The sequence below is a fragment of the Lolium perenne genome, chromosome 3 (assembly GCF_019359855.2).
Source record: "Lolium perenne isolate Kyuss_39 chromosome 3, Kyuss_2.0, whole genome shotgun sequence".
In the NCBI taxonomy this organism is placed as follows: domain Eukaryota; kingdom Viridiplantae; phylum Streptophyta; class Magnoliopsida; order Poales; family Poaceae; genus Lolium; species Lolium perenne.
The window spans coordinates 125,480,579-125,624,757 of record NC_067246.2 but is presented as its reverse complement, the minus strand read 5'-3'; the positions used below and the strand labels follow the sequence as shown (position 1 = coordinate 125,624,757).

Here is a 144,179-nt window from a genome sequence, read left to right as displayed (position 1 = left end):
TTCACTTTACATATCATCGAATCTGAGCATCTGACACCGCATGCGAAAAAGAGAGTCAACGGAAAGATAGAAAAAGTTTGTTTATTTGTGCAGGAGAAAGCAAAATTCAAAGTATATAAGAGAGAACCCGATGAAATTATCTATAAGGAGAACTCGACGAAATTGTCTTCAAGAAACAACAGGACCCGAAGAATTATCTTCAGGGAGGTCCCGAAAAATTATTTCCAAGGAGGTCCCGAAGAATTGTCCTCAAGGAGGTCCCGAAGAATTGTCCTCGGGAAGGACCCGAAGAATTGTCCTCAGGAAGGACCCGAAGAATTATCCTCAAGGAGGACCCAAAGAATTAGGGAGGACCCGACGAAATATTTTCCTGAAGGAGGAACTCGACGAAACTATCATCAAAGAGGAACCAAAAAAGGGGGGGGGAAGAAAAGAGAAGAGGATCGGCAAATCTTCGGGTCCATTGACTCGTCATTTGTTCCGAGCAAGAGCATCGGTGATGTACCCGAAAATATTGAAGAACCCAATATATTCGGCTGTCTCATCACGCCCGAGAAAAATATAGAAGAACCCGCAAGATGGGTCATTGCATCAGCCGAACAAGGCACTCGACAATATATTCTCAGAGCGCCAAAGTTGCGATCAATCTCTGAATGCCGCAAAACTTTGCGAAGGTAAGACCCCAGATCCGTTCTGCGTGGCGTGGTGCCGTCTGTGACGTCGGTTTGCTACTTTTTTCCGTATCAACAGATACGAAGAAAAATCCTAACGGACGCGTTAGGTACCCGATAAATATGACTGGGACTCGACAGAATGGTAAGACCTTAAGGGGCACCTGTCGAAGTTTACACCAGTATCCCGAGATCATGTCCAGGGACGTGATCTTGAAGTAGGTTTTTGCGGATTGCCACTAGAGCAGTTAACTAGTACCTGATCCGTCAGATGAACTAGCCCCAACTACCATTATCCCTGTACAATATAGATATCAATGTCAAGTAAAAATAGCAACGGCCTGGATTCGATAAAAAGAGGGGCTGCGCCAAGTTCTTTATCGAGTAGTACAACTTGAGCCTATGCCTAGGTGCAAGCACTTGCCCATAGGCTCGGGGGCTACTCTTATCGAGAGCATTGTTCACTCTCCCGACAAGATACAAGAGGAAAAATTATGGGGTCGATTAAAAGCAAGTTGAGCCTACACCCAAGTGCAAACACTTGGTTGTAGCCTCGGGGGCTACTCCCATCGGGAGCGCTGGTCGCGCACCCGATAGACAATAACTTCGACAGCATCTATGACAATCAAGGTTTGCAGAATCAACTCGATTCTACGACTCGAGTGGAGCCTACTCCCATCGGGAGCACATGGATTTCATCGAGTCATTCAGAAATATAGTTAAAGTTCTTCATCGAGTAGTACAACTTGAGTCTATGCCCAAGTGCAAGCACTTGCCCATAGACTCGGGGGCTACTCCCATCGGGAGCGCTGCCGCGCACCCGATAGAAAATAATTTCGAGACATCATCTACGCTACACATGATCTTCGACATGGACCTCGCCTTGTATTTTCTTAGACTTCGGAGATGGTTATGCTTGGAGTTTCTACGCAAGTCTTCGACTTCCCTATAAACTCGGGGGCTACTGACATGGGCATACCCTTCGGGTAACCATTATTAGTATACCTGGCTCGGCCCAATATGGAGAAGACCAAATATGGAGAAGGTCCAACAAGACAACCCGAAGAAGTAGTCGACTAGGACTCTTGTAAAACCCTAGGCTGGTTGCATATATAAAGCTAGCTAGGGCACCCGAAATAAAGAAGACAACATATAGACAGCAGAGAGACAACATAGCTCCGCTACGGCGGCACCCTGTAAACACATCTATGATTATATACTGGATTGCTAGCAGTACGTAGGGATCCTCCACCGAGGGGACCCGAAGTTGGGTACGTCGTGTGCCTAATCTCGCTCCCGTAATCTCCATCGTCGCTCTCTCCCGAAACCCAAGTCTACAATACGTAGGCATTGCCGAGGTGATCCCTCGTCAACTGAAGTGGCGAGGATGGCTGCACCAAGCAAGAAAAGCGGAGGCGACACACATGTGTGTTAGGGCAAGGGGATTTCTTCTGTTTGTTGACTGTGGATAAATGATCCCACGTGGATTAAAACCTACCAATTTTGTCCACGATGGCCAAAAAAGAGAGTTAAAAACCAGTCAATCATCATTAAACCGTTGTGGGAAACTAAATTTGAACTTAATTAAAAATTTAAGGGCAGATTTAGACCAAAACAGAGTTAAAGGACTAAAATTAAATTCTAAGACTTAAAAGACTAAAAATGCACTTAACACTTTTTTATTTTTTTATGATAGGAGGAATAAAGAAAGATAGATCGCGTTTGACTCCTCAGCATAGTTTGCGATGGCTCCAGCGGCCCTGATAGCACGAATTAGTAAACTACTAGACGAAAATGCGCGTTTGCATATTTTTCTTAGAAGAATGTGTACGTCTTTGCACTTAGTTCTTGCATATTTTTTTCGCTTTGCTGAATAGTCAAAATTGACCTGATGCACATTTCATTACTTTTTTATTGACCAGATGCATGTACCGTCACCAGAATTTTGTATCGGCTCCTGTCCTCCGCGCACCATATGCCGACGGTGACGCCTCGCGCGCCCCTGACTAGACGCATAGACCCATTCCATTTCTTATACTAGTAGCTAGACATTACATACTCGCGTTCTACCTCCAATTTACACGTAGCCAGTGGGAAGGAATGGTTTTGTTTTCAAATATGTGGACTGAAAATACTGCAGTATGCCAGGTGATTTTTTTTTGTTGCACCTGGCAGGTCTCGTTGTTTTAAAATTTTCAAAAATTACATTAACAAGTTTTAAAAAATATATAATTTTTAAGATGTAGCCAATGATGTATCCCACAAACAAGCAAAATATCCATTTAAAATACTGTGTGTTTTAAGCTACACATAAATAACAAAGTGTAAATCTGAGTATGCTTATTTTACAATCTCCAAGCCCTGGAGCTGGGGAGGCAAATACACTTTCGTCAGTATACGGCACTACTTCGGTGAAGAGAGCAAAGCAACTTGGTCGTACCAGGTAATGGTTGGCTTACTTGTCTCCACTGTTCCAAACGATAGCAAACTTTTCCAAGAAGTAGTCAATCTCGGTAGTCCCGGTAATACTCGGCTACCATGAGCAACAGGAGTGCAGGACGGTTTTTAAAATGGAAAAAGCTACAGATCCCCCGGGGGATGAAACGTTCCCATCGTCCGCCTTTTGCTGGCTCCGTGCTCATAGCACATGGGTGGGGCCCTCTACCCATTAAAACAAAACTTCCAGCCTTATCTCTTCACCGAGTAGTATCATCTTCTTCCCCGCTACTCCGTATCTCACTGCACCCGTCCGCCGGCCGCCGCCCTCCTCCCGCTGCAGCAGGCAGCATCCATGGGGCCGTCGCGACAAGGCGATATTTGCGCGCTGCGTCGAGCTCCGCCTCCACCTGCGCCGCGCGGCTGCCGTCTCTCTCCCGACCTCATCCGCATGCAGTGGAACGCCCTCGTCCGCCCCACGCCGAGCTCCGGCTCTGTGCGCGGCCGCCGCCTCTTTCGACCTCCACCGCCTGCTGCAAGCTACGCGCCGCCCATCGAGGTGCTGCAAGCAAGGGCGCCACATGCTCCTAGCGGCGGGCGGAGTTGCTACCGGTGGGCGTAGTTGCTACCGTCGGCGGATGGAGTTGCTACCGTTGGCGGACGGAGTTGCTGCCAGCATACTTCGTCGGTGCTACCATAGGCGAGCAGATGTGCTACCAAAGAAGGACGCTGCTGCTACCATGGAAGGAGGCGGCGCTACCACAGGCGAGCGGAGATGCTACAAATGGAGGGCGGCGGCGCTACCATAGATGAGCGGAGATGCTACAAAAGAAGGGCGCCGGCGCTACCATAGGCGAGCGGAGATGCTACAAAAGGATGGCATCAATGCTACCATCCTTGCCGGCGTTTGCTACTCGCCGGAGTTGGGATGCTACAAGGCGGACTTCTCGCCGGAGTTAGGGACGGAGGTGCTACCAAGAGCGACGAGTTTGCTACCAAGAAGTTGACATCGCCGGCGAGTCCGCTGGCGTGGGCGGCGGCGCTGTCGGTGAGGTTGCCGGCGTGCGCGGCGGTACTGCCGGCGCGGCCGAAGCGCTACATTGGTACGCGGCGGGAGTCCCTGAAGGCACATGCGTTCGTGAGTTGCTTTTTCGTTTTGCTTTCCGAGTCCGCATGAGAGCGTTGACCCAATATACGGTCCGATTAGTGTCATCGGACGGCTAGCGACCCGGGGGATCGGGGGATTTGATCCCCCGGGGGACGCTCAGCACTGTCCTTTTAAAATTCGCAAGGAAAAAGAAGTAGGAGGCAGCCACGTGGAAGGTCACCCCCACCCAGGAGGCGAGGAAATACGTGACGAAGCCGCCCCGCCGTTTCGTGGTTCCTGCCACCGGTCGGCACGTGGCCCCAGCTCTCGCGCCACCCCAAGAGCTACGAAACCCCTTTATAAAAGGGCGCTGCTGGAACCTCGGCTCTCTCATCCTCCACCATCAGCAAACCACCTCGGAGCCAGCAGCGCAGAGCCCACCGGAGCGCCACCAGCCATCCGTCCGATCCGATGGCTCTCGCTCTCTCAGGCTCCGCTGCTGCCCGCGCGCTCGCCCAGCTGCTCGCCCCGACCACCAGGGGCTACGCCGCCGCGGCTGCGTCCGGTGCGATGAGGCGCGGCGCCGCTGACAGGAAGGCCGCTGGCGAGGCCGAGAAGGCCGCCGCCGACGCGTCCTGGGTCCCCGACCCCGTCACCGGCCACTACCGCCCGGCCAACCGCGCCGCGCCCGTCGACCCCGCCGACCTCCGCGCCGCCCACCTCGGCCGCACCCACGCACGGGCTTGAAGGCTCGCTCCTCCCTCGTTGGAGATCAACTAAGTAACAGGGAAAAAGGGAGGTTCGTCCGCGCTCCGCTACCGGCGTCCCCGGAGCCCCGGAGGTGCGCGCTCGGCTCTCGGCAAGATCCATATTACGCGGGAGCTAGGAGACATGAAAGAAAGAGCGGCGGCGGCTTTGTCTGTTTCCGGTTCGTGTGTGTCGAGTGCCATCGAGCAGGGCTTGTACTTTTACCACTTACAGTACATTACAATTTTCGAAGCGTTTTCCAGTTCCCGAATACCTACATCTCCATGCGTACTGCTTTCTGAATCATCGTTTCCAAACAAACCTCCCAACATGCTCATGGTTTGCCAAAAAGGAGTAAAAGAAAATAAAACAGTAGTACTGATTAATCACCACCCGCACTCATACGATACGAGAGGTCATGCCAGAGGCGGATCCAAGGGGGGGGCGAGCGGTGGCCAGGCCCCCCCTATGCTTCGGCCACCCCCAACGTCATGTAGCAGGGGCCAGGTATATACATGTGTTTGTCTTAATAGTTCGGCCATTAGCCCAAGTCCTAATTCTAAATTTCTAATCCAGCTCAGGCCGAAGCAATTAGTCAATACCCAAAGCCCACAAGGCCACTTACGTACTAGCCTAGGGCCCAGGCAAAACAGAAGCCATCGTTTGATGCACGAATTGCACCTATTGCAGATTGATTCGGTTTCCCAGCTCTACGCGATCCAATCTGCTGGATTGATGATTAGTTTTCCTCCTCGCCCGCTGTATAGCTGCACACGACTTCCTCTTCCTGGTTGAGCATCCCCGCTGCAAAAGATTCAAGCAATCTATGATAATTGTCAACGAGAACTAAGGCCTGACGCCGTCCCGCGAGCCGCGTGGCCACACCCTAATTCCTATCCAGATCACGCCAAGGTATGTATTGCAGTATTACTAATCACGTTCTAGTTTGATTACTAAATCGAATAATTGCTCTATGCTAGTCTGTTTGCCAGTTTTAATGGTGGTATACATTGGAAAGTACATAGCTGCAAAGATGGACTTTGATGAGATTATTGATTTGTTTGATAGGCCCGGTTGTAGTCTCATAAATCTACATTCAAACTAGTGGAATTGTAGTTTTATATTCAATATATTGTTACAACTTAATATGAAGGTTTGAGAAAGCGTTAAGCGTAAATGGTGCGGTGGCCTTCCGCTCAGCGCTTCAGCGCGCATAAGCCGCACTTTTTTTCCTCTTTTTTCCACTTAAGCGCTTGTGCAATCGATGCAGATGACCTTCGTATTGCGCTTCAGCATGCATAAGCGACGTTTTTTTCCGCTTTTCTGAACCTTGCTTAATATCCATATTATATACTTCTAAGAATTGCTATTTTTCGTGTTGGTATATCTCTTCTATGATCATTGTCTTCGTCGCCTGGCCCCCCCTATGCTCAAATCCTGGATCCGCCCCTGGGTCATGCCATGGCAACCGTGCCAACACGACACACGACGAAAAGCACTCGTATCAAATGTTTTGTTCGTCACCAAAGTCCGACGACAGAGCGGCGCAAAGCCGATCATCGTGATCAATCAGTGCGCGTGGCGTAGGTTAGGTCGCGCGCCGCCGTCGCTGTCCGTCAACATCGCGGCACGGGCACCATGGAATCAGTCAGGTCCACTCGACCTTTTGATTGGAATGTCAGCGTCCAGGACCAGAAAGCATCGCATCTCCCCGAACGTCGGCGTTCGGCGTCAGGGGCTCTCGAGTGCGCTATCTCACGGCATCGTGCCATCTCCAACGGTTCATCACATTTCGAACCATTAAACTGTTCGTTGTTTGGATCAGTTTGCGGTGGCCCGTAGACCGGGGAGAGCCACAAGTTCATCTACGGTTGCCAACATACGAGTACTCAAAAACGCGCACCATTTGATCCGCTACCTCGTAATTTCAAGCAATTTCATTTCCTCGTTGAAACTCAAATAGTTACACTTAAATGGTAAGAAATAGAAAATAATCCAACTTAGTACAACAAGATAGTTTAGAACCGGCCTTATTGGCATACGCCGTTCAGTCCAAAGAAAATAAGACACAAATTAATGTGTGATCCAGTGAATCACACATCTCGATTAAAGATCATCATTCGACCATGCCCGGTGAGCAGGATCCTTGTCATCGGTCAAGGGAACTGGCATGAGCTGGGCCTCCTCGCCGAGTAGGGCAAGCTCCAATTCCTTGAGGCTGTTGTGGGCGTTGATATCTTCTTGTGTTGCATGTTGACGTTCCCGGAGCTTCCTCTCATCCCTCATCTCATTTGACACCTCCTTGTTAGCTAGGAGCGTCTTGATCGTCTCCATGACCGCTTGAGAAGAGGCATCACGCTTGGCCTCCGCCTTGGAGCTTGTCCGGGCGTCCCCTCGGCCTCTTTGATGCACATGCCTCACTTGGGGCGGCACTATCGACATCGATGACATTGGATTGCCTGGGTTTTACGTTTCCGTTACCGGGCACATAGAGCTTGTGCCACTTGGGTCAATCTCTAATCACCATCCAACAATGGAGCATGTTGAAGCTCTTCATCTTGTTGGTGACCTTGAAGTGGTCCAAAGCTTGGGTCATAAAGAGTGCAATGACAAGGCCACTAACTTTTTCGCTTCTTCATCGTGTCATAGGAGGCGTTCAACTTGGTGCATTACTCTTAGATCAACAGTCACCTTTTTTTGGGAGAGGCCACACTTTGATCACTCACGAAAGGGTGATCACCCAAGTGCTTTTGCTCGTGGAAGTAGTTGTAGATTCCCTCCAAAATTTGCCACCCTTTTGTTGGGCACCATAAATTGGATCTTGTACAATCTCCATCCACGCCTCGCAAAGGAATACGTCCTCAAGCTCGGTGTATCTTCCAGTCCCCCGGGGCCCTTCTGTGGCTTGGGGTGCAAGAAATGGCTCGTCCTTGATGTCGATAGAGGTTGTTTGGTTGTCACCTTGGGTGACACATTGGGTCTCGGTGCCACCTCCTTCATCGATCATGTCCTCCATGGCCTCGTCTCCCTTGAAGAATGCTTGGTACACATGCCATCGGTTGGACGGAAGCATAGAGTGATCTATGGACATGATGATGGTTGCGAAAGACAAGAACATACATGGTCAGAGGGTGAAATGGGTGGCACCGACATTTCGTCGAGCAGGTTACGGCAGATGGTGAGGGCGTCCGACGAGAAGCGTTTCGTGGGCTTCCTTTGCTTGTTTAAGTTTTTTTTTTTAGAGGTGCTTGTTTAATTTTATAAGCGTAGTTTGAATGTGGTAGCACATGTCTTGGTTCGTTCTGCTGAGCTTTTGGTTTGTAAGTTAAGATAATCCGTGATGGACTTTGTAATGATGTACCAACAAGGACTTCTCTAGGGGAGGCTGAACCGACTCCTCTAATATTGAGAAGGAAAGTTAGAGAAGCTACACTACTCTAACTTTCCTTCTTCAAATTCATTGTATTTTATGATTCAAATCAACTTATATATTGCAAATTTAAGGTATGTATTCATAGTTATTACTTGCAACCAAAATTATGGTGCAAAAAATAGTTTGGATGATTTACGCTAGAGTAATCTCCTGCATTAATAAGCTACAGTGTAAAATTATGTATTTAATGCCAGCATACCCTAACTTTGCTTCTTAGTTTTCTGTGCATTTCCTTCTCACCGTCAGAGGAGCTGGTTCCAGGAGAGGCGAGCTGGGGCGCTAGATTTTTTTGTGAAAGATCCCCAAAGTTAGTGCCTTCCTCCAACTAAAGTAATGTTCATTTCACCCCTTCAAGTTGTTTTCCTGCTCCATCCATGCTAATCAATAAAGTGTCACATTCTCTACAAAAATGAAAGATCATCATCATGGCAGAGATGGAGATGGTTGATAATATTTATTAGTAGTACTAGTTATCGGTAGACCCTGATTTTTCTTATTCTCAGTCGGTTGCAGCAGACTTGCAACTCACGGCGAACATGAATCACGGTGCCAAGAAATAACTTTGCTCAGTTACAATTGTAACCCACTTGTAATTTACATAACGCATGAATCACGGTGAAAATCTATTGGCTCCAGAGGTGACCAGGTTCTAAACTAAAGTCTCTGTCAACCAGAACTAGCTAAATCAAGGCCTGGTAATACGTAGTATTTGGTAAGGATATCCCTGCATTGCGTGCCATCGTACAAGTGCACCAACAACATGACGAAAAGTGCTGACCTGACCAACAACGTGCGCGTAGAACCCAAGTCAGGTGCTCACATGATGGCTAGCGTCCCTAGGAAGGCTAGATACCAAGCTAGATCGGCGAGATGCCTTCAAAAAAAAAAAAAAAGCTAGATCGGCGAGATCTTGCACCGGAACAAAGGCAAAACTGCCAAAACCCTCAAATTTCGAGCTTATAAAAGAACTCAATCCCAGCAGTGTGCCAGCTAGCCCTTGAAGTTGAGTAACACTCTACTACTGTATGAATCACATACGAGGAGCAAAATGCAGTTTTTAATTTGATTATCCCATGAGACCAGGACACCTTTCCAAACGGCAACAGCTACTGTAGATCAGAGTGTTTCTTTGGCGATGTTGATTTTTTAGGGGTCCATTTTTCTGGCAATATTACAATGAGACAATGTCAACAACACCTAGCTGCATCATAAGCAAAATACACACGACCTAATCTCACACCAGCATGGAGGCTCTTCCAAATTTCTGATTTCCAACATGGATGAAGGAGGGGCACACAGGAGATCAACGCCACAGGGCGATAAAGCATCAGCTGCATCAGTCACCCAGACTTGAAGAGCAACACGGCTTTAGAGTCGATGTAGAAGTAGACAAAGTAGTTAGTCTCGTGCGTCACGTACGAACCTGCAAAAGGTAGTGAAAATACTTAGCAAGATCGTTTGCACTTCCTGTGTATCTCGTGGAAATAGTAAAGTGCCCAAGGTCATTGCAGAAGTTGTGCTGTAGTTTTATAACTAGCAAAGCTTATTGTTACAGATCAGCCTTCAGCATTTGAAGCTTTCAAAAGGATCTCTGAGGCGAAACAACAACCATATATGGGGCAATGGTTTATTGCCCAGGATAAACAGATGAAACTCAAGGCATTCAAATAGTATCAAAATACACCGCTAACCTCTTAAGTCTTAATCGCAACTTAAAAAACAGCATGTGAAGCAAATGTTAAGATTGATCGGTTTAAGTTTTTATCTTCTACGTAGTACTGTTTTAGCAGCTTGGCTGTTACAAACATACTGACAGGACAAAACTGACATCAATCTCTCTACACCAATCGAAGGCACAGGTTCAGAAAAAAAATTATGATTATGTTCCCATCATTTGTCAGCTTGCTTTTGCATTTCCAAGCAAATGCAGATGCCCTTAAGTTCAGCACAATCATAGCAAAGCAAAGCATATTGTGGAGTTTCTTTGGAGGCTTCTAACCTTCAGCGCCTGGGCCAAACAAAGGCCCCAGGCATTTAAATAAAACTGAAACCAATCTATAACAGGAAAACTACAATAGAACTGGGCTGCGGCTCCTCTGACTGCTTTGAAGAAATGACACCCCTCTAAACAGGTCCTACACCAATCGAAGGCACAGGTTCAGAAAAAAAATTATGATTATGTTCCCATCATTTGTTAGCTTGCTTGTGCATTTCCAAGCAAATGCAGATGCCCTTAAGTTCAGCACAATCATAGCAAAGCAAAGCATATTGTGGACTTTCTTTGGAGGCTTCTAACCTTCAGCGCCTGGGCCAAACAAAGGCCCCAGGCATTTAAATAAAACTGAAACCAATCTATAACAGGAAAACTACAATAGAACTGGGCTGCGGCTCCTCTGACTGCTTTGAAGAAATGACACCCCTCTAAACAGGTCCTTGTACTCATTCCAGAAGCAAGGCAAGACGAAACGACACACAAGCTAAACCTTAAAAGTACAACAAAAGATCACTCAAGCCAGTTGAATGACAGCAGGTACAGTTGCCATGGTAGTGGTTACTCAAATGGTATGTAAATGACCAAATGTAGTAAGAAAGCAGTAAATAAACATAAATACGGGCGGGTCCAAAGCAAAATAGGGAATATTCTACGAGAAATTACAAAAATCATACTCTAGATATGCTAAAACATAAGATCCAATACTTCAATCTGGCAAATATAAATGTTCTTACAACTTCTCCAAGACGCTGAGAAGCGATTGAAGGCAAGCTTTTATCTACCACATGTACACTCAATTAGTGACACCCAAAATTAACAAACGTCGTTTTTTCACTTCCGAAATTATTTTTTGCGATAAGGTCATTAATATGACATGCTCTCAAACTACAAGATCATCTAAACAGGTCCTTGTACTCATTCCAGAAGCAAGGCAAGACGAAACGACACACAAGCTAAACCTTAAAAGTACAACAAAAGATCACTCAAGCCAGTTGAATGACAGCAGGTACAGTTGCCATGGTAGTGGTTACTCAAATGGTATGCAAATGACCAAATGTAGTAAGAAAGCAGTAAATAAACATAAATACGGGCGGGTCCAAAGCAAAATAGGGAATATTCTACGAGAAATTACAAAAATCATACTCTAGATATGCTAAAACATAAGATCCAATACTTCAATCTGGCAAATATAAATGTTCTTACAACTTCTCCAAGACGCTGAGAAGCGATTGAAGGCAAGCTTTTATCTAGCACATGTACACTCAATTAGTGACACCCAAAATTAACAAACGTCGTTTTTTCACTTCCGAAATTATTTTTTGTGATAAGGTCATTAATATGACATGCTCTCAAACTACAAGATCATCTAAAAGGTCATGAGATGTGTGATTTGGCAGCTTATACCGTGTCAAATGGAGCATCATAAGTCTAGAACAGACAATACATTATTCAAAAGAGTACCAGGTATATCAATCAAAGCCAATGCCAGACTAAACCTGTTTACACGACACGCCTTGGTTCAAATCGTAACTTACTGCACTTTGTTATATAGTAGTACTTGCCGAACTCGTGTAAGATTTGTTCAACAAATTAGGCAACGGTGCCACACGTAGGTTAGGTATGCCAAAGTCAACCTTGTAACACTTTTATTTACTCAGTAACATACACAATTATCAGAACATGAATCCTGCCTAAGGTGTGGTCACAAATGACAAACCAAATACCAAAATACCTTGATCAAACAAGCCTAGCTCGAAGTGTCGCGAACTGAAGCAACATTAATGGCCAGGCAGATAGTCCTAGCCCCTTTCAGCGCGAAAGCAGTGCTAACAAGTAACAGGAGTTAATCTAACAAACGAAAAGTCATATTGTTCCCTGGTCCCCCTCTCCGTTTGTTGTAAAAAGAAAGTTGAGGTATTGTTACAGTTCAACAAACCATGGCCAAAATGATATAATACAAAAATATGAAGAAAAAGAAGGAATCACAACAAGATGCGGAATTCAGATAATCGTAACAACACTCATCAAATATAGAGGATTCTCTTGTGATAGGCCTAATGGCTATTATTGTAGTTTGGACAAAACCAGCTATAGAGAAAGATACCCACACATATTGATCATACATGGGATGACTTATTGGGTAGTGTCGCTACAAAATACCAAAAAAATTCTCTCAAGAAGCTTTAAGAAATTCGATGAGACAAAAAAGGTTGCCTCAAGTAAGATAATCTACTTTTGTAGAAAAAAGAGTTGAAAAATGTATATTAACAGTAACATGCAGTTGTGTGTACATGCCAAACACTTGATTAATCTTTTGTTCTTCTAGAATCACATCGTAATTCAGATGAGCTAATTGCTTTAGAGGTCCCTAAACTTTCTTTCAGTCTAATGCTAATTATGGCTGTTCTATTAATGGGAACAAACGATATGTTACCTCTAAGATGATGTGGCATACTATGTGGCATGACACAAACAAAATATGGTGGCATGCCAGTACCTAGTCAGTTGGAAAATCTACATAACATGTCATGTCATTTTTGACTGCATCTCATTTTAAGATAGACTGGCATGGTAGTGACACTAAGTACATTCTTCCTATTGCAACTTACTCCGATTTGGTTCATTCTAGAAGACTGAAAGATAAACTCCAAATCTCCCAACTGAAAATGACACACACTGAATTCCAGCTACGCTAAGTTGGACCTGGTCGATACCAACCAGAACCTGATCTATAGACAAGATGCCTGAAGCAAGCTTTGAGAAATATTTACAGGAGCACAGAATATAACATCGAAACAATGAGCCCCGAGAGCAAGGAATTAAACTAGGAGTTGTACTAAAATGAGGGACACCTAATATGGAACTAAGTGGCAGCTTGCTTTGCGTTAACCTAAATACAGTAGACTGTTCATCCTTACCGTGATACTATCGAAACCTGTTCAGACCCTAAATCCTTCTGAAATACACAATCTAAAGGGCCACTTGCGCAGTTAACTCATTCTACTGACATCCACATAAATTCGACCTCATTCAGTGCCGCACTGGGAGGTATATTCATCAACACAAGTTTACGGTCACTTGGAATAATCCTTCTCCATTTCACTAGGACCATATGAAAGTAACACAATATGGGCACGCTGAAAGCCTGAAACTAGCCAAGGCACTAGAAAGGAAGAGGGGGGATTACCGAAGTTGCGGCCGACGATGCAGTGCCAGGTGGGCCCGTGGTTCTTGTCGAACTCCTTCTTGATGTACTCCGCGATGTCTTTCTCCATGGCGTGCTTCTCGAACGCCTACGCAGTAACAGCAGATAAATAAATTCGAGAGGCAGCGCGCGCGAGGCCGGGAGCAAATCGAGAGGGAAGGGAAGCCAAGGAGCAAATTAGGGGTGGGGGAAAAGAAAGAAAGAAAAGGGGGATTACGAGGCGGGAGATTTCGAAGGCCTCCTTCTGCATCTCGTCCTTCATGTCGGCGCTCTTGAGCTGGATCTTGTGCGGCGTGGGCGAGGCGGCGGCGGCGGGCGGGTGCGGGGAGCCGAGGGCGGCGGTGGCGGAGGCGGCGACGGGCTTGCGGTCGGCGTCGGGCGGGCCCCTGGTGGCGTAGGGCGCCGGGTGGGAGGCGGCGACGGACCCGAACTCGCGCTTGACCCCGTCGGCCATGGCTGCGAATCTCCGGCGGTGGGAGGAGGGAGGGCAGTGGCCTGCGGCGGAATGAGTTGGAGGAGCTCGGGGTCGGCGATTCCTTTCTCCACTCTCCTGGCTGGCTTCTTTTTGAAAGGCGACGGTGGCAGACAGAGACAGAGAGTCAGTCAGTCGACTCGGTGGTGTGGGGGATGCCTCATCATTGCGCGACGCGACAGAGGCCGGGCCTTCCCCCTAGAGGTAGAATGGGAAGCGAGGACAGTCTGGTAAGCAGTGGGCTGCAGTGGACCCGTTAGAAATGCATCATGGTCTGGCCTGCCAGGTACCCCAACGGTCAGTCCATGATAGCTATTTTGGCCCGCTGGCCGAAAACAACAAATTAATTAAATTCAAATTCAAATTCAAATTCCCCTAAAAAACTAAATTAAAATGAAAACTAAAGCGCCTGGAATTTTGAAAAAAATCATTCATTCAAACATAATTTACATAGGAAAATAAATAAAATAAAAAATAATTCAACCGTAGCTACGGCTTCTGCCCCTGCGCGAGCGTCGACGGCGCCACCGCCTACCCGTCTACCTCATCCTCGGTGAGGTCAACGAGCATGCGGTGTGTACATGGCCCCTGCTGCGACCACTCAGGATTGTGCCGTTTGGGTCATGCCATTTTGTTTGGGTTGTGCCGTTTTGAGATGCCTTTGAACGGGGTTTTGAAGAGGGTTCACCACCAATGAGCGGTGACCTCACTGGCTCACTATTCACTTCGGCGCTGACCATCCTTGGTGCCGAACTGCACAACTCCAGCTTCATTCTTGCTAGCTCAGAACAATAGAGAATAGAAACATAAGGTAATGAAATATACAGAATGCCATTCCAGGAGAATGTGTTCTAGCAGCCTTCTGTGAACCTCCTCTAAAAGCCCTATAGAGAGTAGTTTTTAGAGAATTCGGTAGAGTTGCTCTTTATTTAGCTTTGCATTAATCAGTGTCTATTTATCTGAAACAAAAAAGAGAATTATTGTTGGTGCTGAGGAGACGACAAGTTTTTAAAAAGGTTCATTACAAAAGGTTACATGAGACTACGAGTGGATGTAGACACCTTATAGTTTGGCAAATATAAATACTAGTACCACTTTAATTTCTTTGTATTTTATCCGCATAAAAAAAAAAACCTAAGGACGAAGTTAGTTAACCCATTTTTTTTCAATTTTCAGTTTTGGCAGAAAAAAATAATATCCGAATTGTTTAGTGTTCTTATAGTGTTCTTACATGGATAAAAATTAAAATGCAGCGATCCGTCGTTGAAACATTCGGGACAGAAGAAACGAGGCATGGAGCTCAAATGTGAAATTTCCTTGGGACCGACTCTTGCAACATCGGCGGTTAACCGCCACCGCAATCAGTACAAGCTCGGCGAGCAGTCGTCGCTGGCGCATATCATCTGCCCGAACGCCGAGGCGTCCACTCCAGTGCACCCGCCGTGCAGGAACACCTCCAGCAGCAGCCCGTGCGCGTCCGCGACGTGTCCGTCCGCACGGAGCAGGCCGACCAGCTCCGCTAACGCCGGCGCGTCCCACCGCAGGCCGCGCCGCACCGCCTCCGACGCCACGTCCCTGGCCGCGGCCGCGTCCCCGGCGGACACGCACCCGGCGACCACGACGCCGAACGTCCTGACGTCCGGCGGGCACCCGGCGCGCTCCATGCAGCCCACCATCAGGCGGGCGCCCGGCAGGTCCCCTTTCCTGCACAGCGCGGCGACGTACACGTTGTACACCGCGACGCCCGGCACGAGCCCGCGCAGGAGCATTTCGTCGAACGCCTCGTCGACGGCGTCGAACTGCCCGCGCTCGCTGAAGGCGCGCAGCACCAGCTCGAAGTCGGCCACGCCCGGGGCCACGCCGTCGGAGCCCATCTTCTCCCTGACGAGCCCGTACGCCTCCGCGAGCATCCCGTCCCGCAGGAGCGCGCGGAGGACGGCGCGGTGGTCGAGCCCGCTGGGGGACACGCCCCACCGGCGCATGTCGTCCAGGAACGCCGCCGCGTCCCGGGCCGGCGCGCACCGGCAGAGGGAGGAGAGCACGGCGCGGCACAGCGGCGAGTCCGGGTCGAGGAGGAGCGGGGGCATGCAGCGCAGGAGGTCGGCGGCGGCGGAGGGGCGGCGGGCGCGGCAGAGCGCGGAGGCCAGCACGCGGAAGGTGGCGGCGTCGGGGGCGGCGGTGGGGGCGGCCAGGAGGAGCACGGAGGGGGCGACGCGGAGGAGCGACGGTGTGGAGCAGAGGGCGGCGAGGATGGTGTTGAGCGCGCGCGTGGTACGGACCGCGGTGGAGAAGAGTGTGGCGGCCGCGGCGAGGCGGCCGTGGCGCGCGAGGGTGGCGAGGAGGCGGTGGTGGTGATCAGGCTCTGGCGGCGGCGAGCAGCTCATCTCGCGGCCGTCTGGTGCCAATGGAAGCAACCTGGTAAGAAAACCACAAGATCTAGAGGGTAGTCGTTAGTCACTCAATGCATTGGCAAAGCGTTTTTTCAGCTGCAGGCAACACGCGCAGCAGCATACCGTTCCCCATTTCTCCTCTATGTAGAAACCAAATCGAACAGAACTCGAAGCTCGGCCGTTGCCTCTCCTCTTTGACTGAGTCCGGAACTGAGTCACTGAGCACAAACAGCAGTGCCAAAATTTGCAAAGTGAAGGCAAACATGAGTGCAGGAACCGTCACGTATTAACGGTTGTTAACTGAATTTGAAACTGAACTGAATGCCAATTGTTGAATTGAACTAAATGGCACATACAACTGCTTCGGCTGAACTAAACGGGAACTGTAACACACAAGCACACTTTCAGAACTAGCACAGAATATCTATCTACATGGTGTGAATTCATCCCAACACTGAAGCAAGGAAACAAAGAGCACGCACCAACAGAATGTTGCAGTTTTCTCAGAAAATATTCAGAAATGCTATATAGATACACAGGTAGGTTCGCATAATTTATTTAATCAGATAATACTTCTCGCTTAGTTTCATGGTATGTATAGTTTTTTTTTAGATGTCATGGTATGTATAGTTGACATCATTAATAACATTATAAAAACTATATAAACACACCAAAGCAACTAGTCTTCCCTGAGACGTCTCTTATATCTTCAGAACTTGCTAAAGAACTCGCAAATGTGTTCTGAAACCTCATTAGGCTTCTCCTGGTTGAGGAAGTGACCCACTCCCTCCAGGATAACCACATCCTCCAGATTCGGCACGCTCGCCTTGAAGCCACCCTTGTGAATGTACTCTTTCACCCCCGGTGTGTTGTACGTGAGGTCCAGGTCCCCAACGATGAACTTGGTCGGTACTTTTACTGGAGCTCCAGTCCATGGTGCAGAAAGCTCCCAATTCCTGCATCAACACAAAAGATGTTGAGGGGTATCTCATGAATGCCTTAACACATAAACTTTTGAACTGAAATTGGCAGAAACGGCTATGTGGCTCACGCATACATATATCGACTTAAAGTTGATGAAAAGAGCAATTTCGGCAGATTTGACACTAGGTTCCTTTCTTTTTAGGTTACAGACTTAAATTTAGAATTTAGGATTTTAGCAGGTAACTCCCCCTCATATGATATGAATTATAAAGGATAAAGACATGACTCATGAGGGACCAGTTGACATGATTCTTCCTTAGTAAATAAATAACTTCCCTGGCTAAAAACAACAAATAAAGTATTATTTTGTAAAATCAAGACGGTGAGAATGAGCCATCAACGACATACAAGTCCAGGCATCTGTAGAAGTTCAGCCCTCCTGTAAACCCTGTCTTCTCGAACTTTTCAGCATAGTAGGAAATATCTTCTTCAGACAACCATGCAGGGAGAGTACCATCCGAATCAAGCGACTCAAAGAAGGTCTTGCCCTTGGATAGAATAATAGGAGCTGCCTTGCGCATTCCAAGGATCGCCTTAAACTTATACCTATGGTCGTACAGAGCAAATTCAGCTTCAGCAACTCCAGGGTCCTGCATGCATACTTTAGTAATTAGTATGTGCAACTGTTTCTGAGTTCTGACAGACCGAATCCTGGACAATGTTGGTGCAGAGGAAAACTATGTCTGAGAATAAATAAATAATTAAACAGCAATATCTGATTCCACGCTAACCTTATGCAGGTAAGAATTGTTGAAGTTCTATACTTAAAAGGGAAAAGCCATGTGATTACATAATAGACAATTACATTCGAAGAAGAAAGTCATTTAAAGGTTTTAAGACCAACTGTACTACCGTAATACACCAGATTGTAAGCTTTTACAGCTCCGCAGAGAGATAATGTGTTCAAGTTCAGTGAAACTTTTGGGGCTTGTTACCGAGATGTTTTACCTGATACCTAGGGATACTATCACAATTTGTGTGTGTTGCTTCAGGTTCAAATAAATTAGAGCAAGAACAAATCCTCTACATCTGCTCGCAGATACGTTTATGTGATGTTACATCTAATGAACCTGCCACTTTATATTTTTGATGGTCATTTTTTTATGGTCTCCTGCCACTTTTATGGCGTCAACGAAGGACATTTTCACAAAGCTTCAACGAAAAACATAGTGTCTTTCAAGAAATAATATCTTGATAATGAGATAAGTTAAAATTTGGGCTTTCGCAAAAGGACAGCGCTAAATATCTGATTTCGATTCAATCAAGAGCTCTAGTTCAAGTTACCAAGGTTTTAACCCGATTATGACATCTGTGTAGAATAAAAGCTTTTATGGAAATCATGTCATGTGACAGCGTTACGTTTCTGGCTTCAAAAACGATAATGGTAAGTATCTGATTTCCATCGAACCAACAAGAGTAACTAAAATTTCTTACTGAAAAACAATATCCCACCTCCAATCAAATAATAATGCTTTTTTGTTTTGTTTATTATAGGCATTTCGCCGGTGTTCTATCTATCAGTTAGCTGCTTATGAATAATTACTCCTTGCAACGGCCATCTCTCGAGCATCGAGAGCAGCCCGCAAGGAACAAATATCAGGGAAGTTAAGCACCATGCAAACAATCCTCTAACACAGTGAAATTACTATACCTGCAACTATCAATCAGTTCAACTGTCCGCAGTGATCAGTAAAACAAACCAGTGCCAAATAATGTCAACAGGACAGGGGAACGCAACAAATTATACCATTGATTCTGTCTGCTGGAATCAGGAGTTGAGGACCAGGAAGGATGAGGGAGTTTCACCTGGAAACGGCACATGTAGTGGTCTTCCCCGCAAAGGGCCCTGATGGCCTGGAGTGTAGTCCCTTCGGACCGGCGCGGGTGGTACTCCACGCTGAGGTTGACGAGCGCCCGCACGAGGTCTGGCCGGAGCAGGCAGAGCTGCCACGCCACGTAGGCGCCCCAGTCGTGGCCCGCCACGAACACCTGCCGCGAGAGGCCGGGGATCAGTTAACTTAACAAGGAGCAGGCCTGCGCCTGCGCGAGGAAATTTGGGAATGGATGGCCTAACGGGTCCGAGGGTCAAACCTGGGGCTGCCCGAAGTCGGCGATGATGGCGACGAGGTCGCCGACGAGGTGGAAGGTGGTGTAGGAGTCCTTGGCGGGCGGGACGTCGGAGTCGCCGTAGCCGCGCAGGTCGGGCGCGACGGCGCGGAAGCCCCGGGCCGCCAGGGCGGCCATCTGGTGGCGCCAGCCGTACCAGAGGTCCGGGAAGCCGTGAACGAGCAGCACCGCCGGGCCGTCCTCGGGTCCAGCCTCCGCCACGTGCAGCCGCACCCCGCGCGCCACCTCCACCGTCCGGTGCCGCACGCCCTCCGGCTCCATCGCTGCTCGCGGCCCGCCGAGGGATCGGATTAACCCGGATGTTTACGGGACAGGGGCCTGAGCGCGCTGCTTCGGGTGCGTCGCCGGTCGCCGGCTGTGGACGATAATTCCGTGGTTTGTGTTGGCCGGCAGGTTGGGGTTTTTGGCAGGTTGCCGAAACTCCCCGGAGCTTGCGACTTCGTTGGATCGGTCGGTATCGCGTGCGCTTCCCTCGACTGTGATGCGTGGACGGCAACTGCCACATTGGAAGGGAAAAAATGTACTGTACTTTTATTCTTCGTGAGAGCATCTCTAACAGGGCCACACAAACGGTACCATCTTCAGCGGGGCGACGCATTATGATCGGACCGTTCGCAGCGGACGCGTCAAGTGATCGCTCGCATCTCCACCAGGCCCGCCTGTCAGCGACCCGTATCGAGGGGATCGCTTCCGCGGCCATTGCTTCTGCGGCCAGCGCTTCCACGTCTACGCCGCAGCCTTCGCCATCAATGTCGCGGCTGCCTCTTCTGCGCGCGCACTGGCGGGCGACGGCTGGACTTCTGCGCCGCCTTCAATGGCATCGTTTCCCGAGCGTGGACGGCCTTAAAAGTCCACCGGCATCGTTACTCCATCGCCCACACCTCCACTCTGACAACCACCACCGCAACACCATGGGGAAGAAGAAGAACGACTTCGAGGCGTCCGACAGCGGCACCAAGAAGGAGGAGCGGGCGAACAGGGTGCTGTTGCCCGTCAGCGTGGGGAGGCTGATGCACCGGAACTGGACGCCGTGCGATGCTTGGAAGGACGTGCACATGCCTGGCGGCTGGCGGCTCAGCTACTGCCGGGTGCCCGTCCCTCCGGTGCCTGCGCGCGAGCCAGATAGGAGCGCCGAGATCCGGCGAAGGAGGCGGACCCTGCCGCCGGACCTCCGCGTCGATCCTGCCTACGCCATCGAGTCCGACAGCTAGCGCACGTATCTCGTGTTCGAGAGGGATCGGAGGAGGAGGGCATGCTTCATGGGCGACAGGGACTTTCCCTTCGACCGTGCACCGGCGCCTCGTCGTCGAAGATAGCAGGCGCCGACGCGTGCGCAGTAGGCGCCGGTGCCTGCGCAGTACGACGACGACGACTACATCAAGGCGCTGGCGTACCACAACGAGGAGGTTAAGGACGATAGTGACGACTACGTCGTGTGCATCTTCCAGGAATGGCAGCTGGCCATGGCGGAGGTCCGCAAGTTTGAGTACCCGGACAACATGATGGACGACGAGATCGCGAGGCTCGGCGTCCTTGTCTCGGAGAACGACCGAACTATGCAGCCGCCGCTTCCCCGGTACGCCATCGGCATCATGACGTCGGGCCTGTCGGAGGAAGAAGCCCTACGACTGGCGCTACAGGACTCGGCCATGCCGCAACCGCCGCCTCCACCTCCGCCGTACAACCCATGGGGGCCCCACCTCAGCCCTGGGCTCCTCAACCTCTGCCACAGCCGTGGGCCCCTCAACCTTCGCCACAGCCATGGGCTCCTCCACCTCCGCCACAGCCTTGGGGGCCTCCACCTCCACCACAGCCACAGGATTGGGTTCCTCCACCTCCAGCACCGCCGGCGCGCCCGGCGTATGTTCCGCCGGTTCCCAACTGGCCGTGGGTGGTACCAGAGCTCGTCGTGCTCGACAACGACGAGGAGAAGCAGTAGGCGCAGGCGTTTAGGGATTTTTTTTCCATATGTTCAACTATGTAAATTATGTTTTCATGTTATAAAAAATGGAAATTCCAGAAAAAAATGCGTCGTGCCGCTGGAGCCACCCCCGGCGCAAATGGACGCGCAGTCGATTTCGACCGTTTCGACCGACGCAAACGGACGCGCGTGGACATTTTCGGACGCAAAAATGTGTCGCCCTATTGGAGATGCCCTGAAACGGACAGGGAAATTTTGTCTTCTCTGAATTTCTTTGCATCGCATGAATTTGAAAACATAACGATAAGAAAAGGGTCTAAGGGCTTAGTAGAGTGAGCCCTAACTTATTGTTTAGTAGGGTCGCCACCTCCTTCTTTTCCGGTGCCACTGTGCCCCCACCACCCCCGACCGAACCACTGACCTGCTCGCTCGCGGCTGGCGCGCTGCCACGACGCCTCGCCCCGTTAAAGCTCCTCCTCCGCCGGTCTATTGCCACCCTGGCCATCCCTCTAAGCCCCACCACCTTCTTCACCGGCGTCGGCACCTGCACCCTAAGATGCATCCTCGCTATCGCCGTCTCCAGGTCTGGCTCGGCGGACGTTCCCCCGCGCCCTCCCTCCTCCCGCTTGGTGTGTGCAAGGTAGAAGACAACCGCACGAATCTTGGCGCGATTCAACGGCAGCAGACTCTAAGGTAAAACTCAGTTTACTAAGAATTCGCAAAACCAATAAGAAAAACACAAGCCATATTTACGGTGAATATCAGAAAATGTCTCTAAAAATCATATTAGTGCAGGCATTATTAGAAAGTGTCACTAAAAATCAATATTTTACAGGTGCCTTTGAATATATTTTTCCTGCTAGGAAATTGCCCCCAAAAATCAAACGTTAGTAGTGCGTGTCTTGAGAAGACGAGTAAAAGAGCTAGAGTTTATCCATAAGTATAACTGTTTCATAATCGATAGCAACATCATCCCTTCTACTTAAATTAGGATGCCCGCGACCGTGCTTATATCATCAGAACTTGCTAAAGAACTCGCAAATGTGTTCTGAAACCTCAGCAGGCTTCTCTTGGTTCAGGAAGTGCCCCACTCCCTCCAAGATAACCACATCCTCCAGATTCGGCACGTTCGCCTTGAAGCCGCCCTTGTGGATGTAGTCTTTCACCCCTGGTGTGTTGTATAAGGCGTCGAGGTCCCCAACGATGAACTTGGTCGCTACTTTTATTGGGGCTCCAGTCCATGGTGCAGAAAGCTCCCAGTTCCTGCATTAACACAAAAGAAGTTAAGTGCTATCTCGTCAATGCCTGCATTTACTCTGGCTAATGCCTACAACCATGAACTTTGGAACTGAAATTGGCACAAACGGCTATTTCGGCAGATTATCAACTTAAGTTGCTGGAAAGAGCTATTTCGGCATATTATCCACTAGGTTCCTTTCTTTATAGGTTACCGTTAGCATTTAGGATTTTAGGAAGTAACTAATTCATTTTTTTTGCAGGTAACTCCTTCGTCTGATGTGAATCTAAATCATACAAACATCAGTGACCAGTTTAAATGATCATTCCATTGAAAATAAATAGTTTTCCTGCAAATCCTAAGAAAAACAACTTTCCTATAAATCCTAAAGAATTAACTTTCCTGACTAACGCCAATAAATAAAGCGGTATATTGTAAAATCAAGAGAGCGAGAATGAGCATCAACAACATACAAGTCCATACATCTGTAGAAGTTTAGCCCTCCTGTAAACCCTGTCTTCTCAAATTTGTCAGTGTAGTAGGAAATATCTTCTTCAGACAACCACGCAGGGAGAGTGCCATCCGAATCAAGCGACTCAAAGAAGGTCCTGCCCTTGGATAGAATAATAGGATCTGGTTTGCGCATTCCAAAGATCGTCTTGAACTTATGCCTATGGTCGTATAGAGCAAATTCAGCTTCAGCAATTCCAGGGTCCTGCATGCATAATTTGGTAATTAGTATGTGCAACTGTATCTGACAAACCAAATCTGAAGCGATGTTGGTGTAGAAGAAAACTGTATCCAAGAAAAAAAATTAAACGGTAATATCTGATTCCGCATTAGGAGATACTTTTTAACCTGAATCCGCAGATAAGAATGGTTCAGCTTATATACTCGAAAGGGAAGAGCCACGTGATTACATGATAGAATATTACATTCTCAGACGAAATTTATTTAAGGTTTTAAGGCTAACTGTACTCCCTGTCATACAACAGATTGTTAGCTTTTATAGCTCTGCAGAGAGATGCTATTGTGTTCAAGTTTACTGATATTTTTGGTGCTCGTTACCGAGATATTTACCTGATACTCAGGGATAATAGCACGATTTATGTGCATTGCTATGGATTAAAATAAATTAAAGCAAAACTAATTCATATACATCTGCTCACATCTAATTCGTTTGTCATATAAAAAAATTTAATGTGGCCTGAAAGTGATTGGACCACCGTCATGGCATCAATATTTCAAATCTTTATAAGAATGAAGATAAAGATCTGTGTAGTTGTGCAGTGAATAAAGCTTCAATGGAAAACATGGTGTCCTTCAAGAAACAATAACGTGATAAGTTAAACTTCGGGTTTCGACAAAAGGACAATACTAAGTATCCGAGCTCCATTTAACCAAGAGCTCAAGTTCCTTACTTAAAATTTTGGTACTTAAGTTACCAAGGCTTTTACCCTGGTAAAGACATCTGTAGTTGTGCAGTAAATACCGCTTCAACAAAAAAAACTTGGCATTTTTCAGGAAACAATGCTCTTACTATATGATCGTTAATTTCTGGCTTAAAAATCAACAATGCTAAGTATACGAGTTCCATTAAACCAATAACTCCATTTCTCACTGAAAATATCATTCAAGCTCCAATTAAGTAATACTAATTTTTTGTTTATTAGCCATTTACTCTATCTGGAATCCCAAAGCCAACGACTGACACTATAAATTAGTTGTTTCCCAAAAAACTAGTTTAGTCCTCTCAACTGCCGCAGATCAAGCCTCTTGTCAAGCATCAATAACAGCCCGCAAGGAACAAAAGCAACATGCAAAACAATCAGCTAACATAATAAAATTATTATATTCCTACAACTAGTATGTTACCTGAAGTGAACCGACCACCGTCACGGCGTTAACGATCGAAGAAAAATTAAGAGCGAAGATAAAGATCTTTCTGGTTGTGCAGCGAATAAAGCTTCAATGTTAAACATGGTGTCTCTAAAGAAACAATATCTTGATAATTCGATAACTTAAATTTTGGGCTTCGACAAAAGGACAATGCTAAGTATCTGATCTCCATTCAACCAAGAGCTCTAGTTCAAGTTACCAAGGTTTTACCCAGATAAAGACCATCTGTGTAGGTGTGCAACAAAAAAAACTTCGACAAAAGACATGGCATGTTTCAAGAAACAATGCTTTTACTAGGATCCTTACACACTCTGTATCTCATAAAGGCGACAGCGAAAAGTCTTCGGATTCAAAAACGATAATGATAAGTATCCGATTTCCATTGAACCAATAACTCAATTTCTTACTGAAAAACAGTATTCAACCTCCAATCAAATAATACTTTTTATTGTTTATTAGCCATTTCTCCGGTGTGCTATTTGGACGAGTTCGAAAGTCAATGGCTTACAGTATCAATAAGCTGCTTATGAATAATCTAGTTTCCTACTGGCAACGACCACAAACCCTATCCCTTCTGAAGCATCAAGAACAGCCCGCAAGGAGCAAATATCAGAGAAGTTAAGCACCATGCAAACAATTGCCTAACATAATGAAATTATTATGCCTACAACTGCCAATCGATTCGACTGTACGCAGAGAACAATAAAACAAACCATTGCACAATAATGTCGACAGGACAGAGGAACAGAACTCATTATACCACTAATTTTGTCTGCCACAATCTGAACCAGGAAGGATGAAGGGGTTTCACCTGGAAGCGGCACATGTAGTGGTCTTCCCCGCAAAAGGCCCTGATGGCCTGGAGTGTAGTCCCTTCGGACCGACGTGGGTGGTACACCACGCTGAGGTTGACGAGCGCCCGCACCAGGTCTGGCCGGAGCAGGCAGAGCTGCCACGCCACGTTGGCGCCCCAGTCGTGCCCCGCCACGAACACCTGCCGCGCGAGGCCGGGGATCAAACGAACAAGAGAGGTCAGCTAACTTAGCAAGGAGCATGGCCTGTGCGAGGAGATCTGGGAATGGAATGCCTAACGGGTACGACGGTCAAACCTGGGGCTGCCCGAGGTCGGCGATGAGGGCGACGAGGTCGCCGACGAGGTGGAAGGTGGTGTAGGAGTCCTTGGCGGGCGGGACGTCGGAGTCGCCGTAGCCGCGCAGGTCGGGCGCGACGGCGCGGAAGCCCCGGGACGCCAGGGCGGCCATCTGGTGGCGCCAGCCGTACCAGAGGTCCGGGAAGCCGTGAACGAGCAGCACCGCCGGGCCGTCATCGGGCCCTGTCTCTGCCACGTGCAGCCGCACCCCGCGCGCCACCTCCACCGTCCGGTGCCGCACGCCCTCCGGCTCCATCGCTGCCGCTGCTGCTCGCGCTGCTTCGGGTCTGTCGCCGGTCGCTGGCTGTCAAGCGGCGTGGCGACACGGGGGATAATTTCGTGATTTGTGGGGCCGGCCGTTGGGGGTTTGGCAGCTTGCCCAAATTCCCCGGACGTTGACTTGATTGCACCGGTGCCGCTTAGAGCATCTAGCAGAACCCCCCGTAAAAACTCGAACTGAAAAACAATAGTTCAGTTCACCGAACTCGTATTTACGGGTTGGAAAACTACTGGCGCAGAATAGAGCCCTATTCAAAACCGTAAAACAGCAAAAGGCCCACGTGTCAGCATTTTTCTTTTTCTTTTTCTTTTCTTTTTTTTCTTTTTTTCATTCTTCTTCCTCCCGAAGGCACTAACCCGCAGCGCCTGCAGCAGCCCCGCCGCGCCGGCCCTCCCCGCCGTGCGCGCTGGCCTCCTCGCCCACGCGCCGCCGCCTCGCTTCGCCACGCGCCGGCGTCGGCCCGTCCGCGCTCGCCGGCCTCGTCGCCCCGCCAGTGTCGTGGCCCCGCCTCGCCATGCGAGGCCGCGCGCCGGACCTGTCCCGCGCCGCCACGCTCCGGTCCCGCCCACTGCTCGCCGCCACGCTCGGTCCGCCGCGCGCTGCACAGGCTCCGCTCGCTGCGCGCGGCCTTTGCTCGCTTGGCGGGCTCCACGCCGCGCCGCCCGAGCTCGCCTGGCCCCATCCCGGGCCACCCTGCGCCAGCACGAGCTCGCCCCACCCTTGCCGCCCCATGCCGCTGCGAGCTCGCCGCCCACAAGCTCGCTCCGCTCCACGCCGGCGACGAATTTGACTAGATTCCGGCGACTCTACCGGCGGAAGCAGTTGGTCCCATCTGAAATTTCAGCGCGCCACGAATAGAGTTCGGGTGTTCAGTTCACCCTTTCAGCCCCTACAAATACAGGTCGAGTTGGGTTTCGGTCTCGGCCTGAAAACTTTTTTCGGTTTTGGCCCGTTTACGGTGACTGATCTACGCCATTTTTCAGCCCGAACCCGTAAACTGGCGGTTATTTTTCGGTTTTGGCCCTTTTACGGGCTCTGTTAGAGATGCTCTTAAGAGCATCTCCAACACACGCGCCTGTTTGGCACGCGCGCCCGCGCGAAGCTCCAGCAAACGCGGGAAAAAAGCGCGTGCGGTAAAAAATTTGCCGCGCCCGCGCGTTTGCGCCATCCCACGCGGGAAAGTGCCGCGAGCGCTATAAACGCGACACGCGCGAACGCGCCAACTGCCTGAAACTTCCGCGTGTCGCTCCGCCTCGCTCTCTCTCCCCTAGCGCTCTGCCTCCGCGCCGACGGTCCGCCTCCGCCTCCGGCGCCATGCCTCCGCGCCGCCGCTCCGCCTCCGGCTACCGCGGCGTCCGCGCGCGGCCGAGCGACCGCTTCGACGCGGAGATCCGCTCCGGCGAGGGGTGATGTCTACTCACGCTTCTTTTCCTGTAGACAGTGTTGGGCCTCCAAGAGCAGAGGTTTGTAGAACAGCAGCAAGTTTTCCCTTAAGTGGATCACCCAAGGTTTATCGAACTCAGGGAGGAAGAGGTCAAAGATATCCCTCTCAAGCAACCCTGCAATCACGATACAAGAAGTCTCTTGTGTCCCCAACACACCCAATACACTTGTCAGATGTATAGGTGCACTAGTTCGGCGAAGAGATAGTGAAATGCAAGTAATATGGATGTATATGAGTGGTAATAGCAATCTGAATAAAATATGGTAGCGAGTAAACATGCAGTGGAACAGTAAATAAACAGTGACAACGGCGCCAGAAAATGCTTGCTGGCGTGCAGTTGATGTGGGAGATAGGAATCTTTGTGGTGTGACTTTTCTATTCGGAGACAAGGCCTAGGGATCATACTTTCACTAGTGGACACTCTCAACATTGATCACATAATAAAACCACTCTACACTCTCTTGTTGGATGATGAACACCATTAATTGTGTAGGGCTACAAGAGCACCTCAATGCCGGAGTTAACAAGCTCCACAACATTCGATGTTCATATTTAAATAACCTTAGAGTGCATGATAGACCAACGCAATTATACCAAGTACTAACATAGCATGCACACTGTCACCATCATACTATGAAAGGAGGAATAGATCATATCAATACCATCATAGTAATAGTTAACTTCATAATCTACAAGAGATCACAATCATAAACTACGCCAAGTACTACATGATTGATACGCGTACAGCACGCGTCCGTTGGGAACCCCAAGAGGAAGGTGTGATGCGTACAGCGGCAAGTTTTCCCTCAGTATGAAACCAAGGTTTATCGAACCAGTAGGAGCCAAGAAGCACGTTGAAGGTTGATGGCGGCGGGATGTAATGCGGCGCAACACCAGGGATTCCGGCGCCAACGTGGAACCTGCACAACACAACCAAAGTACTTTGCCCCAACGAAACAGTGAGGTTGTCAATCTCACCGGCTTGCTGTAACAAAGGATTAGATGTATAGTGTGGATGATGATTGTTTGCAGAGAACAGTAGAACAATTGCAGTAGATTGTATTTCAGATGTAAAGAATGGACCGGTGAAAGAACATCTCTCACATTATGTTTTGTGTGTTTGATGTCAATATATGTGATACGCTAATGTTTGTTTAAGTGGTACAGGGATTACATAGATTCATATTTATGTGTGTTGGATTTGGTCGGTCTGTCAAAAGTTAACAGCAAAAGATGGCCGGGCCGGATATTGTTGAAATATCCGGCCCCCTGATTTTGGCTAAGTCTTCGAGGGAAAAGCAGCGCAGTATAGGGGCCGGACATTTGCCCGGATATTGTCCCGGTATTGTACCAGGGCCGGAATATCCGGGCCGGATATTTTGGAAATATCCGGCCCCCTCGATTTTGGATAAGGACTGGAAGAAAAGCAAGTCTGGCATAGGGCCGGACATTTGGCCGGATAAAGTAACAGTTTTGTCCCGAAGGCCGGATTATCTGGGGGGGGGGGCGGATTATCCGGCCCTTACTTAGGCCGGAATATCCGGCCCCCCGGAAGCTGCAACGGCTCAATTTTGAGGGGAGGTATAAATACCCCCCTTCTTCTACCTTGGTTGCTTGCTCAATCATTACACAAGAAATCTGCCAAGCCACCTCCATTAGAGCCACCTCAAGAAACTCAAGATTTGCAAGATCTCCTTCCTCCCCTAACCAAAGCTCTTGATCTTTGGAGATCCGAAGGAGAAGACACCGATCTACATCCTCACCGAAGCGTTCTTCATTTCCCCCTCTCTTGTTTGAGGGATCTCATGCTAGTGTTCCTATTTGGTTCCCTAGTTGATTTGTGTTGATGTATTGTTGTTGATTGTTGTGTTGTAACAGATTTGGGAGCCTCCATTTTGGTTGTGGATGTGTGCCCCAAGAACCTTGTAAAGGCCCGGTTTCCGCCTCGAGGAAATCCCTTAGTGGAAGTGGGCTAGGCCTTCGTGGCGTTGCTCACCGGAGATCTGAGTGAAGCCTTCGTGGCTGTTGGTTTGGCTTTCGTAGCAACCACACTCCTCCAAACGTAGACGTACCTTCTTGCAAAGGAAGGGAACTACGGGAATCATCTCCGTGTCATCGCGTGCTCCACTCTCGGTTACCTCTATCCTATTCTATCTCTATATTGCTTAGATATATCTTGCTTAGTTCTTAGCCTTTTCATATAGGTAAATTCACTTAGTTGCATATCTAGAGAATTTACCTTTTGTGTCAAGCCTAAATTGAAAAAGAACTAAAAATTGGTTAGCACCTATTCACTCCCCCCCCCCCTCTAGGTGCGGCATACGATCCTTTCAATTGGTATCAGAGCCTCGGCTCTTATTTCGGGCTTAACCGCCTAAGAGTATGCCGGACGAGGAACCATCGGAAGGGGAGACTAGGCCGGTCACCATGGATGACATCAACTCGTTGAAGTCATACATGGATGCCCAAACGGAAAGCATGAGAAAAATGATTTCCGAGCTTTTGACCCCTCCCCGTCCCGTGGCTCCCATCATAGAGGTTAATATCACGGATGCGGTTGTAGAGGGTGATACTTCGGTATTACCCTCCGCCACCGCACCCATGAATGGTGATAACTTAAACACTATCAAACCCCCCATTGCATCTCCCAAGGGAACTAGTGGAAGTGAGAGGTACAATCGAGTACCTCCACCTTTCCAATCACCCGATATACCGGTTCCCCATCCTCATATAAACATCCGGGGCGACCCACCTAAGTTTTCCGTTAATGATTACGATAGTTGGCAATTTGAGTTTAGCTCTCATGTTCGCAGTGCCTCCAATGAACTTTGGAGAATCATCGAGGAAGGCTTCAATCCTTACAACCCCAAGAAGTTGACTAGAAGAGAAGCGGTTGATAGTCAACTCAACAACACCGCCTTGCACATGATTCAAACCGCCGTGGGGACAAAGGAGTTGACTCGTGTTCGGCATTTCACCACCGCCAAGGATGCTTGGGATGCTTTGGCCGCGAGTTGCATTGGAAGCGAGAGCACAAGAAGGAACAAGTATAATGCTCTTCGGAATAAAGCCGAAGGATTCATGAGGCTTCCGGATGAAGATCATGAAGACATGTATGGAAGACTTCTCACCGTTGCCGACGCCTTCCGGATTGTTGGTGCCTCTCACATTAATGACTCTTGGATCAAGGAGAAGTACATTGAGTGCATGATGCCGTTCGAGCCTATTGATGTCAAGACTCTTGTCGGAAGAGAATGCTATGCCTCTCTCACCTCTCAACAAGCCGTGCACGAGATGCAAGCTCTCAAGGTGCTTGAGCAAAACTCTCATGATTCCCGCAATCGTGCCATTGGGATGACAAAAGGGTCCAACCTTGCCTTGGTGGTCAACCCCGTGCAAGAAGTGATTCCTCAAGAATCTTATAGGGCATCTTGGAGCATGACCTACCCGGAAGACTTGGAACACCACTACCATGACCACATGGCATTCCATGCAAACACCTTTTGGATTGATCCGTCCAAGGCCAAGGAGGACAACATCAAGAGAAACAACTCAAGGGGTCCCTCAAGCTCGGGCCCAAGAACAAGATCTTGCTACAATTGCAATGACAAGCGCCATTTCATTGCCGAATGTCCCTATGAGAATAGGGAGACTCATGGTGGAAGGCTCATCCCCAAGGACAAGAGCAAAGACTCAAAGGGCAAATATTCAAAGCCCCTCAACAAGAAATTCTACAACAAGAACAAGAAGGGCAAGAGGCCCTCAAGGATTGTGCTAGTGGCTAATGAAGAATACTCTTCCGATGAGATTGCAAGTGCTAGTGATGATGATGAAGAGGAAAGCTCAAGAGAAGTGGCCGCCATTGTCACCACCAACATTCCCTCTTCCTCTCTCTTTGATTCACCCAATGAGAACCCTCAACGCAAGAATGCACATTGCTTCATGGCAAGGTCCACCTTGGACACATCAATTGTGCTATCAACTCAAGAAGAGTACACCTCCGGAGATGAAGATGTTGATGATGAAGAAGATGCAACCTCAAATGGATTGGTTGCCCTTGCCTCCCTCGCTACTAACTCTTCATCAACAAGCGAATCTCCCAATGAGGTCATTCATATGGAGGAAGAAAGTTGCCTCATGGCTAAATCTTCCGAGGTATCATCTCCTAACCCCTCTATGCCTAACATTGCTAATGATCTAGGGGTTGACCCTGCTAGTCTAAAAGTGAAACAAGAGATGCTAGAGTTTGATGAGTTCATTAGTAGCCTACAAGGTAACACTAAGAAGCATGTTTCAAGTCTCATGGTTCGTATGGCTCAACTAAATGCTACTCTTGAGAAAAAGTGCCAAATAGAGAGAGAAGACTCTCTAGAAATACATGCTCTTAAAAATGCTCTTGAGGAATGTCAAGAAACTATAGCATCTCTTGAAGAGAAGCTAGAAAGTCTTGAAGAACCTCAAGATAAACTTAACAAGCTCACTAAAGCTAGAGATCTTGCTAGAGCTAAAACTAAAGTGCTTATAAAGGAAAAGGCCAAATTTGGTGTTGATCATGAGAAACTTGTGAAGGATCTAGATGAACTAGACAAGGCTCACAAAGCCTTGAAGAGTGAATACTCTCTCCTCTCCGAGTCTTATGAGCAACTTCAAATTAGGCTTGCTTCATATGACATACCTAGTACCTCTACTCCTTCATGTGATCATGCAAATATTATTGAGGAAAATGCTAGGTTGAAAGATGAACTTGCTAAGGCCTCCTCTCCCCAAAGTAAACTTTCCTTGGATGATCTTTTGAGTAAGCAAAGGTCAAACAATGGGAAGGAGGGACTTGGTTTTAATACCAAGGCTAAAAAGGCAAACAAGAAAAAGACCAAGCCCGCACATGAGAAAGTTAATGGTGAAACCCAAAAGGGCAACACCATTAATGATGATGGTGCGGGAATAGATAACCCTCACTATGTTCTCTTTAAAGATTATTATGGTGATGTCTATGCTAAATACGTTGGTCCATATGATGGTTATGTTGCTTGGTCTATTTGGGTTCCAAAGACCCTTGTTGCTAACAAAAGAGGACCCATTGAAAAATGGGTACCTAAATCCAAGAATTGATCTCATGTAGGACTATGCCAGGAGGTTCAAAATGGGTACTTGATAGTGGATGTACAAGTCATATGACCGGCGGCAAGAACCTCGTCAAGGAGTTGAGGCCCAACATAAATAATATCACCGTCTCCTTTGGCGATAATTCTACATCCGAGGTATTGGGTTTTGGCAAGGTTGTGGTTGCACACAACATTACTCTTGTGGATGTCATGCTTGTCAAAACCCTTGGTTACAATTTGCTTTCCGTTTCCGCCCTTGGCAAGATGGGTTTCGCCATCTTTATTGATAAAGATATTGTGGTCCTCTTGTGGAGCAAGACTCTAAAAGTCGCATTCGTTGGGTATCGCGAACACAACTTGTATGTGGTGGACTTTTCGGGGACCACCACAACAAGTGCGATGTGCCTATTCGGAAAGGCGGACGTGGGTTGGTTGTGGCATCGCCGCCTAGCCCATGTCAACATGAGAACTTTGCAAAGTCTTCACAAGGGGAACCATATTGTGGGACTAATGGAAAATGTGTCTTTTGCCAACGATCGTGTTTGTAGGGCTTGTGTTGAAGGCAAAATGCATGACTCTCCGCATCCAAGCAAGACCATTATCTCTTCCAAGAGGATCTTGGAGCTCCTTCATGTGGATCTCTTTGGTCCCGTTACTCATGCAAGTCTTGGTGCGAAGAAACATTGCTTGGTGATTGTCGATGACTACTCAAGATACACTTGGGTCTACTTTCTCAAGACGAAAGATGAGACTCAACAAATATTCATTGACTTTGCTACCGAGGTGCAACGCCAACACAACCTCCTCATTATGGCAATAAGAAGTGACAACGGCTCCGAGTTCAAGAACTGCACACTCAATGATTTTCTTAGTGATGAGGGGATTCGTCATCAATATTCCGCTGCTTACACCCCTCAATAAAATGGTGTTGCGGAGAGGAAGAACCGGACTCTTATGGATATGGCAAGGTCTATGATGGCGGAGTATAAATCCCGCTATAACTTTTGGGCCGAAACCATCTCCACCGCTTGTCACTCCTCCAACCGGCTCTATCTCCGCAAGGGCTTGAACAAGACTCCATATGAAATACTCACCGGGAACAAGCCTAATATCTCATACTTCAAGGTGTTCGGGTGTAAGTGTTTCTACAAAATCAAAGGAGTTCGTTTATCTAAATTCGCTCCTAAAGCTTTGGAGGGTATATTTGTTGGTTACGGTGCCGAGTCTCACACTTATAGAATCTTTGATATAGCCTCCGGGATTATCATTGAATCTTGTAGTGTGAGGTTCGAAGAAAATGATGGCTCCCAAGTGGGGCAAGTTGATGTTTGTGCAGGTGATGAAATACCTCAAGATGCCATAGTAAGAATGGGTGTGGGATTTTTCCGCCCCATTGAGGGACACGGTGTGGCGTCTCGGGAAGGACTATGCTCTACCACGGTGGAGCCCTCATCTTCTCAACATCAACAAACCCCATCAAGTGAAGCAAATGATGCACCAACCCAAGAACAAGAACAAAACCCTCCCTCTAGTGTGCAAGATCAAGGACAAGATCAAGGACAAGATCAAGGACAAGATCAAGGTCAAGATCAACCAAGAATCCATGATGGTTCCGACGAGTATCCATTTGATATTTGCTCCGCACCAAATGATGTCCAAGATCAAGCACATGATGTTGAGCACTCACAAGAAATTGTAGTTGCTCAAGTTGAAGGTCAAGACGGGGACCCAAAAGATCAAGTTGATCAAGTGATACCTCCAAGGCCAAGAAGAACCAAGGAGGAGATCGAGGCCCGTCGTCTAGCAAGAAGAGAAAGGAACCTTGAGCTTCGTGATCACACTCATGATAAGGTTCTTGGTGATATAAGGGCAAAGGTTTCCACAAGAAGGCAATTGGCTAATTTTAGCAACCATCATGCTTATATCTCCTTAGTGGAACCCAAGAAAGTATTTGAAGCCCTTGAAGATTCGGATTGGTTGGAAGCTATGCACGAAGAACTCAACAACTTCAAGCGCAACAAAGTGTGGACATTAGTAGAGAAGCCAAAGGGGTGCCGCAATGTTATTGGCACTAAATGGATATTCAAGAACAAGCAAGATGAGTTTGGAAATGTTGTGAGGAACAAGGCAAGATTGGTGGCTCAAGGGTTCTCTCAAGTTGAGGGAATTGACTTTGGAGAAACCTATGCTCCCGTGGCTCGTCTTGAGTCCATCCGTATCCTTCTTGCTTATGCATCGCATCATAACTTCAAGTTACAACAAATGGATGTGAAAAGTGCATTTCTTAATGGTCCTTTGCATGAAGAGGTTTATGTTAAGCAACCCCCGGGGTTCGAGGATCTCAACTTCCCTAACCATGTCTACAAGCTCGATAAAGCTCTTTATGGTCTCAAACAAGCTCCTAGAGCTTGGTATGAGCACCTTAAGGAATTATTGGTAGACCGTGGGTTTGATGTTGGGCTAATCGATCCCACTCTTTTTACTAAGAGGGTCAACGGGGAGCTTTTCGTTTGCCAATTATATGTTGATGATATTATCTTTGGCTCTACTAACAAAGCTTTCAATGATGAATTCTCAAAGCTTATGACCGATAGGTTTGAGATGTCTATGATGGGAGAGATGAAGTTCTTCCTTGGTTTTGAGATCAAGCAATTGAGAGGAGGAACCTTCATCAACCAAGCAAAATATCTCCAAGACATGCTCAAGAGGTTCAAGATGACCGAGATGAAAGGTGTTGCCACTCCTATGGTTACCAAATGTCATCTTGCACTAGATCCCAATGGTAAAGAGGTGGATCAAAAGGTATATCGCTCCATGATTGGATCCTTGCTTTACCTTTGTGCATCTAGACCGGACATAGTGTTGAGTGTTGGTGTGTGTGCAAGGTATCAAGCTTCTCCTAAGGAGAGCCACATGATAGCTCTCAAGAGAATCTTTCGATATTTGGTTGATACCCCAAGATATGGTATTTGGTACCCCAAAGGCTCAATTTTTATTCTCAATGGGTACACCGATGCGGATTGGGCGGGAGACAAGGATGATAGGAAATCAACCTCCAGGGCTTGCCAATTTCTTGGTAGGTCCTTGGTGTGTTGGTCATCTAAGAAGCAAAATTGTATATCTCTCTCCACCGCCGAAGCCGAATATGTTGCCGCCGCAAGTGGATGCACTCAATTGTTATGGATGAGGCAAACTTTAAAGGAATACGGTGTCATTTGTGACAAAGTGCCTCTTTTATGTGACAATGAAAGTGCCATCAAGATTGCCTATAATCCGGTGCAACATTCAAGAACGAAGCATATTGAGATCCGGAATCATTTCATTAGGGATCATGTTGCCCGTGGTGATATTGAGCTTATCTATGTTCCTACCAAGGATCAACTTGCCGATATATTCACGAAGCCTCTTGATGAAGCAAGGTTCACTTATTTGAGGAATGAGCTAAATATCATCGATTCAAGGAGTATAGCTTGACCATCTTGCAAACACACCTTCGTCTCAAAACTTTATTTGGTTTAGATGTGGGCATGGAAATAGGGGGAGTGCGGTTTAAATTATTGAGCTATCCCTCCCCCCATAATGCCAACATTAAAGATTTCATTCTCGTTATATCATATGTTGATATGTGAGCTTAAATGATGAGTATTGGTTTGGACCCAAGATATATCTTCGCGGTGCCATACCATAACACTCATATATGGTGGCCTAGGCCACCACACTCTTCTTCGTGAAGAGTTGGAGTTGTTTGGATTTTCATTGGATTTTATTGACATCTCCATGTTCTTATGGGAAATCACTCTAGTTTGGCCTTATTTGCTCATATCTTGCAAACTTGAGTGACCATGTACCATTAACAGTTTGTATCTTCTAAAACCTAAGCCTACTCTCTCCTATAAGCCATTTCCATCTTGCTCATTTGTCATGTTTGGTAAAAACTTGGAGTTTGAGGTTTTTCGGTCGGATGATCTAGGTTGCTCCATCTTATTGGTAAATTTGCACCTTATATGTGACGTGATACATTATTGCATCGCATATGGGTCATGCAAATAACCAACGAAAGATGGGCCGGATTCACGGCGATTCTGGAATTTTCCAGAACCCCGGATAATCCGGCCCCAGGAGACCCCGGAAAATCCGGCCCGGCCGGATTATCCGCCCTAAGCTAGGGCCGGATTATCCGGCACAGGCAGATCTTGAAAGGGTTGAGGTCGAGGCCGCGGGGGGCAAACGGTTCACACCACCCCCCACGCGCCTCTCTCTCCTCTTTCTCCTCTCAAGATCGCCGGACCTCCTCCTCCTCGCCGGAGACGCTCCGTCCGCCCCCTCTCGGAGTTCTTGGGTGGATCGGGTGCATCTCCTCCCTAGCTACCTTCTCCTCCAAGCGGTTTCCACAATGGATGTGGGTATGATTCACAATCTCTAACCCTAGATGTTGTGTTTTATATGTGCTATTTTCTTGGTGGAATTGGTGTCTAGTTGTTCCAAATCATGTGTAGTGTACTCCTCTTGCATGCTATGAGGCCGATCTAGTCTTAGACAAGCTTTTGATTGGAAAACTGCAAATTTCGCAGGGCCGGATTATCCGCCCCCCGAGCAGGCCGGATTATCCGGCCAGGCCGGATTATCCGCCCCTAGGGGACACCGGATTATCCGGCCTGGAGCTTCATCGCCGCTGCAGTTTTGGCTTCAATCTATCATGTCTAGATTTGTACCGACTTATAGCATGTTTCTCGAGTATATTACTGTATCTTACATGACTTATGAGCATTACCTTCTCTTTGCTACCCGCCTTTGCTTCTCACAGGTGGTGCTTCTCGGGGTGGTCGGAGACGCTCAAGGCATGATCGATCTAGTGACGAGTTTGCACCCAATGCACCTCGCAAGTCCGTCGCTTCAAGGCGGAAGAACAAGGAAGTGAGGGAGAACTACAAGGCCATGGACCCAGTCTCTTATTCCGCTATCCGCATGAAGAACTGGTATGAAGATGTTCCAAGGGATGAAGAGATAGAGGGCAGGAGATACTGGTGCATGGAGCAGGAGTTCATCTACAAGGATGTCTATGAGCCCATGAAGAATCTGAGACCCATGCAAGCTATCAATGTGGACATTCTGGCGGTCAACAATCACTTTGAAGATGCAATCTGGGTAGGCCGGAAGGATGGGCTTGCATGATATCATGAAGATTCAATGTGACTATAGCCCAGATTTGGTGAAGCAATTCTTTGCCACTTTGGCCATCAAGAAAGATGAGGAACGCACTATGGAATGGATGACTGGCTCCACTCACTGCAGTGCCACTCTGCGCCGATTTGCTGGTATTCTTGGAGTTCCTGTTGATGAGGGTCGTCACCTTCATGGACCACAACAGACAGATAAGAATGCTCTTGTGGATCTCTATACCTCAGCGGGAAAAATTGGTTTTGCTAAGGGGCTGCTTCCCATATACAGTCAGTTGCTCCGGTTCTTTCGGGCAACCATTTGCCCAAGTGGTGGTAACAATGATGCTCTCCGGGGAGCCCTTGTGGACCTTATGCACCTCAGCTATAAGTGTGCTCGTGATCTTAATGAGGAACGGAACTACACTCTTGATATCATGGACTTTATCTTCCATGAGATCCATGATGCCATGGTCTCCCGGACCACCATACCATATGCACCCTACATCCAGCTTCTCATCAACAACTCTGTGGCTTTGAGTGGTGAAGACTTGAGTGGGTATCCTTTGATGAAGCACAATGTCAAGAAGGCCTACAGGCTTAAACCAGTCTCTTCAGTTGTACCTGCACCTGACACTTTCATGGGTGATGCTCGTTCTAGTGGTTTTGCTCCTGCTCGTCATCCTGATGTCCCGGCTATGAGGAAGCAAGTGAGCCGGCTTAGTTGGTTTCAGCGTCACATCCTTTGCATGAACATTGAGATCCATAAGGAGAACTATGCAGCTAGCCGAGAGCGTTCTGAGATTAAGCATACTCAGGCGGTTATTCTACACAAGCTCAGTGGTGATCAAGGACCCCCGCCTCAGCCTCCAGCTCACCAGGGTTACAGTGGATGGCACTCTGCACAGGTTCCATGGAGTGATCTTGATGATTGCCTTCAAAGGTCCAACACCTCTCGCCGCTCTCCGGATGCATCTGACACTGATGAGGAAGAAGAGGAAGCGGCATACCAGTCCGATGATGAAGAAGCCTCCGAGTGATTCCCATGGGACGTGTAGCATCGCGCTTGTCCCCTTTTTTGGCGTCTCGATGCCAAAGGGGGAGAAGTGTTCTATTAGGATTCTCGGGGATTTGCATGGTTTGGGCACAAGCATATGCGTTTATCATTCTTATATTGCTTGTGTTCCCTCTTATTTGAACTATTTGGTTTGTTTGTGTGCCGTTCAAAACTATGTGCTATGTGGTGTGAGACATTGTTATGGTTTTCGGATTTCTATTTGTTGAGATCAAGGATATTACATTATGTGTGATGCTATATCTCCGCATTATATATCTACACATGGGTATGATTTCTTGCATCCTATCTCAACTTCATATGTGTCAATGTCTATTGTTAGAGCTCATGTTGGATATCTCTTGTGTTGAGGCACCATACTCCTATGTGTTGTGTATTTGTATTCAAATGCAAATTACTTATATGCACACATGTAGGGGGAGTGCCTCTATGTTTTGCCATCATGCTTGTCTCTATAGTGATTCTCTTGCAAATCCGTATATTGTCATCAAACACCAAAAAGGGGGAGATTGAAAGAACATCTCTCACATTATGTTTTGTGTGTTTGATGTCAATATATGTGATACGCTAATGTTTGTTTAAGTGGTACAGGGATTACATAGATTCATATTTATGTGTGTTGGATTTGGTCGGTCTGTCAAAAGTTAACAACAAAAGATGGCCAGGCCGGATAATCCGGGCCGGATATTGTTGAAATATCCGGCCCCCTGATTTTGGCTAAGTCTTCGAGGGAAAAGCAGCGCAGTATAGGGGCCGGACATTTGCCCGGATATTGTCCCGGTATTGTACCAGGGCCGGAATATCCGGGCCAGATATTTTGGAAATATCCGGCCCCCTCGATTTTGGCTAAGGACTGGAAGAAAAGCAAGTCTGGCATAGGGCCGGACATTTGGCCGGATAAAGTAACAGTTTTGTCCCGAAGGCCGGATTATCCGGGGGGGCGGATTATCCGGCCCTTACTTAGGCCGGAATATCCGGCCCCCCGGAAGCTGCAACGGCTCAATTTTGAGGGGAGGTATAAATACCCCCCTTCTTCTACCTTGGTTGCTTGCTCAATCATTACACAAGAAATCTGCCAAGCCACCTCCATTAGAGCCACCTCAAGAAACTCAAGATTTGCAAGATCTCCTTCCTCCCCCAACCAAAGCTCTTGATCTTTGGAGATCCGAAGGAGAAGACACCGATCTACATCCTCACCGAAGCGTTCTTCATTTCCCCCTCTCTTGTTTGAGGGATCTCATGCTAGTGTTCCTATTTGGTTCCCTAGTTGATTTGTGTTGATGTATTGTTTTTGATTGTTGTGTTGTAATAGATTTGGGAGCCTCCAATTTGGTTGTGGATGTGTGCCCCAAGAACCTTGTAAAGGCCCGGTTTCCGCCTCGAGGAAATCCCTTAGTGGAAGTGGGCTAGGCCTTCGTGGCGTTGCTCACCGGAGATCTGAGTGAAGCCTTCGTGGCTGTTGGTTTGGCTTTCGTAGCAACCACACTCCTCCAAACGTAGACGTACCTTCTTGCAAAGGAAGGGAACTACGGGAATCATCTCCGTGTCATCGCGTGCTCCACTCTCGGTTACCTCTATCCTATTCTATCTCTATATTGCTTAGATATATCTTGCTTAGTTGTTAGCCTTGTCATATAGGTAAATTCACTTAGTTGCATATCTAGAGAATTTACCTTTTGTGTCAAGCCTAAATTGAAAAAGAACTAAAAATTGGTTAGCACCTATTCACCCCCCCCTCTAGGTGCGGCATACGATCCTTTCAACCAGGGTCCACAGTTCACTAGAGGTGTCTCTCCCATAAGAATAAGCATGTTGGGTGAACAAATTACAGTTGGGCAATTGACAAATAGAGAGGGCATGACCATGCACATACATGATATGATGAGTATTGTGAGATTTAATTGGGCATTACGACAAAGTACATAGACCGCTATCCAGCATGCATCTATGCCTAAAAAGTCCACCTTCAGGTTATCATCTGAACCCCTTCCAGTATTAAGTTGCAAACAACAGACAATTGCATTAAGTATGGTGCGTAATATAATCAATAACTACATCCTCGGACATAGCATCAATGTTTTATCCCTAGTGGCAACAGTACATCCATAACCTTAGAGGTTTCTGTCACTCCCCCAGATTCACGGAGACATGAACCCACTATCGAGCATAAATACTCCCTCTTGGAATTAAGAGTAAAAACTTGGCCAGAGCCTCTACTAATAACGGAGAGCATGCAAGATCATAAACAACACATAGATATAAATTGATAATCAACATAACATAGTATTCTCTATCCATCGGATCCCAACAAACACAACATATAGCATTACAGATAGATGATCTTGATCATGTTCGGCAGCTCACAAGATCCGACAATGAAGCACATAAGGAGAAGACAACCATCTAGCTACTGCTATGGACCCATAGTCCAGGGGTAGACTACTCACTCATCACTCCGGAGGCGACCATGGCGGTGTAGAGTCCTCCGGGAGATGAATCCCCTCTCCGGCAGGGTGCCGGAGGCGATCTCCTGAATCCCCCGAGATGGCATTGGCGGCGGCGGCGTCTCTGGAAGGTTTTCCGTATCGTGGCTCTCGGTACTGGGGGTTTCGCGACGAAGGCTATTTGTAGGCGGAAGGGCAGGTCAAGGGGCGTCACGAGGGGCCCACACCGTAGGTCGGCGTGGCCAGGGCTTGGGCCGCACCGCCCTATGGTGTCGCCACCTCGTGGCCCCACTTCGTTAGCTCTCCGGTCTTCTGGAAGCTTCGTGTGAAAATAGGCCCCTGGGCGTTGATGTCGTCCAATTCCGAGAATATTTTCTTACTAGGATTTCTGAAACCAAAAACAGCAGAAAATAGCAACTGGCTCTTCGGCATCTCGTTAATAGGTTAGTTCCAGAAAATGCATAAATATGATGTAAAGTATGCATAAAACATGTAGATATCATCAATAATGTGGCATGGAACATAAGAAATTATCGATACGTCGGAGACGTATCAGTATCCCCAATCTTAGTTTCTGCTCGTCCCGAGCAGGTAAACGATAACAAAGATAATTTCTGGAGTGACATGCCATCATAACCTCGATCATACTATTGTAAGCATATGTAATGAATGCATCGATCAAAACAATGTAAATGACATGAGTAAACAACTGAATCATATAGCAAAGACTTTTCATGAATAGTACTTCAAGACAAGCATCAATAAGTCTTGCATAAGAGTTAACTCATAAAGCAATAATTCAAAGTAAAGGCATTGAAGCAACACAAAGGAAGATTAAGTTTCAGCGGTTGCTTTCAACTTATAACATGTATATCTCATGGATAATTGTCAATGCAAAGTAATATAACAAGGGCAATATGCAAGTATGTAGGAATCAATGCACAGTTCACACAAGTGTTTGCTTCTTGAGGTGGAGAGAGATAGGTGAACTGACTCAACAATAAAAGTAAAAGAAAGGTCCTTCAAAGAGGAAAGCATCGATTGCTATATTTGTGCTAGAGCTTTGATTTTGAAAACATATTGAGAGCCATAAAAGTAAAATTTTGAGAGGTGTTTGTTGTTGTCAACGAATGGTAGTGGGCACTCTAACCCCCTTGCCAGACAAACCTTCAAAGAGCGGCTCCCATTTTATTTTATTTTTGTGTGGCACTCCTTCCAACCTTTCTTTCACAAACCTTGGCTAACCGAATCCTCGGGTGCCTGCCAACAATCTCATACCATGAAGGAGTGCCTTTTTATTTTAGTTTTATTATGATGACACTCCTCCCCACCTTTGCTTTCTCAAGCCATGGCTGACCGAATCCTTCGGGTGCCGTCCAACAATCACATACCATGGAGGAGTGTCTATTTTTGTTAATTAATTTGGGACTGGGAATCCCATTGCCAGCTCTTTTTGCAAAATTATTGGATAAGCGGATGAAGCCACTAGTCCATTGGTGAAAGTTGCCCAACAAGAATGAAAGATAAACACCACATACTTCCTCATGAGCTATAAAACATTGACAGAAATCAGAGGTGATAAATTTTGAATTGTTTAAAGGTAGCACTCAAGCAATTTACTTTGGAATGGCGGAGAAATACCATGTAGTAGGTAGGTATGGTGGACACAAATGGCATAGTGGTTGGCTCAAGGATTTTGGATGCATGAGAAGTATTCCCTCTCGATACAAGGTTTAGGCTAGCAAGGCTATTTGAAACAAACACAAGGATGAACCGGTGCAGCAAAACTCACATAAAAGACATATTGTAAACATTATAAGACTCTACACCGTCTTCCTTGTTGTTCAAACTCAATACTAGAAATTATCTAGACCTTAGAGAGACCAATTATGCAAACCAGATTTTAGCATGCTCTATGTATTTCTTCATTAATAGGTGCAAAGTATATGATGCAAGAGCTTAAACATGAGCACAACAATTGCCAAGTATCACATTATCCAAGACATTATAGCAATTACTACATGTATCATTTTCCAATTCCAACCATATAACAATTTAACGAAGAAGAAACTTCGCCATGAATATTATGAGTAAAGCCTAAGGACATACTTGTCCATATGCAACAGAGGAGCGTGTCTCTCTCCCACACAAAGAATTCTAGGATCCATTTTATTCAAACAAAACAAAAACAAAAACAAACCGACGCTCCAAGCAAAGTGCATAAGATGTGACGGAATAAAAATATAGTTTCAGGGGAGGAACCTGATAATGTTGTCGATGAAGAAGGGGATGCCTTGGGCATCCCCAAGCTTAGACGCTTGAGTCTTCTTGATATATGCAGGGGTGAACCACCGGGGCATCCCAAAGCTTAGAGCTTTCACTCTCCTTGATCATGTTGTATCATCTCCCTCTCTTGATCCTTGAAAACTTCCTCCACACCAAACCCAAAACAACTCATTAGAGAGTTAGTGCACAATCAAAATATACATGTTCAGAGGTGACATAATCATTCTTAACACTTCTGGACATCGCACAAAGCTACTGAAAGTCAATGAAATTGAAAAATCCATCGAACATATCAAAACAGGCAATGCGAAATAAAAGGCAGAATCTGTCAAAACAGAACAGTTCGTAAAGACGAATTTTATTGAGTCACCAGACTTGCTCAAATGAAAATTCTCAAATTGAATGAAAGTTGCGTACATATCTGAGGATCACTCACGTAAATTGGCATAATTTTCTGAGTTACCTACAGAGAATTTTGCCCAGATTCGTGACAGCAAAGAAATCTGTTTCTGTGCAGTAATCCAAATCTAGTATGAACCTTACTATCAACGACTTTACTTGGCACAACAATGCACAAAACTAAGATAAGGATATGTTGCTACAGTAGTAAACAACTTCCAAGACACAAATATAAAATAAAGGTACTGTAGTAAAAACATGGGTTGTCTCCCATAAGCGCTTTTCTTTAACGCCTTTCAGCTAGGCGCAGAAAGTGTATATCAAGTATTATCAAGAGACGAAGTGTCAACATCATAATTTGTTCTAATAATAGAATCAAAAGGTAACTTCATTCTCTTTCTAGGGAAGTGTTCCATACCTTTCTTGAGAGGAAATTGATATTTAATATTACCTTCCTTCATATCAATGATAGCACCAACAGTTCGAAGAAAAGGTCTTCCCAATATAATGGGACAAGATGCATTGCATTCAATATCCAAGACAACAAAATCAACGGGGACAAGGTTATTGTTAACGGTAATGCAAACATTATCAACTTTCCCCAAAGGTTTCTTTGTAGAATGATCAGCAAGATTAACATCCAAATAACAATTTTTCAATGGTGGCAAGTCAAGCATATTATAGATTTTCTTAGGCATAACAGAAATACTTGCACCAAGATCACATAAAGCATTACAATCAAAGTCATTGACCTTCATCTTAATGATGGGCTCCCAACCATCCTCTAGCTTCCTAGGAATAGAAGTTTCGCGTTCTAGTTTCTCTTCTCTAGCTTTTATGAGAGCATTTGTAATATGTTTCGTGAAGGCTAAATTTATAGCACTAGCATTAGGACTCTTAGCAAGTTTTTGTAAGAACTTTATAACTTCAGAGATGTGACAATCCTCAAAATCCAAACCATTATAATCTAAAGCAATGGGATCATTGTTCCCAATGTTGGAAAAAATTTCAGCAGTTTTATCACAGGCAGTTTCAGCAGTTTTAGCAGTTTCAGGCAGTTTTTCGCGCTTTGCATTAGAAGTGGAAACATTGCCAACACCAATTATTTTACCATTAATAGTAGGAGGTGCAGCAACATGTGTAGCATTAGCATTGCTAGTAGTGGTAATAGTCCAAACTTTAGCTATATTATCTTCTTTTTCATTTTCTTCTCTTTCCCACCTAGCACGCAATTCGGCCATCAATCTTATATTCTCATTAATTCTAACTTGGATGGCATTTGCTGTAGTAACAATTTTATTATTATGATTTTCATTAGGCATAACTTTTGATTTCAAAAGATCAACATCAGCAGCAAGACTATCGACTTTAGAAGCAAGTATATCAAATTTCCCAAGCTTTTCTTCAACAGATTTGTTAAAAGCAGTTTGTGTACTAATAAATTCTTTAAGCATGGCTTCAAGTCCAGGGGGTGAATTCCTATTATTGTTGTAAGAATTCCCATAAGAATTACCATAGCCGTTGCCATTATTATAAGGATATGGCCTATAGTTGTTACTAGAATTGTTCCGGTAAGCATTGTTGTTGAAATTATTATTTTTAATGTAGTTTACATCAACATGTTCTTCTTGAGCAACCAATGAAGCTAACGGAACATTATTAGGATCAACATTAGTCCTATCATTCACAAGCATAGACATAATAGCATCAATCTTATCACTCAAGGAAGAGGTTTCTTCGACAGAATTTACCTTCTTACCTTGTGGAGCTCTTTCCGTGTGCCATTCAGAGTAATTAATCATCATATTATCAAGAAGCTTTGTTGCTTCACCAAGAGTGATGGACATAAAGGTACCTCCAGCAGCTGAATCCAATAGGTTCCGTGAAGAGAAATTCATTCATGCATAAAAGGTTTGGATGATCATCCAAGTAGTCAGTCCATGGGTTGGGCAATTTTTAACCAAATATTTCATTCTTTCCCATGCTTGTGCAACATGCTCAGTATCCAATTGTTTAAAATTCATTATGCTACTCCTCAAAGATATAATTTTAGCAGGGGGATAATATCTACCAATAAAAGCATCTTTGCATTTAGTCCATGAATCAATACTATTCTTAGGCAGAGATAGCAACCAATCTTTAGCTCTTCCTCTTAATGAGAAAGGAAACAATTTTAATTTTATAATGTCACCATCTACATCTTTATACTTTTGCATTTCACATAATTCAACAAAATTATTGAGATGGGCAGCAGCATCATCAGAACTAACACCAGAAAATTGCTCTCGCATAACAAGATTTAGTAAAGCAGGTTTAATTTCGAAGAATTCTGCTGTAGTAGCAGGTGGAGCAATAGGTGTGCATAAGAAATCATTATTATTTGTGGTTGTGAAGTCACACAACTTAGTATTTTCAGGAGTACCCATTTTAGCAGCAGTAAATAAAACAAACTAGATAAAGTAAATGCAAGTAACTAATTTTTTTTTGTGTTTTTGATATAGCAAACAAGATAGCAAATAAAGTAAAACTAGCAACTAATTTTTGTGTGTTTTGATTTAGTGCAGCAAACAAAGTAGTAAATAAAATAAAGCAAGACAAAAACAAAGTAGAGAGATTGGATTGTGGAGACTCCCCTTGCAGCGTGTCTTGATCTCCCCGGCAACGGCGCCAGAAAAAGAGCTTGATACGCGTACAACACGCGTCCGTTGGGAACCCCAAGAGGAAGGTGTGATGCGTACAGCGGCAAGTTTTCCCTCAGTATGAAACCAAGGTTTATCGAACCAGTAGGAGCCAAGAAGCACGTTGAAGGTTGATGGTGATGTCTACGCCCCCTCCTTTTCCTGTAGACAGTGTTGGGCCTCCAAGAGCAGAGGTTTGTAGAACAGCAGCAAGTTTCCCTTAAGTGGATCACCCAAGGTTTATCGAACTCAGGGAGGAAGAGGTCAAAGATATCCCTCTCATGCAACCCTGCAACCACAAAGCAAGAAGTCTCTTGTGTCCCCAACACACCTAATAGGTGCACTAGTTCGGCGAAGAGATAGTGAAATACAGGTGGTATAAATAAGTAGTAGCAACGGCACCAGAAAAGTGCTTTGCCCAGGACGAAGAACAAGCAGTAGTAACGCAGCAGTAGTAACGCAGTAAAACAGTAAACAAGCAGCGATAGCAGTATTTAGGAACAAGGCATAGGGATCATACTTTCACTAGTGGACACTCTCAACATTGATCACATAACAGAATAAATAGATAGATGCTAGACTCTACACTCTTTTGTTGGATGATGAACACCACTAACTGTGTAGGATTACACGAACCCTCAATGCCGGAGTTAACAAGCTCCACAATATTCAATGTTCATATTTAAATAACCTTAGAGTGCATGACAGATGAACACAACTAAACCAAGTACTAACATAGCATGCACACTATCACCTTCACGCTATGAAAGGAGGCATAGATCACATCAATACCATCATAGCAATAGTTAACTTTATAATCTACAAGAGATCACAATCATAGCCTACGCCAAGTACTAACACGGATGCACACACTGTCACCATTACACCGTGCAGGAGGAATAAACTACTTTAATAACATTACTAGAGTAGCATGCAGATATATTGTGATACAAAACACATTGCAATCATAAAGAGATATAAATAAGCACTTCACTATGTCATTCATAACAGTGAATAGGTATTCTGTGAAATATAGCCTAAGAGACCCACACGGTGCACACACTGTCACCTTTACACACGTGGGACAAGGAGTCTCCGGAGATCACATAAGTAAAATTCACTTGACTAGCATAACGACATCTAGATTACAAGCATCATCATATGAATCTCAATCATGTAAGGCAGCTCATGAGATTATTGTATTGAAGTACATAGGAGAGAGATGAACCACATAGCTACCGGTACAGCCCCGAGCCTCGATGGAGAACTACTCCCTCCTCATGGGAGACAGCAGCGGTGATGAAGATGGCGGTGATGTCGATGGAGGAGCCTTCCGGGGGCACTTCCCCATCCCGGCGGCATGCCGGAACAGAGAGTCCTGTCCCCCAGATCTTGGCTTCGCGATGGCGGCGGCTCTGGATGGTTTCTCGTACCGTGGCTTTTCCGTATCGAGGTTTTAGGTCGAGGGGGCTTAAATAGGCGAAGAGGTGGCGTCAGAAGGTCAACGAGGCGACGACACCATAAGGCGGCGCGGCCAGGGCCAGGGCCGCGCCGGCCTATCATCTGGGGCCCCTGTGGCCCCCCTCTGGCGACTCTCGGGTGTTCTGGATGCTTCCGGGGATTCTAAGATGCTGGGCGTTGATTTCGTCCGATTCCGAGAATATTTCCTTACTAGGATTTCTGAAACCAAAAACAGCAGAAAACAAAGAATCGGCCCTTCGGCATCTTGTCAATAGGTTAGTTCCAGAAAACGCATAATTATGACATAAAGTGTGCATAAAACATGTAGATATCATCAATAATGTGGCATGGAACATAAGAAATTATCAATACGTCGGAGACGTATCAGCATCCCCAAGCTTAGTTTCTGCTCGTCCCGAGCAGGTAAACGATAAACAAAGATAATTTCTGGAGTGACATGCCATCATAACCTTGATCATACTATTTGTAAGCATATGTAATGAATGCAGCGATCAAAACAATGGTAAATGACATGAGTAAACAAATGAATCATAAAGCAAAGACTTTTCATGAATAGTACTTCAAGACAAGCATCAATAAGTCTTGCATAAGAGTTAACTCATAAAGCAATAAATTCATAGTAAAGGTATTGAAGCAACACAATGGAAGATTAAGTTTCAGCGGTTGCTTTCAACTTGTAACATGTATATCTCATAGATATTGTCAACATAGAGTAATATAACAAGTGCAATATGCAAGTATGTAGGAATCAATGCACAGTTCACACAAGTGTTTGCTTCTTGAGGTGGAGAGAGATAGGTGAACTGACTCAACATAAAAGTAAAAGAAAGGCCCTTCGCAGAGGGAAGCATCGATTGCTATATTTGTGCTAGAGCTTTGATTTTGAAAACATATAGAGAGCAATAAAAGTAAAATTTTGAGAGGTGTTTGTTGTTGTCAACGAATGGTAGTGGGCACTCTAACCCCCTTGCCAGACAAACCTTCAAAGAGCGGCTCCTATTTTATTTTATTTTTGTGTGGCACTCCTTCCAACCTTTCTTTCACAAACCATGGCTAACCGAATCCTTCGGGTGCCTGCCAACAATCTCATACCATGAAGGAGTGCCTTTTTATTTTTAGTTTTATTATGATGACACTCCTCCCCACCTTTGCTTTCTCAAGCCATGGCTAACCGAATCCTTCGGGTGCCGTCCAACAATCACATACCGTGGAGGAGTGTCTATTTTTGTTAATTAATTTGGGACTGGGAATCCCATTGCCAGCTCTTTCTGCAAAATTATTGGATAAGCGGATGAAGCCACTAGTCCATTGGTGAAAGTTGCCCAACAAGATTGAAAGATAAACACCACATACTTCCTCATGAGCTATAAAACATTGACACAAATCAGAGGTAATAAATTTTGAATTGTTTAAAGGTAGCACTCAAGCAATTTACTGGAATGGCGGAGAAATACCATGTAGTAGGTAGGTATGGTGGACACAAATGGCATAGTGGTTGGCTCAAGTATTTGGATGCATGAGAAGTATTCCCTCTCGATACAAGGTTTAGGCTAGCAAGGTTATTTGAAATAAACACAAGGATGAACCGGTGCAGCAAAACTCACATAAAAGACATATTGTAAACATTATAAGACTCTACACCGTCTTCCTTGTTGTTCAAACTCAATACTAGAAATTATCTAGACCTTAGAGAGACCAAATATGCAAACCAAATTTTAGCATGCTCTATGTATTTCTTCATTAATAGGTGCAAATTATATGATGCAAGAGCTTAATCATGAGCACAACAATTGCCAAGTATCACATTATCCAAGACATTTTAGCAATTACTACATGTATCATTTCCCGATTCCAACCATATAACAAATTAACGAAGCAGTTTCAACCTTCGCCATGAAAATTAAGAGCTAAGAACACATGTGTTTATACGAACCAGCGAAGCGTGTCTCTCTCCCACACAAGCATTTATTCAAAAAAAAACAAAAACAAAAACATACAGACGCTCCAAGTAAAGTACATAAGATGTGACCGAATAAAAATATAGTTTCAAGAGAGGAACCTGATAATGTTGTCGATGAAGAAGGGGATGCCTTGGGCATCCCCAAGCTTAGACGCTTGAGTCTTCTTGATATATGCAGGGGTGAACCACCGGGGCATCCCCAAGCTTAGAGCTTTCACTCTCCTTGATCATGTTGTATCATCTCCCTCTCTTGATCCTTGAAAACTTCCTCCACACCAAACTTAGAACAACTCATTAGAGGGTTAGTGCACAATCAAAATATACATGTTCAGAGGTGACATAATCATTCTTAATACTTCTGGACATTGCACAAAGCTACTGAAAGTCAATGGAATCGAAATATCCATCGAACATAACAAAACAGGCAATGCGAAATAAAAGGCAGAATCTGTCAAAACAGAACAGTTCGTATTGACGAATTTTATTGAGGCACCAGACTTGCTCAAATTAAAATGCTCAAATTGAATGAAAGTTGCGTACATATCTGAGGATCACTCACGTAAATTGGTATAATTTTCTGAGTTACCTACAGAGAATTTTTCCCAGATTCGTGACAGCAAAGAAATCTATTTCTGCGCAGTAATCCAAATCTAGTATGAACCTTACTATCAACGACTTTACTTGGCACAACAAAACACAAAACTAAGATAAGGAGAGGTTGCTATAGTAGTAAACAACTTCCAAGACACAAATATAAAACAAAGTACTGTAGCAAAATAACACATGGGTTATCTCCCAAGAAGTTCTTTCTTTATAGCCATTAAGATGGGCTCAGCAGTTTTAATGATGCACTCGCAGGAAATAGTATTTGAAGCAAAAGAGAGCATCAAGAAGCAAATTCAAAACACATTTAAGTCTAACATGCTTCCTATGCAAAGGAATCTTGTAAATAAACAAGTTCATGAAGAGCAAAGTAACGAGCATAGGAAGATAGAACAAGTGTAGCTTCAAAAATTTAAGCACATAGAGAGGCATTTTAGTAACATGAAAATTTCTACAACCATATTTTCCTCTCTCATAATAACTTTCAGTAGCAACATGAGCAAACTCAGCAATATAACTATCACATAAAGCATTCTTATCATGAGTCTCATGCATAAAATTATTACTCTCCACATAAGCATAATCAATTTTATTAGTTGTAGTGGGAGCAAATTCAACAAAGTAGCTATCATTATTATTCTCATCATCAAATATAGGAGGTATATTGTAATCATAATCAAATTTATCCTCCATAACAGGTGGCAACAAAAGATTACTGTCATTATAATCATCATAAATAGGAGGTAAAGTATCATCAAAGTAAATTTCCTCCTCAATGCTTGGGAGACTAAAAAGATCATGCTCATCAAAACCAGCTTCCCCAAGCTTAGAATTTTCCATAGCATTAGCAACAATAGTGTTCAAAGCATTCATATTAATAACATTCCCATTAGCATGCATATAAAGTTCCATGGGTTTCTTAATTTTCTCTTCAAACACATCATGTCCTAATTCAAGATAAAGTTCATAAAGATCTCTCATATTTTTGTTGTTTTCCATTATGCCTTACTAGTGTAAACAAGAAACAAAAAGATGCAATTGCAGGATCTAAAGGAAATAGCTTCGAGCACAAACACAATGGCGCCAGAAAAGTACTGTTACCTGGAACCGGAGTATGAGTGCCTTTTACCTTTCCTCCCCGGCAACGGCGCCAGAAAATAGCTTGATGTCTACGCCCCCTCCTTTTCCTGTAGACAGTGTTGGGCCTCCAAGAGCAGAGGTTTGTAGAACAGCAGCAAGTTTCCCTTAAGTGGATCACCCAAGGTTTATCGAACTCAGGGAGGAAGAGGTCAAAGATATCCCTCTCATGCAACCCTGCAACCACAAAGCAAGAAGTCTCTTGTGTCCCCAACACACCTAATAGGTGCACTAGTTCGGCGAAGAGATAGTGAAATACAGGTGGTATAAATAAGTAGTAGCAACGGCACCAGAAAAGTGCTTTGCCCAGGACAGTAAACAAGCAGTAGTAACGCAGCAGTAGTAACGCAGTAAAACAGTAAACAAGCAGCGATAGCAGTATTTAGGAACAAGGCCTAGGGATCATACTTTCACTAGTGGACACTCTCAACATTGATCACATAACAGAATAAATAGATAGATGCTAGACTCTACACTCTTTTGTTGGATGATGAACACCACTAACTGTGTAGGATTACACGAACCCTCAATGCCGGAGTTAACAAGCTCCACAATATTCAATGTTCATATTTAAATAACCTTAGAGTGCATGACAGATCAACACAACTAAACCAAGTACTAACATAGCATGCACACTGTCACCTTCACGCTATGAAAGGAGGCATAGATCACATCAATACCATCATAGCAATAGTTAACTTCATAATCTACAAGAGATCACAATCATAGCCTACGCCAAGTACTAACACGGATGCACACACTGTCACCATTACACCGTGCAGGAGGAATAAACTACTTTAATAACATTACTAGAGTAGCATGCAGATATATTGTGATACAAAACACATTGCAATCATAAAGAGATATAAATAAGCACTTCACTATGCCATTCATAACAGTGAATAGGTATTCTGTGAAATATAGCCTAAGAGACCCACACGGTGCACACACTGTCACCTTTACACACGTGGGACAAGGAGTCTCCGGAGATCACATAAGTAAAATTCACTTGACTAGCATAACGACATCTAGATTACAAGCATCATCATATGAATCTCAGTCATGTAAGGCAGCTCATGAGATTATTGTATTGAAGTACATAGGAGAGAGATGAACCACATAGCTACCGGTACAGCCCCGAGCCTCGATGGAGAACTACTCCCTCCTCATGGGAGACAGCATCGGTGATGAAGATGGCGGTGATGTCGATGGAGGAGCCTTCCGGGGGCACTTCCCCGTCCCGGCGGCGTGCCGGAACAGAGAGTCCTGTCCCCCAGATATTGGCTTTGCGATGGCGGCGGCTCTGGATGGTTTCTCGTACCGTGGCTTTTCCGTATCGAGGTTTTAGGTCGAGGGGGCTTAAATAGGCGAAGAGGCGGCGTCAGAAGGTCAACGAGGCGACGACACCATAAGGCGGCGCGGCCAGGGCCTGGGCCACGCTGGCCTATCATCTGGGGCCCCTGTGGCCCCCCTCTAGCGACTCTCGGGTGTTCTGGATGCTTCCGGGGATTCTAAGATGCTGGGCGTTGATTTCGTCCGATTCCGAGAATATTTCCTTACTAGGATTTCTGAAACCAAAAACAGCAGAAAACAGCAACTGGCCCTTCGGCATCTCGTCAATAGGTTAGTTCCAGAAAACGCATAATTATGACATAAAGTGTGCATAAAACATGTAGATATCATCAATAATGTGGCATGGAACATAAGAAATTATCGATACGTCGGAGATGTATCAATGGCGGCGGGATGTAGTGCGGCGCAACACCAGGGATTCCAGCGCCAATGTGGAACCTGCACAACACAACCAAAGTACTTTGCCCCAACGAAACAGTGAGGTTGTCAATCTCACCGGCTTGCTGTAACAAAGGATTAGATGTATAGTGTGGATGATGATTGTTTGCAGAGAACAGTAGAACAATTGCAGTAGATTGTATTTCAGATGTAAAGAATGGACCGGGGTCCACAGTTCACTAGAGGTGTCTCTCCCATAAGAATAAGCATGTTGGGTGAACAAATTACAGTTGGGCAATTGACAAATAGAGAGGGCATGACCATGCACATACATGATATGATGAGTATTGTGAGATTTAATTGGGCATTACGACAAAGTACATATACCGCTATCCAGCATGCATCTATGCCTAAAAAGTCCACCTTCAGGTTATCATCCGAACCCCTTCCAGTATTAAGTTGCAAACAACAGACAATTGCATTAAGTATGGTGCGTAATGTAATCAATAACTACATCCTCGGACATAGCATCAATGTTGTATCCCTAGTGGCAACAGTACATCCATAACCTTAGAGGTTTCTGTCACCCCTCCAGATTCACGGAGACATGAACCCACTATCGAGCATAAATACTCCCTCTTGGAGTTAAGAGTAAAAACTTGGCCAGAGCCTCTACTAATAACGGAGAGCATGCAAGATCATAAACAACACATAGATATAAATTGATAATCAACATAACATAGTATTCTCTATCCATCGGATCCCAACAAACACAACATATAGCATTACAGATAGATGATCTTGATCATGTTCGGCAGCTCACAAGATCCGACAATGAAGCACATAAGGAGAAGACAACCATCTAGCTACTGCTATGGACCCATAGTCCAGGGGTAGACTACTCACTCATCACTCCGGAGGTGACCATGGCGGTGTAGAGTCCTCCGGGAGATGAATCCCCTCTCCGGCAGGGTGCCGGAGGCGATCTCCTGAATCCCCCGAGATGGGATTGGCGGCGGCGGCGTCTCTGGAAGGTTTTCCGTATCGTGGCTCTCGGTACTGGGGGTTTCGCGACGAAGGCTATTTGTAGGCGGAAGGGCAGATCAAGGGGCGTCACGAGGGGCCCACACCGTAGGTCGGCGCGGCCAGGGCTTGGGCCGCGCCGCCCTATGGTGTCGCCACCTCGTGGCCCCACTTCGTTAGCTCTCCGGTCTTCTGGAAGCTTCGTGTGAAAATAGGCCGCTGGGCGTTGATTTCGTCCAATTCCGAGAATATTTCCTTACTAGGATTTCTGAAACCAAAAACAAGTTAGAAACAAGAATCGGCTCTTCGGCATCTCGTTAATAGGTTAGTTCCAGAAAATGCATAAATATGATGTAAAGTATGCATAAAACATGTAGATATCATCAATAATGTGGCATGGAACATAAGAAATTATCGATACGTCGGAGACGTATCAATGATGCACACACTGTCACCATTATATCATGAAGGAGGAATATAGTACTTTAATAACATCACTAGAGTAGCACATAGATTAATAGTGATACAAATCTCATCATATGAATCTCAATCATGTAAGGCAGCTCATGAGATCATTGTATTGAAGTACATGGGAGAGAGATGAACCACATAGCTACCGGTACAACCCTTAGCCTCAATGGAGAACTACTCCCTCCTCATGGGAGACAGCAGCGGTGATGAAGATGGCGGTGGTGCCGATGGAGATGCCTTCCGGGGGCACTTCCCCGTCCCGGCGGCGTGCCGAAACAGAGACTCCTGTCCCCCAGATCTTGGCTTCGCGATGGCGGCGGCTCTGGAAGGTTTCTCGTACCGTGGCTTATTCGTATCGAAGATTTAGGTCAGGGGGCTTCTTATAGGCGAAGAGGCGGAGTCGGAAGGGTTACGGGGGCGCCACACAATAGGGGGGCGCGCCCCCCCTTGGGCCGCGCCGCCCTACTGTCTGGTGGCCCTATGGCTCTCCTCTAGTCCCTCTCGGGTGTTCTGGAAGCTTCGTGGAATTATAAGATGCTGGGCGTTGATTTCGTCCAATTCCGAGAATATTTCCTTACTAGGATTTCTGAAACCAAAAACAGCAGAAAACAGGAACTGGCACTTCGGCATCTCGTCCATAAGTTAGTTCCGGAAAATGCATCAAAACAATATAAAGTGTGAACAAAACATGTAGGTATTGTCATAAAACAAGCATGGAACATAAGAAATTATCGATACGTTGGAGACGTATCAGCATCCCCAAGCTTAGTTCCTACTTGTCCTCGAGTAGGTAAATGATAAAAGAATAATTTCTGAAGTGACATGCTACCAACATAATCTTGATCATACTATTGTAAAGCATATGAGATGAATGCAGCGATTCAAAGCAATGGTAAAGACAATGATTAAACAACTGAATCATATAGCAAAGACTTTTCATGAATAGTACTTTCAAGACAAGCATCAATAAGTCTTGCATAAGAGTTAACTCATAAAGCAATAGATTCTAAATAAATGCATTGAAGCAACACAAAGGAAGATTAAGTTTCAGCGGTTGCTTTCAAGTTTCAACATGCATATCTCATGGATAATTGTCAACATAAAGTAAAATAATAAGTGCAATAAGCAAGCATGTAAGAATCAATGCACAGTTAACACAAGTGTTTACTTCTAAGATGGAAGGAAGTAGGTAAACTGACTCAACATAAAAGTAGAAGAAAGGCCCTTCGACGAGGGAAGCATGGATTGCTATATTTGTGCTAGAGCTTTTATTTTGAAAACATAGAGACAATTTTGTCAACGGTAGTAATAAAGCATACGCATTATGTAAATTATATCCTACAAGTTGCAAGCCTCATGCATAGATTACCAATAGTGCCCGCACCTTGTCCTAATTAGCTTGGATTTACATGGATTATCATTGCATAACATATGTTTTAACCAAGTATCACAAAGGGGTACCTCTATGCCGCCTGTACAAAGGTCTAAGGAGAAAGCTCGCATTGGATTTCTCGCTTTTGATTATTCTCAACTTAGACATCCATACCGGGACAACATAGACAACAGATAATGGACTCCTCCTTAATGCATAAGCATTCAACAACAGATAATACTCTCATAAGAGATTGAGGATTGTTGTCCAAACTGAAACTTCCACCATGGATCATGGCTTTAGTTAGCGGCCCAATGTTTTTCTCTAACAATATGCATGCTCAAACCATTCAACTCATGATAAATCACCCTTACTCCAGACAAGACGAACATGCATAGCAACTCACATGATATTCAACAAAGATAGTTGATGGCGTCCCCAGGAACATGGTTATCGCACAACAAGCAACTTAATAAAAAATAAGATACATAAGTACATATTCAATACCACAATAGTTTTTAGGCTATTTTTCCCATGAGCTATATATTGCAAAGACAAAGAATAGAATTTTAAAGGTAGCACTCAAGCAATTTACTTTGGAATGGCAGAAAATACCATGTAGTAGGTAGGTATGGTGGACACGAATGGCATAGTTTTTGGCTCAAGGATTTGGATGCACGAGAAGTATTCCCTCTCAATACAAGGCTTAGGCTAGCAAGGTTATTTGAAGCAAACACAAGTATGAACCGGTACAGCAAAACTCACATACGAACATATTTCAAGCATTATAAGACTCTACACTGTCCTCCTTGTTGCTCAAACCCTTACTAGAAAATATCTAGATTTTAGAGAGACCAATCATGCAAACCAAATGTCAACAAGCTCTACAATATTTCTTCACTAATAGGTGCAAAGTATATGATGCATGACCTTAAACATGAGCACAACAATTGCCAAGTATCAAATTATTCAAGACATTATACCAATTACCACATGTAGCATTTTCTGTTTCCAACCATATGACAATTAACGAAGCAGTTTCAACCTTCGCCATGAACATTAAGAGCTAAGAACACATGTGTTCATATGAACCAGCGGAGCGTGTATCTCTCCCACACAAGCATTTATTCAGAGAATGAAAATAACAAAAATGAAAATAAAAGCACACAGACGCTCCAAGTAAAGTACATAAGATGTGACGGAATAAAAATATAGTTTCACTAGAGGAACCTGATAATGTTGTCGATGAAGAAGGGGATGCCTTGGGCATCCCCAAGCTTAGATGCTTGAGTCTTCTTGAAATATGCAAGGATTAACCACGGGGGCATCCCCAAGCTTAGATCTTTCACTCTTCTTAATCATATATCATCCTCCTCTCTTGACCCTTGAAAACTTCCTCCACACCAAACTCAAAACAAACTCATTATAGGGTTAGTGCATAGTTAAAAATTCACATGTTCAGAGGTGACACAATCATTCTTAACACTTCTGGACATTGCACAAAGCTTCTGAAAGTTAATGGAACAAAGAAATCCATCCAACATAGCAAAAGAGGCAATGCGAAATAAAAGGCAGAATCTGTCAAAACAGAACAGTCCGTAAAGACGAATTTTTTAGAGGCACTGGACTTGCTCAGATGAAAATGCTCAAATTGAATGAAAGTTGCGTACATATCTGAGGATCATGCACGTAAATTGGCAGATTTTTCTGAGTTACCTACAGAGAACCCTGCCCAAATTCGTGACAGACAGAAATCTGTTTCTGCGCAGTAATCCAAATCTAGTATGAACCTTACTATCAAAGACTTTACTTGGCAAAACAATGCAATAATGATAAGGAGAGGTTGCTACAATAGTAACAACTTCCAAAACTCAAATATAAAACAAAAATTTCTGTAGTAAAATAAAAACATGGGTTATCTCCCAAGAAGTGCTTTCTTTATAGCCATTAAGATGGGCTCAGTAATTTCAATGATGCACTCACAAGAAATAGTAGTTGAAGCAAAAGAGAGCATCAAGAAGCAAATTCAAAACAAATTTAAGTCTAACCCACTTCCTATGGAAAGGAATCTTGTAAATAAACAAATTCATGAAGAGCAAAGTGGATAGCATAGGAAAACTAGACAAGTGCAACTTCAAGATTTTCAGCAAAAAGAGAGGTGTTTTAGTAACATGAAAAATTTTACAACCATATTTTCCTCTCTCATAATAATATACAGTAGCATCATGAGCAAACTCAACAATATAACTATCACATAAAGCATTCTTATCATGAGTATCATGCATAAAATTATTACTCTTCACATAAGCATAATCAATTTTATTAGTAATAGTGGGAGCAAATTCAACAAAGAGCTATCATCAAATATAGGAGGCATATTGTAATCATAATTAAATTTATCCTCCATAGTAGGTGGCACCAAAAGACTACTATCATTATAATCATCATAAATAGGAGGCAAAGTATCATCAAAGAAAATTTTCTTCTCAATGCTTGGGGGACTAAAAATATCATGCTCATCAATACCAGCTTCCCCAAGCTTAGAATTTTCCATATCATTAGCAACAATGGTGTTCAAAGTGTTCATACTAATATGTTCCATAGGTTTTTTAATTTTCGCATCAAACCATCCATGTCTTAACTCAGGAAATAGATTAAAAAGCTCTATGTTGCTTTCCATTATGCCTAACTAGTGAAATAAAACAAGAAACAAAAAGATAGAATTGCAGGATCTAAAGGAAATAGCTTCGAGCACTTACAACGGCACCAGAAAATAACTTAGTTACCTGGGACCAGAGTGTGAATGCCTTTTACCTTTCCTCCCCGGCAACGGCGCCAGAAAATAGCTTGATGTCTACTCACGCTTATTTTCCTGTAGACAGTGTTGGGCCTCCAAGAGCAGAGGTTTGTAGAACAGCAGCAAGTTTTCCCTTAAGTGGATCACCCAAGGTTTATCGAACTCAGGGAGGAAGAGGTCAAAGATATCCATCTCAAGCAACCATGCAATCACGATACAAGAAGTCTCTTGTGTCCCCAACACACCCAATACACTTGTCAGATGTATAGGTGCACTAGTTCGGCGAAGAGATAGTGAAATGCAAGTAATATGGATGTATATGAGTCGTAATAGCAATCTGAATAAAATATGGCAGCAAGTAAACATGCAGTGGAATAGTAAATAAACAGTGACAACGGCGCCAAAAAATGCCTGGTCGCGTGCAGTTGACGTGGGAGATAGGAATCTTTGTGGTGTGACTTTTCTATTCGGAGACAAGGCCTAGAGATCATACTTTCACTAGTGGACACTCTCAACATTGATCACATAATAAAACCACTCTACACTCTCTTGTTGGATGATGAACACCATTAATTGTGTAGGGCTACAAGAGCACCTCAATGCCGGATTTAACAAGCTCCACAACATTCGATGTTCATATTTAAATAACCTTAGAGTGCATGATAGACCAACGCAATTATACCAAGTACTAACATAGCATGCACACTGTCACCAGGAATAGATCACATCAATACCATCATAGTAATAGTTAACTTCATAATCTACAAGAGATCACAATCATAAACTACGCCAAGTACTACATGATGCACACACTTCACCATTACATCATGAAGGAGGAATAGAGTACTTTAATAACATCACTAGAGTAGCACATATATTAATAGTGATACAAATCTCATCATATGAATCTCAATCATGTAAGGCAGCTCATGAGATCATCGTATTGAAGTACATGGGAGAGAGATGAACCACATAGCTACCGGTACAGCCCTTAGCCTCGATGGAGAACTACTCCCTCCTCATGGGAGACAGCAGCGGTGATGAAGATGGCGGTGGTGTCGATGGAGATGCCTTCCGGGGGCACTTCCCCATCCCGGCGGCGTGCCGAAACAGAGACTCCTGTCCCCCAGATCTTGGCTTCGCGATGGCGGCGGCTCTGGAAGGTTTCTCGTACCGTGGCTTATTCGTATCGAAGATTTAGGTCAGGGGGCTTCTTATAGGCAAAGAGGCGGAGTCGGAAGGGTTACGGGGGCGCCACACAATAGGGGGGCGCGCCCCCCCTTGGGCCGCGCCGCCCTACTGTCTGGTGGCCCTGTGGCTCTCCTCTAGTCCCTCTCGGGTGTTCTGGAAGCTTCGTGGAATTATAAGATGCTGGGCGTTGATTTCGTCCAATTCCGAGAATATTTCCTTACTAGGATTTCTGAAACCAAAAACAACAGAAAACAGGAACTGGCACTTCGGCATCTCGTCAATAGGTTAGTTCCAGAAAATGCATCAAAACAATATAAAGTGTGAACAAAACATGTAGGTATTGTCATAAAACAAGCATGGAACATAAGAAATTATCGATACGTTGGAGACGTATCAAGGAGCGGATCCGACTCGGAACCTTCGACACCGCGCATGAGGCGGCGCGAGCCTACGACGTCATCGCTTGGCGCCTCGGCCGTCCCCGCCGGCACATGAACTTCGACGACGTTTGGACGCGCGAGCAGGCGGAGATGCTCGCGCCGCCGTCGCCGATCGTCACGACCGAGCAGCGGCGCCGCGCCCGCGAGCTCGAGTAGCGTCTGCGCGTGGCGGAGTAGGACGAGCGTGTGCGCCTCGAGTGGGCGCGCGCTTTCCCGGAGGACGTCGCCGCCACGGAGGCATTTTACGCACAGAAGAAGGAGGCCAAGGCGAAGGCGGCCGCGAAGAAGAAGGCCGACCGCGACAGGCGCCGCGCTGAGTCGGCGGCGAGGAAGGCGGAGAGGGCGGAGAAGGCGGCGCGGAGGGCGAAGAGGGCGGAGGAGAAGAAGAGAGGCGCCGGACCGTCAACGAACATGCCGACCTCCTCCTCCTCCTTTGAGTGGACGACCACTACGGTGTTCGACACGACTCCGACTAGCGGATCGTCGGACTTCGATTGGGAGGACTCCGAGTAGTTTAGTTTAGTTTAGTTTAAATAAAATGTCTGTATTTGTCGAACTTTTAATATATTTCGTAATTTCAATTAAATTTTCATAATTTTATTTGATTTGTTTGATCCGTTTCAAACGATATACAAAAAACTAGCCGTTCGCGTGACGGCGCGCGCTATATTTTATAGCGTCCGAAGGAGGCCCTATTTTACCGCCCGCGCATGCGCTGCATTTTGGCGCGTCCGGTGGGGCAAAGTGCGGCAAAACGCGCGGCAAACGTTTACAGCGCGTCGGAAGGGAGGTATAGCGCGCCGAAATTTACAGCGTCTGTTGGAGATGCTCTAAGGGCATCTCCGTCCGCCGGTTACAAAAATGCATCTGGTATAACCTCCAGCGGAGCGACGCAAAGTGATCGGGTTGTCTGCGGTGATGCAAATCTGACTCAAATATACGTCTCGGATGCGTCTCTGCGGACGCTGCGCGGACACGCAAAGTGTCCGCTCGCGTTTGCCGGACGTTTCGTCTGGCCCGCCTGGCAGTGACCCATCATCGACGCGTCTTCTCGGCGGCGCCAGTACTGGCACCGAGCCGTCGCTTCGGCAGTCTGCGACCACGTAAATGGCGATGCCTCGTGTGGCGCGCGGCCGTAGCCTACCTCTGAGCATGAAGTAATGGCGATGTCACGTGTGCCGCAGTCGTCGCCCTGCCTCCGATCTATATAAACAGGGGCGCGAGCATCTCATCTCCTCCCCACAAAACCATAGCCGCCGCACAACCTCCACCGTAGCGGCGCTGCCGCTCAACCTCCACCGGAGCCACCATGAGCAGCGCCGACCGCGGCCAGGCTACCGCGCCTCCACCTCCACTTCCCACTCCACCTCTCCGGTCTCGAGCTCCGACAAGGAGTTCGACGACGACGACAACACCAACCTCCTCGACCCGGTCAGGAACGTCAAGGCCTTGGCTGAAGCGGAGAAGGAAGCAGAGGAGGAGCGGGCGGCCCATGCGGCGATCGACGCCGAGATGGAACATCGCAGGGTGGCGGCCGCCGCAACCACAGAGGACTCCGACTCCGACATATCATGGTCTTCCGACGACCCTGATGCGCATACCCTGGAGGAGAGGGCGGCGGAGCAGAGGGCTATAGTCGAGTCCTTCAAGACGCCAAGGACGTCGCCGCCAACGTGAGGCTGCGGCAGTGCTTGCTAAAGGACGCGGGGGCGCACCGAGCCCTAGCGGCCGCACGGGAGGCGGCGGAGAAGCAGGCGAGGGAGCGACGCAACGACAGGGTCGGCCCGTCAGGTAGCAAGTAGTCTAGACTTCTAGAATTACTTTGTATAGTTTCTTTTGCTTTCAAATGTACTACTTTCTATGCTTTCAAATATGTTGCAAATCTAAAAATGGATCGCTCCGGTGGGAGCACACCTAGACGCAAACGGACGTGCGGACAAAATATGTCCGTGGGGAGACGCAAACGGACGCTCGCGACCACTTTTGGGCGTCCGATATGCGTCGTCCCGTTGGAGATGCCCTAAGAGCAAATACAATAAGGTCAGTCAGCTGGCTATAAGGGATAAAATATTATATTTTTGCTTAGTTGAAAGAGATTAGGAGAGAGAAGGAAGGTGAGCTTACTATTGTATATGCTAGCTATAAGTTAACTATAGATGACGTGGCAAACTGTTATAGCCGGCAGCCGGCTACACTATTATTTTCCATCTATTCTGATTTAGGAAAAATGAGACAAATTAGTATTGCATTTATTAGTACTACTTGATATGTGAATAACCAATCCAAACTACATTGAAAATAATAACCTCCAATAAAAAGAGCAAAACCACATCGTTTTCAGTGTTGCTGTTGACTAAAACCTAGAACGTAGAGTATTTTAGAACAAATTTTGGGGTTAGAATATAGACTATTTCAGAATGGTTGGAGTACTTCCGTACAATGCTACCAGCACATGATTATTCATTTTTCGAATAGAATCATGGCACTAAAAGAAACGTCGACCAATACAAAGCACTTCAATAAAAACGGAAATTACAACGAAAATTTTAAGATGCCCATCATCTTTAACATCCAAACCATGTCGACGGTGTGCCACCGCTGCCGCTTCTCCTTGAGATGGCCTAACATTGTTGGTTGCGGGTGGGAAGTCGCCGAATGGGTCTAGAAAGACCACATATGTCCCTGAGACGAAGAAGAAGAAGGAATAACCGCGATGAAGCACCCTGAAGATCCGGAGATCTCCCCAGCCAGAAGAAGTTCTCGAAATTACACCACTCCCACAAGCTTCTCGGCGTCGCCATCGAGATGGAGCTAAAGCAGAAAAGACTTTATTAAAGAAGACGTCGCCGCCACCATCTGAACGCCCCCCACCAAACCTTAGCCCTAAAGCCGAAAAAACGTAGCCCTCCAATCGATGGGGACCGAGATCCACCCCGCCTCCATGGCCCAAAGGCCACATAATTGGAGCAGCTCGGCGGCGCCGGCGAGAGGCGGTCTGGAACCGTGATCATAATCGCCTCTCTGGACTCCGGAGTACACGATTATTCGATCACTAAGTTATAGAGATTTCAGGAAAGGAGGAATTTCCTTTAGACTGTTCATTTAAAATTTGTGATTTTTTTCTAGACTATATACTTTTAAATTTAGGCAGTATGAAAATTGGCATGCACATACATACGCGCATTCTGTACCTAGAAAAGTTTTGTTCAAACTTTTGAAGAAATGAAAATACCAATTTTTTTTTGGATGGCCGATTCAGCTGAACCCAGATTAGTCACAAGTTTTGACTCGGCTTGACGCTCTTAACTTATGTTGCTTCACACCAATGTTAAAATGAATCAGGATTACTTGAGCCTTACTCACCAGGTAAAGACATTGATTTACGGACGATAGTAAGCATTAAATATATACTATGTGTATAATTCAGTAGTTGTGTGTGTATGATAAATATGCTTACCACCACCTTGTTTAGGATAAGAAAAAGTGTCAAGCAATTGACCATGATTTTTCACCTGCACGATGCATGATAAGGTCACTGTCCCTATGTGTGTAGTTCAGGAGTTGTGTATGATACTATGATACGATGTATTCCTGTACTTTTGAGTTCCCATAGAATTGTAACTGTTGATCTACCTCTTTTCCGTATTGCGCACAGTTCATTTTGCCCGTGTCGTTGATGCATCATCCATGAGTTCTTTTTCCTATTAATGTGATTTGACCTCATGGCTGATACATAATCCATACCTAGGTATGCAAATGTCATTTTAGCATGCTCACAACACAAGTCATATTAATAATCCATGACATGCCTGATAGTCAATAGATGGTTCTCTTCTCTTAGTGTAACCCTACCTGCTTTGCTGCTCACTCTGAAATGTTTGTATTGTGATTCCAATGAGATTGCTAAATGTCAACAAAAATACTGATGTGGATTTTCAGTATTTTTTAAATATATTTATGGGGTATTTTATATTTTGTGAGAAGTTATGGTTATTGGTGGTTTTAGACGATGTAGTGTTTCACAATCAGTCCCTGAATACCTATGTCAAATTGGTTGCTCATCGATCCTCTTGCATCCCGATGGACCTTGCGAAATTCATAACTCTAATGAACGTGTTTTGTGGCCCCGATCTAGATTCATCATCCATGCCTACTTGGATGGTAGCTTTCCAGCAGAAAAGAAGCAGACATTCTAAAATTCTAGTACCTGGGAGTAGCGTCGTCTTTAAAATTAAAAATAGCCCCACACAGCAGCAGAGGAGCTGGGTAAAGCGCCTAGGATCTTCAAAAAGCTGCAGTGGAATTAAGGTCAGGGAAAGGGGCATCATGTCAGCAGACAGGTCGGCACGCCGACACATCGAGAACTCGAGAGTGGCCACAGCTCCCCATCACTCCGTCCATGCGACGGACCAGCTAGCGACACCATTCGGGAAGGCTCGGTCCAAGATCGAAAGAAAAGCTGCCGGAGGAGAAAAGGTCCGTGAACAAGGCAAGACGCCGGCCGAATCATCTCTCCGATTATTATACTCGGACGCCGTGCCGTTCACAGCCGAACTTCCGGCCGTCCTTCTCCACGGCAAGCTCCAGTTTCTTCGCCCCCACGTCGCCGCTGCCGTCTATCCCACCAATGGATTGCCGACCGAACCAAGTAATTCCAATCCTTAGCCGAACATCAGATGCTAGCTTTATCCAGCTCTAGAAATAAAGTTGGTGTATCTTAACGGTATTCTCTCTCCATTTTTCAACGAATAAGGCGAAGCTGTCGATTGGATACTTTTTTTAACAGAACAACATACAAAATCGAATTCTACATGTTTAGTTCAAGGGTGAAAAACAGGATTTGCGTTCTCTTTTTCGAGCTTTTTCTCTAATTAAATATTGCTCCTAATATTTAAAAATTGTTGGTATAAAATTAGCTCTTTAGAAAGTGTTTTTTAATACGAATCCAATGATACTAATTATGTACAATATAAACAACATTGTGTTGCTTAATTTTTTCTGGTTAAATTTCATCTTAAAATGCGCGTGTGTCTTATTCATCTGGTTTTGGAAAAAAAATCCAAACAAGATCTTGTAAACTTGAAAAACCGTAAGAAAATTTGAAGTTTTTCCATGAACTGAGCCATGCAAACCATGAATAGCCACACATTTTATGGGACAGTAAACCGGAAAACGGTTGGTGGAAGATATTTTTCAGGACGCTCGTCGGAATCCGGCCAACTCCCGTCGCACCGTCCCAATTTCTCAAGATCGCGGAGGCGTGGATGTGGATGCCGTCCGCGTGGTTGAGCGCGAAGTTGTCGCACCACCGCAGCAAAGGCCAGTGCCATCTGAAGAAGATCACAACGCCACCGCCTCATCTCCCCTCGCAGCACGACAGGAAGGAGAAGAAAACGAGATGGAGCTCCACCTCTCCATCTGCCACCGAACTAGATCACAACTTTATTGAAAGAGACGACGGTCTTCTCCTCCACTACCAGCTCCGACCAGAGAAGCATGGCAGCAAGAAAGAAGAACCCTAGATCCCAGATCTGGTCCGCCACAAACTATCGGCATGAAGCCATTCTCCACATGGGTAAGGCGACGAAAACCTAGACTACTCCGCACAGAGGGAGGCCGGCCTCCTCTCCGTCCTCCACTCCGGCCGACGAGGCCACCGGAGGAAGGAGAGAGAGAGGAGCTGGAGCAGATGAGGCTACTCTGGAAAGAAGAGAGGAGAGAGAGAGGGAAAGAGAGGAAATGAGAAGCCCTTTGTTAGTTCTAGATCGACCAAGATCTAAATTAGATCTAGGTCAATTTTAGAACCTCACTGAAAATTGCACATGAACTAACCGCGTCCACACAAAAAGAAAATATTGGTTGCTACTTGGAAGCATGGGTGCTTGAGTAGGCACCAACATATTAAAAAAGAGTAAGTGCACATGCTTGATTATATAAGCATTGCATCCTAGATAAATGAAATTTACGCATGTGGTAGATAGCGTGTCAATGTTCTCTCTCCTTAAGCACGTACTCGGTTCGGTGGGTCATGAATAAAATTGAACCTACGCAAAAACAAAAAATTGCAACAAGAAAACACGGAGTGTTAGTTTTTAACTGTGCGTGTCACACAAATTGACTTGCGTGATGAAACGTAAACAATGGCTAACACGCTAATTAACTCGCCGGACCTGTCAACTATCTCGTCAGTCCTCACCGGCTCCCCTAGCCGGCGTGTGCGACCGCGTGAACGGAACGCGCCGCGCCCCAACAAAAAAAAAAAACAAAAGCAGCTCCACTGGACCGACGTGTCCTGACTCGGCCCCGGTCCCAGCACCAGCGCAGCACAATTACCATCCCAGGAGGGCCGAGCGAGTTCCTTCCGGAATCTCCACGAGACCAAAACCAAAACCGTGACAGCCCAGAGAAGAGGGAAGAGAGGCACGCAGCCCCAGCCAGCCAGCCAGCGAATTCCCCTTTCGCCCGGCCGCCCGCGACCTTGACAAATTCTCCCCGGAATTTCGCCGGGAGGCAGGCCGATCGATCGATCGATCGATTCGCCAGGGGCGCGGGGATGAGCTTCCAGGACCTGGAGGCCGGCCGCGGGCCGCAGCGGAAGGCCGCCCGGCCGGCGGGGCCCGGCGCCGGCGCGTCGCAGGCCGTCGCCTCCGGCGTCTTCCAGATCAACACGGCCGTAGCCACCTTCCAGCGCCTCGTCAACACGCTCGGCACGCCAAAGGACACGCCAGACCTCCGCGACAAGATGTACGTCGCCCTCTCACCCTACCTCTCATCGCCCTACCTACCCCCTCCCCTCTCTACGGTTTTCGGTCGATTAGGGGACGAATTCTGCGATCCCGGGCAGCGCGCCGTGACGATTTTGGATGCGTGCGCGGAAGAATTTGGGGGAGAATTCTTCCGCGGCCCGAGTCTGATCCCCAATTAGGGTATGCCTGTTTCATGGACGCGTGCTGTGCCAATCGATATCTGTCAGTCGGGGGTTGCGTACGGCTTAATTTCCCCCATCAATTTCCTTTGGTGATTATTATTGTTATTACCGCGCCTCAGGTTCACGTCTGCCTGTTAGCCTTTGCGCACAAGTCTAATTGGGCAAATCGCTGAATCAGCCCATACGCGCTAGATGAATTGAAATGTTCTAGTGCCTGTTTGTTCTGACGAAACCGGTGTGATTTAACTCATCTATTATAACATGGCCATCTATTGTAACTTGGCCATGCCATCTTTCAGTTCGTAATTTCATAACTTCGCTAAACCTGGCTCCACTTAACTTGATGGTTCCGATTAGTTCGCTTGGTCGACTAACTACCAGTTTGCTGTTGCCTGCAGACACAAGACGCGGACAAACATAACACAGCTGGTCAGGGATACATCCGAGAAGCTTAAACAAGCGAGCGACGCGGATCATCGTGTCGAAGTTAGCGTATGTGCCTATCACTTTCTTGTACACCTGTATACCTCTGTTTGAGTTATCTTTGTAACCTCAATTGTTTCTTCTTTTCTTCTACTTGTGTACTTGTATGCGGATCTTCGTGTTGAAGTTAGCACTTGCATCTTTTTGTTTCATATAAGTATACTATGGCTTTCGTATCACCTTTAGTTTATTAAAAAAAATCAACTAAATTAAATGATTTTCTCTTTGGTTCTTATCTTCCCTAAACAGGACCGATAACTTTCATTAATTTTGTTATTTGCAACTTGCAAGTAGGTATGAAAGTAATGTTGATCTTAGAGTTCAATTATGGGCTTATGGTAATTAACCTGTCCAATTCGTGTACCCTGAGAGTCATGGTATTCTTATTGAACAAATTGAAATAAAAGTCTTTAACTAATGCACTAGGAAATTAAAAATTAAATCAGCTCCTTTCATCGATAGCAAGCCTTTCCTTCATTCTTAACATGCTCAGTCATTCTATTTTCTTGCATGGTGGCAAACCCTCTATGACAAAATTTACGAGCAACTCTTGGAATCATGAATATAAGACCAAATATGCCACCCACATTTCTCTTATATGGCGTCTTTACTCATAGTTGCCAGAATTCTGGGTCGGTAGGGTGGAGGAATGTGAATGCGGGACTAGGATTGCTGTGGCTGAAATCAAGGGTCAAAGAGGGGTGCTGTTTTAGGGACGTTATTTTGGGTCACGGGATGCGACCCCGAAGAAACAGCGTCGAATAGTCTGGGTTGATGCTCCCTGTCACAAAACTATTTCAGAGGAAAAGAGAAAAAAAACTGCCTTTTCATGGTACTCTACGTGCATCCCTGAAGTCCACTAAAGCCCAATAGCCCACTAGACCTGCCTTTTTCATTCTCCTTCCCTAACTCAACTCAGAACCTGGATTCGTGAGCCCGCCGCCACTGCTTCTTCCTTCTCTTGTTCAACGGCCGCACCTCCATTGCTCCATGTTCTCAAGCAACTGCTCACCTCTGCCATCAAAGAAAGCTCCAGTGGGATGGTGAGGGATTTGGGGTTGGGGGTCTACTCATCTCCCCGCGTTCGCCTGTCTGGGCTCAATCGGCTGCGCCCCATCGATTCTTTTGGGGTCACGTTTCGGTCACCGAACCTTCTCGATCTAGACTTTGACCTGGACCCTTGATTTGGGTTGACAACCCTGGTTCCTGGGACGCGGTTTGACCCCTGTTTCCGGCTACTCTGGTCTTAATTGGATTTAGTTTTCCATCTTGGAATCTTTGTTCCTCTATGGCTTTGTTATTTGGTTGTGTTTTTCTGTTTCATACGTGCTGGTGGTTTACTCTCTACATAATGCGTTTCTGACCATGCATTAATTAAACTACAGGCTACCAAAAAGATTGCTGACGCAAAGCTAGCGAAGGATTTCCAGGCAGTCCTAAAAGAATTCCAGAAAGCTCAACGGTTAGCGGTAGAGAGAGAAGCTGCATATGCACCTTTTATTACTCAAGCGGGTTTACCACAGAGGTAATATTACTCAGGCGAGCTGCCTTTTTTGCTTTGAAATAAAAGGAGCTCTTTTTAGGAGTGCATACTGTATATTCTTTTCTAGCTAGTGCATTAACCTTTGGTACTAGAATAGTCTAATCAAGCCACATCATGTTGTATAATTTTTTATATACTTCCTATGTTCCAAATTAAGTGACACAATTCTTTTTTTCTTCCAAAATGAGCGAACATGCACACTAAAACGTGTCTAGATACATAAGCATCTGGAGCAAATCCGACCAAAGATGCGTTAGTTAATAGCGCGGTCTAATTAATGAAATAATATATTGATCAGCCAAGTACAGGAATATGCAAGTGAACTCGACTGGATTCCCTTGCAGGACTACATTTGTTCCCTTGTAGCACTTGATTGCAATTGCACACATTTCGTTTTTCAATGATTTGGCTCTCTACAGTCTTTGCATGCCTCCGTGGCATCTTCTGGGACACTGTATTGAAATTTATGTGAACAATAGAGGACTAATACAACCATGTCATGAACCTAAACCTGGAAGTGTATGTTCTGGTCCATTTTTATAGGATTGCTATGCACACTATTACCTCTGTTCCGAAATATAAGCCTTTAGCCCTTTAGCTTTCTAAAAAGTCTTATATTATGGAACGGTGGTAGTAGATCTTATTTGCCCATGTTATCCATTGACATGGTGGTCTATTGTAGTAGAAGTTTCTCTGCACTGTTTTGTCATTGTCCTCACATGATAAACAACCGTCTAGAAGTATTGTATTCTCATTTTTTTATTTTTGTAACTCTATACCTCTTAAGGAATTAATACTAATTATTTCTTTTAGCTAGTGTAAACAAATTCCATTACTATAGTTTCCAAAGGTCTAATCTAGTATTAATAAATCTCTGCAGCTATAACTCAACTGAAGTGAACAACGGTGCTGATAGGTTGGCTGAACAGCGCACACAGCTTCTAGAATCAAGAAGGTGAGTTAACAATATTGTTCATATCTGTTTTATTGAACGTGTTACTGTGTATACATCTGTGGGTTCTGTTTTCTTGTTTTCTTGTTGTAAATGTGAGAGAGGCATCTCTGTAACTTCATGGAGTTGCCTGGACATATATACCCTGTATTTGCCGTTCAAGAATTTGAGCCTTCTTATGTTTATACTTATTTGCATCTCTGTAACTTCATGGAGTTGCCTGGACACATGTACCATGTATTTGCTGGTCAAGAATTTGAGCCTTCTTATGTTTATGGCTTATGCGTAATAATTTAATATCTGAAGTAAGGTAAATTTAACCTTTTTGTTGTACTGTAGGCAAGAGTTAGTTTTCTTGGATAATGAAATCGTCTTCAATGAGGCCGTTATTGAGGAGAGGGACCAGGGAATAAAAGAGATTCAAGACCAAATTAGTGAAGTAAACGAGATCTTCAAAGATCTTGCTGTGCTAGTCCATGATCAAGGAGCAATGATTGGTGTGTGATTCCTTTTCATCTGATATATGAGACTACCCATTTCAATAAGTTAAAGTACGATACTGTTTATTTTCCCACTGTTTTTCTGATTGTATTATTCCTCCTGTACTGCAGATGACATAGACTCTCACATTGACAATTCTGTTGCTGCGACTGCACAAGCAAAAGGCCAGCTTTCAAAAGCTGCTAAAACTCAGAAGTCGAACTCTTCTCTGGTACATTTTGGAGCCCATTCCTTGTTTAACATCCTCAATGTCCATTCTCCACTCGTTTGCCAAAAGAATATCTTCAGTCTCCTTAATCTTTGATCCCCTGATTTCCTTTTTGCAGATATGCCTGTTAATGGTTATTTTCGGGGTGGTGCTGCTCATAGTGATAATAGTCCTTGCAGCCTAGCAATCTGGAAGACACCTGGTGCTCCAAAATCTGGTCAAGCCTAGCGCGGCGAATTCCTTCATAATTTAATTTTGCTGTGCAGTCAGGAATGTATCTAGGTCTCCTCCTGGAGGTTGTGATATGGTGGTGTTTGTGGTAATGGTGTGTGTTTGGGTTGCGTGGTTTACATAAGTAATCAAGTATACTCGCTCGTTCGAGTCTAGCTCATTGTTTCGCCCTGTTAATATCTGTGATGTAGTATCTCTGAGTGAGTGCTGTAAGAACGCGGAGGTTAGTTTATATCACATGGGTTTGAAGTTTCTCGAGTTGGTAAGAAGCGATTCTGAATTTCTTTATACCAAATGTGATACTGATTATCTTTAAGTTGTCATGACTTGTTACTCTGAGTTCTCTTAATTCTTTTTCATGGGAAAGCCATCATGCTGTATGTTATTATTAAACAATAGTTACATTATAGTAGTAATTAACTAAGCTCAAGATAAAATGAGGGGCCGCCCAGTTACTTAACAGTTTGAGTAAGTACTAGACCTAGATAATTTGTGCGCCACAGCATTTTTCTGATCTTAGACAGTGGTTGAACTCGTTTCCGTCGTCAGTATGCACAAATTGTTTTGTTCCATATTGTAAGACGTTTTGGTAAACTAATTGGGATATTCACTTTGGCTCATGGGAGCATTTGCTCTCACTATGTGAATCTATATTTTGAAGTGTCAAAAAATTCTAAAGTAAAATTTTTCATGTACATCTACACATTTTATATTCGTGCACAAGTTTTCAAAAGAAACTAAAAAAATTTGTGGCTACACGACTATGTACAGGATATTTTTTTTTGTCTTTTTTGCACACGCCACATAAACTGTTGTTTCTCCATGAAAACTTGTGAACTAACAAAGAATGTCACGATGTACCCCAAAAAATTTATGTCAGATTTTTTTGACATTTTTAAAATTATTTTTTAATTATTTTGTATAATGGAAGCATTTGCTCCTATGAGCCAAAACGCCACCTCCTAACTAATTTGGTTTGCCAATACATGTCTTATAATATGAACAGGGTATATATGTACAAGAAGGTGCGCCGGGCACGTGTTTACGAGGGATGCCGACACGTATTTATGGGAAACGCGGGCACGGCCTCCCGAACTATAGAGACGGCTGTCCCACACATCATCCTCCTTACCGCCGTTCTCCATATTTTTCATACAACAATTTAAATTTTAGCAAAATAATAATTATTGATACAATAGTTTAATATAGTTTAACACAAATACAAATGAAATTATTTATATAATAATATAAATTTTAAATCATGTGTTGGCGGCTCCTCTCCTTGTCCACATATGCACAACCAGATCCACCTGAAGTTGAGTATGAATATTTGCATCTTAGATTTCTACATGCATGTCAAGGGAGCCACAAACTCTTGGGGTACATGCTCAACCTAAGCACGAGGCTCTTGATAATCAAATGGTTGATCATCATCTACTGGTGTGTCACGCTCGCTCTCAATGATCATGTTGTGCATGATCACACAAGCGTTCATCACCACCCACATCTGAGACTCCGACCAAGTGAGAGCAGAGTACCTGACAACACGAAACGTTGCTGGAGCAAACCAAAATCCCGATCAACATCCTTGCGAGATGCTTCCTGGCATGTCGTAAAATAAGCATCCATCTCTCAACGGTGGATTAGGGATTGTCTTTTCAAATGTAACATATGTTGGATAGATACCAGGGCTAGATAGTACCCTTTATTGTATGCATAGCCGTTAACCTCAAAGTTCACGGCAGGAGCTTGTTTCTTAGCTATCCTGGCAAACACCGGAGAGCGCTGCAACACATCGATACCATTGTGGATTCCTGCCATGCCAAACAAAGCATGTCAATCCAGAGATTATAGTCTGCCACCGCCTCAAGAATGACACTGCACTAACCTTTATGCCCCTTGTACATCCCTTGCCAAACAAAAGAGAAATTCTTCCAACCCCAATGCATGCAGTCGATGCTTCCGAGCATCCCAGGAAACGCTCGAGCGACATTTTGTGCCATGATCCGAGTTGTATCATCTGTCGTCGTGCTCTCAAATAATCTCCAGAAACACCTCTATGACAGCTCGGCAAAACCTGTAGATAGTCTTGCAGCATGTCGACTCCGCCATGCGCAGGTAGTTATCGGCTGCATCTGGGGGAGCTCCATATGCAAGACAACGCAATGTAGCAGTGCACTTCTGGATTGAGGAGAAGCTCCACATATCGGTGCAATCTTGCTTGCACATGAAGTAGTCGTCGTACTCTCTGACGTCGAAGCAATCTTCATGAACAGATTGTTGTTCATCCGGAATTGGCGGCGAAAATCCTTCAGCGTGTGAGTTGCATCATCGGTGAAGTAGTCGGAGTCAAGCAGCAACGCGCCGGCTTGATGATGCTGCTCCTGTTCTTCTTATTGCCAACCCTTGAACCGCCGCGTCGAGGCGCGACCAAAGCCACAATGGGTTGGCAGGGACGGAGGAGGCTCGCCAGCATCAGCTGCAGCTGGTGCCACTGGACAACGGCAGTGTTATCCTCCTCCATGAACAGCTGCGTCAACATCTCGTAGTCGTTGTCCATCACGGAAATCCTCCGAACACCTTGCGGGCGGGACGAAAGGACGATCGTGGTGACAGCCTCCTAATGCCAGTGAGGAGGCTAGACGCTAAGATCACGTGCCGGCGGTTTCGATGGCCAGTGGTTTCTGGACAGGCGGGGTGGAAGGCGACCACGGGGGAGGCGACGACGACGGTGACCCAGAAGGGTAGGAGGCGGACGGGGCGGGGTAGGAGATGGGGGAAACACACGCGTTTGGCTCGCAGAAGGGTCCCGCGGGCATTTTTCTACATGGGCAAGGGTGCTGGCACTCCCGATTTGCACCCCGCACGAAGGGGGCCGGCATAGGGTTACCAGCGATTCTATTGGGGTCGAAACGGTGCCGGCGCTTTATTGGGCGCACCGATGTGAGTCCAATTTTACCGCTGAATCTGAAATAACTATCGGAGACGCTATTGGGCTCGCCGATGGAGATGCTCCAAGATGAGCACAATATATGTAACAATTATCAATCCAAGTCCATGTAAATTTACATTCCTTCTAACCTCCTGATAACTTCCGTGCGACGGTGGGAGTAATCAAAGTTTTAATTGGTGTTCACACAAAAGGTTCACTTGGTTGTGTACCAAATAATCTTAATACCCCTGTTCATAAATAGATGTTTTAGATTTTTTAAATTTAGATGTATGTAGATACAAATTTTGATATATCTACATATATTCAAATTTAAACAAATGTAAGATATCTATTTATAGATGGAGGAAGTAGTATATACAGAATATTGAGCATATAAAGACCAAACAACTTTCAGTTCGTATGACTAGTCTGACATATATTTTAATACTTTTAATGTTTTGAATTTTTTTCTTCTTTGGATCGATTTAACAGACGCGCACAGTTTAAGACAAACTTTATCCATTAATTTAATCAACAAACTATAAATAGTATGTCTATAAAATCTATACATACATAGATTTATATTCATTCTTTTAAATGATATAATTATTATGGCATATATTATATATTTTATTAACTAAAATAATGGTCAAAGCAAGTTTTTAAACTATGTGTGTGCGCCTGTTAAACCGATTCAGATGAAGTAAGTTTGAAACCTAGCAGTCGATGCATCAGCGTCATCGCGGATATAAAATTTCAAAATCCAGCCATATGGCATTTGCTCATGCTTTGAGAATGTCTCCCAAATCCCAATCCCAGAAGCAACGGTCGAGCCCCTCGTTTTCTAATTTGCGTAGCAACCGCTCCCCGCAAAATGCTCCATAAACCCAAACCCTCCGATTCCCCACACACATTTTGAAATCTCACCTACAGGAAGAAAGAAAAAACAAAGAGATCCGTTCCGTTCCGATTCCCCCCCTCTTCCATGGCCGCTCCGCCGCCGGTGCTCACCGTGGCGGTGGAGAAGGGGCCACGCCGGGGAGAGACGCGGCAGTGCCGCGCGGGCGCCGCGCTCCGCGTCGGCCGGGTCGTCAAGGGCAACGATCTCGCCGTGCGCGACGGCGGCGCGTCGCAGCACCACCTCGTCATCGAGTTCCTCCCGCCGCCCGGCGCCGCCGGGTGGGCCGTCTCGGATCTCGGGACCTCCAACGGCACGCTCCTCAACGGCGCGCCCCTCGTTCCCTCCGTCCCCGCCCCGCTCTCCCACGGGGACACGATCAAGGTCGGGGATTCCACCGTGCTCGCCGTCTCCATCGCGCCCGATTCGGATCCGAACCCTGTCGCCAACCCCACCTCGCGCCACGCGGCGGCGGCGGTGGACGAGAAGCCCCCTGCGGCGACCCGCCGCGGGAGACGGAATATTAAAGCGGCGACAGCGGCCGAGGCTCCCGAAGCGGAGAAGGAAGAGCCAGATGCAGCGGCAGTGGTGGTGGACGAGAAGCCCCCTGCGGTGACCCGCCGTGGCGCACGGAGTAGAGCGCCTCCGGTGGCTGAGCCCCTCGAAGTGGAGAAGGAAGAGCCGGACGCTGCGGCAGTGGTGGTGGAGGAGAAGCCCCCTGCGGTGTCCCGCCGTGGCACACGCAGCAAAGGGCCTCCGGTGGGTGAGCCCCTCGAAGTGGAGAAGGAAGAGCCGGACGCAGGGGCAGTGGTGGTGGAGGAGAAGCCCCAGGTGGCCAGGCGCCAGGGCGGGCGGAAGAAGATGGCTCCGGGGCAGATGGGTGAGACTGCAGAGGCACCACGCCAGTGTGAGCAGAAGGAGGCCCCGAAGCCCTCTGAACCAGAGAAGGACGATGAGGAGAAGGAGGAGGTCATGGTACCGACGCGCCGCGGCAGTCGGAGGAGCGTCACAGAGCCCCCTAAACCGAAGGAAGAGGAGAATGCCCCTGCAGTGACACGCCGCGGAGGGAGGAAGAAGAATGTGGCGACCGTTGCCCCTCCGCCATTGCCTCCAAAACCGAAATCTGTCAGGGGGCGGGGTACAAGGGCTACTGCAAGCACCACCGTTCTTCAGGAGGAGCAGGGAGGAAACGAGTTGGCTGCGTCAAGAGCGGAGACAGTGAACCTGCTGTCTCCGACTGCGGTGAAGGGTGGTGAGGAGCAGAAGGGTTTTAAGGTGGCAGCTGGGGATGGAGGGGTAGAACTACAAGATACTGCAAAGGCATTAAAGGATGAAGAAATACCAAAAGGGAGGGACAATGCTCATCATGCTGCTTCTGACAATGATGCCAATGCGGCCGCAGCAGAGCCCACTGGAGAGATGGAGGAGGCTGCAGAGGTAAACTGCCACAGGAGGCGGATGAAGGTTGTGGAACATTATGAACCTGAGAAGGACGGGGAGGAGACCACCGTGGTGACACGCCGTGGCGGGCGGAAAGTGTTTATGGAGCAGTCAGAACCAGGGAAAGATGATGATACCACTTTGGTGACACGCCGCGGCCACGGCAGGCAGAAAAAGCTCGCCGAGCAGCCTGAAACAACGAAGGACGTGGAGCAGACCACGGTGGCGACGCGCCGTGGCGGGCGAAAAAAGGCCGCTGATCAGCTTGAACCAGAAAAGGGCATGGAAGAGACCACTATTTTGACGCGCCGTGGAGGGCAGAAAAAGGTAGCGGAGCAGCCTGAACTAGTCAAGGAAGATACTGAGAAGGAGGAGGGTGCCCCTGTATTGGCACGTCGTGGCGGGAGGAAGAAGAATGCATTGTTGGTTGCCCCTCCGTTGCCTGAACTAGTGAAGGAAAATGACGAGAAGGAGGAGAGTGCCCCGGCGTTGACCCGCCGTGGCGGGAGGAAGAAGAATGCATTGTTGGTCGCCCCTCCATCACTTCCCCTGAATACGAGCTCCACAAGAGGCCAGGGAAGGGTTACAAGGGCTAGTATGACTGTGAAGGCATTAGAGGAGGAACTGCCAGAAGGGAGGGCCAGGGCTAAGCTTTCTGCTTCGAACACTGTGGCTCATGCGGCTGCAGTGCAGCTCACTGTAGAGATGGAGGAAACTTCAGAGGCGCCTCGCCGAGGCAGGCAGAAGAAAGCCATAGACCCCCCTGAGCCAGAGAAGGAAGATGAGGAGAAGGAGGATGCTATCAGGGTGACGCGCCGCAGGGGGCAGAAGAAGGATGCAGTGGTGGCATGCCATGCCGGGAGGAAGAAAGATTCCACGGTGATCGCTCCTCCGCCCCTGCCTCCAAAGACAGCATCCGGAAGGGGCCGCAGAAGGGTTACAAGGACTAGTGCGAGGAACAATGTTCTTGAGAAGGACGCCAAGGGGGAACAAGAGGAAGATGAGGTGAATGTGCCAATAGAGCAAGCCGGGAATCTGCAGATTGCGATGGCAGTGAATGATGGTGAGGATAGAGAAGTAAAAGGTGCTGCGAGAGCATCGGAGGACGACTCACCAGAGGGGAGGGACAGTGTGAAGCATGCTTCTTCTGAAAACAGGGGCCAGGAGGATCAGGGTGGTGTGCACTGTTCTTCCAGAGTTCATTCAGGATCTAGTGGAATCCCCAATACTACAAGCAAATATAGAGAGGTGAAGTAAACATTTAAGTCAATGAAGTAATACATCTTGATATTTTGGGATGATGTACTTATTTTAATTAATTGCTGCAGGATAGAAAGCTGAAAGCATACTCAACTCCCTTCGATGTCAGGGTGGATAGAGCTCTGAAGAAATATTCTACATGAGTTGCCGCTTGCTAATGATTAAGATTAAATGTACTGAGTATGATGTGTCGATAGGCTCTTTCTTCTTTATGTAGGAAGAAATGCCCCATAGAGTTATAGTCTAGATCCAACTGAATTTTGTGTACATTGAAGTGGAGATGCATGTTCCCTGCCTATGGCAGATATAAAATTGCCCAAAATTACTTGTTTGAGCCTGTGCATTGCAAATAACTCTGAGGAAGCTGCTTAGGTTTTTCCCCTTGTTTCTTCAATTCCATATGTCTTACCTTTTCTCCCTCTTCTTATTTTGTATGATATCAGGAGTGCTGGAGTTATTATGAAGCGCCTACCGTCACCTTGATTTGGCAGGAGGTTGCCTGGCGCAAAGAAGGCAAGAACAAGATAATCATGGTCATTTTACAGTTTTCGTTTATAGTGGCATTCTGAGGTCTTCTTAGTTATCCTTTTCTGTTTTTAGACTGAAAAAATGCATTATTTTAACTCTGGATGGAATTCAGCATTTTCGGCTTAGTGTTCACTCAAATTGACCCATTATACTCCCTCTGTTTCGAAATGTAGGGTGTATATTGATTGGTCAAGACAAGATTTTGACAAACAATTACTTCGTCAGTATGTGGTTTATTTTTACAAAATCAGTCAAAGTACTTTTTAACATGTATCCAGTGATAGAGTGTATATTGATTGGTCAAGACAAGATTTTGACAAACAATTACTTCGTCAGTATGTGGTTTATTTTTACAAAATCAGTCAAAGTACTTTTTAACATGTATCCAGTGATAGAGATTTTATTTCACATAAATTGCATACTAATTACAACTGTTGGTCAAATGTTGTATTAACCAATCAAAATATGTTGTAAGCTTAGTAATTTACTTTGCTTGACGATTCATTCAGTTTGTTCAGATGATTTTTCATCCAGTTTGTTCAGTTGACTCTTCATTCAGTTACAGGGCTAACATAAAGAAAACACCAAAGAAAGGGTATCAAAGCCGAGGAAGGATGAATTTGAATACTTGATAGGGTTTAGTAGAGAAGGTATCATGATCAATGTTGGAACTGTTTTTTCTGAATATAGGTTTGAATATTTTCAGTTTATGATCAAGGTGGGCTTTCATGCACTGTTATTGATCTCAAAGACTTCTGGGTGTTCTTCCAAATCATAAACTGTCATCCTCCATTCTTCATTTGTTGTCTGGACTCACCCTACTTGGTGCATGTGATTTTTCTTGTGCATATTCACACTGTGCCTCAAGAAATTGTGACCTATGTGTAACTTTGACACAAAATCAATCTATGTAGGGCTTCACAGTTCACAATAAACAAAAGATCTGACAAAAGAACATAAGACCAACATAGTTTGGATAAAAATTCCCAGCATTCGATAGTAAATATGTTAAGGGTGAAATGTCTATTGGCTGTCATATAAACGGGCAAAATTATATGATACTTGAAGTTAAATATAAATACTACTGGTTTCCCATTTAAATATTTATTGGCTGTTACACAAATGGTTCAGTTTACCTCCTGTCACACACGTGAACATTGTACATAGGGACTATGAACTCAATTTTGTACATATAAAATAATACAAATAGATCATCTGAACATTGTACATAGAATATAATATTATGTAGATTATCTGAACATTGTACATGTAAAGTAATACAAGTTAAACGTAAATCTCCCAGATTTGGAATGTGAATCCAATTGAATTTTGTGTACACTGCAATGGAGATGCTCACTCCTATGGCAGGCACAGAAGCCCAAGAAAATTGCTTGTTTTACATTGCAAATAATTTCGAGGATTATTTCTGTGTTCCATTTTCTTACCTTACCGTCCAATTCCTCTTTTAATATGACATCACGTGTGCTTAAGTTGATGTGAAGCGCTACTGGAAGCTGACTGAAGCTAAGATTGCAAGATCAGCTTCACAGTTAGGACTTGCAGTTGGACTCAGAGTTTCTTCCGTTTAATCATTTCCTGCAACTTACACTACAAAAGCATGCTATGGTCTTTCTAAAGGGAATTCAGCATACATTTATTTGTTGGCTTACTGCTAGTTCAAACTGACCCAGTATAGTTCACTTGGTTTGATAGCTCATTCCATTCTTCTCATGCAATTACAGCATGAACATAAGAGAAAAACCAAAGGAAGTATATGAAAGGAAGTTCTATATTTTCCAAGTTTATTAGAAAAGGTATTTTGATCCATCTTGAAGCAATTTTGTGTAAACTGAAATGGAGATGCATGCTCACCCCCTATGGCGGGCACAAAGGTCCGAGAAAATTGCTTGTTTGCATCTGTACAATGCAAATAATTTTGAGGAAGATGGTTTGGTTATTGCCCTTCTTTTGGTGTTCCATGTTTCTTACCTTATCGTCCTGTTCTTATTTTGTACAGTATGTCATAGTCAGGGTGTTGAAGTTGATATGAACTTCATAATTGGGTGTTCACTTTTTCCGTTTCCGTATTTCCATTCTGTTCCCATTTTTCCGCAGAAAAGTCGTAAATTTCCGCTCCACTTTCACCCCAAATATGAAGCACCACCGAAAAGGCCAGTGTCACCTTGATATGACTGGAAGCTGACTGAAGCAAAGATTGCAAGATGACCAGCTTCACAGTTAGGACATGCAATTGGTTTCTTTTTGACCCATTCCTGCAGCTTACACTACAAAAACATATTATATTGGTCTTCTAGAGGGAATTCAGCATATAATTTTTTGTGGCTTACTGTTATTTCAAACTGCCCCGATATTGTTCACTAGGTTTGACAGCTCATTCAATTCTTCTCATGCAATTACAGGACTGGCATAAGAGAGAAACCAAAGAAAGGACAATCAGATGTCAAGAAGGATGAAATTATATATTTGCCAAGTTTCCTAGAAAAGGTATTATGATCCATCTGGAAACAGTTCTGCAGAATATGGGTGACATATAGTCCCAAGTGGACTTTTTGCAACTCTATTAATTTTGTAGACTAATGATTGTTCATCCAGATCTTTATTTGGGGTCCTCCATTTTTTCATCGTGAAATTCTTTCACCTGCCACGCCTCTTGATATTTTGAACAACATAGAGGTTTTGACAACATATTGACCAAAACCTCACAATAAACATGAGGAATTTTAACAAAACAAAAAGTAAAACCAACAGAATCAGGAATCAGGGTGAAAGTTCTGAACACATTTAATAGTGCATTTGTTCAGATTGAAATGTTTATTGGTGTTGTACTTGTACAATTGCTAGATGATATGCTACCTGTTTGTTTCGCTTTGTGCTTGAAGCTCTAGGAGGTTCCTGTCACACAGACCGAACTTGATTGATAAAAATAAAGACAAGTAAATTGTCCACACAGTGTACACCTGTAGAAATTAGGACATACACTCCATAGACCATAGGGATGTGATCGTGAATCTTGAAATTAAGACATATACTCCATTGGGAATAATATTAAAGTACCACGGGGATGTGCTTGAACTTTGAAGGCTTGCAGAAAATTATGCTGAACTGTTACGACCCCCTCAGTTCAGTCTCTGTTTGGAACTTCAGTTTTTTCAAAACCAAAGTATACCAGTACCATAGTATTTCAGTGTCAGCTAAGCAGTACTTCAATTTTCCTCCTTTTATCAGTTTTGCAAAAAGAGGATTGGACCACTTTTTCCAATACTTCAAAAAACAGCAGTTTTGAGTATACCATGGTTTTCTTTTTTTCGAGGGTACGCCAATGGCGTACCAAATCTTTATAGAAGGTAGCAAAGAGTCATATACAAGAAAACCAGCATCATCTGCAAACAGATGTGCCAGAACGCCCACGCACGCCTAAGCCTACTCTCGCGGCATGATCTCACTCCCTCCTAGCCTCGCCATTCTCCAAAGCTCGAACTCATCCTTGATCCTCTCCACCAACTGATGGGCGGTGAGCTGCAGCTGTTGGTTGTTAAACGCCTGCGCATTCCTTTGCTTCCATAGAGACCAAGCAATAAGGAGAGCGAGCGTATCGAAGCCCCGCCTATTCTTCGGCGCCACCAGCTCCCTTGCGCATGACCACCAATCCTCGAACTTGCTCTCCGTCGTTGGCTCCCGAATGTTGAGACCGGCCGCAATCAAGCACTCAAACCACGTCTGCCTCGCGTATGGGCATTGCACAAGTATGTGCTCCACTGTATCCTCCTCTTGCAAGCACGTGAAGCACGCCGATGTTTGGTCTTGCAACCCGTGCCGGTGTCTCCGATCAGATGTCCATAGTCGATGCTTCAGTGCAAGCCAGCCAAAAATCTTGCACTTGAGAGGGGTATATGATCTCCATATTGGCTTGTACATAGCGTACTCGTGTGTCCCCTGCCAAAGCATCTTGTAGGTGCTCTTAGCCGTGTACTGCCCATTGTTAGCACCCGTCCAACTGAACTTGTCCGGCTCCGTATGCTCCCGGTCCACACCCTCAATGGCTTCCCAAAGTTGTATGCATTGCACAGTTCCTTCCACTGTGAGGTTCATGGCCACATCCGCCAGCCACGCATTGTTGGTCAGCCCCTCATGGACTGAGCGGCGGTTCCTTGTCCTAGTTGTGACCAAGGCGGTGACCGCCGGCGCCACCTCCTCCGCTGTCCGGCCGCTGAGCCATCTGTCCTTCCAAAACAGCGCTTGCCTTCCATCCCCCACCTGAACCGTGGCAAGGCTATTGAAAACCTCACCCGCTTGACGATCATTGGCCATCCGCAGACCCTTCCAAGGCCTGGTAGGGTCGGTCCTTTGCAGCCACTCCCATCTCACTCTAAGCGCGAGCCCCTGCAGCCGTAAGTTCTTGATCCCCAGACCTCCGAGCCGGAGCGGTTTGCAAACGCTGTCCCACGCAACCAAGCACTGCCCACCATTGATCTCTTTCTTCCCCGCCCAGAAGAACGCGCGCATACACTTGGCGACTTCCTCCAACAACCAACCCGGCGCCGGGATGATGTGCACGACGCTGTCCAGGGTCGGCATCCACTGCGCCCTCGTGAGTGGCCTTAGCGCAAGTTGTAGACCCAAATATTTGATCGGAAACTCCGCGGGCTGACACCCCAGGATCGCTTGTACCCTGGCTTTCTCCTCCTCGCTCCCTCTAATGACAGTTGCCGTAGTCTTGCGGAAGTTCGGCCTTAACCCGGATGCCTCTCCGAACAGATACATGATCTCCTTAACCGCAGTAATTTCCTTCCCAAAGTTGTATACCATGGTTTTCAAAGCTGCAATTTTTGTTAGAGCCAAACACATAAAAGTATGTTAAACTATAGTATTTCTTTAAACCATAGTATTCCAAGAAAACTTCAAATATACTTTGCTACCAAAGGCACCCTACGTTCCCTACGTTTTCCTGATCTCTCATAAATCTAGAGCACAGCTGCAAGCTTGGCAACAAGCTCTTTTGTAATAGAGGGGCAACTCGACGTCAGATGCTCGTAACCATCGGTCGCCACAACTGCTCTCAAGTTGGCAGTCGAGCTGCAGAGGAACGCGAAGATGGCCTCCTTGAGTCGTGGACAATGGTGCTGCTCAGCCAATGCCAGGGTCGTCGCCGCGGTGCTCGTGTCGAGGTGCCTGCACAGCTTGTCCTCGCAGGCAAGCTTCAGCCTCTCCATGCAGTACCTGTCGGCCGCGACGAGCAGGTGCTGGGCCATCGTCGTCACTTCATCTTCTGTCATTGTGGACAGCTCGTGTAAATGAAGTGGAGGAATGCTCGGAACACGGCTGCATCCATGTCGTCGATACGGATGCAACTCGCTTCGTGCTCTCTCATCGGGCCGAGGAGTTCTGCCTTGAAGACCAACGACCGAGCAGAGAGGACGTACCGGTGTGCTGCGAACGTTTTGCGGCCAACCTTGAACGACACGTCACTCCTCTCCTGAGAGGAAAGGAGCTGGCAGAGGTGATGTGGCAGGACAGGGGGTGGCACCTCTACGAGCGGCTCCGCCAACGGCCGCACCTCCTTTACGAAGACGGTGAGGTCACACCGGACGCTGAAGCAGTCGTCCTTGAGATAACTCGACTTCTCCAGCTGGTCCCTCGCGACGTATCTATCAAAGCTGATAGCGTTATCCTGCTTGGTGAAAGTGCACTGGCCGTGGTTATTGTGGTAGGTACGGCCCCTTATATTTCTGCCCCATATATCGCCGCTTTTTCGCCCCGTATAAAAAAAATACGCGATCATACACCGCTCCGTCTAGCAGACCCCGTATTTGACCCCGTATATTTGTAAATTTAAAACCCCGAGAAACTAGTTCATTCACAGTTTGTCGATCATACATAGGAATCGACATACCTACGTACAAAATGCGCGATCATGGATCGCGACTTCTAGTCGGAGAGGTCCGTGATGAACCCGTCGGCCTCCGCCTCCGCCTCCCGCGCCTCCGCCTCCTTCACGGCGGCGATGGCCGCCGCCCTATCTTCCTCCACCGCCCTCTTCCTCTCGTCGGCGTCCTTGAGGGACTCTTCAATCGCCTTCAAGAAGGCGGGGTCCTGGTCCTCGTCTTCCTCCTCCTCGCCGGCGAGCGGAGCACCTCCGCCGCTGGTGCTCCCGATGGTCGCCCTCCATGCCTCGGCCACCCGGCGTTGGCGCTCCCACTCGGCGCGCCACGCCTCAAACTTGGGGCCGCTCATCGGTTTGAGCGGTGGGTCATCGTGGTACCAGCGGCCGCCCCGCGTGAAGTCACGGAGCGAATCCGGCACGAACTGTTAACGTATGAGGGTTTGGGAGGAACTGGCTCAACGCTCTGGGGCGTGGCCTATCTCATATATATAGGGGTACCAAAGGGTACGTACAGGTTTACAAATACAAATACAGACAATCTAACACCCTCCCTCAATCTTAACTGTGGCCTGAAGTATTCAGTAAGTTAAGATTGCCTCTACATCTAAGGAACAGTGGAAGCAGAAGCGGTTTGGTGAAGATGTCAGCAAGCTGATCCTTAGATGAGATGAACTTTATCTGCAGTCGTCTCTGAGCAACTCGCTCTCTCACAGAGTGGTAATCAACCTCTATGTGTTTGGTGCGAGCATGGAACACTGAATTGAGTGACAGATACGTGGCGCCAATGTTGTCACACCACAGAATGGGCGGCTGCTTAGGAGTCATCTTCAATTCTCGAAGTAAAGACTGCACCCAAATAATATCTGCCGTGGCATCTGCAATAGCTTTATACACCACAGAATGTAGCCGGAGTAGCTGTCGGCGATGGCGGCCTGCTTCTCGTTGCCGCGACCGTCATTGCCGATGCCGAGGAAGTCACGCTTGAAGCGACGGTGGCACCGGGAGGCAAGGTGACCGTCGATGCCGCACAGTTGGCAAGTCGGGCGAGGGCGCCCACCCGAGGGTGGCGGAGCTGGTGGGCGAGGCTGCCACTGACCAGGTGAGCGAGGCTGCCACGGACCTCCAGCAGGCGGGCCACCAGGGGGCGGAGGGGCGCCGCGAACAGAGCCACGACCACCACTAGGGGCGCCGCGGTAGGCCGCATGTGCGGCGAAGTCGTGGACGACGGAGGCCTCTTGGCGGCGCGCCTCAACACGCCGCTCGGTGGCGAGTAAGCGCGTGTACAGCTCATGAGGAAGGATCGGTGTGGTGCGATCCTCCACATGCTCCACCAGGTTGTCATACTCCTTGTCAAGCCCATGTAGGACATGCTCGACGAACTCAGAGTCCCGGAGAGGCTGGCCGATGGAGGTCAGCATGTCCGAGATCGTTTTGATCTTGTTGAAGTAGTCGTGTGTAGAGGAGTTCAGCTTCTTGCAGTCGCCGAGTTGGCGACGAAGATCATTGCCTCACGGACTGCTGAGCATAGCTCTGCTCGAACGTGCACCAGATGTCGTGGGAGGTGGCGGCAAACAGCACAAGGCCGGCGACGCCCTCCGTGAGCGAGGACTGCAGTGCCGAGACGATAGCCTGATCTTGGGCGACCCAGGCGGCGTAGAGGGGGTTTTCCGCCTCCACCCTTGTGCCGTTCGCCGTTAGGGCAGCGACCGTACGAGACGGACAGGGGAGACTCCCATCGACGAACCCATCGAGACGATTGTCAGGTTTAAGACGCACAGTAATCAGATTGGTTAGCTGATACGGAGTTGGGGCAGCGCCATCCGCAGAGGCCGAGGCGTCGGCGATGCGGCGGGGGCCGTCAGCAAAGGGATCGGCGGCCCGGACAGGTTGGTGCCGGCAAGGGGCGATGCAGAAGCGACGGTGGACGCCATCGTCGCGAAGTTGGGCGGTGGCATCGCGAAGATGGGCGGTGGCGGCAGGAACGCACCACTGGAGAAGCTGGAGAAGCTGCCAGCCTCTAGGTGTAGCGGGCGGGTCGTGCTGTACGACGCCATCTGACTCGTGGCGCTCGTGGCAAGGAGCCGAGCAAGCGATGGCGGGACGGCGAGGGCAGTGGAGGCCGTAGAGGCCGCAGTGGCCGGATCGGTGGCGGGGAGGGCACCCGAGGCGCTTGAAGCGGCTGCACCAGTCGTCATGGCGGCGGTGGTGCGATCGGAGAGATCGGTGACGGCGGCCAAGAGAGAGAGAGGTGCGGCGGCTGAGAGGGTAACCCTAATTGCTACGCTCTGATACCATGTTAACGTATGAGGGTTTGGGAGGAACTGGCTCAACGCTCTGGGGCGTGGCCTATCTCATATATATAGGGGTACCAAAGGGTACGTACAGGTTTAAAAATACAAATACAGAATATACAGTCTAACACGAACGCGCCGCCGTCGTACTTGCAGGCCGCGCGGCGGCTCCCGGCGGCGGACCTTTTGCATTGAAGCCGCCAGGCATCCTCCACGTTGTCCGGCGAGCGGGATCGCTTCGATCCGCTCGCCGGCGACGCGGTACTGCGGCGGCGGGAATCCATGGCGAAGATCGGGTGAAATGCGGCGCGGGGGAGCGAGTAATTTATCGCCGGAGCAGGAAGGAGGAGGCGGCGGCGCACGGCGGAGCTAGGGTTGCGAGTGAGGGGTTAACCCCTCACTCGCACCTGCGCCCAGTATAAGTAGGGGGCGGCGGGTCCGATTTCCTGGGCCCCGTATTCCGCCGAAACGGGGCGGCCCGAATACGGGGCCTGCTAGACGGCCCAAACTGCGTCTGCCCCGTATCTCGCCGAAATTTTACGGGGTGGGCGGGTTATAAGAGGCCTGTTAGACATGCTCTAACGGGACCAGCTCCCCGCCGGGGCTGGGCAAGCTGAGCTTGACTTTGCCGTGGACGGCGTCCTCTGTCGCGCCGATGCTGGTGGACAGGACGTGCATGGATGTGTAGCTCGTAGTTTCTGGCCTGTGGCCGTTTGGGTAGTACCTGAGATGCCAGGTGTGGCCTCCTACCTGGAACTCTCCCGAGCAGACATACTGACCGTTTGCGAGCATCATCTTCATCCTCGCGTACCCTTCGATCCTCAGCACGTGGTGCCCGGTCCTCTGTGAGACAACGATGGTGGAGACGGAGACCAACGGCCTGGCCTCGTCATCGTGGGGTTTGTCAACGGAGGTCGACATCATCGAGTGGTGGAGAGAACACCGTCACTAGTGGAAAACGGGGCAATAGGCCCGGTCCATTTGGGCCTTTAGACCTGGTTCCTGAACCGGGACCAACTAGGCGGGACTAAAGGGTCCCCCTTTAGTCCCGACCCTTTAGTCCCGGTTCAAAGATAAACCGGGCCTAAAGGCCTCAACACGTGGTGCGACCAGGGAGCTCGCGCTGGAAGGGCTTTGGTCCCGGTTCGTGGTACGAACCGGGCCTATGTTTCTCTGCCGCGGCAGAGAATTGCTATTTCTCTGCCGCGGCACAGATTTAGGCTGTACCAGCGTTTCTCTGCCGCGGCAGAGAAACAGTATGCTTTCTCTGCCGCGGCAGAGTTTCAGCAATGCATATATATCATTCAAGAAACCACAAAAAATCGTCATGAATATATATAGACATCGTCAACAGTACACGACATAGTCAACACAGTACACGTAATGCATGCATATTTACAATACAACTTTTCCTGAACGAATATCCTCCGCCGTCACGATCTTCCGATAGTGCTCTCCACCTGGGGACCTCGGTAATAAAGAATCCCGCGATTTCCTCTTGAATTGCTTTTATTTGATCCGCTGTTATGAGAGTGTCCCGCAGGCGTGTCATCTATATTTAAAAAAGGAGATCAATATATGAATGGAACTCAATACAATAGATGGTACTAATTAAGATTAATTGTGAAAATTTGTTGAAATGTGACATGAGCTTGTTCATAATGCTGTATTTGGCTACATCATCGATATAAAGACCTTGAGCTTCTTCCTCTGCAGACAGCACTAGTCCCTTCGGCTTGTGCCATTCTCGAACGGTGATCGGGACGTGGTCCCTAACAAGCACTCCACATTGAGCTATAAATGACTTTGCACCTTTCTCTGGAGCAATCGGTTTACCATCCTTCTCGATGTGGGTGATGTCGTGCCTAACACCGTCATCCAACTTTTTGGCCGGGCCTCGCTTCCTCGACTTTACAGAAGAAGTGCTCGATCCGGAGGGCTAAAAAAGAAATAGTTCATAGTCAGTACAATTTCATTAGTTAATGCATCTAGTCGATCAACAGCGGCTTAATTAATTTATATACCTCGGTGATAACTACAGTTCGGGAGCCATTATGATGATCTTGTTCCTCACCGGCGCCACTAGGATCTTCTTCCTCAATATCCTCCGCTCCCTCACCGGAGTCATTCAAATAAGTTGCGGTGACATCGTCACCGCCATCATCTGGAATAACGTCGTCGTCGCGATCATCCAGAGTACCGTTTGCTATGAGTTCCTCCATGAAATTTTCTTGAATTTCATCTCTCTCCATGCTTTCTACAACGACCTGCAAGCTATACATAGGAACCATCATATGATCAAATTAAGGATAATGCAGAAAACTGAAAATGGAGTTACATATGTGTAGTTCTTAACTAAGGATCGATAATATAGTGCTGAAAGCAGATACTGCAGTTACATGCATACATAGATCGGGTTCATGTTTATTTAACCCTAATACATATCAATCACTACTACAACCACTCAACCGCGCAGACCGGGTCCTAGAGGGCGCCGACCGGGTCCTGAGCCGCGCTGGGTGTGCCCCCAAAGCCACGGAACAACAACGGGAGCATAGCTAACATGAGATCCCCGCATAACGCTCCATCCGGTCCTATACATGTTGTCTAACGCGTACATGTAACGGCGAACGTGCTGGTCCTCCGCTTCAATGCGCTGAGCTACCTCCTCCGGCGGGGCCGGCTCCCTCTGAAACGACCGTGGCCCATAAGACCTCCACCAAAGAATATCCGGGTCGACAACGGGACCCGGATTCCGCACCAAGGTGCGCGACCCGGAAGCTAAGACCTCCCAGTGCCACCCCGGCGGAGCCCAGTCCCGGACCTCCCCCATCTGCTCCATCTCCTCGGTGAGAGTCAGACCACGGCCCGCCGGCTGTCGCTGTCGCGACATCGTAGCTACGAAAACAAATCATATATGTACTAATATAAATAAAAAACATGATCTTGTGCTAAATAAAAAACTTCACTACTTTTGTACTAACGCCGCGTTCCACGACCCCGGATCGATCGATCCGGATCGGGGGTCGGGAACGACAGCGGGAGCGGTAGCGGGAATTGAATGACCCTGTTATGGGTGCGTCGGCAGGGGCGCCGGCAGTACCGGCACCGCCACGGACTCGGCGCTCCTCCTCGCTCGCTCTTTCTCTATTTCGCGACCCTAAGTCTATGTCGCGGCGGCATCGCTACGGACTCGGCACCTGTAAGGGTACATTGCCCCTATGTGTGGTTTTGGTAATTAATGACAACCCCTATGGACTAATGTTTTCATTGAGTTTATATGAAGGAATATTCCATAGGTACTACTTGTACTCCATGTGTTGGATTCAAGTATGGATGCCATGAAGATAAAGATATATCTTGTGTATTGGCATCATGATCATCGGTTTGAAGATAAATATGTGATATGATCAACAAGAAGAAATGAAGATGGAGTTCTTATGTGGAACTCAATATTAGCCATGCTCTATCTTAAGTGAGTATGAGAAGATACAAGGTTGAGTCGTGCAAGTTCAAGATGAGCATCTCAAGTGGATCACATGCTTGAAGCTTGCCGTCCATTTGGTAATAATGGACATGTGAAGATGTGCATCAATGGAGCTTTCCCATCATGATGTATGGGGGAGCATTTGTGAGTCTTCACGAAGCAACGATGATCAAGTTGAGGCATTCCGGTTTGAGAAGAGCTTGAAGAGCTATCATCAAGATCAAGCGGGATGCGCAAGGCAAAGGTATGGCCTTGCTAGGTTTTCCTTTTACCGGTCTCAAGGTGGTTGTTGGGAGACCGGATTATAGGATAGATAGCCGCACTATTAAGAGGGGCTTTCGGTTGAGTAACTTGATCACATCGTCTTAGAGAGCTCAATCCTTTGCATACTTTGCATATCCTTATTGCTTCTTGGTGTTTCTCTATGTGAGGTTCTTGAGCTTGTTGCTAGCTTTACAACAAGCCCAAGTTCATCGAAAACGGAATCCGCATGCATCTTCTATTGCGTTTTCGAGTTTGGACGTCTTTACCGTTTCTTGACGGTGGGAGACTCCCTCTCTAAAATCATCTAAAATGTTCTGTGAGGAGTCTCCATATTTCCAGTTTTTGTTGGGGTTCTATTCGTCGTTATCTTTCCAACAAAATTGGTTTCATGTCAATCGGGGTCCGGACACAAAAGTTATCACAGTTTTTGTATAACATGATTTCCTGCTGGCCCGGTTTCTAGCCCGGCATGACCGGCCGTCTGACCGGATGGCCCGGTTCAAACCGGCCCCTGGACCGGTGCCATCAGGGCACTATCCAGTAAGCTTTTAATCTTGGTCCGGTTTCTAGCCCGGCGTGACCGGCCGTCTGACCGGATGGCCCGGTTCAAACCGGCCCCTGGACCGGTGCCATCCGGGCACTATCCAGTAAGCTTTTCAGCTTGGTCCGGTCACTAGCCCGGTCGACCGGTCTGTGGACCGGATGGGCCGGTCTGTGGCCCGGTCTGACCGGGTCCTGAACCGGACAGCCCGGTCCCAGGCCCGGTTGACCGGCCTCCTCGACGGCTGACTCAGCCCAACTTTTCCCCAACGGTTATATTTGCTCTTGGGCTATAAATAGCCCTTCTTCCACCTTGGGCTGTGTACTTCTTCCCTTTCTCTCACCTCCATTGTTGCATTTGAAGAAGTTGCTCTCTCTCTTGTTCCCCCCCATGATTCTTGCTCATATTTGAGGATTTGAGAGAGGAGATCTAGATCTACACTTCCACCAAACCAATTCTTCTCTAAGTGAGGGAATCTCTTGGGATCTAGATCTTGGAGTCTTTGGTTGACTTTCCCCCTTGTTCTTCCTCTCCAATCTCATCCTAGCATTCGTTGCTTTGGTGGGATTTGAGTGTGAAGGACTTGAACACCTCCGGTGTTCTTGCTTTGCATCATTGCATTGTGTTGAGCTCTCCACCACGATTTGTTCGAGTGAGAGACCGTGAGCTTGTTACTCTTGGAGGGTGACCTCCTAGTTGGCTTGGTGATTGGTGCTCCGGTGATCTCTTCAAGAAGATTGTGAAGAGGCCCGGGCTTCTCCTTCGTGGAGCTTGTGAAGTGGTTGTGGAGCTTGCCATCTCCGGAGCGGAGGAAAAGCTAACCATAAGGAAGGGGCCATTATCCTTCGTGGGTGTGGTTCGGAGAATAGGGTGAGCCTTCGTGGCGCGGGGAATCCTTCGTGGGACCTCCACTCCTCCAAACGTGACGTACCTTGTTGCAAAGCAAGGGAACACGGGAATACATCCTCGTCTCCGCGTGCCTCGGTTATTTCTATACCCGAGCTCTCTTTCCTTGTGATAGCCATCGTGCTTGAAGTACATATATCTTGCTATCACTTGTGGTAAACTAAACGATAGTTTAATTCCGCATTCATACAAGACAAATCCGCAAGAGTTTGTAATTGCCTATTCACCCCCCCCCTCTAGGCGACATCTCGATCTTTCAATTGGTATCAGAGCAAGGTCTCTCCTTGTTTGAGGCTTCACCGCCTTGAGAGTAAAGATGTCGGCTAGTAATTTAGTGCACAATGACACAATTATCTTTGTTGGCACAAATTATCGTTTGTGGCGAAATTGCTTGCTTTGTAAACTTCAGACCTTGTGTCCAAACATTAAGCAATTTCTAGATGTAGGTTTTTCTCCTCCGATGGATCCTCAAAATCTATCTTTAGAGGACGAGAAAAACTTACATCTTGAAGCTCAAGTATCTAATGAGCTTTTATTCTCCTTGAGACCCGATTTTCGTAGGTTCTTGATATATATAAAGCGAAAGTCGTCTCATGAGATGTGGATCAAGCTTAAGGAAATGTTTGGTGGATCCACTTCTCATTTGGTCGGTGGTGACTCCGAGGAGCTCTCTTCTTCTTCACATCATGAAGAGCTCCAAGTTGCTTCCACCTCCGGCCGTGATGAGTCATCATCTTCTTCCACTTCACCAACGTGTTGCAAGACACAAGGTAACGATATGGTGAGTGGTGAGGGAAATTGCAATGTTGATATTGTGCTCAATAGTGATGACTCTTCATCTCTATCTCATTGCAATGTTTCCTCTTTGGACTTAAACACATCTTGCATTGAAAATAATCTACATGCTTGTGTTGATAGTCCTTGCATATCATGTGTAAATTGCTTACATAGATCTCATGAGGATATGCTTGCCTTGTCTTGCTCCCATAATCAAAATGTTTCTATTTCCTCTAGTTGCTTGTTGACTAACATTGTAGAGGAAACCGAACACTCTATGGATCAAGACATGTTTTCAAATGAGGATTCAAGAATATCTTCATCTTCATTCTCCGGTATGCACATGTGCCTTATGGCAAATGGATCAAAGGTATCTCCTACTTTGACTCCTAACACTTACTCTAATGATGAGAGTGATGATGATGATAATGATGAAGAATATAATACCTTGGTGCATAATATGGCAACGATATATGCTTCTCTTCATGGTAATAAAAAGGCTCGTGCTAATCTCGAACACTCTATGGATATCTTGAATAAATATAAGGAAACCATAGTGAAGTTGGAGTCCCATGTTGAAAATGAGGAAATGAGATTCACTCTCCTCAAGCATGAGCTAAAAGATGAGAAGCATGCTAATTTCATGCTTACACAAAAAATTGAATCCTATATGCATGAAAATGAGAAAACTATTGTTGATGCTTGTGCTACTAACTCTAATTCTTTTGAAGCATCGACCTTAAAGGAGAATGTTGAGCTAAGGGCTCAACTTGAGTTGCTAACTAGCAATTATAGGGAATTGGAAGAAAGTCATAAAAAGCTCTCAAGCTCTCATGATGATCTTCTAATTTCCTATGATGGGCTAAAGTTAGCTCATGAGGCAAGTATCACTAAGGTAACATCTTGTGAGCCTCATATGGATGTTAGCACAATCTCTACTACAAATGCTATATTGCCATGTGCTAGTCCTTGTAATCCATCTAGTCAAACTAGTGATACACCTTGTGTTGGATTACTCACTTTGCCTTGTTGCTCTAACAATGAAGCTTCTACTTCCTCTAGTACTTGTATTTCTACTAACCATGTAGAGGAAATAAAAGAGCTCGAGGCTCAAGTCCTTTCTTTGAAGAAAGACTTGGAAAAGCGTCATGAAGGGAAATCCGCACTTGACAAGATGCTAAGTGTGCAACAATCCCCCAATGACAAAAGTGGACTTGGATTCAACTCCAATAACAAGAACAAGTCCAAGAGCAAGAGCAACAAGAAGAAGGGCCAAGACAAAGTCAAGGATCCGGCCAAGTTGGTTTGCTTCAAGTGCAAGGTTGAAGGGCATCATGTTAGATCATGCCCATTGAAGAAAAAAAAGCACTTGAGTGAGAAACAACAAGGGAAACGGCCACAAGGTCAAGGTCAAGCTCATGCTCGACCTCAAGTTGAAGATAGGCCACTTCCCAAGAAGAATCAAGATATTGTTCCCCAAGAGAAGAAATCAATAAAGAAGGGGAACACTTGCTACTTATGCCGTGAGAAGGGGCACTTTGCTTCTTCTTGCTTAGGTGGTACCTTATCTAACCCTATAATTGTTGATGATGATTATTCTCTAGGGAAGGATAAGGATGGCAATGTGTTTGCCAAGTTTGTTGGAGCTCAAAGTGGTTTCAAGAAAAGAACCATTTGGGTTGCCAAGCCTATTGTGACTAACCTCTTAGGACCCAACTTGGTTGGGGACCAACAATCTCAAACTTGATCAATAGGTACATGTGGAGGGCATTGGAGATTTGGCTACTTCATGAAGAATTAAGGGATCTTCATATATTGTATTTTTACCAAGCCAAGTCGTATGGATTATCATCTATATCTTATATCCAATGTTCCTCTTTGCGGTAACTTATACTTCAACTCTTCATGTCTATTGTAAGTTACTTGCCCCTTTGCATGTTTGGTTTTGTACCAAATATGTGTATGTATGTGTTGTGTCTTACTTGCCTATATTGTGTATTCAAGTATGTTTGTTTGACTCATCATATACTTGTGTATTGTTTTGAGCCTAATGCATCTTGATGATATCTTATTTGGCTCTCTTTGAAGTGATTAATGGAACATCCCATTTTGGGGGAGTGATATGCTTTGTGCATTTCTCTTCCTTTAAAATGTGTGTACATGGGTACCACCACTTAGTATTGATATTGCAAGATTATCTAGTCACTATGTGGTGTGCCAAACTCATGAGAAATTCAAATTCTAAATATCCATTAATCATCTCTAGTTGAATTTTAGTTGCCTCTTATTTAGAAGAAATGACTTATCACATTATGGGGGAGTAATATGTTTTGTACATATCACAAGCCTAGAAAATGTGAACATATGAGGTTATGCCACTTAGAGTTGATGCTCTTAATTATCTTGTTCCTAGGTGGCATGTTTGCTCAAACAAGCTCCACTTGTAGTAAAAAGATTTTATTGCTCATCTTTTGGTTCTTGTTTGAATAAGAAATTCTTGGTGCGGTTTTTTTTCCTCAAGTACATATCTCTATATCTTATTTGGGACACCGTTTGCTTCAAGTTATTCTAATCATTGCCGTGCGTGATTGTGTGACTAGTTGAAGTTATCAAGAATCTTCATCCATGCATAGTGCTTAATTCTATATACTTATCCTATGCCTGTTATTGTGAAGTTGATCCTTACTATCCTTGTCAATTCACCACCGGAAATTATTTCCAATATACTCATTGTCTTTGACTATTGATAACCTTATATGTGGTTGAATTTATGGATCACCTTCACCTTGGATTGTTTCTTATTGCCTTATTTTATTTCCAACAAATCCTTGTTGCTCCCATGTGTCTTCCTTGTCCCTTTGAAAAATCTTTTGATAAATTCTCTTGATTCATATCAAGTGTTTGTTTTGGAAGACAAACCTTTTCCTTACGGTACATTGTGCCATTGTGAAAAGTGTATAGGGTTTGGTTTATTTTGTTTGAACCTTGCTCTTTAGGGGAGTTTGCTATCTCATTCTTTCTTACATGATTTATTTGCTTGAATGAGATAAATCCTTGAGCATGTTTGCTTTATTTCATCCTTTATGCTCAATGGTTTCTTCTTAGTTCATTTGTTGAACTTTGTTGAACAAATCTTTTGAGATTTGCTTCTTAGATATAACTTGGACAACAAATTTGTTTTGTGGCACCTCTATGCCTTATCTAATTCTTTTGGTGTTTTGTCCAAAGTATATCTTTCTTGGATCTTTAAAGGTTTTGGTGCATGCTTATATGTAATATGTTTATACTTGTAGCATGCTTGCTTTCTTTTGATCCATTATGTAGGATATACTCCATCAAATCCTAAATGGCTAAGATGTGCATGAAATTCAAATTTCATCTAAATATGCACATGTTTATATAGAGTGTGTCCTATATATTGTGGTTAGTCTAACCATGTTGGACCCAATAAGTTTGGGGACCAAGATGTACTTGAATGATGTTTTAGGTACATTGGAGATGCAATGGAGGCTTGTCTCATCTATAAGGAAGGTGTTGTCACCATATGAGGATTGGAGTCAAGCTAGGATGATCGATGAACTCTTATCTACTACATCAAGCCATTGCCATCTCGGTAACAAGTATCTTATTCATGCACTCTCATATAGCATCCAACCTCTTGTAGGTTGTATCTTGGCATGAAATTATTTATTTCGAAAATATTGCGGTTCTTGAAAAACCCTTTTAAAGTAAAACTTCTTATTGAACATTTGAGTAATTTGAGAAGATGCATATGATAGGTTAGATATATATATATCATATTCTATGATTCACCTATCACAAATATGCCCTCTAGCAATTTATTGCATATCAATTCCTCAAAGAGCTCTTGTGTGCAATATTGATGAATTTGTGAAATAAATCCGTATTTGTGATACTTGTTGCCTTTCTCAAAATACTCCAACTAGCTCTACTTACCTTATTGTTAGTTGTAATGCTTTTGAGGTTTAACTTGGTTGAAGTTCATTCATATATAACATAAGTGAAAATTGGAGCCATTGGCTATATATGCTTCTTAAGCAAACATAGTTTGGTATATTTTATGACTTCATCTTGGATATCTTGTTTTATCTATTTTGTTAACCTCTTGTGTGTGCATGTTTCTTTATGGATCACTTTGTCCACTTTAGAAACTCATATACATAAGAGTGTTAATCCATCACCTTGATATCCTTAATCTTTGCCGACCATCTTTTACCCCTTTTATTTTTAGTGGGTTGGTAAAGAAAATTTATGAGTGCTTGGTTTATTTATTTTCTTCATGCACTCATATCTCGTAATTGTTGGACTCAAGTTGTTCTTGATAAGCATACTCTCTTTATCTTAGTTGTGTTCTAAATGATATAGAGGGAGTGAGGATTCCATGTTTATGCATATTGTATTCAAATGCAAACATTATAAATTATGCACGAACCTTGGGGAGCTTCCTTATTTTTAGAGCACTATATCTCTCTTATCATGATATCTTTGTTTGTCCAATTGGTTCTTTGATTGCTTGCTTTATGTGTTAAAGCTTCCTTCACCATGTTATCCTTGTGCAATCTTTGATCCTCAATATAGTTTGATTTCCTTCAAGTATTCATCATTGGATATGTGCACTTGATTCCACTCAAATTATGAGAAGTGCACACTTTGGGGAGGAACTCACATTATATTGGCCTTCTAAATTTTTCACCCATTTTGACAATCGATGCCAATGGGGGAGAAGTTTAGAGGGTTTAAGGGAATGGTTTTATACTTAAGCTTGGTTTGTGCTTAAGTGTTTTGCCTCTCATGCATTCCATATTTATATGTCTTGCATGGTTGTATATATATAGTGGAAACTATCCCAAAGGTTAATCTTGACAATGTATGCAATGAATTCATGTTCATCACACGTGCATACATTGTGGGGGAGTTTTCACTATATATATTGGTTCTACTCACATCTCTTGCATTTGTTGTAGTTGTGTGAGTAGAGCCGGTTTTGATATGGGCTAGTAGCTTTGTGTTACTTGACCATATCAAATACAACCTCTTGTATACAACTTATCCTCGGATAAGTTGCGTACTTGTTCCTAATATTCATTATATAAACCCTCTTATTGTGATTGTCATCAATTACCAAAATGGGGGAGATTGTAAGGGTACATTGCCCCTATGTGTGGTTTTGGTAATTAATGACAACCCCTATGGACTAATGTTTTCATTGAGTTTATATGAAGGAATATTCCATAGGATCTACTTGTACTCCATGTGTTGGATTCAAGTATGGATGCCATGAAGATAAAGATATATCTTGTGTATTGGCATCATGATCATCGGTTTGAAGATAAATATGTGATATGATCAACAAGAAGAAATGAAGATGGAGTTCTTATGTGGAACTCAATATTAGCCATGCTCTATCTTAAGTGAGTATGAGAAGATACAAGGTTGAGTCGTGCAAGTTCAAGATGAGCATCTCAAGTGGATCACATGCTTGAAGCTTGCCGTCCATTTGGTAATAATGGACATGTGAAGATGTGCATCAATGGAGCTTTCCCATCATGATGTATGGGGGAGCATTTGTGAGTCTTCACGAAGCAACGATGATCAAGTTGAGGCATTCCGGTTTGAGAAGAGCTTGAAGAGCTATCATCAAGATCAAGCGGGATGCGCAAGGCAAAGGTATGGCCTTGCTAGGTTTTCCTTTTACCGGTCTCAAGGTGGTTGTTGGGAGACCGGATTATAGGATAGATAGCCGCACTATTAAGAGGGGCTTTCGGTTGAGTAACTTGATCACATCGTCTTAGAGAGCTCAATCCTTTGCATACTTTGCATATCCTTATTGCTTCTTGGTGTTTCTCTATGTGAGGTTCTTGAGCTTGTTGCTAGCTTTACAACAAGCCCAAGTTCATCGAAAACGGAATCCGCATGCATCTTCTATTGCGTTTTCGAGTTTGGACGTCTTTACCGTTTCTTGACGGTGGGAGACTCCCTCTCTAAAATCATCTAAAATGTTCTGTGAGGAGTCTCCATATTTCCAGTTTTTGTTGGGGTTCTATTCGTCGTTATCTTTCCAACAAAATTGGTTTCATGTCAATCGGGGTCCGGACACAAAAGTTATCACAGTTTTTGTATAACATGATTTCCTGCTGGCCCGGTTTCTAGCCCGGCATGACCGGCCGTCTGACCGGATGGCCCGGTTCAAACCGGCCCCTGGACCGGTGCCATCAGGGCACTATCCAGTAAGCTTTTAATCTTGGTCCGGTTTCTAGCCCGGCGTGACCGGCCGTCTGACCGGATGGCCCGGTTCAAACCGGCCCCTGGACCGGTGCCATCCGGGCACTATCCAGTAAGCTTTTCAGCTTGGTCCGGTCACTAGCCCGGTCGACCGGTCTGTGGACCGGATGGGCCGGTCTGTGGCCCGGTCTGACCGGGTCCTGAACCGGACAGCCCGGTCCCAGGCCCGGTTGACCGGCCTCCTCGACGGCTGACTCAGCCCAACTTTTCCCCAACGGTTATATTTGCTCTTGGGCTATAAATAGCCCTTCTTCCACCTTGGGCTGTGTACTTCTTCCCTTTCTCTCACCTCCATTGTTGCATTTGAAGAAGTTGCTCTCTCTCTTGTTCCCCCCCATGATTCTTGCTCATATTTGAGGATTTGAGAGAGGAGATCTAGATCTACACTTCCACCAAAACAATTCTTCTCTAAGTGAGGGAATCTCTTGGGATCTAGATCTTGGAGTCTTTGGTTGACTTTCCCCCTTGTTCTTCCTCTCCAATCTCATCCTAGCATTCGTTGCTTTGGTGGGATTTGAGTGTGAAGGACTTGAACACCTCCGGTGTTCTTGCTTTGCATCATTGCATTGTGTTGAGCTCTCCACCACGATTTGTTCGAGTGAGAGACCGTGAGCTTGTTACTCTTGGAGGGTGACCTCCTAGTTGGCTTGGTGATTGGTGCTCCGGTGATCTCTTCAAGAAGATTGTGAAGAGGCCCGGGCTTCTCCTTCGTGGAGCTTGTGAAGTGGTTGTGGAGCTTGCCATCTCCGGAGCGGAGGAAAAGCTAACCATAAGGAAGGGGCCATTATCCTTCGTGGGTGTGGTTCGGAGAATAGGGTGAGCCTTCGTGGCGCGGGGAATCCTTCGTGGGACCTCCACTCCTCCAAACGTGACGTACCTTGTTGCAAAGCAAGGGAACACGGGAATACATCCTCGTCTCCGCGTGCCTCGGTTATTTCTATACCCGAGCTCTCTTTCCTTGTGATAGCCATCGTGCTTGAAGTACATATATCTTGCTATCACTTGTGCTACATATATCTTGTGCCTATCTTGCTTAGCTCTAGTTGCTATTGTTACACTTAGTTGAGCTTAGCATATTTAGGGTTTGTGCTTGTAAACTAAACGATAGTTTAATTCCGCATTCATACAAGACAAATCCGCAAGAGTTTGTAATTGCCTATTCACCCCCCCCTCTAGGCGACATCTCGATCTTTCAGCACCGCCACGGTCTAAGTTGTCGGCGCGCGCGGGGGGCGGCGCCGACACAAATGAATCTATTTTGTAACTTAATTTTCTAACTTTTTTCTAACTAATTTTACTAACTTTTTTCTAACTAATTTTACTAACACTAACTAACTAATTTTTCTAACTTTTCTCTAACTAATTTTACTAACACTAATTTTACTAACACACTAACTAATTTTACTAACACCTAACACATTAACTAATTTTACTAACACACTAATTTTACTAACACCTAACACATTAACTAATTTTACTAACACACCTAATACTAACAATAATCTAACAATTTCTAAAAATCTAACAATTTCTAAAAAAACTAAAAAAAAGGGTGTGGCCGGGGGCGCTCACCTTGCTTGGCGCCGGCGGAGATCGAGGACGTCGACGGCGGCGCGGTGGAGAGGAAGGAGACGGGCGCGGGCGGCGACGGCGGCGCGGAGGAAGACGACGGGCGGCGGAGGGCGACGCGGACGAGGCCGGGGCGCGGGAGGGCGGCGGCGGCGTGGGCGCGGGAGGGCGGCGGCGGCGTGGGCGCGGGAGGGCGGCGGCGGCGTGGGCGCGGGAGGGCGGCGACGGCGCGGGCGCGGGAGGGCGGCGGCGGCGTGGGCGCGCGGCGCGGAGCAGCAGCCTGGCGGCTTCGTCTGCGCGTCTGCGGCTTCGTCTCCGCGGGATTGATCTCCGCGGAGACGAAGTGTTTTCTTTTAGGGATTTCTATTTTCGTGCCCCTGCTTCGTTAGTTGTACTCAGTTTTCCCCAGCTCGTTAGTTTTTCCTCAGTTTTCCCCTCCCTCTAGTTTGAAACCCCTCGAAGACGCGGGTTGCCGTCAGGTCAGAGGCCTTACCGTTACCGTGAGGTCAGTTCCTCGCTGACCGTCTCGTGCTGACGGGTGGATCCATCTACCGCTGACGCGTGGGCCGTTTTATTTCCTGATTGTATACGCGGTGCTGCCAATGACAAATGGGGCCGCTCTATGGGGCTGCCGCAGCCAATGACCAGTGGGTCGTCTATTTATTTATAGAAAATTATATATTGCCGCTCGGTGGGGCCTCCGCAGCCAATGACCGCTGTGGTCGTCTATTTTATTTAGAGAATATAATATAGAGCCGCTCAGTAGGGGTCGCCTCAGCCCATTTTCGCAGCTTAATCTAAAGTGACTCTTATGCTAAACATTGTGTATCCCGACGTTGACCTAGCAGTGGCGGCGAGCATAGCCGTTCTGACCATGCCGATATCGGCATCGGCATCGGCATCGTTTGGAGGATGTGGTGCTCGAATAATAGTGGAAATGCGATATTATTTTTTACATGCATAATATATAGAAAATAGCTAGATCTCTAAATCGATGCATATGAAGCTACATATATATTCTTGGTCATAATCCCCTTAATTATCTAAAGGGGATGGATGCATGGCTTCACGTCGTCGTCGCTTTCATCGTCAGTATCTTCGTCGTCTGAGTAGTAGTACCTCCTGCACATTGTTCCGTCGAACACCTTCACTGTGAGCACATCATCGCCTTCATATTTGAAGTGTACGAACCAGCCGAAATCCACACCGTGCGCGATGGCGAATTTCTCCCAGCCCTTGTCGAGGTACATCCGGCCTTGTCCGTCAAATAGGACCTCCACGGTCCAGAGACGAGGACCGCAGTCAGCTGCTCGCAGATACACCTTAGCTGGCTCCTTGCCGTCAAGATAGTCCGCAAATTTTTTTGGGAGTTCCTGCAAAGAGATCGAGCGCCGATCGTTTGAAATTAGGGATTCCTTGAAATTAAAGGTTTTTTAGAACATGCCCATAATTAATCACATGCATCATATATGTGGGAACGCGTACGTACCTTCTTGACCAAAGGGTCTTCATAGACGACGATGAAGAACTCCTCTATGATCAATGGCAGTGTTGACGGTGGTGGTGGCAATGATGATGATCCACTTCCCCTTCCCCTTCCCCTTCCCCTTCCGGTCCGCGTCCGAGACGTGGAAGCCATGGCAATGGATAAAGTGTATGTGAACGAAAAGAAGAGAGAGGCAGAACCTATTGACACAAGGGATGGCCGTGTGGGTGTTTATAAGGGAGAGATGACCGTTGTAGGGTTTACACAATAAAATAAGGAGGAGATGACTGTTGTGGGGGTTTATACACAATAAATTAAGGAGGAGTCGACCGTTGTGGGGGTATAGTTTATCATTTTACCGTGAAAAGTAATGCCTAAAAGGAAAGTAATGGCTACAAGAAATCGGTGATGGTTTATCGTTTTTTGCGTGAAAAGTAATGGGTACAAGAAATGGGTGATGGTGTATCATTTTTTGCGTGAAAAGTAATGGCTACACGAAATGGGTGATGGTGTATCATTTTTGTGCGTGAAAAGTAATGGCTACAACAAATCGGTGATGGTTTATCATTTTTGTGCGTGAAAAGTAATGGCTACAACAAAATCGGTGATGGTTTATCATTTTTTTGCGTGAAAAGTAATGGGTACACGAAATGGGTGATGGTGTATCATTTTTGTGCGTGAAAAGTAATGGCTACAAGAAATCGGTGATGGTTTATCGTTTTTTGCGTGAAAAGTAATGGGTACAAGAAATGGGTGATGGTGTATCATTTTTTGCGTGAAAAGTAATGGCTACACGAAATGGGTGATGGTGTATCATTTTTGTGCGTGAAAAGTAATGGCTACAACAAATCGGTGATGGTTTATCATTTTTTGCGTGAAAAGTAATGCCTAAAAAGAGTTTATAATTTAGCTCGTGAAAAATAATGCAGAAAACCAAACTTTGCGTGAAGCTAACCGACGACAGAGAGAGAGAGGGTGGTGGCCCCGACCAGAGAGAGAGATAGGGGTTATCCTGCCCGTTAGATCATACGATCAACGGTCGTCGGGCACGATCCGCGTGACATGGGCTAGACCAATCAGGGCAATGTTGGGCGTCTGTGAGAGTTTGTGAAGGGAGAGGGCAAAACTGAGTAGTATCAAGAAACCAAGGGCAAGTGAGTAGTAAACAGACTAAGGGATTCAAATATGAGATTTAAAAAATGGAAAATGCGTGTTTTGTACAATGAAACCCATCTTGGCCTACCTCAAACTATTTGCAATACAAATCTACATGAGTGTGAAAATTATGGTCTCATTCAGACAAAGTATGTTTTGGGGAAAGCTGTTTTGGGTAGGGCTTATTATGGAAAACCATGCACCTTCATAGCTACTAGGTGATTTGAGAAGTGGCAATTTGTGGTGAAACTTGATTTATCTACGATTTATCTATGATTTGAGAAGTGGAAATTTGTGGTAAAGACTCCATGAGTAAGTGCCACTCCTTTTCGGAATTTTTTGCACATTAAATAACTCATTTAACTAGTTAATCCCATTTGTTGACTCTCTGTTGACCAGCCACTTGAGGGAAAACTGAGTATATTGCACTAGCCAGTATTAGCACGCAAGGTGAAAACTGAGCATACAAAAATGCTAGTATATGACTCGAGGGTATACATGAGTATATCTAAATTTCCAGGGTTAGACTCGAGGACGCGTGTTGCGGTGCAGAAGTGGAAGACGTGCCATTGTTGACGCGTGTCGCGGTGCAGACGTGGAAGACGTGCCATTGTTGACGCGGGTCGCATTTAGGACGCGTAAGCCCCTCTCTCCCTCCCTCTGCACACAGTACGTCTCATTATCGCTCACGCACGAAACCACCCCTTCACGTCCCATCAACTTCTCCAAAAAACCCCAACCGCCGTACGAGCCCTCCCCTGCCGGCGATGGAGAAGAAGAATGCGCCGGCGGCCATCGCCCCCGAGCCCGTCGCCCCCGAGCCCGTCGCCTCCGAGCCCGTCGCCTCCGAGCCCGTCGCCGCCGAGCCCGTCGCCGCCGAGCCCGTCGCCTCCGAGGGCGGCGCATCCGAGGGCGGCGCATCCAGCGCGGCGCCTCCGTGAACCGGGCCGGTCTCACGGCTGACGGACCACTTCACAAGATCGGCGAATGCTTATTGGCGAAAGAGGAGTACGTGGATAGCTACTCTGCTATGAGGCAAGTCTGTAGAAATTGGCGCTCAGGTTTACTCCGATCCCGACGTGCACCCGCACGAATGGATCATGCTACACCACGCCCTTCCACGCGCCGCTGAGTTCACCTTCCTCCATCTCGGCACATCCCGCTACGTCACCATAGATCTATCTGCAGTTCGTGCAAGGTTCAAATTCCTCGGCTTTTCCCGTGGCGTCACCATAGATCTTATTTTCAATCTTAGTGCTGAATGTTATCTTTTCAATATATTTTAGATTCTACTTCGTCGGCTTTTCCCGTGGCGTCATCGTGCTTGCCCAGAAGAACCCGCCGCACAAGATACGGCTGCTGAACCCACTCACAAAGAAATCGAACACGATGTTTGAGGCGCAGATGCCATCTGTTTTTCTGAAATCGCCGCTGTTATCAGATCCCCGACTATGGTCTTCGTTGCCACACATTACCCGCCGGAAATTGGTTGGGTCGATGAGAGCACTCCAACTAAGGATATAAATGAAGATGGGGATTGGGGAGAAGGAAGATTTTCGATCAAGAACCATGTTTTCCGTTGCATTACCCCGTTCAATGGTGAACTGTATGCAGTAGCTTCGGACAATTTTGAGATCGGAAGAATAGTGTGCACCAATATACAGTTGCAGCAGCGCGAGCACTGTCAAGATGGAGACACTAATTTCATTTCCAGAACTTGGACGTCAGAAGTTCTACCTTGTGAAGTCGGATGGTGATCTGCTGCTTGTGTTGTTGGTCAGCGCGGCTTTGGCGGGCAAACCATTGGTGTACCGTGTGGACACTCAGAGCCGCTCTCTCCATCCGGTCACTAACATTGGCGATAATGCCTTCTTCGTGAATTTTATCCGGTGTATCTCCGTCGACACCGTAGTGTACCCGACACTTCAACCTGGCAGCATCTACTACATGGATTTGGGTTATATCGCAGCGTACTCTCATGATACAAATGCCTGGATGAGTGGCTACTACGTGTGGATAGAATAGGACTCTACGGTTTGAGAAATGAACACAGGCCATACCGTTTGGAGGATGTATTGGCCTCACACTGCAGACGGAAGGAGTTCAATGAATATTTCCTTGGGGAATTGCACGAATGGAGCGACGGAGAAATATATGAGGAGGAATGAAGAACAAATTCATTCATCCTAATCTTCTTGTTGTCCATACATTGCGTGCGTGATCTTGTATATTTTTGCAGCTTAGTTTGTCGTGAACATTAACAATGTTATTGGCTGCTTTTGGCTGCTGTATGCAGTTTACCTATGTATTATACTTAGTTTTCTGATTATGCTGCTGTGAATTTATCATATAATAGCTTCTAGATTTGCTACTAGATTTGCTGCCATATTGGGCAAAAAACGAGGGCCAAAAGGCATAAATAACCCCAGAGATTTGCTACTAGATTTGCTGCCATATTGAAGAAAGACAGAAATAGAAGCTTCTCTAGATTTGATACTAATTTGGTGAAAAAGACAGAGAGAGAAAGAGGGGAAAAGGTGCTTTTAAAAATGCCAATTTGGGCCGAGAGAGACAAAACCCAGCTCCTGCTCACGTGCAACCAAACGCTTCTCGTCCTGTCCCACGCGGTCCCTTTCTACCAGCCCCACGCGACGCGGCCCCACACGACGCGGCCCCACAGACGACGCGGCGCAACACGTCGCACGTAACGTCCAAATAAACGGATTCCTTCCGTCTGAGCTCCTTCTGCGGGTCTTCAGACAAAGGCTAGGGTAAAACTGAGGAAAAACTAAGGGGCTGGGGAAAACTGAGCACAACTAAGGAACCGAGGGCACGAAAATAGAAATCCCTTTCTTTTATACCCCCCCCTTTGGACCCGGTGCGTGTTACAAACCGGGTCCAAAGGCCCCCCTTTGGACCCGGTTTGTAATACAAACCGGGACTAAAGGCCATTTTTGCTGCGTTTTCGCTGCGCGCGCAAAAAAGGCCTTTAGTCCCGGTTTGTAATACAAACCGGGTCCAAAGGCCACTTTTTTTAAAAAATTTCATTCCCGCCTTATTTCAAATGAAAAAAAGCCACCGCACTGCCACACGTGTCCACCGCCGCCATCGCCGTGTAGTGGCCACTGTTGCCACCGCCACCGCCTGGCCACCACCGTCACCGCCATGTACGGGCCACCGCCGTGTACTGCCCACCACCGCCACCGCCATGTACTGCCCACCACCGCCACCGCCGTGTACTGCCCACCACCGCCACCGCCACACGTGTCCCTTCCCCGTGCCACGTGTCGCCGCCGCTTCCACGTGCCTCGCCCCGCCGCCACCGCCATGTACGGGCCACCGCCGTGTACTGCCCACCACCGCCACCGCCGTGTACTGGCCACCGTCGGCACCGCCGTGTACTGCCCACCACCGCCACCGCCACCGCCTGGCCACCACCGTCACCGCCATGTACGGGCCACCGCCGTGTACTGCCCACCACCGCCACCGCCACACGTGTCCCTTCCCCGTGCCACGTGTCGCCGCCGTACAACGACCCTCGGTGGGACGACATTTGGACCGAGACAACCTCCGACGACGAGTAGATCGACTAGACTAGTTGTTTATCTATTTTATTGTATTTTCAATAAAGTCGTTGTGGCAGACGCTGATGATGAGAAAAGTTTCCCGCCAGATTACATGTGGAATTAAAGTACAGAACTCAACTGAAAATTAATTAAGATACATGGCCAGATAGTACTCGTGCCTAGCCCTATAGTACTCGTGCCTAGCTCAACTGAAAATTAATTAAGATACATGGCCAGATTCGACAGTTCGAGTCATTCAGTCATACTCGTGCCTAGCCCGTTAGTACTCGCCATCGTAGTCGTCGTAGTCGCCGTCATCATCGTCGGCCGGCATCGGGGTCGCGGTAGTCAAACCTCGGCGGGAGAGCACGCGTGGGCTGGGACTGAGGGTAGCGCAGGCGGGGGCCACGGTGGGCCATGACGCCCTGGAGAGTTCGGTCGCGCCACCACAGCCGACGGCCGGCCTCGTTGAAGTTCGAAGGAGGCGGGCCGCCCTCCTCGTGCCTGGCGAGCGCCCTCTCACGCCGATTGATGAAGAAGCTCTCCCAAGTCGGGCTGTAGTCGGGATGCCACTGGGGATTCCTCCGCTGCTCTGGCGTGAGCTCGAAGTAGTAGTGGTTCGTGATGGCCATCTCGCGCGCCACACCTAGAGGGACAGGAGAGACCGGTACCCCTCCGACGCTCAGCAACCAGCCGGTAGGGACGCGGTAGCCCGGCGGGCAGGGGTAGTTCGACGCGCAAAGCGCCTCCGCCTCCCGGAGGGTTAGAGATACGATGGAAGCCATGTGACCTGGTGATGAGGTTTGCAGATATGAGTCTAGATGTGATATGTAAATGGAGGCCAAGCCAACATATATATAGTGAAAAAATGGCGGGAGGACGGAGGCGGGAAGCAGTGGAAAGCGCGGGAAGAAAAATAGGCGGGAACGCAGTGGCGCCAAAAACTGTCGGTGGGATAAGGACGTGTGGGTAACCTTTAGTCCCGGCTGGTGGGTACAACCGGGACTAAAGATCCTTTTTTGTGTCATCTAACAAAACTGTCGGTGGGATAAGGACGTGTGGGTAACCTTTAGTCCCGGCTGGTGGGTACAACCGGGACTAAAGATGTCGGCAGGATAAGAACGCATGGGTGGACGCACTGCTCGATGAGATAAAGTATGTAGCGCACGACGCCCTGTCAAAGGAACAAGACAAAGTAGAAGAGGTGCCGTGCCTATAAAAGGAGCATCGATATGCCTTGCCAAGCCCCTGAACGACTACATCTCATCTAACAGTGTTGGGGAAAGGGTTGGGAAATCTCCCGTGGCGCATCTCCACTTTTAATATCTTACATACAGTTACATGATTACACAAAAATAAATGGGAAATTGATTGCCATGTTGAGATACTCATTTGTGCCATGAACATTCTTCAATTAACTTGATGATGGAGCATCTTCATCATTTAATTAATCTTCTTCGCCGTAACCATGGAGCATCTTCATCATTTAACTTGATGCTTGGATCAATGTTCACTCTGAAGGGTGGAATTTCATCAAACTGATTATAATCTTCTGACATGTCTGTCTTGTCCTCCACTCCCACGATGTTTCTTTTTCCAGAAAGAACTATGTGGCGCTTTGGCTCATCGTTTGATGTATTTGTTTCCTTATGTTTCCTTTTTCTTGGTTTGGTAGACATATCCTTCACATAGAAAACCTGGGCCACATCCTTGGCTAGGACGAATGGTTCGTCTCTATACCCAAGATTGTTGAGATCCACTGTTGTCATTCCATACAACTTGTCTACCTGAACCCCGCCTCCTGTTTTGTTGACCCATTTGCACCTAAACAAAGGGACCTTAAAAGAAGGTCCATACTCAAGTTCCCATATATCCTCTATGTAACCATAATATGTGTCATTTGGGCCTTCATTCATTATTGCATCAAAGCGGACACCACTGTTTTGGTTGGTGCTCTTTTTATCTTGGGCGATCGTGTAAAATGTATTCCCATTTATCTCGTACCCTTGGAAAGTCACTACGATCGAAGATGGTGTCCGGGCCAGCAAGTACAACTGATCTTCAATATGTTTGTTATTCAGGAGATGTTTTTGCAACCAATCGCCGAAAGTCGACATGTGTTCACGTCTAATCCAATCGTTCGACTGCCCCGGGTTCTCGGGAGCGTAGAAAGTTCTTGTGGTCACCGATATACGGAGCCACCAAGGTGGAACTTTGTAGGACTGTGTAGTGTGCTTGAGTCAAAGAAATCCCGTCCCTACATATCATTGATTTCCTTCCTAGCGTGCCTTTTCCACTTAGTCTCCCTTCATGCCGCGATTCAGAACACCAATCGGCTTAAGGTCAGGAATAAAGTCAACACTGAATTCAATGACCTCCTCTGTTCCATAGCCCTTGGAGATGCTTCCTTACGGCCTAGCACGGTTATGAACATATTTCTTCAAGACTCCCATGAACCTCTCGAAGGGGAACATATTGTGTAGAAACACAGACCGAGAATGGAAATCTCATCGACCAGGTGAACGAGGAGATGTGTCATAATATTGAAGAAGGATGGTGGGAACACCAGCTCAAAACTAACGAGACATTGGACCACATCATTCTGCAACCTCGGTAGAATTTCTGGATTTATTACCTTCTGAGAAATTGCATTGAGGAATGCACATAGCTTCACAATGGGCAATCGAACATTTTCCGGTAGAAGCCCCCTCAATGCAATCGGAAGCAACTGTGTCATTATCACGTGACAGTCATGAGACTTCAAGTTCTGGAATGTTTTCTTCTCCATATTTATTATTCCCTTTATATTGGAGGAGAAGCCAGACGGGACCTTGATACTGCTAAGACATTCAAAAAATATTTCCTTCTCTGCTTTTGTAAGAGCGTAGCTGGATAAATGACGTCCTTTAACTCTCTCATGCAGCTTTTTGGGGTCTTTCCAACGTTGCTGGTCCTCCCGTGCTTCTGGTGTATCTTTTGTCTTCCCGTACACACCCAGAAAGCCTAGCAGGTTCACGCAAAGATTCTTCGTCACGTGCATCACATCGATTGAAGAGCGGACCTCTAAGACTTCCCAATAGGGTAGATCCCAAAATATAGATTTCTTCTTCCACATGGGCGCGTGTCCGGCATCGTCATTCGGAATGCACCGTCCGCCAGACCCTTTCCAAATATTACATCTAGATCCTTGACCATACCAAATATATCAACACCATCACGATGGGGAGGCTTCCTCCGGTGATCAGCCTCACCGTTGTAATGCTTGCCTTTCTTTCTTACGGGATGGGTAAGCCTAAGAAATCGACGATGCCCCAGGTACACGACCTTCTGACCTTTTTCCAAATAATCACCTTCGAGCTCATGTAAACAGTGTGTGCATGCATTGTATCCCTTGTTTGACTGTCCTGAAATGTTACCAAGAGCAGGCCAGTCATTGATGGTTACGAAAAGCATCGCTCTTAGGTCAAATTCCTCCTGCTTGTGCTCGTCCCACACACGTACACCCGCTAGGGACCACAGCTGTAGAAGTTCTTCGACAAATGGCTTCAGTACACATCAATGTCGTTCCCGGGTTGCTTCGGGCCTTGTATGAGCACCGGCATCATAATGAACTTCCGCTTCATGCACAACCAAGGAGGAAGGTTATATATACAAAGAGTCACAAAGCCAGGTGCTATGGCTGCAGCTCTGCTCTCCAAAAGGATTCATGCCATCTGTACTGAGACCAAACCGTAAGTTCCTTGCCTCCTGTGCAAAGTTTGGGAACTCTCTATCGATTAATCTACATTGGGAGACATAAGCAGGTTCCTCAACATCACGTCTTTCTTACGGTCTTCTTTGTGCCATCGCAACAACCTAGCATGCTCTTTATTTCTGAACAAGCGTTTCAGCCGTGGTATTATAGGAGCATACCACATAACCTTGGCAGGAACCCTCTTCCTGGGGCGCTCGCCCTCAACATCACCAGGGTCATCTCGTCTGATCTTATACCGCAATGCAGTGCACACCGGACATGCATCCAAATTCTCGTACTCATCGCGGTAGAGGATGCAGTCATTAATGCATGCATGTATCTTTTGCACATCTAATCCTAGAGGGCAGACAATCTTCTTCGCTTCGTACGTACTGGCGGGCAATTCGTTACCCCTTGGAAGCTTCCTCTTAATTATTGTCAGCAACTTTCCAAATCCTGAGTCAGTGACACCGTTCTCTGCCTTCCATTGCAACAATTCCAGTGTGCTGCCTAGCTTTTTATGGCCATCTTCGCAAGTTGGGTATAACAATTTGTTGTGATCTTCTATCATCTTGTCGAAGGCCAACCTTTCCTTTTCAGTTTCACATTCTCTCCTTGCATCAGCAATGGCCCGGCCAAGATCATCATCAGCAGGCTCATCTGGTGCCTCTTGATCTTCTACTTCATTGTCTTCATTGCCTTCTGCAGTATCATCGTATTCAGGGAAATTGGGATAACCGTCATCATCCTCTTCCTCTTCGTCATTGTCTTCCATCATAACCCCTCTTTCTCCGTGCTTGGTCCAACAATAGTAACTGGGCATGAAACCGGATCGCAGAAGGTGGCTGTGAATGAGACTCGAGCGAGCGTAATTTACGGTATTCTTGCAGTCCACACATGGACAATACATGAAGCCACCATGTTTGTTTGCCTCCGCCACGGCCATAAAATTATCCAGGCCCGCAGTGAACTCGTCAAACCGTCGGTCAATGTACATCCATTGCCGATTCATCTGCATGATATAATTAAGCTGATCAAAACCATTACAGAACATCACGATGTATATATACACATGCATTTTATCAATTGCAGATGAAAAGGATAAAGTTGTTAACCTCGATGAAGAAGAAAAAAGCAAGTTAAGTGTGGCTTGATTTGTGTAAACTCAAGTGGCAAATCCTCTTAAGCATTTCATCAAACACCTCTTGTGCATGTGAAGAAGAGAGGAGAGCAATACACCCTCTTGTGAAGATAGTGAAAAAATGGCTAAGTGTGGCTCACACTTGGGCAGGGGCAAGGTTATATAGCCAGAGGGGGGCCTTTGGACCCGGTTTGTCATACAAACCGGGACTAAAGGGTTCCCTAGGCTGACACGGCCTGGCGCGCCCTGCGGGTGGACCCTTTGGACCCGGTTTGTATGACAAACCGGGTCCAAAGGCCGCTACAGGACAGGCGCCAGCGGGTGGGGTCGTCCTGGGCAGAAACGAACCGGGTCCAATGGGGGCATTGGACCCGGTTTGGTTCAGCAGTGGGTCATTTGCTTGGGACCAAAGGCCTCTTCTCCACTAGTGCGTGGCGGTTGGCGTCGAAGCCCAAGCAAATTCAGAAAGTTCAAGCACAGCTCCATGAACCAAAAAATTATAATGAACCATCGGTGCGTGCCGTGATGCCCCTGTGGCTGAGCCCTGACCGGCGGCGAGTTGGCGTTCTGCTCCGTGGTCATCTTGTCGAGGCTCCCCCTAAGCTTGTGCTCGCAGACTGACCTTAGCCTCGCCACTTGGTACCTATCTGCCGCGGCAAGTAGCTGCCGTGCGACCGCAGGCACGGTCGTCTCCGGCAACGCTTCCGTGTAGATAAAGCGCAGCAAAGCCTGGAACGCTGGGGCATCCATGTCATCGATCTTGACGGACGCACCGGCCGTGGAGCTGGAGATGTCGGCCTTGAAGACCGGAGACCTTGCCGCGAGAATGCACCTGTGCGCGGCGAACGTCTCACCGCCGACTTTGAACTCCACATCCGCCCCCTCACTTGTATCAAGGAGGCGCGCGAGGTGGGTATGCAGGTCAGGCTCCGGCACGTCGAGGAACGACTCCTCCAGGCGCAGGCTCGGGGCTCTCATGAGCTTGATGTCGCACCGGATCGCGAAGCCATCGTTCACCAGGTGCGCCGAGCTTTCCAGGTCGAATCTCCTAACGAAGCGGTGGAAGGCCCACCCATAGTTGCATCCCGGCGGCGTGAACCCTCGTATCCCATAGCTGGTGGATGTGTGCGCCGGAACCGGCTTGCCGTCCACGTCAAGAATGCTGAAGCTGCACCACGGGTTCACGGCGGTGGCAGCGGCGGCCTCGGGCTCGACGATGAGGGCGACGGAGATCCAGTCGGCATGCTCCATGGTGGAGCCGTTCGGGTAGCAGTTGATGCGCCAGGTGCGGCCGCCGACGTGGAAGCCGCAGGAGACGACGTGTTGGCCGGTGGCCACAACCGCCTTGCTGTGGGAGTAGCCGCGGATCCTTAGGATGTGGTGCCCCGTCGCCTTCGCCCGGGGGACGATGGTCGAGGTCGACATGGCGGCGCCAATGGAGCGATCAGATCGCCTGCAGCAGGTTATCTAATGCCCCTAATAATTTTAACATGGAGCTACGAAATCTATTTATCAGTACTTGTTACAATCGGAAAATATGCATATACCGATCTCATCTCCAAGGAACAGTCCTAGCGTAGTACTACTACGGAAGGCGAAAACACAATGCAAATTGTGGGTGTTTGGGTTGGTTTATGCCCAGGTTGCTCTACCACTGATTTAGCTATCCAAAATTGGTTGATATCTTGCTTACCTATAAATTAGCCAACATTAGCTTAAACCTCCCTCATCCTCCATACAGGTTAACCTCCCTCGTCATTCTCATTTTTAGAAGTAGATTTGCCTTTATTTTTTGTTTTTTTGAAACCCTTGTTCGTGCCTATTTATTCTAGATCCATGGAGATATTGCAATGTTCTTGTTATTTGGCCATATTAAATTAACTGTGTGCACAAAGGGGTGTATGTATTGGGTGAAAGAAGTATTTTATGGACGCCTATGTATGGATTTTTGTTTTAAATATGGATGTATTTGGGCTCATGTAGCTGTTTGTGTTCACTGTTTAACATATATTTGTGGTTTCTTGGGGTATATAATTGTATGATAAATGTATTGCTGATTAGAGTATACCTGGTATGGAGGGTTTGATGCATGTGTTGTTGGAAATAAAATTGTATCTGAACATGTGTACGGGTGGATAGATTTTTTTAAAACAAAAGGCTCGAAAGCCCTACTTTGAATTAACAAAGCCCTCAACCGGCTAGGATTACACAAGACCCTCCATACAACACCACACCACACCACAGCGGCTGAAAGATACAAGAGCACCCTCTGAGAAGCGAGAAGCTTACAACACTACGCTAGAGCACAAGTACAACGACTTGCAGAAGCGAAGACCGCAGCTCATCGGGACCAAGGAAACCAACCAGTGGGACACGACGAAGCACTGCCAGAAGCAGAGAGGAGGTCTTGAACGAGGAGAATCCGGGACTAAGAGCACCAAAACCACCTTCCTGCTCTCATGCCGAAGAGGGCCCCTGCCCTCTCGCCATGGCTTGGAGGCGTCAAACCATCGGACATGAGAGAAGCTCACCCGAGAGTTGGAGAGGTGTTGGGCTCGAGAACCAAAGACGTCCTGGATCACGGCCACCATGACAAGAAGAGCACACCACACCGGCCACACTATCGCCGCCCTTGAACAGCCTAGAGCAACAAGAAAGCCACCGGGCATAGCAATATATCAAGGGCAGTGGCTAACATGCCCAAAGCTCCCACCTTCGACTCCCCACCCGAACCCCGAATCTCCCCAAGTGATGCCTCCAAGGAGGTCACGGCGCAGAGCGTCACCGCCGCCCAATCGAAGATATTTTGGATTTTCGTTCGGGAGATGGGTCAGGGGTGGAAAGAGGGGGTCACAACGGCAGCTCTAAGGAGGAACCCGGCGCCCGAGGGCGTCGACGTCACTAGGCCGGACAAGCCAACCTAGGGTTTCCCCTGCCCTGAACAACCCACCAGAACCCTTGCCCCAGATCCAACGGCGGCACCACCTTCAGCCGGAGAGAGAGAGAGAGAGAGAGAGAGAGAGAGAGAGAGAGAGAGAGAGAGAGAGAGAGAGAGGGAGAGGGAGAGGGAGAGGGAGAGGGAGAGGGAGAGGGGGAGGGGGAGGGGGAGGGGGAGGGGGAGGGAGAGGGAGAGGGAGAGTGAGAGGGGGAGGGGGAGGGCAGCTACCTTAGAGCTTGACGCGGAAGAAGCTCCATGCCGTCGTCAACGCCCGCCACCGCCTCACCTCCCGCGAGGTCGAGGATGACCACCAGAGCCGCCCATCACGACACCCGACGCATGGCGCCGCCACCAAGCTAGGACCGCCGCCCGGATCCTGGTCCCCCGCAACAAGACGGGGCGACATGAGCCTCGCCGCCACCTTCACCGGCACCTGCGCGGCATGCTCGTCGTCCTCCTCGGGTGGCGGCGGGGCAGGGAGAGATGGGGAGGGGTGGGGTTGTTGGGATACGTTGCATAGAAAACAAAAAATTTCCTACCGCGAGAACGCAATCCAAGCCAAGATGCAATCTAGAAGATGGGAGCAACGAGGGAATGAACGAGACTAACCCTTGAAGATTTCCAAAGCCTATAAGAGTAGGCTCTTATTGCTGCGGTAGACGATCACTTGCCGCTTGCAAAAGCGCGTAGAAGATCTTGATCACGGTGCCACGATCGGGCAGCACCTCCGTACTCGGTCACACGTTCGGTGTTGATGAAGACGTCCTTCTCCCCGTTCCAGCGGGCAGCGGAAGTAGTAGATCCTCCTCGGAATCCCGGCAGCACGACGGTGTGGTGGCGGTGTCGATGGAGATCTCCGGCGGAGCTTCGCTAAGCATATGCGGGAGAAGTAGTGGAGGAGGGGTGCTAGGGTTTGGGGAGAGGGGGTGCCATGGGCACCGGCCTCAAGGGGGCAGGGGTGGTGCGGCCAAGCCATGGGCTGCCCCCTCCCTCTCCTCCTCATTATATAGGTGGAACCCCAAGGGTTTGCCCAAAGTCTTCGAATAAGACCCCAACAGAAAAACTGCCTTATGGACGAAACCTAGAGGGACAGGGACTCTCCCCTTCCCCCTTTTCTTGGAAAGTGACTTCCTATATATGAATCTTATTCTCCGGACCATTCCGGAACTCCTCGTGATGTCCTGGATCCCATCCGAGACTCCGAACAAAAACTTCAAACTCCATTCCATATTCCATATCTACTTAAACGACATCAAACCTTAAGTGTGTCACCCTACGGTTCGCGAACTATGTAGACATGGTTGAGACTTCTCTCCGACCAATAACCAATAGTGGGATCTGGAGATCCATAATGGCTCCCACATATTCAACGATGACTTTAGTGATCGAATGAACCATTCACATACGATACCAATTCCCGTTGTCACGCGATATTTTACTTGTCCGAGGTTTGATCATCGGTATCACTCTATACCTTGTTCAACCTCGTCTCCTGACAAGTACTCTTTACTCGTACCGTGGTATGTGGTCTCTTATGAACTTATTCATATGCTTGCAAGACATTAGACGACATTCCACCGAGAGGGCCCAGAGTATATATATCCGTCATCAGGATGGACAAATCCCACTGTTGATCCATATGCCTCAACTCATACTTTTCGGATACTTAATCCCACCTTTATAACCACCCATTTACGCAGTGGCGTTTGATGTAATCAAAGTACCTTTCCGGTATAAGTGATTTATATGATCTCATGGTCATAAGGACTAGGTAACTATGTATCGAAAGCTTATAGCAAATAACTTAATGACGTGATCTTATGCTACGCTTAATTGGGTGTGTCCATTATATCATTCACATAATGACATAACCTTGTTATTAATAACATCCAATGTTCATGATCATGAAACGATGATCATCTATTAATCAACAAGCTAGTTATACAAGAGGCTTACTGTAACATCCCAAAAATTACAAAAGAAACAAAATGAATTTCCCTAGTTCCAAATTTCGGAACCAACAAAAACTTTTATTAAAATAAGAGTGATACATATAGATCTTGTTTAAATCTTGTGCTATTGCCATGTTTGCTTGTTTAACTAGTAATTGAAATACTCTTAAACCCTAAACCTCACATTCCTTTTTACCATCCAAGTTAAAATAAAATAAAATGAATTTAAATAAGAAAGAGGCATATGTGCCTATGGCTATTTTTATAAAACTTTACCCTAGGCCTTTCTACTTTATTTAGAGGTTTGGAAAACCTTTATAAACCTTATCTAGTACTTCTCAAATCAATTCCAAGTTGAAACCAAAGAAAATAAAAAGAAACTAAAAATGCCATAGAGGCATATGAGAGTAAAATGCAAATTTGTGAATTTGAGGATCTTGACCCTAAGACTTGTGGTGAATGGTTGGATCACTCCTATATACCATTTCAACACTCAACAACACCATTTGGGTCAAGCCAAGTCAAATTAAAACTCAAATGCAACATATGCATAGAGGCATATGTGACACATAGCCATAATACCCAATTCTTGCCCTATGACTCTAAACCTTGACCAAATGATGTGAAACCATCTCTCAACCTAATATAACACTAACTTGACCCTAACCCATGCCCAAGGGAAGCAAGATGAACAATTAACAAGAATAATGAAATTTGACACATCACCTCTTATGTGTTATGGCCATTTTTGCAAATCTTTGAACAAGACCATTTGAATTGGTTTCAATGGTTGGAAAATGTTTCTAAACTAATAAGAACCACATTAGAGTCAACAAAAGTCAACTCAAATGGGAAGAAGTCAAATAGGGAGAAATCCCCAAAATTCACTCACATACACTTAGCCAAATTTGCAAATCTTCAACCAAGGCCACCATTGCTTGATCTATTGTTTGTAAAACTCTTATATATGATAAACAAACACAATTGCATCAAAGAAACCAAAATCAAATCAAAGGAAATCTCAAAATCAACATTACATGTGATAATGGTCATTTGGCCATTTTATAAAATGTTCCTCACTTTACCCCTCTGGCTTTGACTTTTTTTCAACCAAACTTGGTCAACTATTGCCATGTCATCCAAGACTATGTCAAGGTGAACAACTTTCATGTTGACCACCATACCTAATGTTGACCAGGTTGACCAGTATAGTTTTGACAAGTGAAGACTTTTTAACATATGTAAGATCACATGACATATGTGATTTTGCAAACCTACACCATTTTGACCACCACCACCTCCATTCTACTTCTCTTATTATATGATTACACTCCACCAAAAATATTTTCAAATTTCAAAATTAATCTTCTTGCGGGCATTACAACAAACACCTTGCAGGCAGGATCAAATCTGGAGCCCATACCGATTTTTACCATGGACCAAGTCCAACCCTGCACTCCCTCTGCATCCCTGTACCCCTCTGCATCACTGCCAAGCCCTGCCAGCCCTTGCCTTGGACCAAATTGACCAGAACAACACCATGCCGGCCCTCATGTGACTCCCCATGCCAAATCCCTCTCTGGTCAATTCTACCATGCCCACCCATGTCCTGGAGGTTCTCCACGTCACACTGGACTCGCTCGTGTCAGCCCCTGCTCGAGGAAACGTCGCCACTGGCCAGGAACTGACGTGCCCAGACGCGCCCAGCACCTGCCAGGATCGGCATGGGCGCGCGCCAGGACGCCCCGGAGCGCGACAGGACGCCGCCGTGCCCCGTCGCCTCACGCCTCCCCTCGCTCCCCCAAGACCCCAAATCGCGTCGCCACGGTGCCCTCAATCTCCCAGACCGGCCCACTTGGACGCGCTCGCCCTGTAGCCGTCGTCACGGACGACGACCATCCGCCGCAGTACCCTGGTGTCCGATGACGATAACGACGCGACCGTTCCTTCCCCTGCCTCGCCACGACGCTCGTCAGCTCTGCCATGACGTCGCCCACACTCAGAGCCCACTCCTTGCCCCTTCGTCGCCCTGGAACGATGACGTCGTCGACGACCTTGCCCGCACCCTCGCAGCACCCCTGGCCTCTATAAAAGCCGGCTCCCCCTGGACGATTTCACCACACCCTCGCGTTCCTCTCTCACCACTGAGCCTTCTCGTCCCCTCCTCTCGCTCAATTACTCACCGGAGCCCTCCAATTCATCGCCGGAGCCCGCGGCGGAGCTGAGATCACCGCCGTCGATTGCGGCCACCATTGGAGACGCCGCCGGTGCCATCTGCTTCCCCTTCGTCGACAACCTCGCCGCAGCTCAACGCCGACCATCGCCGCGCCGCCGGTGAGCCTCCCACCCCCCACCATCGCCGCGCCAGTGAGCTCTCTCATCGCTGTCGACGATGAACTCCAACCGTTCGATCCAGTTCTAATCGGGCGGGCCACGTTGATCGTACCGCTTCGGCTGGTTAAGTGGCGCTGACAGTGGAGCCCACTGTCAGGCGGCCCGCGAGCATCGCCAGCGTAGCTGGGCCGGCCCGTTTAAGTTCCCGCGCATCTGTTAGTTTGAATTCAGTAGAATTAATTTAACTCAAATTTGCAAACTGGTGCTGTGTTCAAAATTGAATAACTCCAAATCTACTTGGCCAAATTTTACAAACTTCATATTTTTGGAAAGCTTAGAGTTTTCTCTATCAAATGCCACTGGATTCAAACCTAGATCTGTTATAGAATTAAAGTGGGAAAATAAACAAGACAGAGACTTTTCTGCCTTAGAAAAATTATTAAAAATCAACCATAAATGATTTTGAGTTGATTCCAACTCTCATATTTCACTCTTCAAATACTCTAATTGATTATATAAAAATATGATATGGGAAGTATCCCTCTCATTTAAATCTTTGTCTCAAGTAATTCTACATGAGGTAGAGACCATGGGCTATCAATTCTCATATTGAATTATTGGATGATATTAAATCATTGCTATGTTGGTATTAAATTGCATGAGGTGCATCACCCCATTTAAATCATTTTCCCAAATGATGAGCATGAAGTGTTGACCTTGGTCAACATGAATTCATATATTATCATATGAGGAAATTAAATCTTAAACAAGATTCAATGAGAGGAAATTATTTCTCAAAGAATTAAATTGAAACCCTAATCAATATTTGTAATGAGAGGAAATTATTTTTCTTTAAAAAGAAAATAAAGTCAACCAACATGATAATAATATGGTGATGCTAGAATAGCTTGTGTGAACCTTTTGTGTGATTAGTCTAGCCCTTAAGTATTGTTTGGTGATTGTATCCTCGTATTCGTTTATAGACGCTAGTACCGGAGACTATCAAGAGGAGGAGGTTTTCTACCAAGAAGAAGAAGAAGAGAACTTTGATCACAACACCAACCAAGGCAAGCTAGACTAATGCAAGTTATATTGTTGCAAGCTAATATTCTTGCTAAGTGCAAAGCTCTACAAGAGCAAGGCACCACCACCTTTTACTTTATGCTTCATGATCCCATCCCAAGTTTTATTCTTCCAAACTTTTACTTTGATTACTATAACTTGCTTTGATAGTTAACTTTGGTCTAGAGATAGAGTACTACAAGAGTATCAAACTTAGCCTAGAAAGCTATAAGCTAGTTAGCACCCCTCATGACTAGTGCTAGTGCTAACAACTAAAATTGACTACTCTAGATGGGAACTTGTGAAATGAAATGACTTTGAAAACCTTGGAATGATGATTCATTCTATTGAAAGATTTTGAAGGTGAATATGACTTGTGAATGACTTGGTGAATTTTACGAAAACTGATGGTTGGGTTCGGATGCGATACCATTCCAATTTTACAAGTACCCCCACAATACCTGATATGGGTAGGGCTTAACTAGAAGTTTATGTATCTTAGTATGGGTTCCCTCTAAACAAGCGTCATCGGGGTTATGCCAAGGGCTGCCTCCAAAGAAATATGGAATGATGTGATATGACGTGAATATGAGGTGAATGTCCGGCCCAAGCCCTGTGCAGCCTCCAGCCGACAGTTTGTCTTCACTGGGAGGCCAAGCTCATGGGGAGAGGTGCCTATACTAGGGTATGTAAGTGAAAGGTTATGGTTGGTAGTCCGCACACGGAGTGTGATAAATCAGGGCCAGTTAACCCTGACGGATTATTGCAAATGTTGTGGCACAAGTGTACGACCTCTGCAGAGTGTAGATCTATTCGAATAGCCGCGTCCACGGTTATGGACGGTTGGAAAGGCCATACTGTTCCGTCATCAGACTATTTTCAAAATGTGACATGTGAAGGGTGACTTGTGACTTGAACTTGAAAAGGTGAATGGTGAATTTGACTTGAATCACAACAGAGTTGTGGGAATGGCACTAATGTTCCCACTTGAGTTAGTTAGCAAATGAAGAGGCTTTTACTAAATGTTTGTGAACTAAAATTGGCTTTATGCAAATAAACTTAGAGCTTAGCACCCCCTTACTATAGTTGATAGTGCTTACATTAGTATTAGTTTGCGAGTACTTTAAAGTACTCATGGCTTTGTCCCTGGCTATTCAAATGGCCAGACTATGAAGGAGAACAGCAGTACGAAGAAGATGGACAGCAGGACGTCTACGACAACTAGGATCACTCCTGACGTCAACAGTTGCCTGTGGAACAGATGGACCACGACCGCTACTACTTCGCTTCCGCTATGTGTTTTGTAACAGGATCTCTAGATCCACTATGATGTATTAAGACTGGATCATGTGATCCTTTGTTGTAAGATGATTATGTGTTGTAATGAATGATGTGTTGTGATATCAATCTATTATGTCTCGCAAAAACAATATTCCTGGGATTGCGATGAATGGCATAATAGGCATCTGGACTTAAAAATCCGGGTGTTGACAAGTTGGTATCGAGCCATTGTTGACCTTAGGAGACCCTAGTTAGAATGGACGTCTGTAAAACTTAGTTTCAAAACCAAAGAAGTGAATATTTGTGAAAAACTTATTCTCACTCTTATCCTTGAAATCTTTTTCAAAATGAGAAATTCATGCTCTACTTTTCTTTGTAGCACTATCTAAAATTTTGCACACTTGAATACTTCTCTAATTTACTCCTCCTCTTTGTTCATAGATGGAATACAAATGGGAGTGCTATCAGCTTGGTCACGGAGGAGAACTGAGGTTCGAAAAGGATTTGAAGCAACTAGTGGAATATCTAGGACACCCGTATCCCGAGTTCTTCGGAATACCCCTCGACAACCACTCCGGAGAACCACCTCGGTGGGAAGTTTCTACTGATCTACGAAGAAAGCTTGGAGCCCCGGTATGGGAAACCATCTGGATTTCTGTAACGGGAAACACTTGGAAGGAAGGACTAGTCAGAGCTATGCATGAAGCAATTGCCCGTCTGTGTGGACAAAATGAGAACAAGATCAAGAACACTCGCTTCATCTACTACCCAAGACATGACTCCATGGGACGACCGATGACCATGCCACCACACCCGGAGATGAACCACTATGTAGCACATCAGGACTTCAGGCTGTACAAAACCCGCAGGGATTTGGACAACGCCCTCGCCTCTCGCCAAGCACATTACCCGTGAAGACGAAGAATCCCCCCCCCCTGAAGAGTAGTTTCATTTAAAGAACTTTCGTAGGTGTGAGTTGTATCAGGATCCCCGTGTATCGTAGAGCGATGAATGGTTCTTCAAACCAACGGTGTGTTAGCTTTGTAATGTATGATGCTTGGTATGAATGAAAAAGTGTTGTTGGTTTTTACCCCCACAACACTACTCAAATTTTCAAGTTATGAACTTTTTAAACTTTAACAAAACAAACCATAGAAATTTCCCTCTTATCTTATCATCTACTTCGATGTTCAGATGGCCCCTCCCAATCGCACCAACGACGCGATGATGCAACTGCTGCAAACCCTGCTTGCCGACCGAGAAGTCGAGAGAGCTGAACGCCAAGCCAACATTACTGCACTGCAACAGATAGCTCAGAACAATCAAGGCCACGGAAACCACGATCACCCAGGATCGAAGTTAAAGAACTTCCAGAACACCAACCCACCCATGTTCAACAAGACTGAAGAGCCCCTAGATGCTGATGACTGGCTCCAGACAATGGAGAACAACCTCGAAGTTGCGGGAGTTGAAGCCGCAGAGAAAGTGCTATTTGCCACGCACTACTTAGCCGGACCAGCAAGAGCTTGGTGGACAAGCACCCGTGCCATGAATGCAGGACAGATGATGACCTGGGAAGATTTCAAGCTGAAGTTTAGCAAGTACCATGTGCCCCAAGGACTGATCAAGAAGATGAGAGACGAGTTCCGTGAACTCAAGCAAGGAAAAATGTCCGTGGTGGAATACCGCGACAGGTTTCTCACTTTGTCAAGGTACGCCCCGGATGAGACCGACACCAATGAGAAGAGAAAGGAAAGATTTCTGAACGGACTGCACGACGAGATGCAGACTGTGTTAGTGAACATTCCGTTCGCTGACTTAGAAGCCCTCGTGGACTCAGCCATACAGATGGAAGGAAAGCTACATCAAGCCAATGAGAACCGCAGGCGCAGAATGATGAACCAGAATGGACCCCACCATACCCAGAAGTACCGCAATAACTCTTCTGGAGGATTCACCCCAAGATACAACAAACCCCCTGCTCAGAGTTATCGCCCCAACCACCACAACAACAACGGAAGACCCCCGAAGCCCGGAGGCAACAACAACAACAACAACCACAACAACAACAACCACCCCAACAACAGCAACAACACCAATGGCAACAACAACCACCCCAATATTGCCCCCGTGACTGGGAGTAACGCTGTTCCCGTCAACCCCAAAGACAAGTCAACTGTGAACTGCTATGAATGTGGAATTGTGGGTCACTTCTCCAATGAGTGCCCCAAAAAGCTTGCCAGGATTGCCGCCAACACCGCATCACCTGCTCAGCAACAACGCCGCTTTGCAGGAAGAAGGAACCAGAACAACAACAACGGTCGTTTCTATCACATGACTGCCAATGAAGCCCAGGAAGCACCCCAGACCATGCCAAGTATGCCTTCCTGTTAATAAAATGCTCAATCTCTCTTAGGAACCTAACTTTTCTTAAAATCTCGGGACGAGATTTGTTTAAGGGGGAAGGGTTTGTAACATCCCAAAAATTACAAAAGAAACAAAATGAATTTCCCTAGTTCCAAATTTCGGAACCAACAAAAACTTTTATTAAAATAAGAGTGATACATATAGATCTTGTTTAAATCTTGTGCTATTGCCATGTTTGCTTGTTTAACTAGTAATTGAAATACTCTTAAACCCTAAACCTCACATTCCTTTTTACCATCCAAGTTAAAATAAAATAAAATGAATTTAAATAAGAAAGAGGCATATGTGCCTATGGCTATTTTTATAAAACTTTACCCTAGGCCTTTCTACTTTATTTAGAGGTTTGGAAAACCTTTATAAACCTTATCTAGTACTTCTCAAATCAATTCCAAGTTGAAACCAAAGAAAATAAAAAGAAACTAAAAATGCCATAGAGGCATATGAGAGTAAAATGCAAATTTGTGAATTTGAGGATCTTGACCCTAAGACTTGTGGTGAATGGTTGGATCACTCCTATATACCATTTCAACACTCAACAACACCATTTGGGTCAAGCCAAGTCAAATTAAAACTCAAATGCAACATATGCATAGAGGCATATGTGACACATAGCCATAATACCCAATTCTTGCCCTATGACTCTAAACCTTGACCAAATGATGTGAAACCATCTCTCAACCTAATATAACACTAACTTGACCCTAACCCATGCCCAAGGGAAGCAAGATGAACAATTAACAAGAATAATGAAATTTGACACATCACCTCTTATGTGTTATGGCCATTTTTGCAAATCTTTGAACAAGACCATTTGAATTGGTTTCAATGGTTGGAAAATGTTTCTAAACTAATAAGAACCACATTAGAGTCAACAAAAGTCAACTCAAATGGGGAGAAGTCAAATAGGGAGAAATCCCCAAAATTCACTCACATACACTTAGCCAAATTTGCAAATCTTCAACCAAGGCCACCATTGCTTGATCTATTGTTTGTAAAACTCTTATATATGATAAACAAACACAATTGCATCAAAGAAACCAAAATCAAATCAAAGCAAATCTCAAAATCAACATTACATGTGATAATGGTCATTTGGCCATTTTATAAAATGTTCCTCACTTTACCCCTCTGGCTTTGACTTTTTTTCAACCAAACTTGGTCAACTATTGCCATGTCATCCAAGACTATGTCAAGGTGAACAACTTTCATGTTGACCACCATACCTAATGTTGACCAGGTTGACCAGTATAGTTTTGACAAGTGGAGACTTTTTAACATATGTAAGATCACATGACATATGTGATTTTGCAAACCTACACCATTTTGACCACCACCACCTCCATTCTACTTCTCTTATTATATGATTACACTCCACCAAAAATATTTTCAAATTTCAAAATTAATCTTCTTGCGGGCATTACAACAAACACCTTGCAGGCAGGATCAAATCTGGAGCCCATACCGATTTTTACCATGGACCAAGTCCAACCCTGCACTCCCTCTGCATCCCTGTACCCCTCTGCATCACTGCCAAGCCCTGCCAGCCCTTGCCTTGGACCAACTTGACCAGAACAACACCATGCCGGCCCTCATGTGACTCCCCATGCCAAATCCCTCTCTGGTCAATTTTACCATGCCCACCCATGTCCTGGAGGTTCTCCACGTCACACTGGACTCGCTCGTGTCAGCCCCTGCTCGAGGAAACGTCGCCACTGGCCAGGAAGTGACGTGCCCAGACGCGCCCAGCACCTGCCAGGATCGGCATGGGCGCGCGCCAGGACGCCCCGGAGCGCGACAGGACGCCGCCGTGCCCCGTCGCCTCACGCCTCCCCTCGCTCCCCCCAGACCCCAAATCGCGTCGCCACGGTGCCCTCAATCTCCCAGACCGGCCCACTTGGACGCGCTCGCCCTGTAGCCGTCGTCACGGACGATGACCATCCGCCGCAGTACCCTGGTGTCCGATGACGATAACGACGCGACCGTTCCTTCCCCTGCCTCGCCACGACCCTCGTCAGCTCTGCCATGACGTCGCCCACACTCAGAGCCCACTCCTTGCCCCTTCGTCGCCCTGGAACGACGACGTCGTCGACAACCTTGCCCGCACCCTCGCAGCATCCCTGGCCTCTATAAAAGCCGGCTCCCCCTGGACGATTTCACCACACCCTCGCGTTCCTCTCTCACCACTGAGCCTCCTCGTCCCCTCCTCTCGCTCAATTACTCATCGGAGCCCTCCAATTCATCGCCGGAGCCCGCGGCGGAGCTGAGATCACCGCCGTCGATTGCGGCCACCATTGGAGACGCCGCCGGTGCCATCTGCTTCCCCTTCGTCGACAACCTCGCCGCAGCTCAACGCCGACCATCGCCGCGCCGCCGGTGAGCCTCCCACCCCCCACCGTCGCCGCGCCAGTGAGCTCTCTCGTCGCTGTCGACGATGAACTCCAACCGTTCGATCCAGTTCTAATCGGGCGGGCCACGTTGATCGTACCGCTTCGGCTGGTTAAGTGGCGCTGACAGTGGAGCCCACTGTCAGGCGGCCCGCGAGCATCGCCAGCGTAGCTGGGCCGGCCCGTTTAAGTTCCCGCGCGTCTGTTAGTTTGAATTCAGTAGAATTAATTTAACTCAAATTTGCAAACTGGTGCTGTGTTCAAAATTGAATAACTCCAAATCTACTTGGCCAAATTTTACAAACTTCATATTTTTGGAAAGCTTAGAGTTTTCTCTATCAAATGCCACTGGATTCAAACCTAGATCTGTTATAGAATTAAAGTGGGAAAATAAACAAGACAGAGACTTTTCTGCCTTAGAAAAATTATTAAAAATCAACCATAAATGATTTTGAGTTGATTCCAACTCTCATATTTCACTCTTCAAATACTCTAATTTATTATATAAAAATATGATATGGGAAGTATCCCTCTCATTTAAATCTTTGTCTCAAGTAATTCTACATGAGGTAGAGACCATGGGCTATCAATTCTCATATTGAATTATTGGATGATATTAAATCATTGCTATGTTGGTATTAAATTGCATGAGGTGCATCACCCCATTTAAATCATTTTCCCAAATGATGAGCATGAAGTGTTGACCTTGGTCAACATGAATTCATATATTATCATATGAGGAAATTAAATCTTAAACAAGATTCAATGAGAGGAAATTATTTCTCAAAGAATTAAATTGAAACCCTAATCAATATTTGTAATGAGAGGAAATTATTTTTCTTTAAAAAGAAAATAAAGTCAACCAACATGATAATAATATGGTGATGCTAGAATAGCTTGTGTGAACCTTTTGTGTGATTAGGCTAGCCCTTAAGTATTGTTTGGTGATTGTATCCTCGTATTCGTTTATAGACGCTAGTACCGGAGACTATCAAGAGGAGGAGGTTTTCTACCAAGAAGAAGAAGAAGAGAACTTTGATCACAACACCAACCAAGGCAAGCTAGACTAATGCAAGTTATATTGTTGCAAGCTAATATTCTTGCTAAGTGCAAAGCTCTACAAGAGCAAGGCACCACCACCTTTTACTTTATGCTTCATGATCCCATCCCAAGTTTTATTCTTCCAAACTTTTACTTTGATTACTATAACTTGCTTTGATAGTTAACTTTGGTCTAGAGATAGAGTACTACAAGAGTATCAAACTTAGCCTAGAAAGCTATAAGCTAGTTAGCACCCCTCATGACTAGTGCTAGTGCTAACAACTAAAATTGACTACTCTAGATGGGAACTTGTGAAATGAAATGACTTTGAAAACCTTGGAATGATGATTCATTCTGTTGAAAGATTTTGAAGGTGAATATGACTTGTGAATGACTTGGTGAATTTTACGAAAACTGATGGTTGGGTTCGGATGCGATACCATTCCAATTTTACAAGTACCCCCACAATACCTGATATGGGTAGGGCTTAACTAGAAGTTTATGTATCTTAGTATGGGTTCCCTCTAAACAAGCGTCATCGGGGTTATGCCAAGGGCTGCCTCCAAAGAAATATGGAATGATGTGATATGACGTGAATATGAGGTGAATGTCCGGCCCAAGCCCTGTGCAGTTCCCAGGCTGACAGTTTGTCTTCACTGGGAGGCCAAGCTCATGGGGAGAGGTGCCTATACTAGGGTATGTAAGTGAAAGGTTATGGTTGGTAGTCCGCACACGGAGTGTGATAAATCAGGGCCAGTTAACCCTGATGGATTATTGCAAATGTTGTGGCACAAGTGTACGACCTCTGCAGAGTGTAGATCTATTCGAATAGCCGCGTCCACGGTTATGGACGGTTGGAAAGGCCATACTGTTCCGTCATCAGACCATTTTCAAAATGTGACATGTGACTTGAACTTGAAAAGGTGAATGGTGAATTTGACTTGAATCACAACAGAGTTGTGGGAGTGGCACTAATGTTCCCACTTGAGTTAGTTAGCAAATGAAGAGGCTTTTACTAAATGTTTGTGAACTAAAATTGGCTTTATGCAAATAAACTTAGAGCTTAGCACCCCCTTACTATAGTTGATAGTGCTTACATTAGTATTAGTTTGCGAGTACTTTAAAGTACTCATGGCTTTGTCCCTGGCTATTCAAATGGCCAGACTATGAAAGAGAACAGCAGTACAAAGAAGATGGACAGCAGGACGTCTACGACAACTAGGATCACTCCTGACGTCAACAGTTGCCTGTGGAACAGATGGACCACGACCGCTACTACTTCGCTTCCGCTATGTGTTTTGTAACAGGATCTCTAGATCCACTATGATGTATTAAGACTGGATCATGTGATCCTTTGTTGTAAGACGATTATGTGTTGTAATGAATGATGTGTTGTGATATCAATCTATTATGTCTCGCAAAAACAATATTTCTGGGATTGCGATGAATGGCATAATAGGCATCTGGACTTAAAAATCCGGGTGTTGACACTTACTAGGGACTCCTTGTTTGTTCACATAACACACATGTATCAATGTTTCGGTTAATACAATTATAGCATGGTATGTAAACATTATCATAAACTCAAAGATATTATAATAACCATTTTATTATTGCCTCTTGAGCATATCTCCAACAGTCTCCCACTTGCACTAGAGTCAATAATCTAGTTTACATTTGTAAAATATAACACCTTGGCCTTCCGGTGCTTTATCATGTTTTGCTCACGTGAGAGGTTTTAGTCAACGGATCTGACATGCTCAGAACCGTATGTATTTTGTAATTCATTTGCGTCTCAACGCATCACTCATTTCCAAATGAGTCGGCATTAAATATGTTTGGTCTTCTGGTGGAACCTTAATTCCGCGGTCTGAAATATGTCACTAATATTGTCACACACAATATAGCTTCAAAGTTCTCACTCTGTCGGAACTACACCAAGTTCTAAAAGAACCTCTTGACTTAACATCCTTTGTCATTGTCAAAACAATGACATACTCTGCCTTCTTTTGTAGAATCCGTCACAATATTTAGAACTCTTCTAAATCTAGCATAGATAACTTCTAGCTCATTGTGCTACCTTTTAAACAACACTTAGTCTAATTTGAAATTGAAATTTTATTTTCATATATGACAAAAACAAATATCGGTGCAACACTTTACAGCGATTTGTTTGTCATTTCTTCATACAAAAACTATATATATATATTCTTGGTTCTTCTTAAGTACTCAAGAATATTCTTACTGTTTTTCAATGATCATCACATAAATCATTCTGGTATATGCTCCTAACTTTTTAGAGCCCAAGATATCTGATTATGTACATATTATTCATGATCTAAAATCACTCATGTGTTTTTACTCATCGCTTGTCAGATACACTCAAGTCTTGTTAAACCTTCACATGAGAAGAACATTTTCTTAATATTTCTATATTGAACTACTTCAATATCCATTCTATGTACTTTGACTTAAACTTATTATGTGTTTCAATCTATCTTCATAGATCTTGACACTAAATTTGTTTCAGTCCATATCCTTTCATTGAAGTTAATTTCTCAATGAAACCTTTTTAATCAAGTATATAATCACATCATTTATAACCAACTATATGTCATCTACATAAAGTATTATAAATATGTCTCAACGCTCCCACTTAATTTCTTGTAAATGCAAGTCTCTTCATCGTCTCTGATGAAATCAAAAACTCTTTGACTATTTCATCTGGTGAAGATTCCAACTCCATGATACTTACTTCATCCAATTGAAGTTTGTATACCTATCTAGTATTCCACGGACCAGCAAAACTCTTGGTTGTATCTTGTATACACCTTTAATACACACTTCTGATAAGTAATGTATTTTTCCATCCTACTATCATATCTCATAAAAGAAAAATGTAGTGATTACTAGAATAATCCACATAGACTATAAGCATTGCTACAGAAGATCTAATCTTATTGTATTCAACTCTTTGAACTTTGTCGCAAACAACTTTTCGACAAGTCAAGCTTCATCTATTTTAGATTTCATGGTGTATCGCCATTTTAAACGGAGTCAGGGCCCATCATAACTTCTTTGTTTGTAGTTGGTTTATCATTGTTCAAAATCAATCCTTTGTCCACAAATCATTTATTTGATCACAAAGTAAACCATACCTACAAGGTTCAATAAGTACTTCGATCTCCATGGCTAAAACACTTTGTAGTCATGGGAGCCATGATTGTCGTGGCCGCTTCCGGAACCAATTCCGATGCTGCGCTACTCTGATCATTATGCTCAGGTTCATAAACCTTATCAAGTTCTATTGTCCTCCCACTCAAATACTTCGCTAGAAACAATTTCTTGGAAATAAGAAACATTGACAAACACTTTTGTCTTTGTCTTCATAGTGGGAAGAATTCCCAATCAATTCTCTGGGATAACCAACAAAGACATTCATCCGATTTTGGTTGTAAACTTATTTACTTATGCTATGCATACCAAAATTTTAAGAAATGACTATTAGGATTCATACCCATGCCATAACTCGTATGGTGTCATTTCAACAGATCATGATGATGCTCTATTAAGTGTAAAAGCGGTAGTCACTAAAGCATAATCCACAAAAAATATAATGGCATCAATATTTTATCTCATCATTGATCCAACAAGGTTTGGATACATCTCTCGGATACTATATCATCATTATGATACTCCAAGAAATGTGAGTTTTAGAACAATTTCATGACTCTCTTAGATGTTCGCTAAAACTCGTAATTCAAATATTTTCCCAATGATCCAATCATAAATATTTGATTTTTCTATTACGATGATTTCCACTTCATGCTGAAATTTATTTGAATCCATTCAAATGTTTCAAACTTCTTCCTTATCGAATATATCCACATATATATACTCAATTTATTGTTGGAAGTTTTCATGAAGTAGAAGAATCTCCCGCACACAACTATGCCTAGTGAACCACATATATCATCATGTATGTTTTCACTAAGTTAGTTGCCCGTTCAACTCTTGGCCTATGAACGGTATTTTAATCATTCTCTTTAGAAAAGATTTGCAAGCACCAAATGATTCAAAAATCAAATGACTCCAAAAATCCATTTACATGGAGTTTCTTCATGCGTTCCTTTCTAACATGACCTAAATGGTGGTCCCACAAATAAGTGGAATTCAAATCATTTGCCTTATGGCATTTTAGCGTCAGTGTTATGTATGTGTGTTTCACCATTAAGATTTATAATAACTTATCCATCATACATGGAGTAATGTCATAATTTGAACAACTCATTGTTTTCATTTGACCAGAGCAAAATAACAATTATTAAGTTCTTTATTATAAATTCTAAGGGCTAGATAGAATGCCAACGACGAACATAATAACACTTTATTTTGTTCCAGACGTGTATTCCTATCATATTCCTTGTTAGTCACTTAGGCCATTGTATTCTTGTATTGTGTTGTTTTGTTTGACACTTCATACCCACCAATATGGTACTAATACCCAAGAATTTCATTGTGTGATCTAACTAGGAATACAACCATAACATGTATATCATTTATATACACCTGAGCTAGACTTTCTAGTCTTTTCTTTCTGCCAATAAGCTTTTGTAGTTTCTCTTTTAGCTTTCCTCATTATTCAGAAAAACACTTCAACATCAATAACTTCTAGGTTTGTTGGTCAAATACCAATAACCTTGAGGTTCTTACTTTGAAGTTGATCATCATATGACAAGTGTTCCGGATTTCACTATTAGTAACCTTGTAATATGATGAACAATTTCACTCATAATTTTATCCATTGTATCATGATGACTTTCTGAGACCATGTCTGTACATGCTTGGCTCATAAAGTTTAACCTTAGTATTCGCATGTGCAAATCTGGCTTGCACCCGTTGTATGCACACGTAGAATCTATAACACCCGATCATCACGTGATGCTTCGAAATGACGAGTCTTAGCAACGGTGCATACTAAGGACGATTACTTCATGGATATGCGAATATTGTTAGTGCCCCAATAGTTGGAGGATTGGGACGCCTTGCGTCTTCAACCTTCGTACATTCCCATAAAACTTCTGAGTTTATGTAGTCTCACCAAATTATAATCTATCATCTTGTAATAAGGTCTTAGATATCACATATATCTCATACCTTGATTATTTCTGAAAACTAAATTTGCAGCTCCTTACTTTTCAAACAGATTTGAACTTCGATTTTCACGGAGACAAGATGACTTTAGTTACTAATTGAAACCATAGCTCATTGAATCAACAATATGAGGTTTACTAAAAATTTGCAATAGGACTTAATCAATTCTTGATTCTTTAACAATACTGTACCAATCCGTAAAGTTTCTTATCAGATTTTAACAGTATTTCTATCTCAATTACAAGACTAGCGCATAGTAGTAAACGGATGCCAATACTACAAAATTAATTCAAAATACTATTCAGACTATGTTTATGATAATTAGTTCATATTTTAATCTAATTACTAATGAACTCCCACTTAATACAACATCCCTCATAGTTGTTAAGTGGTACACGATCCAAATCCACTACACCAAAACCGATCATCACGTGAGATGATGTAGCTTCAATGGTGAACATCAACATGTTGATCATATCATCCATATGACTCGTGTTCAACCTTTCGGTTTCCGTTGTCCCGAGGCCATGTCTGTACATGCTAGGCTCGTCAAGCAAACCCAAGTATTCCGCGTGTGCAACATGGCTTACACCCGTTGTATATGAACGTTGAATCTATCACATCCGATCATCACGAGATGCTTTGAAACGACGAACTTTGGCAACGGTGCATACGAGGGGAGAACACTTTATTATCTTGATATTAATGTGAGGGATCATCTTATAATGCTACCGTCGCGTTCTAAGCAAAATAAGATGCATAAAGGATTAACATCACATGCAATTCATATGTGATATGATATGGCCCTTTTGTCTTTGCGCCTTTGATCTTCATCTCCAAAACACGGACATGATCTCCATCATCAACGGGCATGATCTCCATCATCGTCGGCGTAGCGTCAAGGTTCATGGCGCCGTCTTCATGGTTGTTCACCTCATGTAGCAACTATTACAACTACTTTGAAATACTACTCAACATGAAATTTAAAGACAACCATAAGGCTCCTGCCGGTTGCCACAATACAATAATGATCATCTCATACATATTCATCATCACATTATGGCCATATCACATCACCAAACCCTGCAAAAACAAGTTAGACGTCTCTAATTTGGTTTGCATATTTTACGTGGTTTAGGGTTTTCGAGAGAGATCTAATCTACCTACGAACATGAACCACAACGGTGATACTAATGTTGTCAATAGAAGAGTAAATTGAATCTTCACTATAGTAGGAGAGACAGACACCCGCAAAGCCTCTTATGCAATACAAGTTGCATGTCAAGCGAGGAACAAGTCTCATGAACGCGGTCATGTAAAGTTAGTCCGGGCCGCTTCATCCCACTATGCCACAAAGATGCAAAGTACTCAAACTAAAGACAACAAGAGCATCAACGCCCACAAAACCATTGTGTTCTACTCGTGCAACCATCTATGCATAGACACGGCTCTGATACCACTGTTGGGATACGTTGCATAGAAAACAAAAAATTTCCTACCGCGAGAACGCAATCCAAGCCAAGATGCAATCTAGAAGATGGGAGCAACAAGGGGATGAACGAGACTAACCCTTGAAGATTTCCAAAGCCTATAAGAGTAGGCTCTTATTGCTGCGGTAGACGATCACTTGCCGCTTGCAAAAGCGCGTAGAAGATCTTGATCACGGTGCCACGATCGGGTAGCACCTCCGTACTCGGTCACACGTTCAGTGTTGATGAAGACGTCCTTCTCCCCGTTCCAGCGGGCAGCGGAAGTAGTAGATCCTCCTCGGAATCCCGGCAGCACGACGACGTGGTGGCGGTGTCGATGGAGATCTCCGGCGGAGCTTCGCTAAGCATATGCGGGAGAAGTAGTGGAGGAGGGGTGCTAGGGTTTGGGGAGAGGGGGTGCCATGGGCGCCGGCCTCAAGGGGGCAGGGGTGGTGCGGCCAAGCCATGGGCTGCCCCCTCCCTCTCCTCCTCATTATATAGATGGAACCCCAAGGGTTTGCCCGAAGTCTTCGAATAAGACCCCAACAGAAAAACTGCCTTATGGACGAAACCTAGAGGGACAGGGAGTCTCCCCTTCCCCCTTTTCTTGGAAAGTGACTTCCTATATATGAATCTTATTCTCCGGACCATTCCGGAACTCCTCGTGATGTCCTGGATCCCATCCGAGACTCCGAACAAAAACTTCGAACACCATTCCATATTCCATATCTACTTAAACGACATCAAACCTTAAGTGTGTCACCCTACGGTTCGCGAACTATGTAGACATGGTTGAGACTTCTCTCCGACCAATAACCAATAGCGGGATCTGGAGATCCATAATGGCTCCCACATATTCAACGATGACTTTAGTGATCGAATGAACCATTCACATACGATACCAATTCCCTTTGTCACGCGATATTTTACTCGTCCGAGGTTTGATCATCGGTATCACTCTATACCTTGTTCAACCTCGTCTCCTGACAAGTACTCTTTACTCGTACCGTGGTATGTGGTCTCTTATGAACTTATTCATATGCTTGCAAGACATTAGATGGCATTCCACCGAGAGGGCCCAGAGTATATCTATCCGTCATCGGGATGGACAAATCCCACTGTTGATCCATATGCCTCAACTCATACTTTTCGGATACTTAATCCCACCTTTATAACCACCCATTTACGCAGTGGCATTTGATGTAATCAAAGTACCTTTCCGGTATAAGTGATTTATATGATCTCATGGTCATAAGGACTAGGTAACTATGTATCGAAAGCTTATAGCAAATAACTTAATGACGTGATCTTATGCTACACTTAATTGGGTGTGTCCATTATATCATTCACATAATGACATAACCTTGTTATTAATAACATCCAATGTTCATGATCATGAAACGATGATCATCTATTAATCAACAAGCTAGTTATACAAGAGGCTTACTAGGGACTCCTTGTTTGTTCACATAACACACATGTATCAATGTTTCAGTTAATACAATTATAGCATGGTATGTAAACATTATCATAAACTCAAAGATATTATAATAACCATTTTATTATTGCCTCTTGGGCATATCTCCAACAGGGGTGGGGAAGGGGAGCTAGGGTTGGGGGGTCCTCCGGTGTCGCCCGAGCGGGGGCGACATGGGGGGAAGGGGGAGGAGAAACCAATAACTCTCTCAGTGGATAGATGATGTGTGTGGTTGAAAAATAAACACATATTTTCTCCGATTCATATTAATTGAATCAATTTTATCTAGATAGAGATGTATCTAGTCAACAAATACGTCTAGATACATCCGTATCTGGTCAAAGTTGAGCGAGTTAATTTAAATCGGAGGGAGAAGTACAGTTGGGATGTGCTCCTGAATCTTGAAAGCTTAGAGACTATTGTGTGGAACTGTTGAAGTTCAGTATTCATATCCAAGCGACATATGAAAGAAATACAGAAATCTCCTAGTGCCCAATGTTAGATGTATATATCTGTACATTGTAGTTTCCCCATATGTTAGGGGTTTCCTGCATATTTGCACTTGTACATGTACTATATATTGTGGCCTTTGGCCCCCTGGCAATACATCAAACATATTGCCCTAACATGGTATCAAAGCGAAGTTTGGTCCTCTAATCCCGTATTCTCGGCCGTAGTTGCCGCTCACCGTCCGGCCGCTCCTCCGGCCGATGGTCGCCGCCCTCCGCCTCCGGCCGTGCTCCCCACCGCCGGCCTTCTCCGTTCCCCGGTCGTCCTCTTCGTCCGACCATCTTTGCCGGCCTCCCTGCTGCTGGCTCCCGTGCGCCCGCCTCCCTGCCGCCCGCGGCTTGCCGCCGGCCGCTGGCTCCGCTCCGCCGCCGGTCCCCATCTTCCCCGGCCAGTCCTCTCCCGCCGCTGGCCGCTGCCCCGCCCGCCTTGGGTTTCCGTCGTGAGTCCCGCAGAGAACCTCTCTCTCGCTCGGTTGACTTGCTTCGATTTGATTCCGTTATGTTCTAAAAAAAAGCGAAAAAAAGAGAATTGCTATGTCTTCCTCATCGGGCTATGTTGCGATCCCTTGCTGCCCGGTGATCTTTGATCGCGCGAATTATCCTGATTTCACTGCCTTCATGCGCGTTCACATGCGCGGTCTTCGTCTTTGGGGTGTGCTCTCTGGCGAGGTCTCCTGTCCGCCGCACCCCGTTGCTTCTACGGGGCCTGTTGCACCGCCACCTATTGCCCTTGCCTCTGCTGCTACTCAGGCGGATAAGGATGCAGCCAAGAGTGCTGATGACACTGCTCTGGCTGATTATGACCGAAAGGTCCAGGACCATGATGTCTACGCACGCTTCTATTCCTGTAGACAGTGTTGGGCCTCCAAGAGCAGAGGTTTGTAGAACAGCAGCAAGTTTCCCTTAAGTGAATCACCCAAGGTTTATCAAACTCAGGGAGGTAGAGGTCAAAGATATCCCTCTCAAGCAACCCTGCAATTACGATACAAGAAGTCTCTTGTGTCCCCAACACACCTAATACACTTGTCAGATGTATAAGTGCACTAGTTCGGCGAAGAGATAGTGAAATACAAGTGATATGGATGAATATGAGCGGTAATAACAATCTGAAATAAATATGGCAGCAAGTAAACATGCAGTAGAACAGTAAATAAACGGAGATTCGATGCTTAGAAACAAGGCCTAGGGATCATACTTTCACTAGTGGACACTCTCAACATTGATCACATAACTGAATAGATAAATGCTACTTTCTCTACACTCTCTTGTTGGATGACAAACACCATTCATTGTGTAGGGCTACAAGAGCTCCCTCAAGCCGGAGTTAACAAGCTCCACAACATCCGTTGTTCATATTTAAGTAACCTTAGAGTGCATAATAGACCATTGCAATTTAGACCGAGTACTAACATAGCATGCACACTGTCACCATCAGCTATGAAAGGGGGAATAGATCGCATCAATACTATCATAGTAATAGTTAACTCCATAATCTACAAGAGATTACAATCATAACCTACGCCAAGTACTACATGATGCACACACTGTCAACATTACATCATGGAGGAGGAATAGAGTACTTTAACAACATCACTAGAGTAGCACATAGATTAATAGTGATACAAAGCTCATGATCACATAAAGATCACACCATGGGAGAGAGAGATGAAGCACATAGCTACCGGTAGAGCCCTTAGCCCCGGGGGAGAACTACTCCCTCCTCATCATGGGAGACAGCAGCGGCGATGAAGATGGCGGTGGTGTCGATGGAGATGCCTTCCGGGGGCAATTCCCCATCCCGGCGGCGTGCCGGAACAGACACTTCTGTCCCCCGAATCTTGGCTTCGCGATGGCGGCGGCTCTGGAACTTTTCTCGTATCGTGGCTTATCCGTCTCGAAGTTTTAGGTCACCAGGGATTAAATAGGCGAAGAGGCGGAGTCGGAAGGGTCCTGGGGGGCCCACACAGTAGGGGGCACGCCCCCCCTCTGGCCGCGCCGCCATGGTGTGTGGAGGCCCTGGGCCTCCCCTCTGGTCCCTCTTCGGTGTTCTGGAAGCTTCGTGGAAATATAAGATCGTGGGCCTTGATTTCGTCCAATTCCGAGAATATTTCCTGTGTAAGATTTCTGAAACCAAAAACAGCAGAAAACAGGAACTAGCACTTCGGCATCTCGTCAATAGGTTAGTTCCAGAAAACGCATAAAATCATCATAAAGTGCGAGCAAAACATGTAGGTATTGTCATAAAACAAGCATGGAAAATAAGAAATTCTAGATACGTTGGAGACGTATCAGCATCCCCAAGCTTAATTCCTACTCGCCCTCGAGTAGGTAAACGATAAAAAGAATAATTTCTGTAGTGACAGGCTACTTACATAATCTTGATCATTACTATTGTAAAGCATATGTAATGAATGAAGTGATTCGAAGCAATGGTAACGACAATGATTAAACAACTGAATCATATAGCAAAGACTTTTCATGAATAGTACTTTCAAGACAAGCATCAATAAGACTTGCATAGGAGTTAACTCATAAAGCAATAGATTCATAGTAGAAAGTTTTGAAGCAACACAAAGGAAGATATAAGTTTCAGCAGTTGCTTTCAACTTCAACATGTTTATCTCATGGATAATTGTCAACACAAAGTAATATGATGAATGCAAATAAGCAAGTATGTAAGAATCAATGCACAGTCAACACAAGTGTTTGCTTCTAAGATAGAAAGAAGTAGGTAAACTGACTCAACATAAAAGTAGAAGAATGACCCTTCGCAGAGGGAAGCAGGGATAAAATCATGTGCTAGAGCTTTTCAAGTTTTGAAATCATATAGAGAGCATAAAAGTAAAGTTTTGAGAGGTGTTTGTTATTGTCAACGAATGGTAGTGGGCACTCTAACCCCCTTGCCAGACAGACTTTCAAAGAGCGGCTCCCATGAAATTTTTATTTTTGGGTGACACTCCTTCCAACCTTTGCTTTCACAAACCATGGCTAACCGAATCCTCGGGTGCCTTCCAACAATCACATACCATGAAGGAGTGTCTATTTATTTTAGTTTTATTTAGAGATGACACTCCTCCCCACCTTTGCTTTCTCAAGCCATGGCTAACCGAATCTTCGGGTGCCTTCCAACATTTCACATACCATGGAGGAGTGTCTATTTGCAAAATTATGAAGGTTAATTAATTGGGGCTGGGAACCCTATTGCCAACTCTTTTTGCAAAATTATTGGATAAGCGGATGAAGCCACTAGTCCATTGGTGAAAGTTGCCCAACAAGATTGAAAGATAAAACACCACATACTTCCTCATGAGCTATAAAACATTGACACAAATGAGAGGTAATAACTTTTGAATTGTTTAAAGGTAGCACACGAAGTATTTACTTGGAATGGCAGAAAATATCATGTAGTAGGTAGGTATGGCGGACACTGTCAACACCCGGATTTTTAAGTCTGAATGCCTATTATGTCATACATCGCAATCCCAGGAATATTGTTGTTGCGAGGCATAATAGTTAAGTATCACAGTCATCATTCATTACAAACCATAATGTCTTACAACTTGGAATCACATCATCCATATTACACGAATAGTTGATCTATTGATCAACGAACAAACACAAGTTCATAGCGGAAGCGTAAGATACAAGGACTCTGTAGTCCACAGGCCAACGCTTGACGTCGGAAGACTCCTAGTTGTCGTAGGCGTCCTGCTGGTCATCTCCTTGTTCATCTTCATACTCTGGCCATTTGAATAGCCAGGGACAAAGCCGTGAGTACTTCAAGTACTCGCAAACTAATACTAATGTAAGTGCTAGATAGTCTAGTCATGTTCGCTAAGCTCTAGTTCGTTTGCATAAAGTCAGTTTTAGTTCACAAGTATTTGAGAAAAGCTTATGCAAGTGCTAACTAACTCAAGTGGGAACATTAGTGTCATTCCCACCATTCAAGTGGTGATTTCAATTCAATTCACCACAATTCATTTCACCATTTTCTTTCAACATCATTTTTCAAAGATATGACATCGGAAACTGTATGGCCTTTCCAACCGTCCGTAACTGTGGACGCGGCTATTCGAATAGGTTTACACTCTGCAGAGGTTGCACACTTGTGCCACAATATTTGATTTCATCCATCGGGATTACCCCGAATCATCGTAACACAGTACGCGGATCATCAACCATAACCTTTCACTTACAAACCCTAGTATGAACACCTCTCCCCATGAGCTTGGCCTCCCAGTGAAGACCAACTATCAACCTGGAAACTGCACAGGGCTTGGCCGTACAATTCACCTCAATTTCACATATTTTCTCAACAACGGAGGCAGCCTCAAGCATAACCCCTATGATGTGTGTTCAGAGGGAACCCATACTAAGATGCATAAACTTTCAGTTAAGCCCTACCCATTGTTCGATGTAGTTTTGTGCTAAAGATCAATTTAAACACAATCCCACGGTACTAAAAAGAATAATAAATAAAGAACAAATACTAATTCTATACATGCATGTACGTGTCTTTGCTTTATTTTACAGGTACATGAACTCGTAGCTAGTTGGTTGATCATGCATGAGTGCATCGGCCGGCCGGAGAGGTCCAGGTGACAGGCAGGCTATTAGTTGGTTACGTAAACCGTAGACCTCTGGCTGTTTGGACTTTGTACGTATATAAGTCTGGATCAGTTTGTCTCGTGCATGCACAGAATCCGATGGGTCGGAGATAAACTCGTATACGTGACTACTCTCATCGGAGCAGAGTCGTGGCGTGGTATATTTCCCGCTGTACCACGAGGAGGTTCTAGAAGCAGAGGAGATAAAAGTTAAACGAACCCAGACGAGCGGAAGAGATAAAAACTTGGTGCAGACGAAAGAAACCAAACGAATCGATCGGCCGGTTCGTTCCGCAAGTTACGGACGCGGCTTATCTGTTTGCCTGGAGGCCGTCTATAAATACAAGAGATTCATGCACAAAGAGGGAAGGGGCAGAAGACACGCACGGGAGAAGAAACCCATCTCTCGTACACGGCGACAAACCCATCCAATCTCCATACACCCATCCAAAAGCAGCACGATCAGAAGAGAACCACCATGGAGGCGAAGATGAGCTTTTCTAATGGTGAGATTTACGGCTGACGTAGTAAACTCCTCTCTTTCTATTGTTCTCTACAGCATACATGCCGCGCACCCGTCGTCGATCACTCTCTACCATTCACCGCCACGGACGGGACGAAAACGAGGCACAGGCGCTGGAGCTGCCGGTGCGCAGCCCGCGGCCATCTCCGCCAACGTGAACCGGCCAAGACGGCGAAGCCGAGGAGCTGCTGGTGTGCAGCCCATCGCCGCCGACTTCATCCGGACTAACATGGCCATGGCGTTCGGGAGCGCGGCGCGGTGCCGCCAAGACCATGGCTCATCCGGGATGGCAGGCAACAATCGCCGCCAACCGACGGTTTGGCGTACAGGTGCAGGTCGACGAGCACAGCTGAGAGGCGAGGTACAGGTTCAGCTTCGACGGGCAGGCGCGATAGCTCGGCGTACAGGTTTGGCCTCGCGCTTGGCGTAGGCACTGCCGGGCGGCGGTGTACCGGAGAAGCTCGCCTCACACAGAGGCCAGGCGCTAGATCACCTACAGCCGGCAGCATGTAGGAGCTCTCGATCCGGCATGCAGGTTCAGTTCATCGTTGGCGTACAGGTTGAGTAGCACTCATGTACAGCACCGCCGATAGGTGAGCGGCAGGAGTCCAGCTCCACTCCGTGAAGCTCACAGGGGAAGCTCGACGTCTTGGTGTACAGGTGCTCCATATTAGCGGAGAGCCCAGGCCGGTGATGGCGTACGCGAGCTGCTCCAGACGGGCAGGTGCATGTACATGTACCGGAACTGACGAGTATGCTGTCGCCGCAGCCGTCGCCGCTGTCGTGGCCATCCGCTGCATCTGGAATTCTGGACGCGGGCGGGCAGCTGGCTGGTGAGCGGGAGCTAGGCGCATGACGGGAAGAATAGCAACTTGCACTGAGCACATGGGCCAAGCAATGCACGTACATGCATGGTTGTGTATGATCGCACCATACAGGTTCGGCCGGTCTGGTGTATTGAGGGCTCAGGCACTTGACGTACAGGTGTAGCTCGAAGGTTGACGTACAGGTTGAGCTCGTCAATCCGGCGGACAGCGCAGCCCGGCGCGGCATTGGTGCACAGGAGCTGCTTCTGACGTACAGGTACAGGAGCTGGCCCGCGTTCGACCGCCGTCGCTGCTGCCATGTCCGTTCATGGCGGCCGGCTGGACGCGAGTTGCCCGGTGACTGAGCTGAACGTCCGCAACAGGCAACAAGCAAATACATGCATGGGTCATCCTCGGCGATGAGATGACGCTCCGACACGACTCTACCGTGACCTCGTGAGACGGCGCCCAAGCTGCGCTGACTGCCGTGTACTCCGCGTCGGACCCAGTCACGGCGCCGACCACACCGGCCATGCCGACATGAGCGTGCGTTGGTTTTACACTGACGCCGGTCTTCCGATAATTTACTCCCGCGAGGCGTACCCCTTGCGTACCCCGATGAAGCCGCTAAGTCGTCAAGAAGTCCTAGCTAAACGGACTGCATCATGCTACTTCAACAACACTCATCATCGCCGCTCAAGACCGACGAGGCGCGACGGCGAGGGCGGGCGAGGCTGCAGCACAGGCCACGCTTACAGCGGCGCGTATACCGCTGCCCACACACATCTTCACCACCATCATGCATGCAGGACGTGAAGCGAAGACGACGAAGACGACCACACGGCTTAATCGGAGGTGTCTCGCGGCGTAACCCGCGGGAGTAATTAACCGGGAGCCTTCCGAGGCCCCGGGAATCAGGAGACTGCAATCGCCTTAGTCAGGCTGGCCGCGCTAGTAGGCCACGGAGCCCAACACATAAATGGGAATTGTATTTGTTATCTCAAAGATTAATGAAATACTGTTCCTGCATCTTTTTGGTTTCTTTGTGTATCATTATACACTGGCACGCCCGCATCTTTTTCCTTTACCGATCCCCGGTGCGCATGAGAGAACGACGCCCTTCCGCCCTACTCGCGAGAGTCGTGCAGTACGTTTTTCTCGTGTCAAATAAATTGGCACGCCCGATGGGACCAGATTCTCCTCCCATCTTTGCTTCGTTGTGGTCGTCGGAATCGTCTTCGCCCGTCCAACCATCTGCACATCATGCTGCATGACAAGGCAAAGGTATAGAGCTCTGCTGATCGCAGATATCTTATGCAGGAGGACTCTACAAGTACACGGAGCCGATGATGATCCACTTCGGGACACGGCCTCCTACAGTGTTCTTTGAGGTCGGCGCCAAGGTGTACATGCACCAAGTGCAGGACCCTGCACAATTCCAAGTTGTGCAGTCCAAGAAGGCGCAAAGGCGGGCGGCCACCAAAGCGAAGAAGGAGCGCCGCGAGCTAATGCTTGAGGCCCGCGCCCTGTTGAAGGAGTCAACAAGGGCCTAAATGCGAGGAGATGTGGAGGCAGCCGAACGCCTCCGCATCATGGCCATCAACAGGAGAACAGGTGCGGCGTCACTGCGCGCGCCTACCCCGACACCACCTCCAGCGCTGCCTGCACCAACAAACGGGCGCATTGAGGTCGAGCTCCTCGAGGGCTTGGAAGCGGCGTCCTACGACCTGCGGAGGCTAATGGCGAGTGCACGCTTGTCCGATAGCCCGCACCCGCTTCGAAACTACAGGAGGAAGTACCGTAAGGTACAAAACCTCCAACAACAGATAAGCTCCCGCATCGCTCAATGCGCGGTGCCGGAGGAAGATTGGTCCCTTGATGCAAAGGACCTTGCTGACAAGGTGTTCACCTACGCGAATACCTTGACCCCGCCCTACAACTTGTTCCCCGATGAATGGGCGAACGAGCCGTTGAAGGTCAAGGAGATGGTGCGGCGAACCATCATGAAGGAATTTTGGAAACGGCGCTCACCCAAAGAGCCCGTTCTTCCCGGTCCTACGGTCTCCATCAACCTTGAAGACTATAGGCGGGGCACGTGGGCAACATGCCTCCACACGTCGACGGTGGACGGGAGATCACTTCCCAATGACAATAGGTTCTCCGTTCTTCGGAGCGAGGCACCTGCGCCACGCAACGAGGACCTGCGGCGAGAATTTCGTCAACTGCAGGACCAAATGGACAACATCCAACGGCGGCTTCGTGATCAAGGGGCGCCACGTACATCGCCGACGCGAGCTGGGGGCAGGACGACGCGCCAAGTCCCGAGTTATCGACCTCAACATGAGCGTCGAACCTTGGCGCCTCGAC

The 144,179-nt window shown here is 46.0% G+C and overlaps 8 protein-coding genes across 8 annotated transcripts; 3 read left to right on the top strand and 5 right to left on the bottom strand.

Annotated features, from left to right (window-relative positions):
* Positions 1–4,621: 4,621 nt before the first annotated feature.
* LOC127342311 (protein SENESCENCE-ASSOCIATED GENE 21, mitochondrial-like) lies at positions 4,622–5,208 on the top strand. The gene has a single exon (XM_051368246.2). It carries the CDS (start codon positions 4,666–4,668, stop codon positions 4,939–4,941), a length of 276 nt encoding a protein of 91 aa, XP_051224206.1. The 5' UTR covers positions 4,622–4,665; the 3' UTR covers positions 4,942–5,208.
* A 4,163-nt stretch (positions 5,209–9,371) lies between these two features.
* LOC127342310 (uncharacterized) lies at positions 9,372–14,087 on the bottom strand. The gene is made up of 3 exons (XM_051368245.2): positions 13,790–14,087; positions 13,555–13,660; positions 9,372–9,797 (listed from the first exon to the last, which is right to left on the bottom strand). Exons 1-3 carry the CDS (start codon positions 14,024–14,026, stop codon positions 9,715–9,717), a joined length of 426 nt encoding a protein of 141 aa, XP_051224205.1. The 5' UTR covers positions 14,027–14,087; the 3' UTR covers positions 9,372–9,714.
* A 1,237-nt stretch (positions 14,088–15,324) lies between these two features.
* On the bottom strand, positions 15,325–16,814 carry LOC127342307 (uncharacterized). Its single transcript, XM_071828121.1, has one exon. The coding sequence runs from the start codon at positions 16,426–16,428 to the stop codon at positions 15,406–15,408; it is 1,023 nt and encodes a 340-aa protein (XP_071684222.1). The 5' UTR covers positions 16,429–16,814; the 3' UTR covers positions 15,325–15,405.
* Positions 16,815–16,966: 152 nt separating this feature from the next.
* Positions 16,967–19,941, bottom strand: LOC127342308 (epoxide hydrolase 1). The gene is made up of 4 exons (XM_051368241.2): positions 19,510–19,941; positions 19,225–19,407; positions 17,767–18,008; positions 16,967–17,390 (listed from the first exon to the last, which is right to left on the bottom strand). The coding sequence occupies exons 1-4, from the start codon at positions 19,804–19,806 to the stop codon at positions 17,144–17,146; spliced, it is 969 nt and encodes a 322-aa protein (XP_051224201.1). The 5' UTR covers positions 19,807–19,941; the 3' UTR covers positions 16,967–17,143.
* A 2,294-nt stretch (positions 19,942–22,235) lies between these two features.
* LOC139829801 (epoxide hydrolase 1-like) lies at positions 22,236–26,108 on the bottom strand. The gene is made up of 4 exons (XM_051368242.2): positions 25,712–26,108; positions 25,414–25,596; positions 23,177–23,418; positions 22,236–22,729 (listed from the first exon to the last, which is right to left on the bottom strand). Exons 1-4 carry the CDS (start codon positions 26,006–26,008, stop codon positions 22,483–22,485), a joined length of 969 nt encoding a protein of 322 aa, XP_051224202.1. The 5' UTR covers positions 26,009–26,108; the 3' UTR covers positions 22,236–22,482.
* Positions 26,109–67,204: 41,096 nt separating this feature from the next.
* On the top strand, positions 67,205–71,985 carry LOC127342306 (syntaxin-22). Its single transcript, XM_051368239.2, has 7 exons — positions 67,205–67,567; positions 68,150–68,243; positions 69,620–69,759; positions 70,658–70,732; positions 71,069–71,226; positions 71,341–71,441; positions 71,557–71,985. The coding sequence occupies exons 1-7, from the start codon at positions 67,377–67,379 to the stop codon at positions 71,620–71,622; spliced, it is 825 nt and encodes a 274-aa protein (XP_051224199.1). The 5' UTR covers positions 67,205–67,376; the 3' UTR covers positions 71,623–71,985.
* Positions 71,986–75,459: 3,474 nt separating this feature from the next.
* LOC127342305 (uncharacterized) lies at positions 75,460–78,533 on the top strand. Its single transcript, XM_051368238.1, has 2 exons — positions 75,460–78,187; positions 78,268–78,533. Exons 1-2 carry the CDS (start codon positions 75,587–75,589, stop codon positions 78,340–78,342), a joined length of 2,676 nt encoding a protein of 891 aa, XP_051224198.1. The 5' UTR covers positions 75,460–75,586; the 3' UTR covers positions 78,343–78,533.
* A 5,166-nt stretch (positions 78,534–83,699) lies between these two features.
* Positions 83,700–113,273, bottom strand: LOC127339603 (BTB/POZ and MATH domain-containing protein 1-like). The gene is made up of 3 exons (XM_051365434.2): positions 112,533–113,273; positions 105,191–105,194; positions 83,700–84,014 (listed from the first exon to the last, which is right to left on the bottom strand). Exons 1-3 carry the CDS (start codon positions 113,271–113,273, stop codon positions 83,710–83,712), a joined length of 1,050 nt encoding a protein of 349 aa, XP_051221394.1. The 3' UTR covers positions 83,700–83,709.
* Between the last annotated feature and the right edge of the window lie 30,906 nt (positions 113,274–144,179).

Excerpts from the sequence above, each read along its gene's own strand:
- LOC127342311 (XM_051368246.2), top strand. The coding sequence starts at position 4,666 with ATGGCTCTCGCTCTCTCAGGCTCCGCTGCTGCCCGCGCGCTCGCCCAG.
- LOC127342310 (XM_051368245.2), bottom strand. The coding sequence starts at position 14,026 with ATGGCCGACGGGGTCAAGCGCGAGTTCGGGTCCGTCGCCGCCTCCCAC. Across the intron at positions 13,661-13,789 it reads CCTTCGAAATCTCCCGCCTC|GCGTTCGAGAAGCACGCCAT; the intron begins GTAATCCCCCTT and ends GTTACTGCGTAG. Across the intron at positions 9,798-13,554 it reads CATCGTCGGCCGCAACTTCG|GTTCGTACGTGACGCACGAG; the intron begins GTAATCCCCCCT and ends TACCTTTTGCAG.
- LOC127342307 (XM_071828121.1), bottom strand. The coding sequence starts at position 16,428 with ATGAGCTGCTCGCCGCCGCCAGAGCCTGATCACCACCACCGCCTCCTC.
- LOC127342308 (XM_051368241.2), bottom strand. The coding sequence starts at position 19,806 with ATGGAGCCGGAGGGCGTGCGGCACCGGACGGTGGAGGTGGCGCGCGGG. Across the intron at positions 19,408-19,509 it reads CCGACTTCGGGCAGCCCCAG|GTGTTCGTGGCGGGCCACGA; the intron begins GTTTGACCCTCG and ends CTCTCGCGGCAG. Across the intron at positions 18,009-19,224 it reads ACTACATGTGCCGTTTCCAG|GACCCTGGAGTTGCTGAAGC; the intron begins GTGAAACTCCCT and ends GTATGCATGCAG.
- LOC139829801 (XM_051368242.2), bottom strand. The coding sequence starts at position 26,008 with ATGGAGCCGGAGGGCGTGCGGCACCGGACGGTGGAGGTGGCGCGCGGG. Across the intron at positions 25,597-25,711 it reads CCGACCTCGGGCAGCCCCAG|GTGTTCGTGGCGGGGCACGA; the intron begins GTTTGACCGTCG and ends CTCGCGCGGCAG. Across the intron at positions 22,730-23,176 it reads TTCTACAGATGTATGGACTT|GAACTGGGAGCTTTCTGCAC; the intron begins GTATGTTGTTGA and ends GTGTTAATGCAG.
- LOC127342306 (XM_051368239.2), top strand. The coding sequence starts at position 67,377 with ATGAGCTTCCAGGACCTGGAGGCCGGCCGCGGGCCGCAGCGGAAGGCC. Across the intron at positions 67,568-68,149 it reads CCAGACCTCCGCGACAAGAT|ACACAAGACGCGGACAAACA; the intron begins GTACGTCGCCCT and ends TGTTGCCTGCAG. Across the intron at positions 69,760-70,657 it reads CAAGCGGGTTTACCACAGAG|CTATAACTCAACTGAAGTGA; the intron begins GTAATATTACTC and ends AAATCTCTGCAG.
- LOC127342305 (XM_051368238.1), top strand. The coding sequence starts at position 75,587 with ATGGCCGCTCCGCCGCCGGTGCTCACCGTGGCGGTGGAGAAGGGGCCA. Across the intron at positions 78,188-78,267 it reads CTACAAGCAAATATAGAGAG|GATAGAAAGCTGAAAGCATA; the intron begins GTGAAGTAAACA and ends TAATTGCTGCAG.
- LOC127339603 (XM_051365434.2), bottom strand. The coding sequence starts at position 113,273 with ATGTCGACCTCGACCATCGTCCCCCGGGCGAAGGCGACGGGGCACCAC.